A 144,179-nucleotide genomic window follows, 5' to 3' on the forward strand; every position below is an offset into this window, starting at 1 on the left:
ATATCTAAAGTTGATGTTTTCGCCTTTTAGACCTACTAACAACAATTAGATTATTATTGTGGTGCATCGTCCATATACTTTTCACATCTATAAGACATTTCCTTCAGAAAAAAAAATCCACGTGTTCTTTGTCTCTAACCCTTCAGCTATACTTCCTGATTCCTGCTTTGACTTCTTCAAAATAATTTGAGTCTTCATCTCTACTAAAAATCACATTTCCCTCAAAAGTTACAAATTCTCAAAACTTCAAAAACACAACTAAGTAAAGGGTTTGAGTCATGTCATTCAATGACAATGATGAAAACCATAAATCACAAAACTATTGACTAAGAGGATAGAAGAAACTGAAACCTAAAAAACAAAGACTCACCTAATTTAAAGAGTAGAATATTGGGATTTTGCTATATTTTATAGTAAAATGAAAAAGAAGGATTCTAAAGATATCTTTTTCTTGTCACTACGAAAATGTTAAAGATGTTTATAATCTTATTTACAATAAAAAATAAAGTAAGAGAATATAACTCTAATGCATTTTCCAAAGAACACTTGAGAATGGATGAACAATTTTATAATACTATTGATTGTGATAATACACGAGACCTGGTTGAAGAAAAATAAAAATAAATACAAAATGTGGAAATTCTGAATTAAATTTAACATGTAATGTGGTTGACTTTAACATGGCAAAACTGAAGCCAGGTTGTCACACAACCTCAATGTCTTCTTAGTTCTGCACCAAGTAAAGCACCTGCTAGCTAAAGACAACAAGCAACACCACCAAAGGCCATATCAACCAACACGTTGCCACATCAACCTTAAAACCAAGAAAGTGCCAACCACGTTTTCATCATCAACCCCTTCCTTAAATACTTGCACCACTCTCTCACATTAATGCATCCAACATACATAACCAACCCAATCTGGCATTGCAAACTTATGAAACATGAGGCTCCACTACCTCACACTTTTCCTTCTCTTGGTCCCTTTCAAGTTGAGCACCATTTATGGTATCTCTCCTCAAGCAACTGTACCCAATAAATCATCCAAGTCCTTACCCCCAGAGGCCTTTCTCTCCATTGATCACTATCACACAACATGTCCTCATGCTGAAGGCATCATCTCACAGAAGGTTGCTGCTTGGGTTAAGAAGGACCCCACTTTGGCCCCTGCCATCATACGCCTTCACTTCCATGACTGTGCCGTTAGAGTAATTCATCACATAACCCAACATCTCTTTAAATTTGCCCTCTTGTGTTTCCAATGTTAAATTTTTCTTTCTTGAAATAGGGTACACTTCAACTGGCCAAGTGCATCTTTGTTTATGCATCACTTTAACTCTATAGGTGCCATTTGATACATAGTAGAGAGGGTCCATTGAAAAAGAAAAGGTTTCTGTGTTTATTTGGTGGCAAATATTCATATTTAATTTGGATCATATTGACTTTGTAGTCAAACATCTTTAAAATAATGATAAAAAAAGCAGCAAATGATAATCCAACTTCTAAAATAATTGTAACAAGCAATTAGTACATTGCAATTTTCTCTTAAAATTTAGTTTAAAAGAAGATTGCAATACAGGTAACACGTTTAGAGTTTAAGTTTGATTGATGGAAACTTTAGAAAAAATTTATTTTTTTTCACTGCAAACCTGTTAAAAGTCTTTTTAAATGCTTTTTAGTTGGATTTTTAAATACTTTAAAGGAATTAAATATGGGATTCATTCATTAGTATTAAAAACAGTACACCATCTCTGCCATCTAATTAAATTCATTTATAACTCCCAATAAAGAATTAAGGAAGACATTTTTGTAAGATGTTGGTAATAACTGTGATGTGGGTTGGGACTAGAACTTACTTCTGGTTTGAAAACTGGAACACGTGAAGATCTTGGTCCCATCATTGTCTGAATGATGATAATCAAAGCTTACTTGAGACACATACAATAAATAACTGGACCATGATACTATGCTACCACTTGCACTTTTATTTCTCCACAGTCACTTTTTCCCTCCACATTTCTACACATTGCAGTCATTATTTCACTTCAGTAAAATAATTATTTTTATTATGCAGAATCAAATGAATTACATTAAGTGATATTAGTCACACATATAAAACATTATTAGTTATAGACATGTAAATAGGTGATAGCTTAAAAAACATTTAGTTTCAGATTGTAATAAAATCCTACTGTTTTGACTCACAGATTATGGTTTAATATTTTAATACTGTGATTAGAAGTGTTGATTTAAATTGAATGTGACATGATTTTGTTTGTTTGATGATGCGCATCAATTGATGAAATTGAATTAGGGATGTGATGGATCAGTTTTGCTGAACCATCTAGGGAGTGAGAGGAGTGCTTTGGAGAGCAAAACCCTTAGAGGTTTCCAATTGATTGATGATATCAAGGGTGAGTTGGAGAGGAAGTGTCCAAAAACAGTCTCTTGTGCTGATATTCTCACTGCTGCTGCAAGAGATGCCACTCTTTTGGTTGGAGGACCATTCTGGGAAGTCCCATTTGGCCGCAAAGATGGGAAGATTTCCTTAGCCACAGAAGCCAATATGGTTCCCCATGGCCATGAAAACATCACAGCTCTTATTGCATTCTTCAAAGAAAAAGGGTTGGACATTCTTGACTTGGTCACACTCTCAGGTTCACACACAATTGGGAGGAGCACTTGCTCTTCTGTTATGAACAGGATCTATAATTTTAATGGGACTCGAAAGCCTGACCCCTCACTCAATGTGTATTTCTTGAAATTGTTGAGGAAGAGGTGTAAAACGGAGTTAGATTTGGTGCACCTTGATGTTATAACCCCTAGGACTTTTGACACAACCTATTATTCAAACCTTAAGAGGAAGGTGGGGTTGTTGTCAACAGATCAGTCCCTCTTTTCTGATGCAAGGACAGCTCCTTTTGTTGAAGCATTTGCAACACAACCTTTCCTTTTCACCAGCCAGTTTTCAGTGTCAATGGTGAAACTAGGGAATGTTCAAGTTTTGACTAGACCTAATGAAGGTGAAATAAGGGTTAATTGTAATCATGTCAATACTGTATAACTGGTGTCCTACTTAATATGTGGTTTTGTTTCATTGTTCCAATTTTACATTTGGAATGTCAATAAATGACAATATAGCTAGAGGGTTCTACTGCCTTTGCCACAAGTACATGTCTCTGCTGCTATGTTGTATGAGAAATTACGTATTGATAAATTTATAATAAAATACAATTATAATTACTATTTTACAAGCTGTTGGTGAATTACTTAACTAAAAACACACCAATTAGATTATATTTAAATAGTTTAATGAACTTGGAAAACGTTGTCTAATTTCTAAAATGTTCATATGAATTTATCATTGTTATACCTTTTAAGACAAAAAAAAACAGTTTTTATATAAAGGCTTAATAATCTAATTTTTCTCAGTATTTTTAAGTTATATTTAATATTGTTTCATTATTAATTCGTTTCAACTTGTTTTTAAAATGTAACAATTTAGAATGTTTTGTCTAATTTATGTTAACATCATTCACAAAGTGAAGATGCGTGTTGTCGATTTGTCCCCAAAACAATGTCTTTACCTTTCAAATATTCTTTTATTAATTTGATAAAAGAGACTAAATTTATATGTTTTTTTTAAAAGTGGGAGTTAAGTGAAAATTTTAAAATAATAGAATAATATTGGAATCAACTTAAATTTAGAACTTACATTAGGTTATGGAACTTTTAAACATATATAAGAGAGTGTTTTGCCATCAACAACAGAGTCTCACACTAGTACAAAAATAAGAAAAGAGCGCTTCTTATTTAATGCGGTTCAGCGCTTAAACGCATTCGTAAAAAACGCGGTGACATTTTTGAAATTATTTTGATTTACAAATGCGGTTATTTAAATAATCACATTTGTAAATCAAGAGCTTCCATTTACAAATGTGGCTAAAAGTAATAGCCGCATTTGTAAATCGAAGCGCTTGATTTACAAATGCGGTTATTCAAATAGCCGCATTTGTAAATCAAAAAGCTTGATTTACAAATGCGATTTTTACGTTTAGCCGCATTTGTAAATGGTTTTTATCCTAAAAATTTTACGCGCTCAACAGTTTCATTCATTCTCTGTTTGTGCTCATATCTGTTCTTCGTTTTCTCTGGTTGCGAAGTTCTGCATTTTCGAAGGTACGTAAATGCATTGCCCCTAATTCTCTTGTTTCCATTGCCCCTAACAACTGCATTGAACTCCAATGGCTTTTGCTTTCTATATTGCTTTCGTTTTTAATGGGTTTCACTCTGCATTTTGAAGGTGTATTGTTCCATTGCTTCCGCCGCTCCGCCGCCGCTGCCGTGTTTCCTCTTCTCCCCTTCCACTCTTCACCAACAACGTGCCCCTAAAACCCCAACTCATTCAGAAGAATATACAAATGCGGCTATTTCAAATAAGCGCATTCGTAAATCGCATTTACAAATGCGGCTCTATAGCCGCATTTGTATTTATCTGATTTACAACTGCGTGCTGATCAAATGCGGCTCTATAGTCGCATTTATAAATGTAAAATAGCTGCATTTGATTAGCATTTCTGCGCTAGTGTCAATCTTCTTCTTGCGATAACTCTAGTGGTCGATCCTAAACTGAAACCTCTGCCATCAGTATCTTACCTTTGAAATTAGTGTCCATCTTATCAGTAATGTGTAATATTGATCTGTAATATTGATGAGTCAATTTGAGATTGATTAGATGACACTACAATACTTATTCTAAACAAGTTATCTATTTGGTTCCTATACTTTAAAATAATTATGAAAATGGTTCTTGTATATACATAACGTTAACCATTAGTTTATGTGATTTAAGGATCTTCCACTTTGGACCTACATATAAGGCAACTACAAACGAAACATATCTTATGTATATGTTCAAAATGAAAAATTGTTAGTCATGTAATCATTGATGTTCTCAATCAATAAAGAACATAATTGCAATTATCTAAATATACATAACCAAATAAATAAATTATTTAATCTAAAGAATAAAACATATTTTTGAAGAAACTTTAAAAAAAACGGTTAGTATTACAGTAAATGAAGATTAAATGAAGATGAATATTCCTTGCCTGATGTGATGCTTTAATGTAACGAACGTAATCGCACGTAGTCGCAATGGAGAAAAAAGGTTTTGATAAACTCTAATTGTAGAGAAAACTAAATATAAAATAAACTTTTATTCACTTGTATATTATAGAGTAAAATACATGGTGTATATATAAGAGAAAGATTAAGACCTAGCTGAAACAGAAAAGGAAGGTTTGGCCACACAAACAAAGCTCAATAATTTAAAATGGAAAATTAAATATGTTAACACCCCTCAAGCTGGGGAGTAGATATTTGTCAGGCCCAGCTTGGATTTGAGAGTAGAGAACTGTGCGGAAGCAAGGGGCTTGGTGAATATGTCAGCAACTTGCATTGCAGAAGTAATGGGCAGCAATTTGAGGAGACCAGAGTTAAGTTTTTCACGAACTAGGTGACAATCAATTTCGATGTGCTTGGTTCGTTCATGAAAAACTTGATTGGAAGCTATTTGAAGGGCAGATTTGTTGTCACAATATAGGTTTGCAGGCTAGGAGAGAGGAAGATGTAAATCCTGAAGGAGGTAAGACAACCATTGTAGCTCACATGTGGTGGTGGCAAATGCTCTATACTCGGCTTCAGAGGAGCTGCGGGAGATAGTTGGCTGCTTTTTTGATTTCCATGATATTAGGGAGTCGCCTAAGTAGATGGAATATCCAGTGACAGATTTGCGTGTGGTAGGGCATGTTGCCCAGTCAGAGTCACTAAAACCACAAAGGTGAAGTGAACTAGTGTGAGAAAAATATAGTCCTTCACCAGGGGTGCCCTTGAGGTAACGCAAAAGACGGGAGACAGCTTGCTGATGATGAGTTGTGGGTGCAGATATGAATAGGCTTAAATTGTGGACAGTGAAGGCGATGTCTGGTCGCGTGTTGGTTAAGTAAATGAGACGTCCAAGGAGTCTTTTGTATTGGGAAGTGGCATCAGCATCGAGAGGTGAGCCTTGGTCGGGAGAGAGACGGGAGGTGTGAGTCATAGGAGTGGCCACAGGTGCAAAGTCAAGCATGCCAGTTTCTTGAAGGAGATCAAAAGTATACTTGCGTTGACTTAAATGAAGACCAGTACTATTGCGAGCAATTTCCAATCCCAAAAAGTATGTGAGATTACCTAAATTTTTTATCTTGAAGTGATGGTGAAGGGATGCAGTAATTGTATTGATTTCCTCTGTGTCATCACCAGTTAAGACCAAGTCATCAACATAAACAAGAATAACAGTGAGTTTATCATTATTATATTTAAGAAAAAAAGAGTGGTCAGCAACAGAGATAGAGTAATTATTTGATAAAAGAAAAGTAGAAAGTTTTGCGTACCATTGACGACCAGCTTGACGAAGACCATACAAAGACCGTTGAAGCTTGCAGACATGCTGGGGAGAAGGAAGAGAGAGACCAGGTGGGGGGGTCATGTATACCTCTTCATGGAGATCACCGTGAAGAAAGGCATTATTGACATCAAGTTGTTTTAAAACCCAATTTTTGGTAGTGGCAACAACAAGGAGAAGGCGGACGGTAGTGAGTTTAGCAACAGGTGCAAAAGTGTCTAAGAAATCAAGTCCTTCAAGTTGGGTGAACCCTTTGGCAACAACTCTAGCTTTGTGGCGCTCAACAGTGCCATCAGAATGATATTTAATTTTATATACCCATTTACAACCAATAGTTTCTTTCCTGGAGGGAGAGGGGTAAGTTGCCAAGTATTGTTAGCAACAAGAGCTTGAAGCTCAGCTTGCATGGCAGATTGCCAAGAAGCATGTTTGGAGGCTTCGGTATAGGTGCGAGGTTCAGGATGAGAATTGATAGAGGAAATAATATTTCTAAAATTAGAAGATATGGAATTGTAAGACAAGTAATTATGAATAGGATATCTACTACTTACAGTGTTGGTTGCTGTGTGGAAATCGGCAAGATAGGCAGGTTGTCGGTGAGGACGAGTTGATCTTCTTGGAAATTGGGGTGAGGTGCTTCCTGGAGGTGCAGGAGGTGATGATGCTGGTGGAGGTGCAGTGTTGGATGCAGGAGCAGAGACATTATTTGCCGGAAGATCAGAGGATAATAAGGTTGGTGGAGGGGCAGTATTGGGTGCAGGAGTAGAGGCACACGGCTCGGCAGAAGGTGCAGGAGTAGAGGCACACGGCTCGGCAGGAGGTGCAGTATCAGAAAAAAAATCAAGAGCAGAATTATATGCATTAGAAATAGGGAGAGATAAAGTGTTGGGAGTCATTTGTGTCGATCTCACTAAAGTCGATATCAATATACATATCAATATATACAAAAATACGCTTTTTTCATTTACAACAAAATGGTTCAAATCCGAAATAGAAAAAGAAAAGGTTTGACAGAAACGGTCCGTAAAAATATTTATACAGTACACCCCATTCCCTGGGATTGTAGTTCAATTGGTCCTAGGCAAGCCACTATCCAATTTATATGGAAAATGGGTTTCATGAAAGATTACATGTCTTGATATCTCTACGCGATGAAACTTTAAATATAAGACAATATAACCTTTTGTATTTTGCGGGAAACCAAGAAAAATACATTTGATAGATCTATCATCTAATTTCTTCCTATGTGCAGTAATGGTACTAGCATAGCATAGGCAACCAAACACTTTTAAAAAAGAAATGTCATACGGTTTTCCAAACAATTGTTCATGAGGAGTGATGTTATTAAGTAATGGAGTAGGAATAGAATTTATCAAGAAAACAACATGATTTACAGCAAATTCCCAAAAGATAGGAGGAAGATTTGCTTGAAAAAGTAAGGCTCTGGTTACATTTAGTATGTGTTGATGTTTACGTTCCACAATGCCATTTTGTTGTGGTGTTTCAACACAAGATGTTTGATGTATAATTCCCTTTGAAGCATAAAAACTTGACATAGCAAACTCAACACCATTGTCAGTACGAATCGTTTTGATATTAATTTGAAAATGATTTTGAACAAAAAGAGTGAAGTTAATGATGTGCGGACGCACTTCAGATTTATTATGCAACAAAATAACCCAAGTATAGCGCGAGTAATCATCAACAATAGTTAAGAAATAACGAAAACGTTGCATAGAAGTTATGGAACAGGGTCCCCAAATATCAAAGTGTACAAGATCAAAAATAGCAGAGGTAGCAGTAGTACTTAAAGTGAAAGGAAGTTTCTTCTGTTTTGCACGACTACAAGTGTCACATACATGATGAGTATCAATAGTAATAAAAGGGTATTGTTTGCGTAAGACATGTAATCTTTCATGTGAAGGGTGCCCCAGTCTATAGTGCCACAATGTTTTGTCCGTGATATTACAATTAATAAGAGGAGCAAAATTATGTGGTTTAGAGCAATTAGAAGCAGGCAAGGTAGTGACAGGGTACAAGCCACCAGTGGCTTCAACTGTACCAATCCTCTCTTGGGTGAGATTGTCTTGTATAATGCAGTGAGTTAAAGTGAAAGTTAAAGTGCATTTAAGTTGGTGTGTGAGTTTAGAAACAGATATTAAGTTTAATTGAAAATGAGGCACATATAACACATCAGACAAATAAAACTTGGCCGAAAAATGTACTAAACCAGAATATGTGGCATAAACAGTTTGACCATTTGGGAGACTAATTAAGACAGGTTTGATTTTAGTCCAAGTAGTAAAAGCGCTCAGATTGTGGCAAACATGATCAGTGGCACCAGAATCAACAAGCCAAGATTCTTTTATAGCAGATAATGAAGAGAAAAACTTACCCGTTGAAGATTGCTCGGTATTGGTGATTTTATCCGTCGAGAAGGTTCCGACTTGATTAATTTGAGCGTGAGGGGCAGGATCCTCAAGGTTTTGCTGACGCAAAATGTTGGTCAGGAATTGACACTGCTGTGGTGTAAGTTGAATCCCCTTTACATCCTGTTCTTTAGAAAAAGACTCAAAAGAAGGGTTAGTAGTAAACATATTGTTGGCTTGGGATGTCCTATTGATGGATTTGTAGCCAGGAGGAAACCCATGTTTTTTATAACAGGTGTCGACAGTGTGGCCAAGACGGTTACAAAAAGTGCAAATTTTTCTAGTAGAAGAAAACTTTGAGGTTTTAACATCACCAGAAGGAAAACCCACCTTTCGAAAACAAACAGCTTCAGTATGACCGTACTTACCACAAAAATTGCATGTAGTAGTGCGACTACTGTTAAGACTATGAAGATTAGGGGCAGGAACAACAATGGATAATTGTCTCTCTTGTTGAACAACCAAGGAAATTTTTTTGGATATGGCAGGAATGGGATCCATGAGCAAAACATGAGAACAAATATTTTTATACTGATCATTTAATCCTCTTAAAAATTGCATAGCACGATCCTCACACTTTCTTTGATTTATAATAGAAATGACAGAACAAGAACATTTTACTGGGCATGTGCACACAGGATTAGGTCTAAAATTCTCTAATTCGTCCCAAATAATACGCAATTTTGTAAAATACTCTGTGACAGACATATCCCCTGGTTTAAAGAAATAGCCTCAAATTGCAAATCAGAAATGCGAGATAAATCCCCTTGTGAATATCTAACTTTTAAATCATTCCAGATGTCAAAGGCTATGTCCATCCAAACAATGCTTTGCCTAATAGGGATTGAAACAGAGTGTACTAACCTAGAGACAACCATGTTGTTACAGCGTGTCTAAGACGAGAAAGTGGGATCATCCCTTTGTGGGCATGGATGTGAGCCAAGTATGAATTCCACTTTGTTCTTGGCACTAAGAGCAGTGATGAAGGACCGACTCCACGAATGGTAGTTTGTTGAATCAAGAACAGGTGACACCAACGAGGTTGCGGGATTCTCGCTTGGGTGTAAGTATAGAAAATTGTTCATCGGCTGTTCCAAAAGGGTCATCGGTGTAGGGTTTCCATTTGAAGAGGAAGTCGGTGTAGGGTTTCCATTTGAAGAGGAAGCCGGTGTGGGGATTTCATCAGCCATCGCCTACAAGGTTTTAAAGAAAGAAAAAAAACAAAAAAAAACAATAACCAAGAACAGCAAAGAGGGAACTAAAAATCAGAGAGAAGCGCAGCAGAGCTCTTCTGAAGAGCTCTGATACCATATTACAGTAAATGAAGATTAAATGAAGATGAATATTCCTTGCCTGATGTTTTAATGTAATGAACGTAATCGCACGTAGTCGCAATGGAGAAAAAAGGTTTTGATAAACCCCAATTATAGAGAAAACTAAATATAAAATAAACTTTTATTCACTTGTATATTATAGAGTAAAATACATGGTGTATATATAAGAGAAAGATTAAGACCTAGCTGAAACAGAAAAGGAAGGTTGGGCCAAACAAACAAAGCCCAATAATTTAAAATGGAAAATTAAATATGTTAACAGTTAGGAAACAATAAGTTTTGACTTTTCTATAACACTTTTACAAATAACAGGATTAACTTATTTGGTAATATGAAAATATAAAAATTATACTTCTTCTATTTTCCCCCAACACCCCAAAAATTATACAGATAACAATAGAGATTAACTTAATATAGTAATATGAAGATATATAGTATTCATTAAAAACATTAAACAAATACATACGCCATTGAAGGAAAAAATAAAAAATAAAAAAAAACCATTATAACAATCCCTTTTATAGTAAAATATTAAAGAAATAATTAATTGAAGTATTATCCTAAAATAGAAAAACAAAATGAACTTGCAATTGAAAGAATCATTCTCGCAAGACACATAATAATTTATTATTGTTGATCTCACATCGACTAGAAATAAGTCACTTCAGAATATTGGAACAATTCTCACCTTATATGTCAGTTTTATAAAAATGTGTTAAATTGTTCCTAATACGATATCAAAGCATATCTTAACTATGTTTGTTAGATTTATAATATTAGTCACTATCAAACCACTTATAAATATCTAGTTCCACACATGAGATGTTCATATTTCAGTATAAAAGGAGTATATTGAAGATCTCAAATTAATTAAATATAAAGAGAACATTTCTTATAAGTTAGTTTTGTAAGACAAAATAAACTGAACATTCCTTACAAGTTAGTTTTGTAAGATGAGATAAGCTTAAACTTTGTTCTTAATATTTACCATATATAAACTATTCAACTACCAAAACCAAATAAATTAGATTATTTTCTAATTATACGTCCATATAGTTAATGAATTAATTAATTAACTAGTGCAAATCTAATACATTATCTTTGGTTGATGATGTTATAAGAAACATTACAACATGAAACAGAACCACCAGTTCATTTTCCCTCTCCTCCAAAGCAAATAGTTTGAAGTTTGTGATGGGTAAGAAAGCAGTGCTAATAGGATGCAATTACCCAGGAACAAAGGCTGAATTGAGAGGGTGCATCAATGATGTGTGGAGTATGAAGAAGTGCCTCATCAACATATATGGTTTCTCAGAAAAGGACATTGTTGTTCTCATTGACACTCATCATTCCTACACCCAACCCACCGGCAAGAACATCAGATTCGCTCTGTCCAAGCTTGTCCGGTCGGCCAAGTCTGGCGACGTCCTCTTCGTCCACTACAGCGGCCACGGCACCCGTCTTCCGGCGGAGTCCGACGACCAAGACAACACTGGCTACGATGAATGCATTGTTCCCACAGATATGAATCTCATCGCTGGTAGGGTAACTCTTCAACATTTCCTTAGTATATTATATTTCGCATGTGTTTTGATTGACAAATTGTTATATGGTTGAAGATTATTATGTGTTTATGGCTTGATTAATTTTAACAGACAAGTAATTTTTTTTCATGAAAGTTTGGTAGAAAAATTACTATTGTGTAATTTCATAATACTATTACGTGTTTATAATTTTGGTTACTTTTTATATGATATATAGTTGAGTTTTGTTTTATCTAGGAAATGGTTAATAAAATTCAATAATATAGTGTAAAAGTTATCTCAAATTGTAGATATATCATGATCCGAAATAATACATTGATTTTGAATTTATTTAGTATTTTTAATAAATTTATTTTTAAAATAAGGTTTATTTATAGTGAAAATTACTGTATTCATTGATGGAAACCTTAAAATATAAATTTAAATATACTTTTTCTTACATTCTGAATTTAACTATTTTTACAAAAAGTATGTTGTTATTATTATGTTATGTTTCGATATAAATCTTTTGCGTAGAGGTAAGGTCCCAAGTGTGGGAGATGAGGACAAAAACAATTTTAAAATTTTTGTTAAATTTTAATAATATCATTTAATAACGTGTTTTTTTATTATCTACTTATTCCGAAAGTAAGTTATTTAACCTATTTTTAATCTTAAATTTTCATTTTATTATAAATTAATTGTTCGGACTAATCAGATAATAAATATATTAATATTTTTTTAATAGGAAATCATTAATATCTATGGAAGAATATGCCTCAATATAAATATAAATATCCAATTCTCACCTCTGTCATCTCTCTTCTTTATTATATATATATATATATATATATGTATATAATTATTCTAAGATAAATAAAAATGTTATTAATTTTTTTGTTGATGAAAAATCCATATTTTTAGAAAAAAATCTTATGTTATTTTGAAAAATATAGTTACACTACAATCATTTTAAAATTTAATTATAAAATATTATAATTAAACATATTTAGATGTACTTATTTATAATATTAAATTATAATTTATATTATTAATAATAATTAAACTTAAAAATTTAACATAATTTATTAAAATCATTAATGTATATAATATTTATTTATATTTGCATCAAATTTTTAATAACCTAAATTTTAATTGTTTTAATAATCTAAATTTCGATTCTTTAAAATATTATAGTTTCTTGAAATATATAATAAAATATATCATAACACTTAAATGTAACTGTCTTTAAATTTATTTTAGTTTTTGTTTCATATGTTCTAAGTAATATGATTATATTTAAATATTTATTTAAAATGTACTTTTAGTCAAAGTATAGATTTATTTAGCACTTCTCTATAAGATCAAAATTACAATAGAAATATGTATAAAAATTATAATAGAAATACATTTATTTTAGTAAATTATTGGTGGAAAGGTATTATTATTGAATGATTCTTTGGGAAGGCATGTTAACTTGTATTTTGTGTGCAACAGATGATGATTTCAGACTACTAGTAGACAAGGTCCCAAGGGGTTGTAATATCACAATCGTTTCAGATTGCTGCCACAGTGGTGGCCTTATTGAAGCAGCAAAGGAACAAATAGGAGACAGCACCAACCAAGAAGGCTACTTTTCAAATTCTCCATTTCACTTCGGAAACTTCCTTCATCGAAACATGCAAAAGGAAGAAGAAGAAGAAGAAACCACTGTGAAGAACCGATCTTTGCCTCTCTCAACTCTCACAGACATACTCCAGCAGAAGAGTGGTAAAGACATAGAAACTGGGAAACTAAGTTATACCCTCTTCCACATCTTTGGTGAAGATGCAAGCCCCAAACTGAAGAAGTTCTCAGATTTAGTCATGAACAAACTCCAACATGGAAAAAGTGGTGAGAGTGGAGGGCACAGAGTTGGGGGTGTGGGTGATCTTGCTCACAAATTCTTTGAACAGAAGCTACATTATGATGGTGATGAGGTAGAAAAACGTGGGGGAAACAGAAAAGGGGAACATGCTGCATCAATCAAGCGCAATGTTTTGGATTGTGGGATTCTGCTGAGTGGTTGCCAGAGTGACCAAACTTCTGCAGATGCATGTCCTGTTGGAAAGTCTGGGTCAGCTTACGGGGCCTTCAGCAATGTGATTAAGGGTATAATTGAAGAGAGTGAAGGGGCAGTGACAAACCGGGATCTTGTGCTGAAGGCTAGAATGATCCTTAAGAAGCAGGGTTTTTCTCAGAAACCTGGTCTGTATTGCAGTGACAACAATGTTAATGCTCCCTTTGTGTGTTGATGGATGATTAAGAATTTGTGGGGTTTGGTTTGGTAGTGTTAATTGGAGACCAAATATGTACTTTATCTAGTTTAATATTTTCGTTAGGCTTTTTAGGTACAACGTTTAGAGTTTAGTATCTTTGCTCGGGATGAGAGATGCTTTTTGTGGATTTTGACGGTTTTATTCTGTTATTCCTGTCCAAAATAATACACTTTAAAACTTGAATCAATTATTGGTAGTTTTATTGAATTCATGTTTATAATAATTAATAGCTCTTATAACGAATTCGTTAGTTTTCAGGTTGCCAGTACATTGGTCCAAAATTCGTAGTAGTTATGAAACTAAAACTAGAATTCTCACTTTCACTACGATTTCTTTCCTTATAAAAAAAGTAACTATAAAAAGAACTTTCATTGTATTTTTCAATATCACCAAAAATGCAACTATCAATACAGATTTGAGAATGAAAATAACTCTCAATATAAATATTATTGTTCCAACTAAATGGAGTATTATCCATGTAATGAACTGTACCGGGTGGGACTCGAAGCCAAGTCGCTTGAAAGACCAAAGAAACTTTAACCATTACATCTATCAAGTTTTGTTGTCATGTTATAATTATTGTTATACTTATTAGTATGATTATCAATATTAATATATTTAATAATATAAAAATTATTAATAATATTCATATATTTAATATCATTAATTTCATTAAAATTATTATTATTCAGATTAGACATCTCACGAAAATAACTGCTTCAGTTTTAGATATTCACAAACATACAAAAATGAGTTTTAGAGTAATGTTGAGGAGAGAATAATTGCATTTTTTAAGAGAACATTGACAACATTGATAAACCTAATTTCAAAGAGAATAATTGCATTTTTCTCATAATAAGCCTAAATACTAACATCTTATTCGTATCTTAACTCTGAGATATTTGAAGATATATCTTCTTTCAACATATGTGGATAACAATACATGATAACTGATTTAGTTATAACTAACTAAATTATAAGATTCAAACTTATTTTTTAATATTTTTAACCAGTTATAACTAAAAGCCTACAAATAGAGATTGATTCATTATCCTCTATATTTATGCATTTATACATAATAACAAACTTTGTACTTAATCATTTATATTTTATAATTATATTTATTTTTAGAAAGAGATAAAATTTAATAAATAGTACAAGTCTATATCATTTATAAAGTATGAAGAAAAAAGAAGAACACAGTCAAATAAAAATAGTGTTAAATTAAAAAAAAAAGATTAAAAAAATTGTTGACCGGTGAATTATGTACTTTTAATTATTTATTCTATAAGTTCATGAATTCTGATTATATGTTTTCTTTTTCACTTTCACACATTAGTTGTATAATTTCTTAAATTGTTAATGTACCGGCCGGTACTAGACGAGTCAGTCACTCGGTCTCCGTGACCGACCGATCGTGGAAAGATAAATATTGTAATTGTAGAGTGACACAATGAAAGTAAAATTGTTTCTTTAATAAAAGTTATGGATTCAAATTTAAAATAAATAAAAAATTAATATTTTTTTCACAATTACTAGTGATATAATAATAATGAAATTAATATTATATGATATTTTATATTAAGTATTCATTATTAATTTATAAAAATTCAATAAATTTTTTATTAATTATATTTTTATTAAAAGAAAAAAAATTATCGTATGGTATTTTACATTAATAAATAATTATTTATAAGATGTATATTTTTTATTTTTAATAAAAATTTAGTGACAACTTAAAAATAGTCACAAGTAATATACAAATAGTGACAACTTAAAATATAGTCACAAGTAATATGCAAATAGTGACAACTTAAAATATAGTCACAACTAATATACAAATAGTGACAACTTAAAATATAGTCACAACTAATATACAAATAGTAACAAATTTTATATATAACACTATTAATTGCATTATCACAAAATAAAAATAATATTGACTTATGAAAAAGAAGATCATACATTTAGGTATAAAATAAGATAAATTTAATAATTTTTTCGTAAGAATAAATTTATGACATAATATTTTTGATACAAAAATTGTGATAATTCTAGTGGTATAGTGTAAATAATGAATTTTTTTCATTAAAGGGTTTTGAGTTCAAATCTAAAGTAGAACAACTATTTTTTAACTTTTTGTGACAAATTAAAAAATAGTCATAATTTTTATATTTATCACAGTTAATTATATTATCATAAAATGAAAATAATGTTAGACATATTTTAACAGACAAATAATTAATAATTTATCATTGATAAAAATAATTATTAATTTATAAATATTTAATAAATTTATATTAATTATATTCTTATTATAAAAAAAATATTATATATTTTTTAGTAATTATTTATGATATGTTCTTAATAATTATTGTGACATTTTTTAATTTTGTCACTATTATGAATAACATTTGTGACAAATAAAATGAGTAGTCACAAATAATAGATAAATAGTGACAAATTTTATCTTTATCACTAATTTTAATATACTTATTGTGATATTTTTTTAGTTTTGTCACTATTATAAGCAATATTAGTGACAATAAAAAAAATAGTCACAAATAATATATAAATAGTGACAAATCTTATATTTATCACTAACCTTTTATCACTAAAACTAATTTTTCTTGTAGTGACATAGGCATTAGTTTAACCGAAACTCTGTCTATCCTATGGATATTCCTGAAGCTCCTTAACGAAAACTTGAAACCTTTTGTTCTTCTAAATCATTCAAAAATTGAAACATGTGTTCTTTATCATATTTTGCAACAATAAACATCTCCTTGGAAAATGTCTTGGCCCCTCATTCAAGTAATCATCGTTCCTTTTGTTCTTCATTACCACCTTCACTTGAATGATTCTCAACTATTTTAAACATCACTTTTAGTAGTGCGGATCCTTATTATGATGTAATGCTTTAATCTAAATTATTTACAATAAATCATCTCTTAAAAAAGAAAAATTGGAATTACATATAGTCAAAATCCGTATATAAACAGGTTTACATACGGATTTTTATCCGTAGGACTCGAAACCAAGTCCCAAAATGTTACAAGCAAACTGCAGCATCCAGGATTCGAACCCAAGTCTCTTCAGTGACCAGGGGAAGCATTGACCACTAGACCAAACAAGTTCTTTGGTCATATTATCATTTTTATTATACTTATACATATTAATATAATTTATACATATTAATATAATTAATAATAATAATAATAATAAATTATATTATTAATATTTATTAATATTATTCATATTATTAATATTTATTAATGTTATAATTAATATTATTATTAACATTATATTCATATTATTAATATTTATTAATATTATTATTAATTATTATTAATTATTATTAACATTATTATTAATATTATTATTAACATTATTATTAATATTATTATTAACATTATTATTAATATTATTATTAACATTATTATTAATATTATTATTAACATTATTATTAATATTATTATTAACATTATTATTAATATTATTATTAACATTATTATTAATATTATTATTAACATTATTATTAATATTATTAATATTATTATTAATATTATTAGTATTAATATTCAAATTATTATTAATATTTATTAATATTATTAGTATTAATATTCATATTATTAATATTAATATTATATTCATATTATCAATATTATATTCATATTATTAATATTAATTTTGATATAAATATACATTTAGATATTTATTGTGTGTGTATAGTAGTTTTATTTGACTTGAGTAATATTACTTTTATCCGGATATAGATAGATAGAGAGAAAAAGGAAGAAATTATATAATATTAATATAACTTTAATACTATAAATACATATATATTGATTAATATATTTCTTTATTTAATCATTAATTTTTTAAAACTCATGGTTAAATTTAAATTTACTTTCATATTATATATATATATATATATATATATATTAATATAAAATTATTTGATATCTTATTTTCAAATATAGGTTATTATAGGTAGTTGTGAAGTTTTTGTTAGATGGCTATATAGGTGCTTGTATCTTACACTTCTTTTCTGATTGGAGATTCTTGTATAAGGATTGAAATATCCTTAAAATGTTTTGTTTAATTTTTTTATTCTTTGTCGATAAAAAAAATCTTATTTTCAAATATTTACTTACATAGATTAAAATTGATATAATGTATAATTTTTAAAATATTTTAAATTATAAATTATTTAATCACTTTGTCATTATGATTTATATTATATATTAGTAGAAAGGGTTATTTAGTAACAACCTTTTACATAGATTTATGGAATAATTAATATAGTTTAAACTATAATGATATGCTAACTAGTAATCTGTATTAGAGATTTAATTAATAGTTAATGTAAAAGTCATCATTTTATGTTAAAAGATAATATTGTTTGTTGACAATATTCTTTACTATAACACACAAGTAAAACCAACTACCTATAATGAACTTAATTAAGTCAATATGATCGTAAAATAATAATTAATATGATAGTTGATTTTAATGTAATAGGTAATATGATGACTATGAGTATGACATATATTAAATTTGATTCATACTAATAGATAATATAATAAATTATGTTTAGATTCAAGTAGATTATAGATAAATTAAATGTGATTCATATGTTAATATTGTTAGTATCATTAATATTGTTAGTATTATTAATATTATTAATATTGTTAGTATTGTTAGTATTGTTAGTATTATTAGTATTGTTAGTATTGTTAGTATTGTTAGTATTGTTAGTATTATTAATATTATTAATGTTGTTAGTATTATTAATATTATTAATGTTGTTAGTATTATTAATATTATTAATGTTGTTAGTATTATTAATATTATTAATGTTGTTAGTATTATTAATATTATTAATGTTGTTAGTATTATTAATATTATTAATGTTGTTAGTATTATTAATATTATTAATGTTGTTAGTATTATTAATATTATTAATGTTGTTAGTATTATTAATAATAATAAGTAATAAGTATAATAAAAATCATAATAAAACTAAAGAATTTGCTTGGTGTAGTGGTTAAATTTTATTTGGTTGCTGAAGGAACCTGGCTTCGAATCTCATTCACTGTTAATTTTATTTTATGGTGCTAATATTTACATACGGAAAAAATCCGTATGTAATGTTGATTTTACATACGAATTTTGATCCGTATGTAATAATTCGCGTTTTTCTTGTAGTGAGACCTTGGAATTGAAAGAAAGTGGATAGGTTCTTCTCGAAAAAAACTAAGGTTGTAGAATGCAAGGTATAAGGTCTATCAGATTAAAGATGTTTGATGACAAGGAGATGTTGTAGTAAGGTATGAGATATGTTCCTGAGGTGAAGATGAATGTTTTGTCCATTAGCATGTTTAATCAAATTGGTTTCATAACCAAGATCGAACAATGGGTGATAAAGATTATAAGGGGAGATTCTACAATTGTTAGGGGAAGAAAAAGAATGACATGTACATCCTAGATGGTTCAACAATGATCCTGCATGCATCTAAATTTAGTGAGACGATGCAAGATAAAATAAAGTTGTGGTATATGAGGATGAGACACGTAAGTGAGAAAGGGTATGGTTGTAGAAGCATAACCTACTAGGAGGTGATAAGATGGAGGGGCTAGAGTTTTATGATAACCATGTACTAGGAAAGTCTCATAAATTGAAATTTCAAACTAGTAAGCATGTGTACAATATACCTTTTGAGTATGTTCAGGCAAATTTGTAGGATCCAATGAGAGATCGGACTCATGGTGAAGGGTCTTATTTCCTAAATATAATAGATGATTACTTAAGGAAGATGTGGATCTCTAGCATAAAAGGTAAGACTAAAACTTTTCAGATTTTTATGGAGTGAAATACTATGTTGAGTAATCAGTAGGGGACCAACTTGAAGGTGTTGAGGACAAATAATTTGTTGGAGTTTGATGTATGTTGATAGAGGTTTGATTGCCTAAGACCTTCTAAAGAGAAGCTTCAAACACAATCATCTACTTGATAAACATAAGTCCATCATTTGCTATGAATTATAGTTATTTTATCAATAAATATTTAAAAGTGTTTGTATTTTAATATAAAATATAATTGAATTTTGACACTTATGATCTTTACATTTGTTAATGCTACTAGACCGTACATCGGACGATTGTCTACCGACGTTCTAGTTTTTTAATTTGTGTTACAGTTTTTATTAATTCTCATTCCCTCTCCTCTTGCTAACTTGTAACTGAAAGATGGATTTTATTTTTAAGATAGGACGCAACTGAACAATTATATCAATTGTTTAATGCATTGATACTAACACCACAAAAATGATAGTGTAGATGTGATCACTTTCGATTTTATAAGAATCTTACTGTTTTCACTTCAGAAAAGTAAATAAGAATAAATATTAAAGAACAAGAGAGGGTACTTAGGTTAAAAACGAATATTTGCTTCTTTTTACATCTCCTACACCAAGAAAGGAAAATGCAAGTTTTATACTTCATTCAGTGATTTTATACGCACCCTTTAACACACAAGGTCGTTGAAAGGCTACGTGGTTTTGGCACTTTTTCAATTCTTTAATTGAGGCACAAGAGGAGTACAACTTGTGCAAATCTCACAAGCAAAAAATAAAGGGACGAGTATCCTATTCCCTATAGTTTATGATGCCATGGGCTACCTCTTTGGCAAAAATAAAAAGCATAGCACTCAGTTCAAGCCACGATAAAGGAAGAGGTGGAAGATTCTTAAATTAGAAAATTTATATGGTACCCCCTTCAATTTAAGTGTTTCAAGATTCTTGTTGAGAAACACTTTTTGTCCCTCTCTTTATATATCCACACTCATTCAACCAAACATAACTGTAGCTCATATCAATGAGTTTATTAATGAATTATGTTTATAAAAAATTAAAATTTCATTGTATTTAAAAGAAACAACGTATTCACATAAAAGATAATTAAAAAGTTTAGCGATGAATGAAAAGTTTGAAAGTTAAGGAAATTATGTTTTGCATTTTATGTAGAGACTGATTTAATGCTTGGAATATTTTAATGGACAAATCATTATTTAGTTTTCTCTCATGGTCATGTTCGAATGTGAAAATAAAAGAAGTTAAAATTAGTGTATATTTCCTAAGTTTAATTATTTTCGTAGTCAATAAAGTATAAAGTATGTTTACGTTATCACTTAAGTCGTGTGATATTTTAATTTTGATTTAAAATAATTGACAAATTACACTTTTAATTTTTAAAATTTATTATTTTTGAAATTGAAAGAGTACCTACATAATTAATATTCCAAGAGGAAAAAAGTCATTGTTCTGTGTTTTCTTCCAATACATTCCATGGTGTTTGTTACACAATAACGCACCATCTTATAAAATTAATTTTTAGTTTAGAATAAAAGTAATTTACTTGAGAGTAAGTTAGTACCAAAATAAAGACAAATTATATACCTTTTTGTGATTTTTCTCCTGGTTTTGACGCAAGTTACTTAGTTGGTAAGTTGAAATTTGAAGTTAACCTTCATAAGTTAAATATAATTTTTATATTTAATGAAGTTGTTGTTTTATGCATATGAGAGTATTGATAGCGTTGGAATCGAAAAAGAGTTAAAAAAGACGGAATGTCATATCCATAGAGATTGATGGAAAAATTTTAATATTTAATTTAAATATTTCAAAATATTAATTGCTTTTTGTATTTGAGTAACCAATCCCATTTTCTCCCATTAATTAGTTTCCGGATTGAATGCACTCCTTTTTATAACTATGTTGATAAAATCAATGTCTTTCTTTCAAATGAAGACGTTTAGAATGCTCTTATAAGTATATAGCTTATCAAGGTAAGATTTTTAAAGTATATTATTATATATGTGTATGTACTATTTTATTATGTTATTGGCTAAAGTATAAAGTTTCATTATTCAGTGTTACCTTCTTATTCTTATGTTTTTTTTATTTAGATAAAAAAGTATGTTCAAAATTGTATTGATGGTAAATGTACAACTCATTATGTTATTGTATAATATTTTGTCCAATATATTGTTTTCAATTATTATACAAAATTTTGGTACCAATATACAATAAACATAGTTATTATCTTTTTACATTCTGAACATAAAAAAGATCTATTCTTTTGCATTTAAGGTTTATTAAATAAGGCTCTTAAATATTGTTTGAACATCTTCAATTGGCAAAGACAATCATTATCAACTTTACATAGTAATTCTAATATGTAGGTAAATAAATGTGTAACATCACTATGAATTTTATCCATAAACAAAGACAAATAACAATATTTTCTTCTTCACAAGTTAAGTAATGAAATTATAATTTTTGAAATCCAAGATTCAAATATTAAATATGTAATTATGTATTAAGTCTTATGTGGCTACAAGAACAAATATTTTAACAGGAGTTTATTTTTACATTATCCAGGGTTTAAATCCCTATTAAGTCATTTACCTAAAGTTGCAGTTTTTCCCGCTAAACTATTCCTGAGGGAACATGTTCCCTAGAATTTTTTTAAACCTCAAGAATGTTAAGTACCATGTCTTTTTGAACCCTTGTTAAATACCATGTCTTTTAGAACCCCTGTTAAATACCATGGATTTAAGAACCTCCGTAAAATATCATGGGTTTCAAAACCTCCGTAAAATATTATGGGTTTCAAAACCTCCGTTAAATACAATGGGTTTCAAAACCTTCGTAAAATACTATGAGTTTCAAAATTTCTGTAAAATAACTTGTCATTTGAGATAACCTTCAATCTCATTTTCTACCATCTTTAACGATACTCCTAACTTCTCTCTTCCACCGCAGACACACTCTCTCCGGTACAGGCTCAATGACCGTCGACGGTAGTCCTAGTAAGCAATCACAATTCAGCCACACTTATGTTTATTATATCTAAGGAGAAGAAACACTAAATAAGGCACTATCTTCTTCTTACTCCAATAGTTCTTCTTCTATCACCTTACTGTCTCAACTTGGGTCACAAGCCATTGCTACCTAACTCGACAACAACTGGTGTTTATTACTATTTTATATATCCTAAATAATTGCATTATTTGTCAGATGTCGACTTCAAAGTCATGTGTGTTCTTGAAAAAATATTACAAGAACATATTACAAGGAGAAATTAACTTTATTACTTTTCACTTTCACAGTGAATTAATTGTTATATGCATTTTAAAATAAAGGCCTTAATTTAAAATATTTCAAGATTATGATAATTAAATATTAACAATTATAACTAAAACTAAAATTGCACATAAAATATACGCACATCAAAAGGTAAAACAAAAATAGTTAGGTTTTTTTATATATATCCTAAATAATTGCATTATTTGTCAGATGTCGACTTCAAAGTCATGTGTGTTCTTGAAAAAATATTACAAGAACATATTGCAAAGAGAAATTAACTTTATTACTTTTCACTTTCACAGTGAATTAATTGTTATATGCATTTTAAAATAAAGGCCTTAATTTAAAATATTTCAAGATTATGATAATTAAATATTAACAATTATAACTAAAACTAAAATTGCACATAAAATATACGCACATCAAAAGGTAAAACAAAAATAGTTAGGTTTTTTTAAGTATGAGCTCGTAACAAAAAAAATAGTAATTATATAAACCAGCTACCATCAATCATAAGAAATATGCAAATACGGTTGAAATACTTATTATTCAAGATTAGTTGTTCAAATACTTATTATTCAAGGTTATTTTGTTGAGTTTTTAAAATAATTTTTTGAAACATTTGAAAACTTATTTGTAATGTAAAGTTACACTTTCAAAATTTTAGAGAATTTAGTTATAAAATATATTAAAATTATATAATTTTTAATTATTTATTTATAAATAGATTTAATTATATTTATTTATTGAATTTTGAAAATTTTGGAGTGTTTCATTGAGGTTATACAATAAATCTTTAGAATTCAACTAAGGTTAAAATAATCATCGTTATTTTGTCGAGATTTTAGAATAAATCTTTGAAACTTAACAAAGATTAAAAAAACTTCCGTTAATTTGTTGAGGTTGTAGAATAAACCTTTGGGACTTACTGAAAGTTAAAAAAACCTTTGTTATTTTTCTAAGGTTTTAGAATAAATCTTTGGAATTTAACGAAGGTTAAAAAAACTTCCATTATTTTTCCGAGGTTTTAGAATAAACTTTCAGGATTTAATGAAGGTTAAAAAAACTTTCGTTACTTTGCTGAACTATTAAAATGAACCTTTGAAAATTTAAAGAAGGTTAAAAAAACCTTCGTTATTTTGTTGAGATTTTAGAATAAACCTTTGAAATTTAACGAAGGTTAAAAAAACCTCCGTTATTTTGCTGAGATTTTAGAATAATCTTTGAAACTTAACAAAAATTAAAAAACCTCCATTAATTAAATCAATTCCTAAAATTATATTAATCTCAGTTAAATAATCTCCTCTAAAACTCTTTTTTTCTGGTAGGGTGGAAAATATAAATTTTCATTTAAAAAAAATCAAGATTAAATGTGATTTTTCTTATAAAAAAATTGGCTAACTTATGATATAGTAAACTTATATAACTTTCTGTAAGAAGGATTTGAGTCTTTTTTGTGTTGATTATATATATATTATATATATATAAAAGTTTATTATACTAATAAAGATAATTAGTATATACAATTTTATAATATTATTTTATTACTTACTTTATAATATTTTTATTGTTATTTTAATTTGAATATGATATATAATTTTTTTTAATATGATAAAAAATTTATTTTTATTTATAAATATTAAGTTATTTTTCACATGTCACTATTTCAGGCCACCACAAGGGGCTGATTAATCTGATGCACTCCACCCGAATGGGGCTTTGATAACAGTTAGGGTAAGGGGATCTCTTGATTGAATATTTCATATTCGATTTTTGAACTCAAGATTGTAGATTTTGGAACTAGAGAACCAGGATTTCAGAGTTCTAGTCGATTCAATTTCAGAACTATCAAGTTGGATTTTAACATCAGAACTCCTCATGATTTTGATTTCTATTAGGGATTCGATCTGGACAATGACTTTCAATTTCGGAACAAAGTTTAGATTTCGATTTGGGCAATGAATTTGAGAACAAGGTTGGATTTCGATTTCAGGATGAGTTTCGATTTCATAATGGAATTCGATTTTACATACTAGGGTTCATGACTTTGTGTTTTGAAACGTACGAAGCTTTAAACTAAAGATTGGTTGTATGAACCTGGTTAGGGTAGCAAGTGTTGACTGATGGGTAGTTTGCTATTCATTTCTTTTGAGATTTGTATTAAAGGTTGTAGAGTCTATATGGTCAGGTATTGAGTAGATTGACTTTGGCTATTTTGTATATAAGGGTTGAAACATCCTTGAAATATCTGTATAAGGGTTGGGATATCCTAAAGTGTCCTATTTTATTTTATTTATTCTTTGTTGATAAAAAAAAACTTCTTTCACATATATGGAAAACACTTAATTTATTTTAATTCTGTATCTAATACTTTAGATACATATATAATCATATATAATTATTATCGCTTCATGAGACCTTACATACCAAAATAAATATCTATTTACATATTGAAATAAATTTGTATATATATGTAACGATTATTTTACAAACTAATCTGATATGTAAATAAATATTTTTTTAATGATATGAGACTTTTCTTAAAAAAGAAAAATTGGCTAACTTATGATATAGTAAACTTATATAGCTGTGCATTAAAGATTTGAGTAATTTTTGTGTTAATTATGATATATAGAAGTTTATTCTACAAATAAAAATAATTAATATATACAATTTTATAATATTTTTTATTAATTACTACATAATATTTTTATTATTATTTTAATTTGAATATAATATATAAAATTAGTCTTTTTTTAATATGATATAAAATTTATTTTTATTAATAAATATTAAACTCGTTATCAAAAACTAGTTTCTTAAAACACTATCAAAGTATCTTTATCTTTCAGGTGGGTCACCCTAGATGGCATTGAGGAGGACACTTGACTTTAACTGGCAGGTCGGTGACCTAGCTAATTGCGAGACAGCTAATGCTTATTCCTGTTCCATAGATATGCACTTCACTCATGAGGATTCTAGAAAAGCTATTTGTGTATGTTACATTACAGTTACTGCTAAAACCTTTGAGCTTTGAAGAGAGGGAAGGTTCTAGTGTAGTGGAATAAGAAGGTACTTTAGAAGTTGAGAATTTTCTGTCTTGTGCATATTTTGATTTATTTATTTTAATTATTCTTTAAAATGGATACATTGATGTTTGTGTGTAGTTTTGGTATTTTTAGAGACAGAAAAAGAAGTAGGTGGAAGCATGGTGGATTTTCCCGGTGAAGAGGAGATAAGTATGAAGAATGATGACTTGGAGAATAACTACAAGGAAGGAGAACAGGCTTCAAGGAATGTGATTGAAGAAAACAGAATTGAAAGCTCAGAAGAAGACAGTGATGAAGTTAAGGCACATGGTTGGTGTTTGTTGCCAAAGAGAACATACGATGCAATAAAACAAAATAAGGCTGAATCATGGAGAGAAATACATGACCAGAGTTTAAAGCAAGAGAGCCCTAAGGGGAACACGGTGCTGCATATAGCAGCTCTGTATGGAAATGATAGGTGTGTGGAAAGAATACTTGAAATTGGTGGAGCAGAGCTTTTGACAGCAAAAAATAGAAATGGTGACACCCCACTGCATGTTGCTGCAAGAGCTGGCAAGGTCTCTACTCTTCACAACTTGGTGGCTGCACTTGTAGATCAGCAATCCAGATGGGCAATCCTTACAACCAACAACCTAAGAAACACTTTGTTTCACGAGGCCTTGTTGAATGGTCACAAAGATGTAATGAAGATTCTAGATTCTTCACCAGGCTTCAGGGAGTGTTGGATTGAGGAAGATGTGTTTCTTGGGACAAACAAAGAAGGCAAATCAGTTTTGCACTTGGCATTTGAGAAAGGGTACGAGGACATTGTTGATGATGTATTGACAAGAGTAGTTCCAGTTCTAGGTACAAAGTTGCTACATTCCTTTCAACTTCCTCCTACTACTTATTTTCTCTAATTTAAGGAACTTTTTAATAAGCCTTTTCGAAAGAAAATAAAATGATCTTGTTTTTTAATTTTCTTATATTTTTCAAATCTCACTCTCTCCAATTTTTTTTATCCAAATCTAAACTTATATTTATTGTCCTATTTATATATTATTTTTAAAATTATCTTATTGACTTTATGGTTGCATTACAGAGAATTATTTCCGTGTACGCGACGAGAAATATAAAACCGTTGTATACGACAACCCATTTGAAAATTGGAAAGGTAAGAACACTATGGAAACAATAAAAGTGTGGAAACGGTAGTTCAAATTTGCCCACACCTTTTGGAGGTATATGCATTTACAGACAATTTTTTTTATAAGTTCCTTTTAAAAAAAATAGTTTAAAATTAAATTAATTAGGGTAAATATGATTTTTTTAATAAAAGTTTTATAGAATTTTTTATTATGATTTTGATGGTGATATAAACACTCTGCATTTTGCATGTCAGATGAAAAATTGTTATAATAATTTTATTATGACTGTAATATATAAATTGTCAATGTATAAAATATTTGTTATAATATGTTTAGACAGTTTTTTTTATCATAGTTATGAAAGTGTTATCTAATCATAAAATGTTATGTATAGTAAGTTTTTTATTGTTATAATATTTACTTAAGTTATGATAAGAAGGTTTTGAATTGGTGGGTTAGTGTAAAAGCTTTTACACTCTTGACTGAAAAAAACATACAACTTCAGCCTCAGCCGATCTGGATATTAAAATGCGAAAAACTAGAAGCATCAGGACCTTCTTACAAAATGACCGAGCTCAAACACCACTCATTGTGGCAATCTTGAAACAAAACAAAGGTATTTTTTTTTCTATAATTATAAATTTTCTCTTATCATTCACTAATTAATTTATTAACAGAATGGTAACTATTGGAGATCTGAACACTATCTCTCTACTTCCTTTTTTGTAGATGGAGTAATCAAATTTTAATAAAATATTAACAGGGATGATCTTGAATTATTTGATCATTTTCAATTTTAGGTATATATACAGGTTTTTAATTAGATGACTCAACTTTTAGCTGTCTATTAATTGGACATTTTGTTTAACTGTTATTACGATTGTAAACATCTACTTCTGATAGAGAATAACACGTTGAAAACGAGGACCATTTAAAAGTGAGAATCTTCATTACATATATGTAAAACATGTCAATATCATATTTATAGACTATTTAGATATTTGTATTTATAGACTATTTAGATATTTGTAGTTATAGACTATTTAGATATTTGTAGTTACTTTTCTGTAAGAAAATTAGACTGAAATACTTAATTAACAATAAATACAAGTTTAAAGACTCAATTAGATTGCAATTTATTTTAAAAGGAAAAATTAAATTCTTTCATTTTCAAAATTTTGTACTTATCAAGTGAATATATTTATTTATTATAAAGAAAATCTTCATTACAAAAAGTTTCAAAAATATGGTGAAAGAAAAGAGAAAATTTTGTATGCTATGTTACTTTTTATTTCCTTTAGAAAATCATCAAATAGGATGAGCTCATGAGAAGATATAAAATGTAACTGGTTAATTTGTTTTGTTAGCAATATTTATTTATTGGACATGTTTTTATTTTCAATATTTCTTTTTTTCTTTGAATAATTCATGTATTCGATATTGTCAGTGAGATTCTACTTGTGATTGGTTATTCATAAAATATGGCAGGTATTTTAGAGAAAATAGTAAAGAAAAAGAAAGAATGGATTCATAAAAAGGATACGATAGGAAGAAATGCTCTTCACTATGCGGCATCTATAGGTTACCTACATGGTGTTGAGTACTTGCTTCAAAATTGTCATACCTGCAATATGGAAAGAGACAAGGATGGCATTTTTCCTCTTCATCTGGCTTCTGCATTTGGACATATAAAAGTGCTAAAGAAATTGCTTGAAAACTGTCCAGATCCCAGAGAAATAGTTGATAACAAAGGTCGAAATATTGTACACATTGCAGCTATAATGGGAGAGTTTAATGTGGTAAGGTACTTCTTGCAAGATGCAAATAATGAAGTTAAAGATATGATAAATGGTAAGGATTGTGATGGAAACACTCCGTTGCATTTGGCTGCCTCACACTATCGTCCAAAAATTGTGCAAGCCTTGACATGGGACACAAGAGTGGATCTCCATTGCCTTAACAACAACAACCAAACAGCTCTCGATGCTTTTGAGCAATTTAAACAAGAAAATAATCCACCGTTCCCACAGGTAAGTATATATAAAATATTGTGCTTACTCAAAATTCCAATATTTAAATATGCTTTTTTAGTTTATAGTGATTACTACGAGAATATATGTTCAATTGAGTTCTTAATTGATCAAAGTTCATCACAGATGATTATGTTCAAGGAAGGACTTTTGTGTTATTTCTCATTTTCCCTCACTTTTTCTTTCTTTCTTAATTTGTGGTAAACTCCATGCACAAAAAATAGCAGCATTATCAATGCTCTCCTTACACACTTAGACTACTTATGTCTTGTTGAATTTGTAACACAAACTTGTATATGCAGCGGCTAACATGGTGTCAACTAAAATCTGCTGGTATACAAAATGCTAAAAGAGGGTCATACTCTATCAAGATCCCTCGTCCTCGCAAACCAGAAGCCAAAAAGATGGATTTTTATAAAGACAGAATCGACACTCTTATGGTGGTTTCAACCCTTATAACTACAGTAGCATTTGCCGCAGGTTTTACTTTGCCTGGTGGAAATAATAGTTCTAATCCAGGACAACAAGGCATGTCTGTTATGCTGAATCACATGTTGTTTAAACCATTTATTTTTTGCATCACAACATCCATGTATGGTGGCATTAGTGTTACTATCATACTCATTTGGGCTCAATTGGGAGATATAACTTTGGCTCTTTTGGCCCTTAAGGTGGCAATACCCCTTTTAGGAATAACTCTTGCAACGCTATCAATGGCATTCTTGGCTGGTGTCCACCTGGTTATAAGCGATCTTAGTTGGCTGGCTACTACTATTTTGATTTTGTGTGTGATCTTCATTCTCATGCTTTTGTTACTGTACACTCTTCTCTGGTTCCCCATGGATTCAAGCAACATAATAATGCGAAACATTTATTTCTATCCTTTTCAGTTTCTCACATGGTTATATGAAAAAGATTCAACTCAAGGTAAGTAATTTCAGATACACTATACTAAAGTCTTTACATCTTTGTGGATTTATTTCCTTTTTTATACTTTTTGAGATCGAGATTGAATTTCGTTTTCATGTGCATCTTAGAGTTGTGTATCTTTTATAATTACATGTTACTATTCATCATTTTCATGTGCAACATTTGGCTTTATGAGTTGTAAAATCCATTATCAATGTTTTATAATCAAGTATGTCATAAAATTACTCTCTGAAAGGATTTTGTACGCATTTATATCTTTAGAATAGAAATAAACAATAAATGTAACTAAATATTAATAAATATTAAGTCTTGTGTGGTGACAATGTAAATTTTTTACCAATTAAAAGGATTTTTCTTCTTTGTTAGTCCCTATATTCCTATATTTTTTATCCTGTAGCAAAAATGTTGATTCTTCTTGTTTTATAAAAAGTATACTAGTAGCATGTTTTTTTTTTTCATATAATGAGTTTAATGATTTATTGAGTTTCACAATGAATATGAGATTCCTTAATTCATGTTCAAAATGAATGAAGTTTTTTATGTGCCATATTATCGATTTAATAAGTTTACAACAAATTGTTATAAGAAGGTGCCATAAAATTATGTTGGTGTGATGAAGCTTACTCCTATGATTCATTTTTCTTTGAATGATTTTCTTTATGTTTTCAAAAGGAAGGACATGAATGATTACATTATAGTTATTATTAGTTGGATAACTCTGTTCTTGGAATTTATACTTCACTATTAGTTTTTATTGATTATATGTGCTAACTTTTTTCAGATGAGATGAAAGGGCCCTCTATTGACTAGATCAATATCTCAAGCTATGAGCTATAAGTTTGGTGCATGTTAACTTGTTATCCAATAGTATGATATTACCAAATGTTAAAGGACCTAATAAGACATTCAAGTTAGTTGATATCATTTAGCTATGTCTATATGTGTTTGTAAGGCCAACATATTTTGATGAAAACATGTAATTTTACATAAACTATTGGCCACCTGTCTACTTGAGATTCTATATTAGTTTGGTTGTGTATGTATTATTTGGGTAACATGATAATATATATACCTTTCTAAAGTGATTTGCTTTTCTTATGTTCATTAAGTCTGATTTTTCTTTTATCAGCAAACAAGTTATATAAAACAAAATGAGCTAAAAGGTGTACTCCAAATCTTATACACAAAATTTCAATGCTGAATATAGTATATTATAGCCAGATTTTCCTACAAAGACCCTTCCAACCCCATTTTGGTGATAATTAACATTCATTTCACCAAGCCTAATTATAAAATTAGACATCATAAAATCGTTATCCACAAAAAGAAAACAAAACAAAAGTGTTTTGTATTGCATTTTGAAGCATGCACATCCCCTTGTTGCACCATGTCCCTCATTCAACAAGTGTTTGAAAAGCTTGTTTATGAAGTGTTTGAACGAAGAAGTATGAATTGTGAAAAGTGAACTGTGTTGAACACAATTCAAAAAGATACCCAACCAACTTTGGAGTCATGTTTTAACTGATAAATATACATAACTAATTTATGGTCAACATGATTTAGAGATAGTGAAGTATTTAACAAGCCTTTAATTAGTTACTAGGATGGAGTTGACTAAGACTCATATTCATTGTAGTAAGCATCATACGTTTAAAAGGAGAAAAGTGGAAAAGTACATTGAGCTCCTTAAAGAAAAGCGTGTACATAAAGAAAAAAAATCCTTACCATTATAGTATATGCTTTCATGTAAACTTTATCCTCAACATTACAAGCCTTGGTCTAATAAATTTAGTGACACTACACAAAATTGTGTAAACAATGACGATTTTAATATGACGGTTATTAAAAACTGCCATAATTAGTTATATAATTCGACACTTTAATAATTGTCACATTTTGTATTAAAAATATGACATTTATAATTGTCATTCTATAAAATAGATCATTATTCCCTTTTGCATTTTCATTTCCTTCTTCCTCCACTCTACCTAAAGATTTTCGAAAGGATAATTTTGAGCCTCCTCGATTTCATCCCAAAGACAAAGATCTTTTTTCCAATAAGTCTAAAGAGAAACCTCTTCCTACTTCTTATTCCAAGGAAAATAAGCCCAAAACGGTTCAATGCTTTAAATGTCTAGAAAAAGGATATTACTCATATGAATGTCCACAAAATAAAGTTTTGGTGATGAAGAATCTTGAACATCCTACAAATACTCAATCTCCTTCTACTTTCGACCCCGATGATGTACCCACTTCTGATGAGGAATGTGATCCTTATACAGAGGAACTTTTCATTTTCCAACATCTACTCCATACTCAACCTTTAGAACTCACCAGCTCGCAACGCGAGAACCTCTTAAATACTCGCTGTCAAATTCTTGGCCATAGCTGTTCTTTGATAGTTGATAGTGGTTCTTGTTGTAACTGTTGTAGTACTCAGTTGGTTAATAAACTTTCTTTACCCACTCAACCCCATCCTTCTCCCTACTTCTTGGATTGGTAAATATATTGATAAGATTTTGTGCGATGTTATTCTTATGGACATCGGTTACATTATCCTTGGTTGTCTTTGGCAGTTTGACAACAATACTATCCATGAAGGGTATACTAATAAACTTATTATTCACCAAAATAACCATAAATATACTTTGTATCTCCTTACTCCTGAGGAATTCGAGTGGACACTATCAAATTCAAAAAGAAAATAGAAAAGGAGAAAATCTTAGACATTCAGGTACCCACTGCTCCTCTTTCTTTTGCTATGCCTTTAAAACCTTTGTGTCTTATTACTTCATCGATAGTTCCAGGTACTTTTCCTTTACATCCTTTTTCTATTTCTTCCACAAATATTTTGTACGCCACACGATATATGTTATGGCGCCACTTCTTTTTTGTTGTCTGCTTATTTTTCTTTTTGTTCTTTTCAAGTGGATTCATGAGCCCGGAGGAACATAACTAGTGTCTTTTCTGCACAAAAGTTGGGACCATCAATCGCATCTGAAGAAAGATCCTTTTGAAGGGGGGACATTATGGCAAACCATCAAATCCACCATACACAAGAATAAAGACAAAAGAACTATCTATATAAATAGTAGAATAGACATATACATGACTTGTAATTTTAATACTTTCAAGAGTATTTTGTAGATGAATTAAAGGCATTCTAGAATACCCTCACTTGTCACACAAGCAAGGATCTCTAGAGCATCTTAAGAGGACATATACGCCTCTCCTTAAGCCATCAAACCTCGGCATAGTTAAACTTGCTTAACTAGGGTTATGGTAGCTTAAGAAGCAAACTACTCTCATCCTTTTCATCTATAAGTACCCCTCATAACTTTTTATATTCAAATTTGACATATATTGAATGAAGTGTTATGAATTAAGAATCCATTCTCTCCCAAATATCTCTTTGCTACTTAGCCTAGAAGGCCTAATGAACTTTGGAAGGTTGGCAACACCTTCTTCCCCTTCATAACATTCATCATTACCAAAACCCTAGCCTCATCATTACTTCACAGTTCTCCTCCATTTCCAAAGCCTTATGTTGCCTCTTTCCACTCCAATCAACAATCAAGAACTTGGATTGCATCAACCTTATTCATCTTCTTAGGGTAATGAATGTTTATCAACCTATAGTTATTTGCCTCACTACAAAAAAATGTGTAAAAAGTGGCGGTTTTAATATGGTGGTTATTAATAACTGCCACAAATTTCAGTATAATACGTCATTTCATTAACCGCCATAATTATCTTTCAAATTATGTCATTTTTAACTGTCATAATTTTCTTTCTGAAAACTTGTTTTATTCCTTTATTCCTATATTCACATTTTTAATTTGATTTAAAATAATTTTTCTTTTAAAAGTTAAGAAAATAATTTTTTTTTTAATTTCATTTTGAAAATCAGAGTGAACCCTAACTCTAATGCTTTCACTCTCATCCTTCTCTCTGCCTCACACTCACATGAACCCTAGCGCTCGCTGCCTCACACGAACCCTAACGCTCGCTGCCTCACACAAACCCTAGCGATGTCTGCGTCACATGAACCCTAGTGCTCGCTGCTTCCACACGAACCTAGCGCTCTCTGCCTCACACGAACCTTAGCGTTCGCTGCTTCCACACGAACCTAGTGCTCTCTGCCTCACACGAACCCTTGCGATGTCTGCCTCACATGAACCCTAACGCTCTCTGCCTCCATACGAACCCTAGCGCTCTCTACCTCACAAAACCCTACTCTCTCTGCCTCTACACGGAACCAATTTGAAGGTAATTAAATGCTCGCGCGTTCTCTTATCAATGCCGACCATCGGCTTTGTTTGATGTTTAGGATTTGTCATGTGATTCTATTTGTGTATTTCATTATGTGTTTCATCTTTTTACTAGGTAGCTAAAAAGTTATCACAGAGGCGGTAGGGGAGAAAGAGTTTCCTGACTCGAGTTCTGATTTTCGAGCAATTAAAGCAAGTTATCACAGAGGCAGGTGAGAGAATTCTAAAACTCATTTTGAGTTCTAAGAAAATGCAATATCTCTTTCAAATGCAAAATTAGAGCAGCCTAAAATTCCAAGGTATAATTCTCTGCTGGTAATTTGAGTGAATGAACAGAAAAGATAGTTGAAAGCTGAATTGAAAAACATATTGAATAGACAAAGTTTCTGTTAAAACCCCATTAAGTCGATTGCTAAAAGAATAAGTAACGCGAAACATTTGGCTTCCCCAAGTGGCTATCATCATCAAATCATATTTTTTTCCGTAGTTCTTGAATGAATAATTAATATAGAGATAAGATGATGTAATATCTTGTAGATTTTTATTTTCAAAAAATAAAATGCAGTTTGATAGTATTAACAAACCTGGAATTCTGCTGGATGGAAGTGGTGCAAATCCTGACCAAAGCTTACATATCTTTTGATGGTGGATGGTATGTTCGTGATTGAAAACTTGAATAGGTAATGCATTGACTACACAAATTTTTCCTGTCCTTAATTGTTGTTAGCCTGATTAAGAGCTGGTTACTATTGAGAATACTGGTTGATATCAAGATGCTCTTCATTAATTTCCCTTTTCTCTTGACCATGTATGTCCATGATGTATTTGTTTATCTATGTATATTTTAGCCGAAAAGAGGGATAATCCATTGTCTGTACAACAAACAACACATTTTAGTTCTTATGGACATAATTGGGTAAAGTTGTCTTGTTGAATAATGCATATATACCGATGCTTGGTTTATTCCAATCCTTGAGCTATTTTAGATCGAGTTGCGATAGTTATGTGTATTGATAGTTGCATATTGTATAGGAACTACCAAGTGTGATGAATGAGTGAGAAAGAGAGAAAGCCTATTGACAGAACAATACTGTAGGACAATATTTACATCAATTCAAGCCATTTTGTCTTGTAAGTTATCGATCAAGATTCAGGGAGATAACTGTTTCAATAGCTAAGGCGTACGTTGTCACAGTTTCAATTGTTAAGCCAGTTGGGTTGTTATTGTGTGAATAGGCAGTGACTACCAAAGCCTACTTTAATACTAACTTGAGATTATTGACTTTTAGAAATAAGGCTTGAGTGTATATTTTGACTCAACAATTTGTATATGCAGAAAAAAGGTCTGAATAGATGTGCACAGGACGGGAGAAAATTCCACTACCTATGTCACCCTATGGTGGATCCAAAATCCTGGACCAGCAGGATCGAACAAAAAAATTAATCACTCTTATATAGGTTGCAACTGCCCACCGTAAAATGTATCAAAACCCGCTTTTTATGACACTTATTAGTTAGATTCAACAAAAGTGAACTTTATGAAAACATACTGATAATACTTTCATATACCTACCTACTAGTATGTTTCCTGAATGTTGTTATTCAGCATGAAGTTTATTATCAAACAAGAGAGTGTATGTGCTCTGCATAGTTTTTAAATAAAATTAGAAGAAGAGCTGGGAGAAAAAAGTTAGCTCCAATGTACTGTCCAACCAATAGATGGTGTCGGGTGGACAATTTTTATATTACAATAGATAGCACAATACAAAGAAAGTATTTGTTATAATAGTATAATAAAAAAATAGGATAGTAAAATGAAATTTATAAATGCCTTTGGTAAAAGAAGATAATACCTTCGAAAATATAGGAGTGTATTCAGTTTTCCCATACCGACAGAAAGTTAAGTATACTGAATATGAAAATTAGGATGGGGCATGGGAATTTAACGCAGTGACTACACTAGGTTTGTGGTGGTGAATAAAGCTTAATTGACTCTCGGGATTTGGCTTGTGTTTGTTGTTAAAGCATGAATTGTGTCTTGTACGAATATAGATATATCTAATGCCATTCACATACTAAAAAATGAGTAAGTAACTAGTACTAGCACAATCTAATAACATTACTAAAAGACTCATAAAATTGTAAGAATAATAATTATATTTTAAAATGAAGTTATTTTTTAATTTTGTTGGGGTTTCTTTTTTCATTACTTTCTGTCTTCACTTGGGAATAAAGTGAATGGGGGTGCTTATTGCACCTAGATAGGGCACTTGACCATTTGATTAAGAAGGCAGTTTCAATTAGGAAGCATCTGGAGAGGAATAGAAAGGACAAGGACTCCAAGTTTAGGTTGATTCTCGTGGAGCGCAGAATCCACCGTCTTGCTCGTTATTACAAGAAGACTAGCTCCTACCTATTTGGAAGTAGTAAGTGTCTTCAAACCCCTCACCTATTTGTTGCACTGATCACCATTTTGATTAATGATTGCTTTGATTTGAATTGATCTGCTAGTATATGTTTGCAGCAATTAATTATTAAAACACTGTCTGAAGATTATTAAAAATGCGTTCTCTTATGTTTTTCTAGTTCATTCACACTCTCTGTTCTCTTTCCTTTCTCTCTCTTTCTGGCACACACATTCTCTCTTAATACATTCGCATAACAACCTTAGATAGAATCAAGAAGGTTCTCCATGGCAACAAGCTTACCGACGAAGAAGTCCAAACACTAGCCAAAAAAGATACAACATGACAACAATTTCTTACTCTTTGTCAGATTTATAACTTAGATCAAATCTGCTAGTGTTTTTTCCCTTTTCTCTATTTCTTTGATCTGCTTTAAAACTTTATAACCTTAGGAATTTTTGTGAATTGAAGTAAACTAATTGAGGAAAGTGTTAGAATTTGTGTAGGGCTACAATGTAGTTGGTAATAGAGATGGTAACATTTGGTAGGAAAATAGGTAGTGGTAATTGATTAGATTCTCGTGGGCATGTGTGATTGTGACACCTTCCCATATCATGATGATGCAGAGTAACCGTATGAGTGGGAAAAAGAAGCAGAGTAACAGTACTTATGGTAGTTTGTCATTTCTTCCAGATTCTATGGATTATAATGTACATTTGAATATTCTTACCCTACTCTTTTAATACAAGCTATCAATATAGTGTGTAAGGTGATTATTGTATTTTATGCACTAATCTGAATCATTTTGTGAATCAGGACTTCTTTGGATTAATTAGGAGTCATAACAAGGACAAGAATTGCTCTTGTGGCAGCATCCATAAGAAGTACATTAAATTAATTAGAATGGAAGAATGATTTTGGTGTTTATAGGGAGAGACCATGCAAGCTGCCAATGCCAAGAAGCCATGCACAACTACAAGTAAAGCAACAAAACCAAAGTCAAGCCCACTCAAGGATCCTCAAAATGTTGCTGCCAAGGTTTGCTTAATTACTTCAAACCTAAGTTAAATTATGTATGTCGCATATATGTTCCATGTTTTGATTGCAAATTAAGAAAACTTAAATATAAGCTCAATGTTGATAGAATGTTTGTACGAGTGTATCACAGAACAGAAGAGAGAGAATAAGTGAGCGGCTTAAGACACTCCAAGAACTGGTCCCTAACGACTCCAAGGTAGATTTTTCAAACTAGTTTGAAATGCTGCATTCTTTTGCATTTCCTTTGCAACAATATCTAGGATTATGATTTAATTCCATTGATGGATTATTATTGTTATGATGAATGACAGTTAATGAACATAAAATTTCTCTATTACTATTATAATACTAACAATAATTAATATTTAATTTTAATTTTAATTCCAATTCTTTGCTATATTTTAAAGTATTTTTGAAAGATTATTTTTTAAAGTGACTAATTTATCCTTTAAATTTTTTTTTATTTGTTTCAATTTATTCCTTATAACAAATTAGTTTGCAGGTCCACTGGCCTTTGAAAACGAGGAATACAATGGGAGCTTACCTAATTTGAAATTGAAACGACAAAGGTTGAGTATGCATACATGTCTAGACCCTTACCTGTTACCTGAATTAGATATATTAATATATAACACTGATTTCATTTGCTATGTAGTTATTCCATCTACAACTTTCTTTGTTGCAAGCTTCACTTTCCTCCTATTTTAAATAATTAATTTGTCACATGTTATTTTTTCTTTCTCTCTTTTCTAAAATAATTCATTTATTTTTTAAAATTTGAAAATTAAATCTAAACATATTTTAATTAATTTCAGGCACCGGATGATGGAAGTCGTACTTCATCACTGAACCAGAATATTATTGGATCAAGTGGAGGCAACAAGACAAATTAGAATTAGGACTATGACATTAGTTGTAATATATTCAAATAAAATTTACATTTTGACAATTTAATTTAATTGTTTTTTGGATTAGTTTGACATTATAAACTTTGTTATCTTAATGAATGAATAAAATCATTTCTTATTATTATATTTATCAATTTTAATTATATTATGAGGTATAATTTTATTATAAAATTAATTTATCTTATAATTTAATTATATTATGAAATTTAATTGCGTACTGAAATTTAATTATAATATAAAATTAAATAATATTATGAAATCAAATTATAAAACGAAATTAAATTAATTATTATAAATATTAAAATTTAAATTAAATTCATATTATATCGTATTAAGTGGCGATTAAAACTGCCACTATTTACGTTAGAATTGGTGTACCCAGTTTTAAAATTACGACATTTATAACTGACGTCAATTACACGCTTAAAACCGCCACTTTATACAATGCATAATATGGCGTCTGCTACAACGGTTCTTAATTGACCGCCACATTAAACTTTGTGGCGGCAAGAATTCTGGCGGTATGCGGTACCACCACAGACGTATAATGCGGCGGTTAAAAACGTCAGTTTTTACGAAAATAACCGCCGCATTATACATGTTTTTTTGTAGTGCCTCTTTATTTGAGATTTCATACAAGAGAAACAAATTAGTTACGTATTTGAGGTACAATGTTAGAAAACGAAGGAGAATTTTGAGCTTGCTTTGGAAGCTATAACACGAATACTGATGTGAGCTCATTTTAGGATTGCACATTTTATAGGTTGCACTTTGTTTAGGATTTTTTTCAATTAGAAATTATGGTGAGAAACCCAAAGAAGATTCCCACCGGACACGAACTTAACCATGTGGTTAAGTAAGTGTGAAGGTTCAATTCCAGAGGGCAAAGAGAAAAAATACAATATAGGCTGATAATGATGATAAGGTGCAAGAATTAAAGAGCATAAATGGAAAGGAAAACAATATAGAAACCGAAAAGGGAAAAAGAAGAACATAGATTCATAAGAGGGAATGGAAATGGTTCATGTGAAGAAAAGAAAAGATGAAGAGATAAGAGAAAGCTTATGGATGGTGAGAAGTTGTCACGCCACTTGGAGGAGGGGATACTCCATGATGAGTAGTGAAGAGCCACCACTTTGAGGTGTTCTGCACTCAAGATAAGACCCAAAGATAATATGAGACTCAGCTCACTAAACACTCTAACAAATTTTCTTTACTTTCAAAATTCAATGTATAAAAATATATGAGGCAAGGCACCCTTTATATAGGAGAGAGTGACTTGGGGAGTAAGAGTGAGAGGGGTAGGGATGCCATTTGTGAGAAACCTTCTAGAAGGTAGGTCAAATAAACCCTAAACCTAGGTGCACATGTCATGAAAGGTGGGTTTGGCACAAACCCAATTTACTAAGTACACCCTACGCTAGTTTATTATTCTATTTAGAACCCCCAAAGTGAGCCAAAATTATTTACATAAACTTGTCTTGTAAAAAGACCAAAAGAAAAACCATCTCATGCTCTTGCCTATGTGCAATTCTTCTTCTGCTGAGGTCCTTCTGATGTCAGTTCTTTCTTGGGCGTTATTGGACTCATCCGAGCGAGTTACACGAAAAAAGGTCCACCATCACTAGAGTAATCTCGCCTGGGACATCTAGCTTAGGCGAGTTTGGGCGAGCTTTGGTGAGTGTTGGTACATTCCAACTTTTAATAACTTAAATTTTATTTTTTTAATAATTTTAATTTTAATTCTTTAAAATATTACAGTTTCATAAAATAAATAATAAAATATATCATAATACTTATAACTATAATATTTTCGTTAGGCGTTTTTGGTACAACGTTTAGAGTTTAGTATCTTTGCTCGGTATAAGTTTAGTATCCTTCTCGTCCCTTTTGTATTCGTAACTGTGATGTAATGCTTGAATCTAAATTATGTACAACAAATCATCTGCTAAAAAGTTTAATCAGATGGTTAAACCTTCTGATGTGAAGGAGAAGAAGATCAACTATTATAAATCTTACGTGTTTGTTATAATTGTTTTTACAATTTTGTTTTAAACGATTTTCTATTATTCCTTAGTATGAGGTCTATATATATTCGTTTAGGATGACCAAATCAAGAATGTGGTGGAATAGCTAGCAAATGTCAACAAGATCTTGGACAACCTGAATTATATTGATGTGAAGATGGATGATGAGGATAAGGTTTTACTTTTCATTAATGTCTTACCTAAGACGTATGAATACTTTAAATATGTACTCTTTTCAGGAAGGAGCAGACCATTACTCTAGAGGAGGTTCAAACCTCTATAAGGAAGAATAAGCTTCTGAAGTTTTAGGAGTCTAAGGGGGGAATGGGCTAGTTTGAACGTGTCCAAGTTGAAGGGGAAGAAAGAGAAGAAGTTTGAGGGGAAGAAAATGAGACAATTCTCTTCAAACAATAAGACATAAGTTGATTTTTACAATTGTCACAAGAAGAGTCAGTTCAAAGCAAGTTGTTCAAACAATAAGAGAAATGGGAAAGAAAAGAAACCCCATTTCGAGAAGTAGTTTATTGATGTTGTTGTAGTGTCTGATAGCTATGATTATGTTTGAGTGTTGATGGTGCATGCCTCTGATACATAAAGGAGTTGGGTCATGGACTCAGGCTGCACATTTCACACATGTCTAGTAATGAAATTCTTTAAGACATTGGAATTAAAAGATAGTAGTGGTTCTTCTTGAGAACAATAAAGGTTGTAGAATGCAAGGTATGAGGTCTATCATATTAAAGATGTTTAAGGACTAGGAGATTTTGCTGTAAGAGATTAGGTATGTTCCTAAGTTGAAGAAGAATGTTTTGTCCATCAACATGTTTGATCAAATTGGTTTCACAACCAAGATTGAAAAATGGATGGTAAAGATTATAAGGGGAGCGTCTACAATTGCTAGGGAGAAGAAGAATGGCATGTACATCCTAGACGATTCAATAGTGATCGTGCATGCGTCTATTTTAAGTGAGGCGATGATAAAACAAAGTTGTGACATATGAGGATGGGACACGTAAGTGAGAAGGCTATGGTTGTAGAAGCAGAACCTACTAGGAGGTGATAAGATGGAGGGGCTGGAGTTTTATGATCTCCATGTACTAGGAAAGTCTCATAAATTGAAATTTGAGACTAGTAAGCATGTGTCCAGTACACTTTTCGAGTATGCTCATGCAAGTTTGTGGTTCCCAATTAATGAAAAAACTCATTGTGGAGGGTCTTATTTCCTCACCATCATAGACAATTAGTTAAGGAAGATGTGGATCTATATCTTAAAAAGTAAGACTAAAACTTTTCAATTCTTTAAGGAGTGGCACACCATGGTGAGTAATTAGTAGGGGACCAACACTACACCATTTGTCACTTTAAGCCACACTGTCATGTCAACAGTAAAAAAAGTGTTTCCTAGAATAGGTATAAGCAACGATTTTTTTAATGTTGCCTATATAGTCAGATTTATTTGCCTTTGACTAAAAATATATGAAACAAATGTTCCCTATTTATTTTAAGAAACATTTTATAAAACACAAACAGAGTTATTAAAATGTGAGTACTTTAGACAACGTTTGTAAAACTGTGGGTGCTTTAAATAACATTTTAGGAAATGTTTTTCAAAACACGAGTGCTTTAACTAACATTTTAGATAACATTTTTTTATCGTGTGGGTGTGTTAAATAACATTTTATTTAACTACGTTGAACACCTTGTCACTAAATTTACTAATTTGAACACCTCAAACACTCCATGAACTTATTCTCTAATTCTGAAACCTAAAAAATTGATTCCAAAACCTAATACCAAAATTGCCCCCTAATTTCGAAATAGAAAATCCTAAGCATCTTCCTCGAAGTTAGATTGCTTACGAACCAAGAATGTTAATGCGTGTGTGTGTGAATAAGGCAAACAGTTAGTAAGCAACTTGAAGGTGTTGAGGACAAATAATTGGAGGGAGTTTGCTTAAGAGGAATTCAATGAGTTTTGAAAAAAAGAAGGTATAAAGAGACATAAGATGGTTGCATATACACCACAACAAAATGGGTTGATTGAGAGGATGAACAAAAGCATTTTGGAAAGGGTTAGATGTATGCTGCTAAGGGTTGGATTACCTACGACCTTCTAAGGGGAAGTTGCAAACACAATCGTCTACTTGATAAACATGAGTCCACCATTTGCTCTAAATTGTAAGACTCCTATGAAAGTATGGAGTGTGAGACATGCAGATTATGAGAATCTGAGGTTGTTTGGTTCTTTCACACGTCAAGAAAGGAAAACTACCGACACTGGCTGAGAGATGTATCTTTATAGGCTATGTAGAAGGTGTGAAAGGGTACTAGTTTTAGGGGTAGGAACCATGTACAAACTATGAAAGGGTAAAATTTGTGAAGGTGTGAATGGGTATTGATAATTGTCGTTTTGGTAATCAAATTAAAATTATATTCAGCAGAGACCGTCTAGCATAGTGCTAAATTGTTTCATACCAAAGAGATGATAGTATGGATGTGGTCAACATAACCCTAAGTAATTTCCTAATGAATCCAATAATAAATCCATTTAAGAGAGTATTCAAAACTTTTCCGCAATCAAAATGATTAGAAATAACAATAAAGTAAAGGGGGATTGAGTTTGTTTTGCAAAAAACAAAGTAGATGATAAAAAATAGTGAAAGAAAGCATGTTGACTCTCAAGCTTTTTTAGCAATAAATGTTTCATCAGTTGATAAATATATCATTCATCCAGTTATCTAAACAGAATTGAATTGACCAAAGATGCATCACCCTAATAAAATTGAATCTAATTAAGGAAACATATGTTCACTAATTTATTCAATACCATAGACGTTTTCATGCGTATACTCATAAGGTTTTTAATATTCTACATCTTGAATCATGCACCTAAGAGATTGTTCAAATAAATAAGCAAGATTTTAATTAAAGGCAAAATTTAATTATCAATATGTGTCAAAAATAATTTCCCAAACAACAATTAAAATCAGGTTTTAGCACAGTCAAATATTGAAGAATAAAATTTTAATTTCACAGAAGCTCGTAATTCATTGTGAAATTATAAGATAATCAATTCAAATGAGTTTAGTCTTCCATGTGGTGGCAAAATGAAGGAATTACAAAGAAGAAAATAAAGAAAACTCTTTTTCTCAAACACGTTGTAAAGATTTATCCTTTCTCCCTGAAGCTTGCATATTTTTATAGGTTTCTTTGCTCCAAGGATCTCCAAATTGTATTTTGGTTCAAATATTGTTCATAGTTTCTCAATTTTCATCTTTCAAAAAATTTTGGATTTTGTTTCCTATTTAATCGTGGAATCTAATTCTTCATATATTCATGAATGATTTTCTTTCAATTCTGTTTCTGAGATATTGTAGATTTTATTATCTTATTTTTTTTTTACTTATATTTTGTTTCTTGTTTTGATTGAGAGAAACAACTTAGACTTTTCGTGATTTGACCCACTTATAATCGTAGACACTTCTTTCATACTGCCTATCCATCTAAACCACTAGACTGTCTAGTCTGACCGTCTACTTTGAGAAATATTAGACCATCTACTATCTCTAAAACACAAGATTAATAGAAATAATAGTTAAGGTAAAATTAAATCCAATTAGATGAATTTCAACCAAAACAATGAATTTATTCATGATTACATCCAAGAATCTATGATTAAAGCTTTAAAGTGTGAGTAAAATTATGCTCATCAAATACCCCCATACTTATCATTTTACTCTTTTGAGCCAAACATTATATGGATTCACAATAAACCAAAGGAATACAATGCACTTAAATGACAAAAAAATCACATTAAATTCTAAGAACGCATAATAGCTAGCATGATATAATTTCAAGAAATCAAAGAAGCAAGACAAATGTGAATGGATATTCATATATTTTAATACACAAGCAAGAAAGTGAAATCAAAGGATGAATCAACAATGACAGAACTTTCACTAAACGCTCTCCAACTCTCAAGTGTTTAGGTTTATATTTACACCCAACACTCATGCAGACAAATAATATCATATGCTTAGCAAAACTCTACTATTCACAACAAGTGAAAAAAGTGCAATCAGAAATCAAGCGGACTTCATAAGGAATGTAATAAGAACAAGGTAAAGGTAAGTAAAATGGACAAAAGATGCCTAAAAACCATAGAAAAACAAAGGATCAATGAAGGATAGGTATGAAAACAAGTGTAAGTATCATGACAATTCCACTTCATTCTTTATTTCAAGATATAATTTTTTTATTAGTTTTCTCATGCAGTAACTAATGTATAAGATAACCACTCTTATGATTTTTATTTTATTTTATTTTTATTGTTTTATTCCTTTTTTTTTAATGCTGAGGAGGTAAACTTATGACAATTAGGTACACCCCCACACTTATTTAAGAATCTATTCCCAAACTAATTTTAAAGTTCCTTTATTTTTTTTTGGTAGGGACAAACATGGTTTCTTTGTTTCAAGGCTTATAATGAGGGTTAAAAACAAGAAAAAATATATAGGCTTAAAAGGTCTAAAAAGTGGATTATAATGAAGGGTGAACTAATTTGGATAGTGGCTTAAATTAAACAAAGAATACCTTAATGATATCAATTCATGTAAGTTCTAGAGTATAAACAAACATATGTGAAAACACAATAAAAAGAAGCATTAGACGGTCTATCAGATGTATCATCAACAAGAATAAAAAACTCACTAAGGATAGTCTATCACAAAAGATTCAACCAAGAATTTCTCATAACCAACTTATTTATCAGTTTTTAACTAAACTCACACAACAAAGATCAAGAAACCAAAAATTTACAAGAATTTTGAACAATGCAAGCCATTACAGATGATCCCAAAAAACTTATTTATTTTTACTTTTGTTTTAAAGTAAGAAAATACAAATTCAAACAAATCAAACAAAAAACAAATCATCCCCCCCCCCAAGAAACACACACTTAAATGACACATTGTCCTCAATGTAAGATAAAAGTGGAAAAAGAAGAACTCCCTTGTCAAGCTTGATAAAAAGGAAGAACTGTAGAAATATCTTCTAGTCACATCATTTACTCCGAGAAATATTAGATTTTCTATTGGGTCTTAAACATAAGATTAACAAAAATAATAGTTAAGGTAAAAAATAAGTGCAATTAGATGAATCTCAATTAAAGTAATGGATTTATTCACAATTACAGTCCAAAATCTATGATTAAAGCTTTAAAGTGTGTGTAAAATTATGTTCATCAGGTATCAACATTACCAATCACGACTTCTTTCTAGTAGTGGGTGATCGTCATGTGCCTCACTAGCATTATTTCACAAAAGTCAAAATACCTAGTTGGTCCCACCACATTTAAAAGCTCAGAATCATAAGATCCTACCCCTGAATTTGACTTGGTTGGTTTTCATGTTGATATTCATATAGAGTTGGAGTTTGGAGTAGTCGTAGAGACATGATAAACTCGGGTTAGAGGCCTTCCTTACTCCTTATACCAAATCAAAGTTGTCAGAACTTGATGGGAGCTTTAAAGAGGAGGAGGTAGCCAAGGAATGTTATATGATAGTGTTGCTTGGCGAGAGTTTTGGGGTATTATTTGAACAAGTTGATTTGCGACTGTTGTGACTTAGGAGCAGCTACTAAGGCTGAAGACCCATAATCCCTTTTCTTAGCATTGTCCTTCTATTTGTAAAGGTCTTTTGAAATCGACAAGCAAGTATTTATAAGTTGACAAAAGCAAGATGCAAAGGAATAAAAGAGATTAGGGAAGTCTTACCCAAAAAAGAGGAATATAGGATCCTCAACAAAGGGCATGCTAAGGAGACCTTTGTTTTTGTAATCTCATATTTACCATATCCTCTACATTAAGTAGGTACTTGACCTTTTACTTAAATTTTTTGAGTCTATGCCTATGATCAAGATAAAAAGGTATCTTTTTTGCATAATCTTGAGGGGAGCATTTTAGTTTTTTAAAAACTTGTTTATGAAGTTTTTTAACAAAGAAATATAAATCATGAAAATAGAACCATGTAGATCACAATTCAAAGATACGTAATCGACTTCAGAGTCGTGTTTCAACTGATAAAAATAGATAAATTTATTTATGGTTAGCATAATTTAGAGATAGTGACAAAGTATTTAAAAATCCTTTAAAAAATCTTAGTTATTAGGATGAAGTTGACTATGAGCCACATTCATGGTAGTAAGCATCCTACATTCAAAGGGAGAAAGGTGGATAAGCATGTTGAGCTCCTTAAAGAAGAACTGGTACATAAAGATAAAATCATTACCATTAGTATTTGGTTTCACATAAATCCTATCCTCGACATCACAGGCCTCGACCTAATAAACTAAGCCATGTTATTAGAACATAAATTAAAAAATGAAAGAAACTCTTCTATAGATTCACTACAGCTAAAATTGGAATAATAGTCGTAACTTCCCTAAGTACATTTTTTTTTTATCAGCAATAAATTAATAGAATAAAAAGAGACACTTAAGGGGTGTCTCAACCCTTATACACAAGACCTTCATAGTTTAAACAAACAGCAATACAAAACAGAGCCCTAAGTACATAGAACTACATAGAAGGAAATTTGTCTTTCCTTTTTTTGTTTTGACCATACCTGGCTCATTTGTTTCTAACATCTCAAGAGAATGAGTCTTTGATTTGGTCATTCTAGAAGAACCATACATAACCATTCTAGTTGGTGGTGTGGTGGGAATGACCATGTCCACGACAAAGGTAGCAAGAGAAGAAAGTTCCTCTATATTGTCATTCTCTAAAGAGAAAGCGTTAGAGCGACTTAAAGACATTTCTTCTTCAATCGTGATAACATCTCTAATTACCAAAGGATTATTCCTGTTAGAAGAACCAAAAATGGAGGGAAAAAAACCATAATGAATATACCTAAAAAAGGAAATGGGAATGAATGGTTGTGGAAAAACCTACATGCTCTCACACTCTTAAAAAGAAGAAAATGGTTTGAGTAAAAGAATTAGGAGTAACGTTTGAATATAAGCCAAGGAAGAGTTTAAAGCATTTCACATTTTATTCAAAATGATGAGACTCTTTAATGTCACATCCTACGACAACATGTATTGCGAAGCATCAACCTTCAAAAGGATGATTGTGAAAATCCAACCTCATAATTAACTATTCAATATTAATCTCTACTTATCCACCTACACTTTATTTACGGATTCCAAATTTGCAGGACTTATGTACCCTCCCACCTCCAAAATACTAGAAGATATAATCATAATTAAATATATTTAATAATATATTTACCTCATATCCTAAAAAATCGAATATATCGGATAACAACATTTACTTTTATATATATATATATATATATATATATATATAATGACTACCAAATTGCAAGTTCTAAATAATAAATTATATCTTTTTGTTATTTAAGCCTTTATTCAAGGTTCCAAAACCTATAAATACATAGGAGTAGTCACTTAGTTCTCTCACTCAATACTCACATACTTTATATTTTCAATAGTTTTTATTTACTTAAACGTAAAACAAATCAACGTCTCAAAGGAAATTCGATTTTATAAGAATTTTACTCCTTTCAAAGTAAATGAGAATAAGTAAGAATAAGAAAGGATACATAGGTGAAAAACGAATATTTCCTTCTTTTTACATCTCCTACCAAAAAAGAAAAATGCAAGTTTTGTACTTCATTCAGTGATTTTATACGCACCCTTTAACACACAAGGTGATTGAAAGCCCACCTGATTTTGGCACTTTTTCAATTCTTTAATTGAGGCACAAGAGGAGTACAACTTGTGCAAATCTCACAAGCAAAAAATAAAGGGACAAGAATCCTATTCCCTATTCATTTTTTCTTTATTCCCCTTCAATTCCATAACCTTTATTTTTAGTATGTAATTTTTTTGAAAGAACCACACTCTTGAACCTTCTTACTTGTTTCCTTTTACATTAAATACAATATTTTCCTCTTATCTTATTACTAAGATATATTTTTGTTACATATATAGAGCTCTAATTCAGTTTTGGAGAAACCTAGTTTAAGATGCCATGGGCAACCTCTTTGGAAAAAATAAAAAGGATGGCACTCATAGTTCAAGCCACGATAAAGGAAGAGGTGGAAGATTCTTCACTAACGTCACCACAAGAGCTTTACCCTCTCTTAATATATCCAAACTCATTCAACTAAAATATAACTGTAGCTCATATCAATGAGTTAATGAATTATGTTTATAAAAATTTAAAATTTCATTGTATTTAAAAGAAATAACGTATTCACATAAAAGATAATTAAAAGGTTTAGTGATGAATGAAAATTTGAAAGTTAAGCAAATTATGTTTTGCATTTTTTCCAGCGACTGATTTAATGCTTGGAATATTTTAGAGGACAAATCATTATTTAGTTTCTCTCATGGTCATGTTCGAATCTGAAAATAACACAAGTTAAAATTAGTGTTTATTTCCTAAATTTAATTATTTTTTTAGTCTCTAAACTATGTTTACGTTATCACTTAAGTCGCGTGATATTTTAATTTTTTTATTTAAAATAATTGACAAATTACACTTTCAAGTTAAAAGTTATGATTTTTCAAACATGAAAGTAATTACAACATAAATATTCCAGGAGGAAAAAAGTTACCATAAATATTCATTGCTATGGCATTGACGCTATATAAACATTTAATGACGCAAGGCATCTAGTTCTTTTTCTTTGAGACTTTTTTACGTTTTACAATATATATAATGTCAGATTTTTTTTTACAATATTCATATTAATGGATTTTACATTTTATTTGAAGATAGACGTTTCCATTCATTTTTAAAAGGTGGCCGATAATATACTATTTTTTGAAAGTTTGTTTATATTATTGTTAATAGACATATTCATGGTTGATTTTGAAGCCAAAGTAACGAGGAGACTTGGAAATACAAGTGCAAGGTTAATTTCTTAAGTACAACTCATGTGATGTGGTTCAGTAATTGTTATTACACTGTGTTAAAAAGTATCTATGCAAAAGTAGAGCTTGTACATTTTTATATTTATAATAGTATTAATATTAATATTTATTATAAATATTAATAATATAATAATAATATTATTATTATTAAATAATAATGTAAATATTAATAATAATATTAGTAATTACAACAGTAATAGTAATATTAATAGTAATATTCTTATTAATAATAATAAGAAGAAGAAGAAAAAAAAAATAATAATAAAAATATTAAATTGTCTTGATCTGGTGTTACATGTCCTCCTATGTATTTAGGGACTTTGGACTCGATTTTCTCCTAAAGAAAAGATTTATTATTGATAAATTTGATAGATTTGTGTTTGTCACCAAGGTATCTAATTTCTTCAGTAAATTTATCGAAGGATTTTGACCGTTTGTAAAAGCAATCAATTTTAGTCCACAAGTGATACTAATTAAAAGAAATCAAACAAAATTACAAAGTTTAATAGAGAAAAACTATAAGAAAAATGTAGTTTTTTCTTTAGAAAATCAAAACAAAAGAGGGTTATAGTCAACTATGATCTTTCCATCATGTCTAGCTTCTAAACGAACTTTGGTACATTTTTTTAAAAAATTTTGGTGTAGTGTTTCAGCGTATATCTTCTTGTGTAATCAAGAGTTGATTAGGCTGATATCCTTCCGAGTGTTCAAGAGTTGATATAGTTTTTCTTTGTTGTCTTGAGATTTTAAGTTGTTTGTGTATAAGTGTTTGTACAAACCTTTGAAGACAGTAAAAGTCAATTATTTTAAGGTTGAATAACAAAGATTGGATGTAAGATTATTTGTGATCTAAACTAGTGTAAATTTCTTGTGCAATCTTTCTTTTTATTTATCTTTCTTAAATTATTGTTAACCAATCTTTTACCAATCATGGTTCCAAAATTAATTGAATTTTGATTTTCAAATTGAAAGTGTTTTAAAAGAACTTGAAGAAAAGAAAAAATATTTGAAAAAGTTTGAAAACTACTCATCCATTCTTGGTTTAACCAAACCACACTTTCTTTTCTAACAAAATGATCACAAGTGTGCTAATAAACACAAAGGATTAACATCTTTCAATGTATACAAAGGATTAACACTCTTCTGGGTTGCTAATAAACACAACAATATTTTTACAAACCTTTTATACCACAAAAAGGTTTGAGCTTAGATTTGAGTAGCCTTTTAACACTTCAAGTTTGTTCACTTCTCTTGTCTTCTTCTTCAAAGGTATCTTAATATAGATCATTAAAGAAAGAGTCATTTCAAATCCTTTTTTTAACTATCACTGTAAGAAATTTGAATGTTTCTTATTGATAATTACATACAAATTTGAATCCGTAGATAAATTAGGACTTATAGATTTTACATACATATTATTATAAGTACGTAAAATCGAGTTACATACAGAATTTATCCATGTCTAATTACCTACAAATTTTAACCGAGTGTAATTACCTAAAGATGTTATTCATGTATATTCACCTACAGATTTTAACCGTGTGAAATTACTTATGGATTTTATTTGTGTGTAAATGAATTTTATCTGTGTGTAATTTACCTACGAATTTTATCCATATATAATTACATATGAATTTTACCTACGGATATTGGTGTATGAATTTACAAACAGATTTTTACAATCCTTTGGTAACAATTACCTATGCCCGATTTACCTACGAATTTATTTTTGTACCTAATCCGTAGGTAACTTTGTTTTACCTACAAATTTCTTCTATTAGCTACGAATTTTTGAACTAGATAATAGTAAATTTTCTAGCAGTGTATTGAGAGCTTCAAACTTAGATAACCATCTTCATGCGTCCGAAAAGCGAGAGCATAAAGATACATTAAATGCTAATCTCCTATTCAAGAAACATCTTAATAGCTAGCAATACTTATCAACCCTAGGTTAGATAGTTTTTACTCAAATCCGACTAAAAGTCAAGACCATATACGATAGATAGGTGGACCAAAGTTGACATATGTTTGTCTCAAGATAGTTATTCATGCAAAGAAATTTTAGCTAGTATCCCAAGAGATCATAAAGTTGACATATGCTTTAGCTGATCATATTGGTAGGTTGAAGGCAAAAATATTCCCAACAACATAGAATAAGCTTAAGGAATTTTTGTTGTTGAGTACAATGTAATATTAAAACTCTTATTGTTTAATCGAGACTCCACTAATCTGATGAAGCAAAGACTATGAGATGTTATATAATTTGTGTTGACTATTTTACCACAAATGTACCGAGTCAAAAGTAATAATTTGTCCCTAAGAATGGATACCGAACTCACAAGGCACAGTTATTTAGAATCCTAATTGTGGCATTCACTGAGCATAAGAATATTTACAATAATTTGATTTGAAAGATATTGACAAAATTTTGCGTGAAAATTAAATGAAAACAAAATAAATGAGTAAAAGATTTCAATTGAGAAAATTGGGATTGAGGTTAATCCTTCTCACTCCTATGTAGTATCAATGCATAAAAACATATAACATTCTATCTTGATTGACACTTATGCACATAAAAATCATTCATATTAATTCCTTGCATACAAAATTATTAAGATTGTCTTCTAAATATCGATTCCTCGCATATTTATAAAGACTTCTTATCATTACAAATAGATGTTATAAAGAAATTAACATTCAAATCTATTCCTAGCATTCAAATATGTTAAACATTATCATTTAGGTCAGATACTCAAAAGTACTTTCCAGTCAAGTCTACGGATCAAAATCATGAATAAAGTTTCAAGCTTTAAGAATAAAATGATAATACCAATCATCAATTAAGAACTAAATATTATAAATAAATATCACCTCAATACATGAAAGTTTGAACAGATTACTCCCAATTCCAAAGGAAAGAATTAGCCACTCATGGTGCCCATTACAAGCATGAAAAGCAATCCAGAATGTTTCTTCTTGACGGTTATCTCCTTTAGGGTTTCCTTCCTTTGGTTCCCCCTCTGGGTCACACTTTTCTCTGCCTTACGCCTTCTACTCAACTTAATTGGGTTTGGGCTAAGTGACATATTGCTTAAGCGGGTTTAATGAGAAAAGGCCTTAACTTCACTAGAATGAACTCACTTAAGCGAGACCGTGAGTGAGTTTTCAATGCTACAATTTGTCTTTTCTTTTTCTCTTCAATTTGTCCTTTCTCCTTTAGCCCTTTCTCTGCATCTTTCCTTAAATTCCTGAAATCAACAAAAAATTGGGAATAAATCGTTTTTATTCATCTCATAATCTAAAAATATGTAAAATGGTCCAAATTCCTAATTTAAAGGTTGAATTATAACTTTATTAACAAATAAAGTCCATAAGTGTCTATCTTTTTGCATGAAATATTACTTAAATATACTATTATCAATTTGTCAGATGAAACTTGCTTCTTACATAATTTTTTGTTTGTATAAAACTCATCATCTTACAAACGAAGTATGCTCATTATTACACTTTGTTTTGAAAATAGCTAAATTAAAAACTAAGGCTATTGGAATTTACTCTATCATAAAGGTTTATAAGATTTGAAGTATCTTAAAAGTTTCACACTCTCTAGATTCTTATTATGGAGAGCTCTTTCAAGTGGAAAATTAATGTTGCACATATCCTTGAACAATTTAAGGTGGCATACTCTTCCTTCATTACCTTGTCCATTTTTATTTCATATTATTGCCTTTGATTTATTGTTAGTGTGTTATATGGATAAGACATATTTGAAGACCTTGATTGAGTTATTGGTCAAAATCCATCGTATTTCCACTCATATGCATGTCATCTAAAGAATTTAGTATCACTTGAATTTACAAACAAACATTTAACACCCAAAGTCATTTGAAGATACTCAACACAAGGAAACCATCCTTTATCATATCCTCATTATTTTCTTGGTTATTCTCATTTACCTTGCAACATAGCAATTCAAACTTGAAACATATTTTTAACCCTTTTAAGTTTTTTTTTTTTTTTTGCATAAAATGTTGTCATTATAGAACATTAGGAATCAAAGAAAATCAATATAACAAAGTTAGTTAATGAACTTTACCAAACTTTATAATTCACTTTTGAAATTAATTGATGGTGAAATTATGTGACTTGTTTGATGATGAATATTACACAATATAACTATGAATTAAAAGAATATAAGGGAGCAAAATAATTTAAAAAATTGTTCCAAAAGTGAAATTTTTTATGGTTGTTAAGGATAATTAATATAGAAACAATTTTTATATCATTTATGATTTTTAGAACATGTACCCCTTAAGTATTTTGTACCGATCGGCACTGGAAGAGCCAGTCTCGGCCATGGTGACCGACCGTCCGAGTCAAAGAACATCTCAAGTCACGCAATGGATGACAGTAACGACAGTTACAATAGGACTTAATGAGTCACATTCATATCCCGAAATATACGGAAAATATCTCTGACAAATCAGCCAAATATTGATTAATTGAAATATGGTATAAATATATTCTAGATATCCCAACACATTTATATACCAACATACCTCCCTACAAATCAAGGATCACGATGCATATCAGTGAATAATCGATGATTAGCCCATCACAATAAGGGTCCATAATAAACACTACAAATAAACCCTATGCAGAAGGGTAAGGTACACTTTTATCAATTACCAATATACACACTTAACACATAGTACTTACTGTTAGAAAAGATGGCTTTAAACGAGAGGGGGGTGGGGGGTGAATTGTTTAAAAGAGTTTTCGCAAACTTTTCAAAACTAGAATGAATTTATCTTAGGAACCAATTGATTCAGCATTTCAGTTAGCCAAAACAGCAAGCAAAAGTTGTAGTACCAGAAAAACAATCGGTTGTTTCGTAGAAACAATCGGTTGTTTATACCAGCAAACAACAAATAAAGTGAATTTAAAGAGTTAGAGATAGAGAGATTGTACACAGTTGTTTATACTGGCTCACTCCAAAACAAAGCTACATCCAGTCTTCTCAGAAACCCTGAGGAAATCCACTTAGCAATCACCACTTGATCACTTACACCACAACCAAGAGAATGACCTTGAACACCTCAAGAAACACACTCTCCTTGGCCAACACAAAGATTGCTGATCTTGAACACCTCAAGAACACACAACCAATCTCAGCAAACACAGAAAACGAATTGTTCAACAGAGTACAAAGATTACACTTGTTACAGATGATAATCTGAAATCAATACAAGTAGAATCCTATTCCAACACTTTGATCAACCACAAACTCTTAGCAATCTCAGCACTTTTAAAAACTCTTTTAGAAAAACTTTGTCAAAGATTCTTAATTCACAAATCTGTTTTTCTGAACTTATTCAAAGGTGTAGTTTGTTATCAAATCTTAACAAACTGTTAAATTGCATTAAAAGATTGGTCAAAGCATTTAATGACTGGAGCGTAATCAGTTAAAACAATTAAAGCTCAGTCAAATAGAAAACAGTTTTTCTGTTATGGTTTCAAAACAAACGATCGGTTGTTTCCTCGAATCAATCGGTTGTTTTGGTACTTAACAGTTCAACCATTCAAAAACAGTTTTCAATCTTTTTCTCAAAACCTCTAAGTATAAACAATCGGTTGTTTCGACAAAACAATCGGTTGTTTTAACTTAGTTTGAAAAACATTTTACTTTCATAAAGATTGAGAATGCTAATTGCTTGAGATTTAATCAAAGGGTGGATTACAACATATAAACTACCCCAGAACAAAGCTAAAACCAGCACAGCAACACCAAGCAAAGCAGAGGCTTCAACATCCTTCAAAGGATTTGGATTCTTCAAAACTTGAACATCACAAGGTTCAACACTTACTTGATCGTCGAAGTACCTTTTTTCAGGTCAACCCCGATCAAGTACCAATATTTGTGGAAGGAGACTCGAAGGTAGGAATCAGAGGATCACCAACACGTCAGCAATTGTACAACCAGTCACAAGTACTATCTAGGCTCTCTTTGCCAATACAGGTACATATTTTGTTTTAAATAGGGAGGATATCTGATCATTACATGCTTTTAAGTTTAATATATATCTCTACTGTTGTTATTTAATCTATAAGTACTTTGGAGTTAATTCAACATCGTCATCTAGAAGAACATAGTTCCCATTTTCGATGGTATCCATCATATTTATATGACAGAATTCAAAGAAAGTTATCATTTTCGCCTCCATTGGTTGTAGTCTTCTCCTTTGAGCAAATACAGTTTGTTCATAGCTAGTTCTTTATTTTTCATATTGCTTAATAATCTACTCCTCTGGTCCTTAAAAAAACTTACCTTAAAGTCGTAAGATCTTATACCAACTGAAAATTGGTTGTTATCTATAAAAATGGGAGTTTGAATAGTCTTCTTGTGTTTCTTGCACATAAAGCATGATTGCTCATGCTTCTTTGGTTAAGATCAATCAACATCTTTTGTTTCATTCAATACCTGTTTTTCACCAAGTATCATATTAAAAAAAACTAAAACCATTTTATTTGTTACGATCAAATCAAGATTCCAAAAAGCACGACTTAAGTGATCTAGATACTTTTATCTTATAAGAACTTAACTTTTCTTTGTGTTAACATAGATAACATTAACTTTTGGTGAACTAATGTTTGGATTTAAGTGTGATAAATAAATCATTTGATCATCATATAATAATTATACTAACAAACTTCAAAATGTTTATAATTTAAGTAATCTTATGACAACACTACATAAGAAAATTCATTTTTAATTTTTAGTCACAACCCTCTTTACAAGAAGTAAATTTATTTTTATTTTTTAGACCATTTAGTAAGCACAAAAGTCAATATAATGAATCTTTATGAAGATTTTAACACAACAAACAAAACATTGTTTGAAAATTTATGCTAAAATTGGTGTTCAATACAAGAAAGTCATGTTGGTCATAAAAAGTACTTATACATAGCAAGTTGGATGCAACATAGTATGATGGTAGCTAAAAGACTATCAATCCTTGCCCAGGTTTTGACATAATAGCAAAAGATGTGAACACAACTTTAAACAAATTTATTCAAGATGTCAATAAATATAACTCTTAACATGAACAAACAACTAATTCTTACTTAAGCTCATCATATGTTTTCTTTGTACTATTGCTTCTTAAATTTATAATTGTTTTAAAGAGTAATTGTGTTATACTTATTTATCTTTTAAATCTTAATTACCTTTTTATTTTATTATTTATTTAATTTGGTTCAATTTAATTTATTTATTAATAAAAAATTTAATCAAAACTCTTAATTTAAAAATTGTAACAAAATATCTTTTGGTTAAAATTTTCAATTTTAAAGATGTAAAAATGTAATCTATGTATATAACCATTGAGAGAGTACAAAAAAGAAACTTTTGTCATGTGGTATTCAAAGAAAATTTGAAAACAATATCAAAATAAAACTTTGCCAAAATCTACAAACAAAAATGTGAAACCTTTTATGCATCAAATGTGACTTTCTCGGTGATCTATTTGTGACACATCCACTGTTAGTAGGTCCAATAACATATACGCCCAACATCTATGTTAACCTAAATCTTACCTATATAAGGAGATATTTTGAAAATAGAAGAAGGGAAGAAAAGTTGTTAGTAAACCCTAGTTTTAGTAGTAGCACTCTTTAGGACTTAGAATTAGTTAATCATGGTAAAAAACACCATTGTTCTATCAATGGTGCTTTCATTCACGTTCTCCATGCCTCCCACACCAGCCTCTAAAAACCTAGAAGAGGTCATCATCAACATTCAAACACAACTCGCGAGGATCCAAAGCCAGCTAAAGGACCACTCAAGAAGACAATCCATCCTAGAAGCAAAGCATGATCACCTTCATTCTACCTTCACGTCTCTCCTGGATCAGTTAATTACCCGTTTTCATTTTGAGAATAAACTCCCACCCCTGAACCACCAAAACAGTCCCCACTCCACTCAATCCTACGTCCACGATGAACAGCGCACACTAGGTCGCTCGCCTCAACAGCGTCTACGCTCCAACCACTATGCCGCCCACCACCGCCAGCCTCTGCGCACGCCGCAACAGCGCCCGCGCCCAAACCGCCGCGCCACCCACCACCGCCAGCCTCCGCGCCCATCGCACCGCCCAGTGCCACCAGCATCCGCGCGCACGAAGACACATGCAGCAACAACGTCCGCGCCCCAAATGTCTCTCACCGAGCTCCACTCCGTTCAACGACAAGCACCCTAGCCGTGTCGCCCACCTGAAACTACATTGTCCAAATCGCCGCCGCCGCGCCGCTCCTTGCCACCTCCAACACCTTCCTCCATCATATCCATTAAAGCACCAAAGATTGTTTGTTTTTCAAAAAAAAAAAAGAAAAAAAAAGAAGCAAAGCAGAACAGCACAACACCAAATTCTAGCGATGCAGCAAACCCTAATGCATAAGAGGAAACCAAAAACGCCTCTGACCCAATTTCCTGATGCACCCCGTGGCCCAGTTTCCTGTTGCGCACCACCCAGTTTCCTGCTGCACCCCACGGTCCAGTTCGTGCTGCACCCCCACGACCCAGTTTCGGCTCAATTGCATTTAAGACTACACTTTGAGGACAAAGTGTTTTCTGGAGCAGATAGTAATTTTAGTAGGCCCAATAACATATAGGATCAACAACTATGTTAACCTAAATCTTACCTATATAAGGAGATATTTTGAAAATAGAAGAAGGGAAGAAAAGTTGTTAGTAAACCCTAGTTTTAGTAGTAGCACTCTTTAGGACTTAGAATTAGTTAATCACGGTAAAACACACCACTGTTCTATCATCCACCATCTGTTGTGTGTCCCTACTTTCAAAACGAAAAATATCATTTTTATCTCTCATCTCTAACATTCATGTTCCTATTCCTCTCTCTCACTCATACTTTCCTCTTTGGCTCTTCTCACTCTTAATTATCTTCGTCTTCCTATCTTTCAGTCATATCGTACACCACATGCATCTCTTTCAGAATTACCTTCGTCCTCCTCTTCCTTTGTTCATTCACCAAGCTTTCGACACGCACAAAGCTTTTCAATGTTTTACAAAATTGTGTTATCATACCTAAACATATTACCTCTATATTGTATGCTAATGTGTTTAAAGGTTTTCCATTTCGTGTTAAATTGCGGTTTAAATTTTTCTTCCATCTCTTCAAACATTGTGATATGTACACAACATTTTCCTTTGTGTGAAACGTTGCTTTGCATACTACTTGTTCTAGCCATTGTGATATGTTGCCAAAGGCATGCATTGTATTTGGTATTTTGACTGTTATTTGACTTCAATAGTCACCATAAGAGGTAAGATCCGGACATTGAGGAAGAGAATCGGTAAGATTTGTACCTCATGTTCAATTTGATTTCAAAATTTGAAATTTCAGTTTTGAAAACAGATTTCAGCTTTCAAGATCCAAGGTTTATAAGTTAAAGTTTATATATATTTTAGGCACACACTCATTCTGATTCCAAAATTTAAAATTTCAACTTTGAAAACAAATTTCAGGTTTCAAATACATGGTTTATGGGTTAAAAATAGTCTATTTTGGGTAAAGTGTTGAACTTTAAACATATGAACACAATTTTTTCCTTTTAATGTGTTCAGGTTTCATGTTCAAGATTAGGTTTACAAATATTTATTTCATTATGAAATGGACGACTTAAACTGTGATTACATTGGGGAAAAGCAAATATTTGGGTTAAAGTTAATCTATTTTTGGTTTAACAAAAAATATTATCCTTTCAATGTGTTGAAGTTTGCTTTTTCTAGGAATTGATTTTCAAAATTGCAATATTTATAAGTGTTCACTAATGTCTTCTCTCATTATGTTATTTTCATGATTATTTACTACTTGAGTACTATGACTACAATATGTCTAGACTGCAAATACAAATGCAAAAGAAAATCCCCTCCATAAATGAAGTTATTATGGAAAAGGAAAATTGGAATGCCATCCTGAGGGTTATATGACTTTGGTTCATTGCAGATTTCACTAAACAAAAGTTCTTATTTTCATTGGAGTTGGTTCTACAAGAAAAAGAGATAATATAGTATTTTATTAAAATACGTATCTTGAGGTTCATTGTAATTTTTGTACTAAACAATGGTGTTTTGTGTTTGCTTCCAGGGATTTACAATTCATGCTTCAATTAGAAGATAACCTTAATCTACAAATTCCAAATTGAAATTGTTGATAGTAAGATTTATTCTATCAAATTTTCTAGTGTTGTCTCAACACACCACCCTTATTAAATTAATTTTGAAACAAATGTAGTTTTACTTGATAGTAAGCTTGTAAAAAAATAAAGACACACTATATACCTCTTTCTATGATTTTTTTTCTCATGATGCAAACTACTTAGTTGGTAACTTGAAATTTGAAGTTAACTTTGCAATGAAGTTAAATATAATTTTTATATTTAAGGAAGTTGTTGTTTTATGCAGATATTATGCGAGTATTGATAGACGTTGGAACTCAAAGAGAGTTAAAAAAAAAAAAGACAAAGTTGAATGTTACATAGAAACTAATGAGTAATTTTTAAAGTTTGACTTAAACTTTTCAAAATATTAATTGCTTTTTGAATTTGAATAACCAATGTTATTTTCCCACTAATTTCCGTATGGAATGGCACTTTTTTTTTTAACTATGTTGATAAACTCAATTCCTTTCTTTCATTTGGAAAAATTCATAATGTTGTTATTAAGTATACAATTTGTTAAGATCAAAGTTTTTCAAGATATATTAATTATATATATGTACTATTTTATTCTGTTATTCTTATGTTTTTTTTTATTTAGATAAGAAGATACTTTTAAAATTGTATTGATTGTATAAAGGTCAAACCCATTTTGTTATTGTACAGTATTTTGTACAATATATTGTTTTCATTATTATACAAAATTTTGTTACGAATATACAATACACATAGTTATTATCTATTTACATTCTGAACATAAAAGAGTTCTATTCTTTGGCATTTAAGGTTTATTAAGTAAGGCTATTAAATATTGTCTGAACATCTTCAATTCAATTGGCAAGACATTACATTATCAACTTTACTTGTAATTCCAATATGTAGGTAAATAAATGTGTAAGAAATATCACACACTACTTTATAATATTTTTATTATTATTTTAATTTGAATTTGATATATAAAATTAGTTTTTCTTTAATATGATATAAAATTTATTTTTATTAATAAATATTAAACTCGTTCTCAGAAACTAGTTTCTTAAAACATTATCAAAGTATATCTTTATCTGACAGGTGGGTCACCCTAGATGGCATTGAGGACACTTGACTTTAACCGACAGGTCGGTGACCTAGCTAATTGCGAGACAGCTAATGGTTATTCCTGTTTCATAAATATGCACTTCTCTCATGAGGATTCTAGAAAAGCTATTTGTGTATGTTACATTACAGTTACTGCTAAAACCTTAGAGCTCTGAAGAGAGGGAAGTATCTAGTGTAGTGGAATAAGAAGGTACTTTAGAAGTTGAGAATTTTGTGTCTTGTGTATATTTTGATTTATTTATTTTAGTTATTCTTTAAAATGGATAGATTGATATGTGTGTTGTTTTGGTATTTTTGAACACAGAAAAAGAAGTAGGTGGAAGCATGAAGGATTTTCGTGGTGGAGAGGAGACAAGTATGAAGAATGATGACTTGGAGAATAACTACAAGGAAGGAGAACAGGCTTCAAGGAATGCGATTGAAGAAAAAAGAATTGAAAGGTCAGAAGACAGTGATGAAGTTGAGGCACATGGTTGGTGTTTGTTGCCAAAGAGAACATACGATGCAATAAAACAAAATAAGGGTGAGTCATGGAGAGAAATAGATTATCAGAGTTTACAGCAAGAGAGCCCTAAGGAAAACACGGTGCTGCATGTAGCAGCTCTGTATGGAAATGATAGGTGTGTGGAAAGAATACTTGAAATTTGTCCAGCAGCAGAGCTTTTGAGAGTAAGAAATGGAAATGGTGACACCCCACTGCATGTTGCTGCAAGAGCTGGCAAGATCTCTACTCTTCACAAGTTGGTGGCTCCACTTCTTCGTAATCCAAAACAAGCCGAGTTGGCAATCCTTACAACCAACAACCTAAGAAACACTTTGTTTCATGAGGCCTTGTTGAATGGTCACAAAGATGTAATGGAGATTCTAGATTCTTCACCAGACTTCAGGAACTGGGTTGAGGAAAATGTGTTTATTATGAAAAACGGACAAGGCAAATCAGTTTTACACTTAGCATTTGAGAAAGGGTACGAGGACATTGTTGATGATGTATTGACAAGAGTAGTTCCAGTTCTAGGTACAAAGTTGCTACATTCCTTTCAACTTCCTCCTACAACTTATTTTCTCTAATTTAAGGAGCTTTTTAATAAGCCTTTTCGAAAAATAAAATTATTTTAATTTATAAATAACTTTTTTTTAGAAAGATGTTGTAAAAATCTCACTTTCCATTTTTTTTATCCAAACCTAAACTTATATTTATTGTCCTATTTATATATTATTTTCTACAATTAATATCTTATTGGCTTGATCGTTGCATTACAGAGTTTGTAACGGACGACCCATTTGGAGGACCTATGATAGGTAAGAACACAACGGAAATAATAACAGTTTGGAAACGGTAGTTCAAATTTGGCCACACCTTTTGGATGGTGTATATGCATTTTTACAGACAAATAAAATTATTGTGGAATATTTTTGGAATTGTGTCATGAGAATTATACAAAGATAATTTTGTTTTCTCTTTGAATCTTAGACTAAATAATATATAGTCACTAAATAATCTTAGACCCCTTATTTTTTTGTTAATTACAACTTCAGCTAGCGTGGTTCTGAACCGTCGAAAGCCAAAAAAACCTAACAGCTTCTGGACCACTTTACAAAAGGACGGAGCTCGATCACCACTCATTTCGACAATCTTAAAACAAAATAAAGGTAATTTTTGTTCTATAATTATAAAGTTTGTCTTATCATTCACTAATCTGTTTATTAACAGATACTAACTATTGGAGATCTGAACACTTTCTTTCTCTGTAGATGGAGTAATCAAAATTTAATATAGCTTAATTATTTAATAATTTAAAAAAATGTCATTAACATATTTATAGACTATTTAGATGTTTATAGATAGTTTTCTATAGCGAATATTAGACAGAAATTATTAAATGAAAAATAAATACAAGTTTTGAAAAATATTTTACATAACTGATTAAAAATTCTGAAGCCTAATTGAAATTTATTTTAATTTTAATTCTGAATAATATGGATTTGATATTTGTCGGTGAGATTCTACTTGTAATTGGTTATGCATAAAATGTGACAGGTATTCTAGAGAAAATAGTAAAGGAAAAGAAAGAATGGATTCATTTTAAGGATAACATAGGAAGAAATGCTCTTCACTATGCAGCATCTATAGGTTACCTACATGGTGTGGAGTATTTGCTTCAAAATTGTCATACCTGCAGTATGGAAAGAGACAATGATGGCTTTTTTCCTCTTCATCTCGCTTCTGCATTTGGACATATAGAAGTGCTAAAGAAATTGCTTGAAAACTGTCCAGATCCCAGAGAAATAGTTGATAACAAAGGTCGAAATATTGTACACATTGCAGCTATAATGGGAGAGTTTAATGTGATAAGGTACATCTTGCAAGATGCAAATGATGAAGTTAAAGATATGATAAATGGTAAGGATTACGATGGAAATACTCCGTTGCATTTGGCTGCTTCACACTCTCGTCCAAAAATTGTGCAAGCCTTGACATGGGACACAAGAGTGGATCTTCATTGCCTTAACAACAACAACCAAACAGCTCTCGATGCTTTTGAGCAATTTAAACAAGAAAATAATCCGCCCTTCCTACAGGCAAGTGTATATAAAATATTGTTCTTTACTTATTTTTGTATTTTCGTGATGTTGAATTTGTATAAAAAACATGTATATGCAGCGGCTAACATGGTGTCAACTAAAATCTGCTGGCGTACAAAATGCTAGAAGAGGGTCACACTCCATCGAGATCCCTTGTCCTCACAAACCAGAAGCCAAAAGCACAGACTTTTATAAAGACAGAATCGACACCCTTATGGTGGTTTCAACCCTTATAACTACAATAGCATTTGCTGCAGGTTTTACTTTGCCTGGTGGAAATAATAGTTCTAATCCAAAACAACAAGGCATGGCTGTTATGCTGAATCACATGTTGTTTAAACCATATATTTTCTGCATCACAACATCCATGTATGGTGGCATTAGTGTTACTATTATACTCATTTGGGCTCAATTGGGAGATATAACTTTGGCTCTTTTGGCCCTTAAGGTGGCAATACCCCTTTTAGGAGTCACTCTTGCAACCTTATCAGTGGCATTCTTGGCTGGTGTCCACCTTGTTATAAGCGATCTCAGTTGGTTGGCAACTACTATTCTGATTTTGTGTGTGATCTTCATTCTCCTGCTTTTGTTACTGTACACTCTTCTCTGGTTTCCTATAGAATCAAGCAACATAATAATGCGGAACATTTCTTTCTATCCTTTTCAGTTTCTCACATGGTTATTTGAAAAAGATTCAACTGAAGGTAGGTAATTTCGGATACACTATACTAAAGTTTCTGCATCTTTGCGGATTTATTTCCTTCTTTATCCTTTTTGAGATGGAGATTGAACTTTGTTTTCATGTGCATCTTAATTAGAGTGTTGCATCATATATAATTACATGCTACTACTCATCATTTTCATGTGCAAAACCATTTGACTTTATGAGTTGTAAAATCCTTTATCAATGTTTTATATGTGATAAAAGTACTCTATGAAAAGAATTTTGTATGTATATTGATCTTTAGAATAGAAAAAAAAATAATAAATGTGACTAAATATTAATAAATTTTATGTCTTTGTATGGTGACGATGTAATCTTTTTACCAATTAAAAATATTTTTTTGTTTTGTTAGTCCCTATATTTCTATACTTTTATCCTTGTAGCAAGAATGTTGATTTTTGTTGTTCTATAAAATGTATACTAGTATCATGTTTATTTTATTTTTTTTCATATAATGAGTTTAATGATTTATTGAGCTTCACAAATGAATATGAGATTCCTTAATTCAAATTCAAATGGAAGAATTTAATAATTTTACAATGAATTGTTATAACAAGGTGCCATGAAATTATGTTCGTGCGATGAAGGTTACTCCTATGATTGATTTTTCTGTGAATGATTTGGTTTATGTTTTCAAAAGGAAATACATGAATGATTACATTATAGTTACTTTGTTGTTGAGAATTTATTCTTCACTATTTGTTTTTATTGATTATATGTTCTAACTTTTTTCAGATGAGATGGAAGGTTCCTCTATCGATTAAAAAGTATCCATAGATCAATATCTCAAGCTATTGGCTATAAGTTTTGTGCATGTTAACTTGTTATCCGATAGTATGATATTACCAAATGTTAAAGGACCTAATTGACACTCATGTTAGTTGATGTCATCTAACTATGGCTATATGTGTTTGTAAGGCCAACATATTTTCATGGAAACGTGTACTTTTATATAAACTATTGGTCACTTGTCTTTGGTTTGTATGTATTTAACATGAGAAAATATATACCTCTCTAAAGGGATGTACATTTCTTATGTTCATTTAGTTTGATTTGTTTTATCAACAAAAAAGTTATATAAAACAAAATAAGTTAAAAAGGTGTTCCAATCCTAATACACAAATATACAATAATAATTATAGTATATTATGGTCATATTTTCCTATAAAAACCCTTGTAGCTCCATTTTGGTGACAATTAACATTCATTTCACCAAGTCTAATTATAAAATTGGACATCAAAAAATTGTTATCCACAAAAACAACATTAAAAGTATTTTGCATTGTATTTTAAAGTATGCATAGGGTTTGCATCCCAGTTGTACCATGTCCGTCAATCAACAAGTGTTCAAAAATTTGTTTATAATTTTTTTGAATAAAGAAGTATGAATTGTGAAAAGCGAACCATATTGAGCACAATTCAAAGATAGCCAACCGACTTTAGAATTATATTTTAATTGCTAAAAATACATAAACTGATTTAGAGATAGTGACAAAGTATTTAAAAAGCCTTCAATTAGTTTTTTAGGATGGAGTTGGCTACGAGTCATATTCATGGTAGTAAGTGTTGACATAATTCAGCAAGTGTACCGAGTCAAAAGTAATAATGTGTCTTCAAAAGACAGATATTGAACCCATTGGGAACAATATTTATTAAAATCTTAATGTGTAGCATTCACTATATATTAAAATGTGTGCAGTAAATTGATTCAAGGTATATAAGTATTGTTTAAATAAAATTTGCTTGTAATTTAAATAAAAATAAGAGCAAATGATTATGAAAATTTGATTGATAGAATTGGGACTGAAGTTAATCTTTCTTACTCATTTGTATTTTGGTAAATAAAAACATACAACATTCTTACTTAATTGATATTGATGCAACACAAAGAACCATTCATATTGATTCCTCACATATGAGATTATTAAGATCATCTCCTAAACTTTGATTCCTCAACTAATTAGCAAAAGTTCTTATAATTAATAAAAGATGTTATAAAGAATTTGATATATAATAATATATTCCTAGGATTAAAACACAAAGTATTTTCATTTAAGTCAGATCATCATAAGTACTTCTCAGTCAATTCCAAAAATCTAAATCAAGAATAAGAATTCAAGCTTTAAGCATAAAATGAAAATAACAATATCAAATAAGAGCATAAGGTTGTAGATAAATATCACCCCCAACAAATAGGAGTTCGAAACGATTACATTCAATTCCAAAGGAAAGGAATTAACTACTCATAATAGTCATTACACGCGCCAACAGATGATTGAAAGCAAAGGAAGAAAATCTAAGGTGTTTCACCTTGACGGTTGCCTCTTAGGGTTTCATTTCTCTTTTCTATGCTTTACACCCTTATTTAACCTAATTGGGATTAAGTTAAATGACATCTCTATTCATAATATATCCATTTGTTTTATCTCTTTTTAAATTCCTGAAAATAACACAAAATTGGGAATAAAAATCTTTATTAATCTCATAACTTCTAAATATATTATTATTTTTTAAGTTTTCAAATTAGGGTTGAGTTATAGTTTAATAAACAATTAAATCAATAAATGTATGCCTTTTTGCATGGAATTTCACTAAATAATGACACTTATCAACTTCCCCAAACCTATAATCTTGCTTATCCTCAAATAAAATAAATAAATCTAGATAAACCAAACCATGATTCAGTTATCAAAACAACTCCATTCACTTGAAAATAGATTAAATTAGAAACCTATAATGCTTCCAAATCCAAATATAACAAGATATAAATGCAATCAATTTTCAGGATAAACAACTGTAACAATGAAATGACAATTTTATTAAGGAATTTCTTCTCATATTCTCACAAGTGTGTTTATTATCAATTTCCACTAAGTTTTAACAAATCAAAGTTTCCTTTCATATCATAAACATGAATCTTAAGGTCTTTCTACAGGGCTGTAATGAGGTTGGGTTCCAAAAAAGAATAGATTTTTTTTTTTTCAGATAACAAAATGCACACTTCAATAGAATGAAAACATATCTAAAATTTAAGTACAATTTTATTGTTCTATTCAATCACCAATTCTTTGAATTTAATAATTCACCCAGTTTCTTTTCTTTCTTGTGATTCACTTCTTTCTTATTTTCCATATTCTTCATAAAGATGAATCACTTAACAAATTTTTATTTCATTTTTCAATTATAATAATCAATTCCAATCATTTCCATTTTATTTTTTTTGCCTTTGTCTTTGTTCTCTAGGTCATTATATAAGACTTAGAATATGTACATTTGAATTTTTTTCTACATTGTACAATATAGTCGTTAGACGTTTCATTTGGAAACTTTTGTACTAAACCATTTCTTGTGCATCTTAAACACATGAAACAATTTGAAAAGTTTCTTTCTTTGTTTAAATGTGAATGTTGATGCTTTAAATCCATTTAACTTTAATATTTGCTCAAATTTGCATTGTTGTTCTTCTATTGTGCGTTCAATGCTTTATAAGGAAACTTCAACTTTGATGCAATTTGTGCATCTTAATCACACATTTTAACTTTTGCAATGTTTCTTTAATTGTAGAAATTTGAACGTTGAAGCTTTAACACATATATATTTTACCTTTCTATAATTTTGAATTGTTCTTCATCTTTCTCAGATTAAATGCTTCAAAAAGGAATCTTTCGATTTGAAAGTTTCAATGCATCTTGATCGCTCGTTAATCTTTGACATACTTTTATGTTTGTAAATCTTCAATCATTAAGGCTTAATATCGCTCTTCTCACTAACCACACAAATCACATGTTGTGACACCTTCGTTTTCAAAGGAAACTTTGACTTTGAAGTCTTTGCGCATCCCAATTGTTGTAAGCAATTTCTAAAAACAATTTTGAATATCATAAACTACAAGAAATTTTTTTTTAATAGAAGTTATTTAGCGGAGGTTAATATAACCCTAGGAATTTATTTAATTAATGGAGGTTTTTTCTAAAATCTCAACAAAATAACGGAGGTTTTTTTAACCTTAGTTAAATTTCAAAGGTTTATTCTAAAATCTCAGCAAACTAACGGAGGTTTTTTTAACCTTCGTTAATTTTCAAAGGTTTATTTTAAAACCTCCGCAAAATAACGCAAATCTTTTAACCTTCGTTAATTTCTAAAGGTTTATTTTAAAACCTCTGCAAAATAATGAATTTTTTTAACCTTAGTTAATTTCCAAAGGTTTATCCTAAAACCTTAAAAAAAATTGAGCTTTTTAACCTTAGTTAAATTTTCAAAAATTTATTATAAAACTTTAACAAAATATTTTGGATTTTTTTAAAATTTCAATAAATAAATATAATTACATTTTTTTATAAATAAATAATTAAAAATATAGTTTTAATATATTTGATAACTAAATTATTTAAAAAATTTAAAAGTGTAATTTTAAAAAAATAACAAATTTAACAAAGATTTGATTCTTTTAACAAAATTTAATATAACCTCAATAATAAACTTAATTAAAAAAATTAACTCTTTTGTTTAATCTCCGATAAGTTACTAAAGTTGATTTCAAAACCTCACAAAAATTTGCTCAAAATTTATTTTATTTTAAATTTTTTTCTCATCTTTTCTAGGTTCTCATTTTCCTATTTCCATGTCATCCCTTTATGTGTTTTGATATATTCATCTTATGATTCATTGGCGGGTTCATGAAACTGGAACAACTCCGGTGACAAGTGAAATTGGTGCACGAGTTTGATCAAAGAACGGTCATGGTGCAAATCGAAGAAATGTGTCGTCATCGTTTCTCTCGCACTACTTTCCACTGTTCCCTCACTCCCCCCTTTCCCCACCAAGAAATCACGATTACTCTTGACTCCGATCTGAATCTCCTCAATTTACTTTCTACCACCGCGATGGATATCGCGAACGGCGTCATGTCGAAGATGGAGGTGTTGGAGCGCGATAATGCCTCGAAGAAGGACGATATCTAGGAGCCGAGGATGGAGATTGAGTCGTTGTGGCAAGAGGCGGAGGAGATGGAGTCAGAGGTGAATGCCACCGAGGAGGCCGGATCAAAGGCTACAGCGCTTTGTAGCGTGTTCGAGGATCAAGAGAGAACACTGATGTTTCTGGAGAGGGAGAAGAAGACTTTGAAGCAGCTAAACGCAGAATGCGAAATGAAGATGCACGATCTGGAGCGGAGGATCGGTATTCTGGAAGTGCGGAAGAACGAGGAGCAGAGCAAGAGAGTTCGCGAGGAAGAGGAGATGAGAGAAAAGTTTGGCGAGAAAAAGAAACAGATTGAAACGCTAAAGCAGAGAAAAGGTTCGCATACTAGCCGTTTTCTGGGCTTGAGTATTCCTTGCACAAACACTACAACTACCAGATTTCGAAAACAAATGAGTTGCACGGGGTGCAGTTCTTCATGAAATCACAGGCGTTTGATGCAAAATATCTGATGGGGAATGATTTCGTGTGGTGGTTGAGGAAAATGTGATAAAAGATCGAGTAGTAATAATTTGACACCCAATGCTCCAAATTACATCTCCTTTATGTCTATTATTTTACCAAAATACCCCTATCACATAAGTAATCCAAAGGTGTAATTTGGAGCAAAAGAAAAATGGGGTGTCAAAAAATCATTTTTCTAAAAGATTAGTGGAGTATGCTTCAAAGATACTGTCAGGTGGAGATGCAAAGCCAGAGTTGTAATAGGAATATGCCTACTCCTCAATATGATAAGCTGCAGAACTTTGCAATCATGGTATGAAGGTATCTTCTTGTCTATTCACTTTGTTTTGGCTGAGCAATTGATGGAATTAGGTTAGTTTTTTAATGGATTGAAACGTATTTATTGTTGTAATTGTAGGCCTTAAACAAGAGGGTGAGTGAATTATTTATAAACATTTTTCGCAAATATTGAAAGTAGAGTGAAGTTCAATGAATAATCAAAGAATAAGACCAGATCAGCCAACAAATAAAACTGTTTTAAGTTGATTCTAGAAAATCAACCGATTGTTGATGCGAATCAATCGATTGTTTTTACCAGCAGTGACTAAAAAAAAGCTAAAACAAATTTAAAGGAGATAAGGGATAGAAATATCACACAACAAATTTATATTGGTTCACTCTTAACCAAGAGCTACATCCAGTTCCCAAAAACCTCTAAACAATCCATTAAGCAATCAAAAACCTTGATTACAAACCACACACCAAAGAGGTGATCTTGAATCCTTCAAGAACACACACCTCCTAGATCTGCACACACCAGTCTTTACAGAATTACAGAGATCAAGAGAGAAATTGAATGATCACACCTGATACAATCAAAAGATTGAATTGAAAAAAATTACAAAGAAATAATATTTCACTCTTTAAAAGAATCCAAAGCTTGAAGCAATCTTGGAGAAAACTGATTTGAAAGGTATAATTTGATTTCATAACAACTAGGAGCGTATAACAAATTTATTTATACTCTAAAAAGTTGTTAAAAACATTTAATGCAAGAGTCAAATCAGTTTTGAATCATTTAAGAAAAATTTAACAAACTTAACAGATTCTATTAAGGATTTTCAAAAATCAATCGGTTGATTTCTCGAAACAACCGGTTGAATTGGTTTGACAGCAAAGTCAAACAAAGTCAAGCCTTTTCAAATCCTTTCAAAAACCACTAAGTGTAAAACAAATGGTTGTTTTTCCATTTCTTTAGAAAACACTTTTTTTTTTAAAAAAAAATATCTTGATTAAACCAAGTTTGGATTATAACAAATAGTGGATTTACAAATTCAAACTACCCAGAACACACACACAAGCAATCATATTCCACTCTTTAAAAGAATCCAAAAGCTTGAAGCAATCTTGGAGAAAACTGATTTGAAAGGTATAATCTGATTTCATAACAACTAGGAGCGTATAACAAATTTATTTATACTCTAAAAAGTTGTTAAAAACATTTAATGCAAGAGTCAAATCAGTTTTGAATCATTTAAGAAAAATTTAACAGATTCTATTAAGGATTTTCAAAAATTAATCGGTTGATTTCTCAAAACAACCAGTTGTATTGGTTTGACAACAAAGTCAAACAAAGTCAAGCCTTTTCAAATCCTTTCAAAAACCACTAAGTGTAAAACAACTGATTGAAACGATAAAACAACTGGTTGTTTTTCCATTTGTTTAGAAAACACTTTTTTTTAAAAAAAAAAATATCTTGATTAAAACAAGTTTGGATTATAACAAAGAGTGGATTTACAAATTCAAACTACCCAGAACACACACAAGCAATCATATTCCACTCTTTAAAAGAATCCAAAGCTTGAAGCAATCTTGGAGAAAACTGATTTGAAAGGTATAATCTGATTTCATAACTGATGTGAATGCAATAACAAGAATACATGATTCTTTGACATTCTTAGGAGCAACTTGAGTTGGTCATGAAATGACACTTTACTTAGAATTGGATCAATGTCCTAATTCAAGAACTCACCAAGACTTTGCACCAAACCAAAGCTCATATGGAAGTCCATATATTGTCAAATGGAATCAAACAACAAGGAATGAAGAACAACAATTGAGAACCGAACAGAATTGAAAGATAAAGCTACTGTACCGAACAGAAATTGAAAACAAAGCTAGGAAACACAAACTTAAACGGTGCAAAAGGATGAAGAACACTAAACAATGGAAACTACCGAATGAATTTGAAAGAAATGAAAGAAAGAACACTTATGGAGTGAAGCTTGCTGGATTTGAGACTTGGAAAATGCAGTCACGCCACTTGGAGCCTTGTTCCAAGATAAGTGAAAGGTTGCCGCCACTTGAAGCTCATCATTGGCACACAAGATAAGGCAAAGGAAGAAGAAGACAACAAGACTCACAATTTCTCTCTAAATTTTAGTATAGTCTCTCTACTTCTAATTTCCAAATCTGAATTTTACAAAGGCAAGCACCTTATTTATAGCCTAAGAGGTGCTGAAAAATAGGTGGGAAAATTTAAATGAAACTCATTTGAAATTCCCACCAAAAACAAGTCACATGGGAGGTGTGACCTTTTTTCTACTATGACACCTCCTAAAAACTACACCTACACCCCCCTACTAAGTCACATGGACAATGTGACTCTCTCTAATACATGCACACCTATTTATTTAATATCCACACCTCCTACAACTATACAAGAGTCATTCAAATGATGCCCTTTTATTTAATGCTTGGCCTTGCCCCTCATGGTTTGGACTTGGGCTTCTTGGGCTTGGGCCTTCTTGGGCTTGGGCCTCATCTTTTGCAAAGACTACTAAGAAGAACTTTAAATGCTTTGGCCCTTGTCCATTTTGGTTCTCATCAATAACAACTAGGAGCGTATAATACCTTTTCAACCGGTTGAATTGATTTGACAGCAAAGTCAAACAAAGTCAAGCCTTTTCAAATCCTTTCAAAAATCACTAAGTGTAAAACAACCGATTGAAACGATAAAACAAATGGTTGTTTTTCCATTTCTTTAGAAAACACTTTTTTTTAAAAAAAAAATTATCTTGATTAAAACAAGTTTGGATTATAATAAAGAGTGGATTTATAAATTCAAACTACCTAGAACACACACAAGCATCACCTAGGCCTTCAAGAAATCCTCATAGATTTGGAGACATCAAAGCCTATCTTCAACAATCTTCCCCTATTTGATGAAGACAAATCTCTGGTTTCCTTGTGTTGATCTGTTTGAATTTGAAAGTACCTGCAAAACAGACAAAATGCATGTACCAAAGAGAAATCATATCCAGGTTGCTCTTGCACCACTAAACCAGTTTTCACCATATGATTTTCATAAAGAAAACCAGCAAAATCAGTGTGAAAAACCAAGGTGAATGAGGTGCACAATCAGAGTTTTTTGTAGCAGCATACTAAACAGATTTAAACCATATGTATCAGCATACAAACCACATTCAAACCAAATAATTTTCCCCCTATTTGTCTTCACAAATAGAGTAGAATAACAAATTATAAGCAGAATTAAGAAATATTTTTAGAATCAAGAATACCCAATTCATTTCTTATAAAGAAAAAATTGTTCTTAGGCAGTGGCTTGGTGAATATACTGCAAGTTGTCTTCCAGTTTCAATAAACTGAACGTTACAATCCCCATTGCTCACATGATCTCTTATAAAGTGGTGACGAATCCCAATGTGCTTTGTCCTTGAATGATGAATCTGATTTTTGGTAAGATCAAACAAAAAAAGTTTTTCAAAACTCTTCTCTCAACTACCTTAAGTTTTTCAGGTTACTGCATAAAAATAAATCTTTTGATTTGTGAAACAATAGATTTATTTTTGAACTGGTTAAAGTTTTTCAAAATTCTGTTAGGGCACCAACAGTTTGTTGCAGCCCTTTATTACTGTTAGGATAAGTTGGAAATGGTTTGAAAATCATCTTTTGTTTTTCAAAAAAACAATTTGTTTATTTTAACTTCAACCTGTTCTTTTTATAACAGCTTTTAAAAATATGTTATAAACTGTTTTCTATATGAAGAGAGACACATCTCACATGAAAGATGACTGAGTGATCACGTTTTTTAACATAGAAAAAATAGTTTTCATTGAGAGATAAAAGCTTTGAATGTTTTCTAGAAAGGTTCTCTTAAAGAAATTCAAGTGTGCTTGTTCATTGTGTGCCTTGGTCAAGGTTGAAGGTTTTGTCATTGTTGTGCTACAGAAAAGTGTTGTTGCTTTAGGTTTATTGCATCTTCTTTTCTGGTGCTTTCTTTCCTTATTTTTTCTTGTATAAAAGTGATTGTATAGACAATTCTTGATAGGGTTTCTTGAAGTGCCAGTGTTGCTGAAATAGGGTTTTTCAACACTGTATGTCTTGTTCTTGAAGGGTTCAAGAACCACAAAGTTTTTGTAAGTGTTTTGGGTTTGATTTAGTGAATTCCACTTTAGTGTGAGGTGAGACTGGATGTAGCTTTGAATGATTAAACCAGTATAAGTTGTGTGTGCCTTATTCTTCTCAATCCTTGCACTCATTTTTGCAAATTTTATAATCTGGAACAAAATAAATTTGTTGATTAAAAAATGAATATGTTATTTCTAGGTTGTCACATATTGTTCTTGAATATTTTGAAAAAGTTCTTGGTTACTTGTGGACATCTGAATATTTGTGTGTTGTCTGATTAAAGAAAGTAATAAATTATCTAAAATAACTTTGTTCAAGATTCATATTCTTTCCGAGATTGATTGTTAAAGATTCAAAGTTGGATTTTTTGTTGAAATATCTTTCTTAGTCTTGTTGTTTTTAAGGTGCCTGCACTATTTTGGAAAACCAGTCACTGGATTTAAAACTAATTCGGTTAAGGTTTTGGTTTTGATAAAGTAATCATTAAATGAATTTGTTCTTTTTAAAATCAATCTCTTCTTTTTCTCAAGATTACTGGAAAACAAAAAACGTTTGCAAAAAAATTTATAAGCTCAATTCACCCCCCCCCCCCCCCTTCTTGAACTTAGACACTAATAGACTCAATAGAAAGAGTCACACAAGCTTGCTTCTTGTTATGCCAAGATATGAGACTTGAACCAAAAATATGACAAGTCTCACTTGTGCTTTTTCTATCTAGCTTACACTCTGCAAAATCAGAATCAAAATAGTCAACCAAATGAATAGGAGAGTGAGAGGGATACCATAAACCAACAATGGTTGTGCCCTTGAGGTATAAATCGTTTTGCAGATTTGAAGTGAGATTCTTTTGGATTGGATTGAAATCTAGCCCAAAGACAAACTGCAAACATGATGTCTGGACATCAAGAGGAGCATATGTGATTGTTGAAGAATATAGTATAATGTAGATATGATTTTTGTCTTATTTTGTGCTTTGTAAACAATGTGCTATGTTTTCATTTGTAGTACTTCTTAGCACTATTCATCTTATACTACTTCCTGATAGTTTTTTTAAATCATAAGTGTTTGAGTTTGAATTTCAATGTGTTTACTTGATATATTTTGGTATATTTTAATCAATATCTTGATATATTTCGTCAATTGATGAATGTAATATTTATTTATTTGTTTTATTTATTAAAAAAATACTTTAAAAAACATAGATAAATAAATACAATAGATGTAAATAATTGTGGTTGAAAACACACATGAATGCTTAAATGATAAATGAATAACAAAACAAATGTTCATAGTTCTTAAACCTATGGTATTTTACGGAGGTTCTGAAACTTATGGTATTTTACGGAGGTTCTGAAACCTATGGTTAAAACTTATGGTATTTTATGGAGGATCTGAAACCTATGGTTGAAACCTATGGTATTTTACGGAGATTTTGAAACCTATGATATTTTACGAGGTTTTGAAATCCATTGTATTTTACGGAGGTTTTAAGACCTATGACATTTTACAGGAGTTCTGAAACCTATGGTATTTTATAGAGGTTTTGAGACCTATGGTATTTTATGGAGGTTTTGAGACCTACGGTATTTTATGGAGGTTTTGAGACCTATGGTATTTTACGGAGGTCCTAACAACTATCGTATTTTACGGAGGTTTTGAAACATGAAATTTTACAGAGGTTCTTAAACTCATGATATTTAACAGGGGTTTTGAAAAAAATTTCCTAGGGTTTAAAAAACTCTAGGTAACACGTTCCCCATGAATGGTTTAGCAGGGAAAACTGCAACCCTGGGTAAATGGCTTAATGGAGGTTTTAATCCTTGGTAATATAAAAATAAACCCCCGTTAAAACCATTTTTTCTTGTAGTGATAATCAATAATAATCACCATTTAAATGAATGGGTCATTGAAACATAATACTTTAAATTTCATAATTATAAAAACCTTATATTCCAGAAATTGCACTATAAATATATATTTCAAAATCTTTCTATGTATGTACAAGTTTTAAACGATGAAAGCAATCCAACTTTAATCATGGTTTATTTCATCAAAATATATTTTTGGAAAACATTTTAATAATAATTTGAATGTATCTTGTTTGTTTGAAAACTTTTCAATTTAACATTATAGATTTGAAAGCATTCTATCATTGTCTTAATCTTAATCGTTAAGGCATATCAATAAACAAAACAACTTGTAATCATCATAAAAAATATATTTCAATCAAGAAATATCAAAACAAACAAGATATAGAGTTTTCGTCTTGCTCTGTTTTACATTTCAAAACGCGGAAATTGTCTATAAATAATCAATTAGTTATTTTAAATGAAAATGTTGATTTGTATGATAAGATGTTATCAAATGATGTTTGAAAATAATGAAGTAATGTCATAAAGCATTCTAAGAACACATAAATCAAACTTAGACACTTTTTAATACGTTAGGCCTCTAACATGTAGAAGACAAAGTGACTGTTTAGTATGTGGAAGATGCAGTGACCGTGTAACAAGTTCATTAATATTTTTTTGTCTAATTAGTCTTGAGCTTTGGAGACATCTAGCACATTGAGACCTTAGAGGTTGTTTAACGAGACTGTCTAGCACTTCCTTGTACTATGAGACTATCCAGTGAGTCTATGCACAATTGGAATATCTAATAGGTCAATGTTGTATAGTTTCACTTTACCTTTCTTAACACAGAGAATGTCTAATGAGCTTTACTCTAACAGACTGTCTAACAGTTTTAATACTACAAAATCATCTAACAGGTTTAATCTTAATAGATTGTCTAATGTATTTTTTTATCTCATTTTGCACATACAGTAGCTTTATTAGAAATCTAATCAGATCTTATAATGTTTGTTATGATCTAAACTCATAGACTCTCTTATTAATAGATCATATAATCAGTGTTAGACCATCTAAAAGGTATCTTCTTACCAAAGGGTTATTCCTGTTGGAAGAATCGAAAAAGGAAGAAGAAAAAGCCATAATATGTACCTAGAAAAGGAAATGGAAAAGAATGATCGTGAAAAAAGCTAAACACTCTCACACTCTTAAAAGACATAAGAAGGTCTTAATAAAACAAATAAGAACGACACTTAAATATAAGACAAGCAAGTTTAAAACATTTCACACTTCACATGAAACGACGAGGATCTTCAAAAGCCACATTCTAGGACAATGTGTCACAAAAAGTGAAACTTCAGACGCCTGAACAATGTAACCTCTAGAAAAAGGAATAACTTATCACTAAGACCCCTCCTCATTAATGCACATTAGAAATCACCCATATGTGACATCTATCATAAAGTCTAATTGAAAAGCCGAATTAACTCAACCCCATAAAAGTGTGAAGCCTCAACTGTTAGAATGTATGCCTTTAAACAAAAGGGGGGTGAATGGTTTAAAGGGGGTTTTCGCAAACTTTTTAAGATAGAATGAAATTCTTTGCAAGAAACCAGATTTAGAAATTCAGTTTGCCAAGAACAAAGCTCAAAACAGAAAAGCAATAGAAAAACAATCGGTTGTTTTGCAGAAACAATCGGTTGTTTATACCAGTAATATAACAGCAACTGAAATTAAAGAGTTTAAGGAAGAGAGAAATGCATAAACAGTTTATGCTGGTTCACTCTTAACCCAAGAGTTACATCCAGTTTCCCAGAAACCACTAGGGAATCCACTAGGTAATCAAATCTATATTACATACACACACCACCAAAGAAGTGACCTTGATCCCCTCAAGACACACACTTCCTTTGGCTTAGCACATACACCACCAAGAATGTTGATCTTGACAACCTCAAGAGCACACAACCCTTCTTGGCTTTACAACACCAGAATGTACACAAATCACATAACGAATTACATTGTTACAGAATCAACTGAAATCAATACAGAGTAATCCTATTCCATTTCTCTCTTGAATAACCAAAGCTCAAGTTCAAACTCAAAATGATTCAAAAACTCTTTGAAAAACTCAAATCAGTTTTTCTTTTCTTGTTCTTGTTGTTTGTTATAAAACATTAACAAACTATTTATTGTATTCAAATCTTGGTCAAAGCATTTACAACAGGAGTGTATTCAGTTATGAAATCAATTAAAGCTCTTTTAACAAACAAAATTGTTTTTGTTAGGATTCCAAACAAACAATCAGTTGAAATAGCAAATCAATCGATTGTTTGGGTTTGACAGCAAGTCAACCATCCAAAATAGTTTTCAAACATTTTCAAAAACACCTACGTATAAAACAATCGGTTGTTTCGACAAAACAACAGGTTGTTTTTCACTTAGTTTGAAAAAACACTTTAAACTTAAAAGATTTGAAAACACTTAATGATGGCATTTTCATGAAGGTCTTCTTGAATCATGTAAGAAAATGGTGCGGAAGCTATGGAGGTGTGTGTGCAAGATCCTCCTAAGAGTGATGTTGATCTTGAAGGTGCATGATAGGTATGAACATAGGGAGGTTCGGCCAGCCCAAGGAAAGGTGAAGGATGTGAAGTTTAGAGCCTAGAGTTCTAGGGAAAATCAGAGCTTGGCACAAAATGGCAGCATAACTTTACTCACAATAAACTTGAAAATACAAGGTGTAGGCTCCTCCTTTTATAGGCTAAGGAGGACCATAATGCAACCCTAATGCTAGCCAAATGAAATGTAAATGTGAAGCACACGGGTGCACATGGCACATGGGTGCACAAATGAGCACATGGGGAGGGGTGTGTCTAGTTTTTATGCTCACCCCCTCCATGGGCTTTCTAGACCGACCTTGGTAAATTTAGAGGTTTTTTTTAGAAACTCTAAGTATACCTAGGTTGGTGTTTTAGGTGCCAAAATTAATTCTAAGAAAATTTACAAATAAAGTTCCTATGCTAATTTTGACAAGAAATTAAAGTCTACTCTACACTAGAGTTTATGGCATTTGAACATGTAAAAGAACGTCTTCTTGGATCCTCTTGGCCATAACTCTATGGTTGGCCCAAATCTACCCTTTGGTGGGCTTGCATGTGGGCTTGTGCTTGGGCCTCTTCCATCATCCCCTCCCTCTTGAAAAGGATTTGTCCTCAAATTCATTGCTTCTTCTTCTTCATGGCTAGGGGATGGTTGCGGTTGGATGGTGTCCATCATCTCCTCCTTCTTTGAGAAGATCTATCCTCAGATCTTCAGACTTGATCTCGGATAGCAGCCTCTTGCTTCGTCAACTATGCTTGCCCTCCCGGATCAAACGTCCACCTAGGGGAATTATCAAATAAAGCAAATGAGTTAGTTGAAGCAGTTATATACAAATCAATTTTATGAAGTTGCCATTTTTGTTTTTCTTTTGTTTTTGGCAACTTTTTACAATATTTCTCTTTTGATGGTTGCATGTGTTCTCTAATCCTCTCATGCTTTGTAAAATTTTCAATAGTGGTTACTTGTTCCTTAGGCATAATTCCTTTAGGAAGTGGTAACAACGCAAAAAGAGAAAGAGGACTATGTTCACATACAACTTCAAATGTAGAAATATTAGTAGTCTTGTGGACTACTCTATTGTATGCATGCTCAATAGAAAAAGGATACTCATCCCAAGAATTGTGGTTGGCTTTCATGATTTCTCTAGGCATAGTAACAAGAGCTATGTTTTCAATTTTATTTTGACCATTCTTTTGAGGATGATAAGAATTTGAAAAGGACAACTTAGTTGCAAGTTTTTCCAAGAGAATCCTCAAATGATGGTTTTCAAATTTTGGAGCTCTATCCAACACTAAGTTTGAAGAGAAATCATGAAGACTTGTCACTTCTTTAAGGAAGAGTTTATCCATGTCCATGAAAATGGAATCAAAACCTTTTGTTGTCCTAGGAAGATCTAATATGAAATTTAGGCTTATGTCTTCCCAAGGATCATTTGCAAAAGGTGAAGGAGTATAGAGTTCATGAGACATTGCCTTGGGTGTAGTTTGAAAACAAGAATTGTACCTAAGGTAATGTCTTTGAACTTCTTTTCTCATGGGGGACAAAAGTTTTCCTTTTAAAAGCTCTAGAGTTTTATCAAATCTAATTTGTCCCATGAGTTCTCCTTCATGAAGACTTTTTCTCTTATGTGTAAGGATAGTCTCGTTGTGACAACCATTGTTTATAAGGATTTGTACACTTTGCAATGGTTGTCTCAATAAGACATGACAAGTTTCTTTAGGCCCTACTTCACATAAAAATTTGTTTTTGTAGATGCTTATAAAAAACTTGACATTCACTTGGTGATATCCTAGCACATATGAGAAATAATCTATTTCATTTTTATCTATGCAAGCTTCTTTTAAAGACTCTTCTTTTTCACTTAGGCTTGCAAGTGTTCCTTTAAAAAAGGTAAGGCTTTGAGGTTGTTCAGCAAGACACATATTTTCAAAGGTATTTTTAAATCTTTGGTCTTGTTGAATGACCTTGTGGGAAGGAACACTCTTCTCCCACGCCTTTTGTTCTTCAAGGGTCTTCTCATGCTTTTCTTTTTCTTCTTTTTCTTTAGCTTCCCTTTCGACTTCCCCTCTCTTCTTTTGTATTTTTCTTTCCTTTCTTTCTTTATGGGAAGCAAACAATTTTTCTACCCTCATTTCCCAATCTAGGCAAGCTTCTATATTTTCTTTTCCATGGAAATGGGGTTGTTCTACCCTAACCTCTCTTGGGTTTTCTTGTTCTTTTCTATCTCCTCTATGTCTTCTAGGGGGTGCTTGATAATAATCATTTACTCTAATGCTTCCCTCCCCAAAAGAATCATGATCTTTAGAGATATATGCATGAGAAGGTAATTTTTTTAGAATGTGAGACTTCTCATCCTTTGCTTTAGTCAAAACATTAAGTTTAGTCTCACTCTCCAATTGTCTATATGCAATTGATTGCACAGTTTGTGAAACTTCTTTCAAAAGAGTTTTTAAAGATTTTAATTCACTTCCAATAGACTTTGTAGAATGAGAAGAAGAAGACATGGTTAAAGCTTTGTGTATACAAGTATTTTACCTTGAGAAAACTTAGGAAAGTCAAAGAAGGTAGTTTTCCAGGTAAGGGAGGTGAGTCACAAAGGACTACTTAAATACCAAGCCTTTGCCTTAGCCAAAAACTATCCCCCAATGTCTTCACACAAAGCTTTCTCTTAGTAAACTACTTATAACACAATTAAGTTGAGAAAACAAAACTTGTTTTTCAATGCAAGAAACAATGTATGCTAACTAATTTAACAAAGCTAGTCGGTTTAACACAAGATAAGCATGCAAAGCGTTACTACTAAAGCAATAGAAAAGCAAATACAAACAAGTAACAATTACTAAACAAGAATGCTATACTATTCGACCCTAGGTGAGGCTTCTTGGACACTTTGAGCCCTTGAAGACACACTCACCGTCTAAAGCGTAATTAAAAGGTAATTAGCACAAATTAAGTTGTAAGGAATTTAAGAAAAACCCCCTTTGTTGATCCTCTTTTTGCTAGTGACACTCCCTCTTGTTGTCTTTGCTTGTTAGCCCTCCAAATGTGTATAGTGTTTTGAGAAAGTGTGCTTCGGCTTTGTCTTTGTCTTCTCCTTAGAATGAAGGTCTTGATTCTCCAATTTCCAGCACCTATCAAAGGGCTAAACCTTAACCAAGTCAAGTTTCCATTCACACAAGCACCAAAGGAGAATAAATTCCAGCACCCAAATTAGAGGTCAAAGAACAAAAACAAGAAACAATTAAATTGAATAAAACAGTACCACCAAAAGGAATTAGATTATGACAACTAGAAAGAGGTTCAAGAAATATTAAGCAAGCAAATAAAAGGTACCAAAATAAAGGTAGGCACACAAAAGAATCCTAAGAATGGCACTAGATTTAGATGACCAAATAAAAAAAAAAAGCACCACTGGAAAATGTTGTGGGCCAGAAACGTGTTTTTCCCCAATTTATGCTGAGCTGTGTTTTTAAGATATGATTCTGAAATTTGATATGCAAGATATTCAAGATCTTAGCTAAATCCTGGCTTTGGAATCACTCAAAACGCATGCACCAATTTGTTTTAATAAATTTTGCAATTTTGGTGTTCAGTTACGCCAGCTGTAGCGCCTCAGGTTTGCACACTGATTTTAAAAGATTTATCATTTTTTTTCTGTTGCTTCTTTTGGACTAATTCTTTTTTTGTCCTTTCTATAATACTTCAAACTTGCAAATTCCAGAGAATCAAAATTTTCCTATGAGTGGAAATATTTTTCTGGATCAAAACAGTCAGCACAGAAAATCTGAAACAAGGGATTCTGAAAACTGGAAACAAAAACAGCAAGATACCAAAGTTTAGACACAATGGAAATTTGTGAAATAGAATTGTGTAGGATCTAAACACAATATGAACTCAAACTAAAATTAAAAAGGCACCAAAAGAGCAAAGAACAACAGATTCAAGCAATTAAAGAGACCCAAAATCAAGAAACAATCAAGCCAAATAAAAGGACTACTAAGAATTGTTGACAATATGGATGAACATGACTTGACAAAACATGTATAGATTCAGAAAATTAAAGACTCAAAGCATAATATGAACCAAATAATGAAAGCAATAAAGACTCAAAAGCCTAAAAGAAAATAGCAACTCAAAGGTGTATGGAATCCTATCACAAATTGCACAAGAACTTTGTTCAAGATCAATTGAACAAGAGTGCTTCGGTTGGATCTTCCACAAAGCACACCAAACAAATTAAAATGTAAAAAACAGCAAGACAATTATGGAAAATAAGATGAACAACATGAAAGTAAAGAAGAACTAAAAATGAAAGACCAAAAGCACTCATCTTGAAGAACCATAGCTCATGATACCAAATTATTGCATTTTCATGAAGGTCTTCTTGAATCATGTAAGAAAATGGTGCGGAAGCGATGGAGGTGTGTGTGCAAGATCCTCCTAAGAGTGATTTTGATCTTGAAGGTGCATGATAGATATGAACATAGGGAGGTTCGGCCAGCCCAAGGAAAGGAGAAGGATGTGAAGTTTAGAGCCTAGAGTTCTAGGGAGAAGCAAAGCTTGGCACAAAATGGCAGCATAACTTTACTCACAATAAACTTGAAAATACAAGGTGTAGGCTCCTCCTTTTATAGGCTAAGGAGGACCATAATGCAACCCTAATGCTAGCCAAATGAAATGTAAATGTGAAGCACATGGGTGCACATGGCACATGGGTGCACAAATGAGCACATGGGGAGGGGTGTGTCTAGTTTTTATGCTCACCCCCTCCATGGGCTTTCTAGACCGACCTTGGTAAATTTAGAGGTTTTTTTTAGAAACTCTAAGTTTACCTAGGTTGGTGTTTTAGGTGCCAAAATTAATTCTAAGAAAATTTACAAATAAAGTTCCTATGCTAATTTTGGCAAGAAATTAAAGTCTACTCTACACTAGAGTTTATGGCATTTGAACATGTAAAAGAACGTCTTCTTGGATCCTCTTGGCCATAACTCTATGGTTGGCCCAAATCTACCCTTTGGTGGGCTTGCATGTGGGCTTGTGCTTGGGCCTCTTCCATCACTTAAGCTTTAGATTCAACAAAGAGTGGATTACAAATATAATCTATCCCAAATCCTATTCTAAAGCACACCAGCAACAACAAGCACCTCCAGCCTTCCATCAAACACAAATGATTTGGATTCTTCAAAGCTTGAACACACTTGATTCAACATCAACCTCCAAAATGATTGTTGTAAAAACCTCATAATTAACTACTCAAGATCGATCTATGCTTGACAAACACTATAAAACTTACTCATTCAACAAATTGGTCCACATACACCTAATTTATTGATTTCGATAGCTTACTTATGTACCATCCCACCTTCAAGATACTTTGAAATATAATCATAATTAAATATATATCTGAAATTCAAACAACTGAAATATATCTATAATAACAACATTCAAATATATCTAAATGAGTAAAATTGCAAATACTAAATAATAAATTATATATATTTCGGTTATCTAAGTCTTTATAAAACGACCCCAAAACCCTTAATACATATTAATTCTACTCGAAGTATTCAAATAATTCGTTCATTCAATTAATACTCATATATCTGACATTTTCAATAGATTTTAAATTTTCAAAAAAATCTTCTTCAAATATTCTCTTCTCTCGATTCTCATTAATAGCTTATGTTTGAATATCAAATTCAACTTTCCCAAAATCGTACCATTTTTGGAAGAGTAAATAAGAATAAGGATTAAAGATGTACTTTATATTTGCGAGCCATGGATGTTATTTAGTATCGTGTACTATTACACCCAAGCCCAACATTGGCACAAGACCCAAAATACAACCTAAATGGATGAAGGACTTTGTAGTGGGATAGGCCCAAAGACATTTTAATGTTCTGTCATGTTTTGTTTTCCTTTTATTAATGTTTATTGTTATGTGATGCTTTATCTTTTAATTTTGTAAGGCTCAGAGCCCACTTATACCCTTTCAAAGGGTATTATCATATATGAGAAAGGCAGAGAAGAATTTGGGTAAAGCCTAGTCTTAATATTAGTTGTAGCAAAAGTCTAACAGATTTGGTGCTTTCATTGTTTTCCCATGCCTCCCAAACCACCATCCAAAGATCTGGAAGAGGTCTTACACAACATCCAAGAACGCCTCGCAGTGATTCAAATCCAACTAGACGAAAACAACAATCAGCAATCTACACTAGAGGCAAGGAATGATCATCTTCATTCTAATTTCCCATCCCTCCTTTACCAGGTAGCGTCCCTTTCTCATTCCAAGAATAAGCTATCACCCGTCAACCACCAAACCAACCCTCATTCAAATCAATCCCACTTCCAACATCAACACCCTCCACCCCCTACACTCAAACCACCGACAGTCAACCTACCCTTCTTTGATGGCAATAACCCATTGGATTGGCTTTTTCAAGCAGACCAATATTTCTCCTTCTATCAGATATTGCGACACCAGCGTGTACCCATGGTTGCGTTTCACATGCAGGAAGAAGCTCTTTCCTGGTTCAAATGGTTGCACAATAACAACTTGTTAACAGATTGGCAATCATTCACACGGTTCTTGGAGCTTCATTTTACCCCATCAGCATACACAAACCACCAAAATAAAGTTGTCTAAACTCCAACAAACAACTTCAGTTACTGAATATCAATGTCGTTTTGAACGACTAGCAATTGTATTGTGGGTCTCACTCCAGAACTATACTTAACTGCTTCATTTTCGGTTTGCATATTGAGATACGCAGAGAGCTAGCCTTTTTTAACCCATATTCTATATCGCAAGTCATTGGGCTAGCAAAGCTAATTGAAGACAAAATTAGGGATTCAAAACCTAAACATAATTGTTTTCCCTTACCTTACCACACACATCCTTCCAATAGCCCTTTCACAACAAACACATCTAAACCCCATCCCGTTCCCCCACCAACAGTTACTATACCCATCAAACGTTCATCCACATCTCAAATGAAAGAAAGAAGGGCCCCGGGATTATACTTATTTATTCTGGCACCGAAATGCACTACATCTAATTTTTTATTGCTATTGGATGACCCCAAAACCACAACTAAACCCACGGATGGTATTCCCTCCTATGTTGATTACACTAACACTATCCACTTTCATCTTTCTTCTCAAGCCCTCACAAGAACCATTTCACCAAAAACTCTCAAATTCACAGGCTTAATTAAAAAATAAAAGAAGTATTAAAAAAGAACAAAATGATGATATGGATTACGAATTTCACAATCATTTATTCAAGAGGTTTTGTGTGCATTCATTTGTATTTGACAACCCTTTTGCAGAGTTTACATTCTTTGTCAGCACCACCACAAACCCCTATTGACTAAATATAAGTTATATATAGTCAATTCTACTCCAAGAAAATTTAACCAGCCATATTTTATGGTGTTCCTTGATCTCATCAACAAGGTAAAACTCTATAGAAGGGTACCACTTATGTAAATGTCTGAGCTTTGTGTTGTTCTATTGCGAGGTGGTGCATGAGGTGTGTGTAAAGTGACCTCAATGGAGGAAATCAAGGTACAATTATATAATCTCAATGTTAATGTAGTTAGTCAAAATAAATGGTGACTTGTTAGGGATAAGTGGTGACCCCTCCTACCAACTTTCTACATAGTTAATTAATTTTATAAATTTTGAGGTTTGTGTTTTTCTAGTGTAGGGTGGTGCAGTGCAAGAGGTATGTGTAAAGTAACCTTAATGGAGAACACGAAGGTCAAGTTCTCTAATCTGACTATTAATGTAGTTAGATATAGTCATATTAATTGGTGACCTGTGTAGGAATAAGTGGTGGCCTACTACCAAATTTCTGCATAGTTAGGTAACTTTATAAATTTTAAGCTTTGTGTTTGATGCAATCCTAGCTTGCATTGTTATGATTCTTTTGTTTTGTATTTTGGGGTGTGGAATTTGGTGGGATTGGGTGGCTAAAATGAGTGAAAGAAAATGTGAAGTATTGGTGTATGGAGAATGATAGTGAAGCTTAAGAGAAGTTAGGCCAACTCCTAAAAGTTCCTTGCTAAAACACTTAGAAATAAGGCTAGCAAAGAGTGAGCTAAGAGACTAGTTTAGGCTGAAATTTTGGCAGCAATTCAATAATCTATTCAAAGCTAATTTACAAGGGGGCTAGCACTTATATTTATAGTGTTATGGGCAGCCAAGGTGCAAGCTTTAACCCTAAAAACTCTCGACTCATAGAAGGACAAGTGACTCTCTCTAATTGGAGCAAATCCTCTCAAATTAGAGGTTGTCAAGTGTCCTCCTCTAATTGGAGAGAATTCTCTCCATTCCCATGAAGACAAATTTTCTTTTGGCATTGGTGGGAATCCTCTCCATTAAGGAGATGACATGTGAACCTTCATGCCTTCCTTGCCACTCCATGCTTTCTATTTGCTCTCTAGTAAATTATTTGTGCATCCTAGATGGTCTAGAGTTTCATTGGGTCCAAGGAGGCCTAATTGTAACTCTAGCTAGACTCTTTGTTTTTCTGTTTACACCCTACTCTAATTGGTCCAATACATGGCCCATGAAAATTGGCCCAAGAAAATGGCCCAAATACAAGCCCAAAATAAAGTCTACACTACTCTGTACAATGTTTATAAAACTATATAAAAATGGAAGGGCAGACAACAATTAATTCTCCCTGAGATTAAAGTCTTCTGAGATCCTTTTCCTGCTTCCAATCATCTTAACTGAATGTTTCGAGGCTGAATGGGTTTTCATCAGTGTTGTTCTTGTATAGGGTGGTACAGTGCCTAGGGTATGTTTAAAGTAACCCTAGTGGAGGACACAAAGGTCAAATTCTCTAATCTAAGTGGTGACCTCTGTATGAATAAGTGGTGACCTACTACCAAGTTTCTGCACAGTTAAGTAACTTTATAAATTTTAAGCTTTGTGTTGTTTTTGTGTGAGGTGGTGCATGAGGTGTGTGTAAAATGACCTCAATGAAAGACACCCAGGTATAATGATCTAATCCAGTATCAGAGTGAGTGGTGACCTTTGTACAAATAAGTGGTGATTAGCTACCAACTTTCTGCACAACGAAGTAATTTTAGAAATTTTGAGCTTTGTATTGTTCTTGGGTGGGGCAATGCAGTGCATGAGATGTGTGTAAAGTCACCATAGTGGAGAACATGATGGTAAAGTTCTCTAATGTCACTATTAATGTCGTTAGTCATAATCACATTAAATGGTGACCTGTGTAGGTATAAGTTGTGACCTAGTACCAAGTGCTTGAAATTTTAAATTTTGTTTTATTCTTGGGTAGTGCTTGAAATGTGTGTAAAGTGACCTTGGTGGAGGACACCAAGGTCAAGTTCATTAATCTCAATGTCAATGTAGGTAGTCATAATAAGTGGTGACATGTATAGGATTAAATGATGACCTATTACCATTTTTTGTGCACATTGATGTAATTTTGAGCTTTGTTTTGTTCTTGGGTGGGGTGGTGCATGGGATATGAGTAAAGTGACTTCAGTGGAGGACACCAAGCTCAAGTTCTCTAATCTCGATGTGAATGTAGTTAGTCATAGTATGTAGTAACCTGCTATCATGTTTCTGCACACTAATTAATTTTTTTAAAATCTGAGCTTACTGTTGTTCTTGGGTGGGGTGATGCATGAAGTGTGTGTAAAGTGACCTCAATAAAGTACATCAAGGTCAAGTTCTATAATCTGAGTGATAATGTATTTAATGATAGACACACTAAGTGGTGACTTAGGTAGGAATAAATGGTGACCTACTACCAAGTTTATGCATAATAAAGTAATTTTAAAAATTTTGAGTTTTGTGTTGTTCTTGGGTGAGATGGTGCATGAGGTGTTTGTAAAGTGACCTCAGTGGATAACACATAGGAAAGGTTTTGTAATCTCAATATCAATGTAGTTAGTTACTGTAAGTGGTGACTTATGTAGAAATAAATGGTGAACTGCTATCAACTTTCTGCACACTGAACAAATTTTAACATTTTAAGCTTATTGGTAGGGTGGTGCATAAGGTATGTGTGCAATCACCACTTTCTAAAACATTTTTATTTTTATTATTAATTTTGATAATAATATCAATAAGAATAACATTATTATTATTATTAAAAAACTTTTTTTATCGACAATGAATAAATTAAATAAAAAATAATTTCAAAGATGTTCCAACCCTTATATATATATGACTCAATTCCACGTATACAACCACCTAGACATAAAAATAAACACAACTCTTAACTTTTAAGCAAGAGGAGGATGGTTCCAAGAAGAAATAAGGTGGGAACTAGAAGGTGGAGATAAAGCAAAATTTTGGGAAGATGTTTGGGTAGGAAACTCAGATCTCAAAACTCTATTCCCAAGATTGTTCTCTCTGTCTTTAAACCAAGGGCATACTGTGGGAGAGGTTGGTGATTGGGTGGAATCAGAGTGGAGATGGTGTCTTAGGTGGAGGAGAACCAGGTTTGAATGGGAATCTCTGATGGAGGCAGGGCTCACCTTGGTGTTATCCAGGGCTGTTTTGAAGAAGAACAGCATGGATGTTCAGGTATGGGGGAAGGAGGAGTCCGGGACGTACACTGTGAAATCTGCTTATGAATGTCTGGTAAAGCCAGACATAGACTCTCAACAGGAGGTGTTTAAACATCTTTGGAAGGCAAAGGCATTCCCGAATGCAACGACAACTGCCTGAAGAGTATTGTTGGGCAGAATCCCAACAAGGCAAAGTTTGAATAGAAGAGGGGTTTTGATAAGTACAATGCTATGCCCCCTTTGTCAGGTAGATGATGAGACATGCCAACACCTGTTCCTGGAGTGTAAACATGCACAACGCATTTGGACCTTGTGCTTCAGATGGATAGGAATATCTTCTGTCCAACACAATGATATAAAGGTGCACTTCGAAAGTTTTGTTTTGAACCAAGCTAGTTCTAAGCAAAACCTGGTTTGGAAAGGAGTCTGGGTTAATATTATAAGAGGCATCTGGGATCAAAGAAATTTAATTGTCTTCAAGCAAGGTGTAGTTGACGCATAAGAGATTCTACAAAGGGCTCAACTCAAATCTTGGCTTTGGATGAAGCATAAGGTGCATTCTTTCAATTACTCCTTTGTAGACTGGATTCTAAACCCTTTGATATGCATTAATAGTTATAAGTAAGGTCTGCAGACGGAAGAGATAACTTTTGTTGGGATGGAAGGTGACATTACAGTGGTAAAGTCATATCAGCAGGTATGCAAAGGCCAACATGATCGTCGGTCGATGAAGCGGCGCTCTTCATGCGTGCGTAGTCGGTGCTCGCCGAAGTTATGCAAAGGCCAACATGATCTTCGGTCGATGAAGCGGCGTTCTCCATGCGTGAAGTTGCAAAAGCCAACATGATCGCCGGTCGATTGAAGCGGTGTTCTCCATGCGTGCCTAGTCGATGGTTGCCGAAGTTATGCAAATGCCAACATGATCGCCGGTCGAAGAAGTGGCGTTCTCCATGCGTGTGTAGTCGGTGGTCGTCGAAGTTATGCAAAGGTCAACATGATCGCCGGTCGATGAAGCGGCGTTCTCCATATGTGTGTAGCCGGTGGTCGCCGAAGTTATGCAAAGGTCAACATGATCGTCGGTCGATGAAGCGGCGATCTCCATGCGTGCGTAGTCGGTGGTCGCTGAAGTTGTGCATCACTGCCGTATCCGAAGAACAGAAGATCAGATAACTGGAAATCGCCGAGGTAGACACATCGCCGGGTTCTCCAGAAAGCTTATTTGAAGCTGTTGGAGATTTAGGTGAGTAAGTCCAGATGTGTTGGTTCGATAAAGATGTTTGTTAAACCTCAACAGGAGCAATGAGATGAAGGGAACAACTCGCTCGTCGACGAGGGGATTTCCCGAGTGGATCCTCGTCGAGAGCGGGGTTTCCTTAGGTCAGAGCATACATGGCGAGTAGCATTGGCGGCAGGAGATTGTGCTCCTCGTGGCACTTAGTGCTCACCAGAGTAAGCTACATGGCGAGTTATTCCCTGCATGGGTAACTTGTCGCATGGCGAGGTGAATGTAGGTGGCCTCGGTTCTGGGCGTTTCGGTAAAGTTAAATGTTGCTTTGAGGTAACTTGTTGGTTATATTTTTGGGTATGTTTTTTCTCACTTTATGGTTGTTCTGCTCCAACCATAAAGGAGAGTTTCTTTTGTGGATGATATAGGAAGTCCACTTGTGGTTACTGTATATGGGTTGGGATACCCCTGAAGTATCCCCTTTAATTTTATTTATTTATTGCTGATAAAAAAAAAAACAAGAGAAAGGAAAGGAAGCAAAATCCAAATGATATAAACTTAAATCATCATGATTCCCCTTTATTAGCTTCCACCCATTCAAAAGGACAAAACCTACCTAGCAAGAGCTCCTAGGCACCACACAACACCATCTTTAGAGAATCATTTAAACAACTTGAGTGCATTAGATGCTTCATTCCAATTGGCACACACCAGAAAAATTAATAAAAAAAACTAAAACCGGAATCAAATACAAAACAACATAGTAGAAAAAATAAACTTTACACTGCAGGAAGAAAAATTTACAAATACAGAAAAAAGCTAAAAAAAATGAAAACTACTAAAAAAGTTAGAAAAAAAATCAACATATTACCGTAAGTCCACAAATTATTAACATATTAATACTTTTAGAGAATTGTATAATGGCACACGTTGTCAAAACACTATCAAAGTATCTTTGTTTGACCGGTGGGTCACCCTAGATGCCATTGAAGAACATTTAACTGACAGGTCAGTGATCTAGCTAATTGCGAGACAGCTAATGATTATTCCTGTTTCATAAATTTGCACTTCTCTCATAGGATTCTATAAAAGCTCTGTGTGTATGCTACATTACAGTTACTGCTAAAAACCTTTGAGCTTTGAAGAGAGGGAAGGTTCTAGTGTAGTGGAATAAGAAGGTAATTTAGAAGTTGAGAATTTTATGTCTTGTGCATATTTTGATTTATTTGTTTTAATTATTCTTTAAAATGGATAGATTGATATGTGTGTAGTTTTGGTATTTTTAGAGACAGAAAAAGAGGTAGGTGGAAGCATGATGGATTTTCATGGTGGAGAGGAGATAAGTATGAAGAATTATGATTTGGAAAATAACTACAAGGAAGGAGAAAACAGAAAAGAAAGCTCAGAAGACAGTGATGAAGTTCTGGCTCATGGTTGGCGTTTGTTGCCAAAGAGAACATACGATGCAATAAAACAAAATAAGGCTGAATCATGGAGAGAAATAGATGATCAGAGTTTAAAGCAAGAGAGCCCTAAGGGAAACACGGTGCTGCATGTAGCAGCTCTCTATGGAAATGATAGCTGTGTGGAAAGAATACTTGAAATTTGTCCAGCAGAGCTTTTGAGAGCAAAAAATAGAAATGGTGACACCCCACTGCATGTTGCTGCAAGAGCTGGCAAGATCCCTTCTCTTCACCAGTTGGTGGCTACACTTCTTCGTTATCCAATTACTAAAAAAGCCACATGGGCAATCCCTGAAACCAACAACCTAGGAAACACTTTGTTTCATGAGGCCTTGTTGAATGGTCACAAAGATGTAATGGTGATTCTAGATTCTACACCAACCTTCAGGAACTGGGCTGTGAAAAATGTATTTATTATAAGAAACAGACAAGGCAAATCAGTTTTGCACTTAGCATTTGAGAAAGGCTACGAGGACATTGTTGATGATTTATTGACCAGAGTAGTTCCAACTCTAGGTACAAAGTTACTACATTCCTTTAAACTTCCTCCTAGTACTTATTTTCTTATTTTCTCTAATTTAAGGAACTTTTTAATATGCCTTTTGGAAAAAATAAAATTATTTTAATTTTAACTAAGTTAATTTATTAGTTTGTAGAAAAGTTAATTTAGTTTCTTTTAGAAAGATGTTGGAAAAATCTCACTCTCCAGTTTTTTATCCAAATCTAAACTTATATTTATTGTCTTATTTATATATTATTTTCTAAAATATCTTATTGACTTGATCGTTGTATTACAGAGTCTCTGTAACCGAGGACATCGGAGGAGGAAGACCTTCTTATTCACACATTTTGGAGGGTATATGCATTTAGAGACAAAAAATATTTATTGTGGAATATTTTTGGACTTGTGTCATGAGAATTGTACAAAGATAATTTTGTTTGGTCTTTGAATCTTAGACTAAATAATATATAGTCATTACCCCTTATCTTTTGTTAATTACAGCTTCAGCTACAGTTAACCATCGAATAGCAAAAAAACCTTCAAGCTTCTGGACTTTCTTACAAAAGGACGGAGCTCGATCACCACTAATTTCGACAATTTTAAAACAGAATAAAGGTAATTTTTGTTCTGTAATAGTAAATTTTCTCTTATCATGCAGTAATCAGTTTATTAACAAATACTAACTATTGGAGAACTGAACACTATCTCTCCACTTTCTTTCTGTGTAGATCGAGTAATCAAAATTTAATAAAGCTTAATTATTTAATAATTTTTAATTAGATGACTCAACTTATATTTGTCTATTAATTGGACATTTTGTTTAAACGTTGTTATGGTTGTAATCATCTACTTTAGATTGAGAATTATTAACAAGTTCAAAACGATGACCCTAAATAGTGAGAATCCTTATTACATATATATATGCATTAACAAATGTCAATAACATATTTATAGAACTTAATTAAAAATATTTAGATATTTGTAGTTAGTTTTCTGAAGCGAAAATTAGACAGAAATACTTAATTAAAAAAACAAGTTTAAAGATTCAATTAGAAAAATATTATACAGAACTGATTAAAAAATTCCGTAGCTTAATTGAAATTTGTTTTAATTTTAAAATGAAAAAAAAAAATCTTTCATTTTCAAAATTTTGTACTTACATCAAGTGATAGATTTATTTATCATAAAGACAATCTTAATTATAGAAGTTTCAAAAATACGATGAAAGAAAAGAGAGAAGATTTTGTATGCTATATGCTACTTTTTTTTCCCTTTTAAATATTTAATTTTTTCAAAATTTCCTTTCTCAATTAAGAGATATCAAATGCGATGAGCTCAGGATAAGATATAACGTAATTGGTTAATTTGTTTTATTAGAAATATTTATTTATTGGACATGTTTTTATTTTCAATATTCCTTCCTTTCTCTGAATAATATGGATTTGATATTTGCATGTAATATTCTACTGGTAATTGATTATTCATAAAATGTGACAGGTATTCTAGAGAAAATAGTACAGAAAAAGAAAGAATGGATTCATTTTAAGGATAACATAGGAAGAAATGCTCTTCACTATGCAGCATCTATAGGTTACCTACATGGTGTTGAGTGCTTACTTCAAAATTGTCATACCTGTAGTATGGAAAGAGACGAAGATGGATTTTTTCCTCTTCATCTAGCTTCTGCATTTGGACATATAGAAGTGTTAAAAATATTGCTTGAAAATTATCCAAATCCCAGAGAAATAGTTGATAACAAAGGTCGAAATATTGTACACATTGCAGCTATAATGGGAGAGTTTAATGTGGTAAGGTACGTCTTGCAAGATGCAAATGATGAAGTTAAAGATATGATAAATGATAAGGATTACGATGGAAATACTCCATTGCATTTGGCTGCCTCACACTCTCGTCCAAAAATTGTGCAAGCTTTGACATGGGACACAAGAGTGGATCTCCATTGCCTTAACAACAACAACCAAACAGCTCTCGATGCTTTTGAGCAATTTAAACAAGAAAATAATCCGCCCTTTCCACAGGCAAGTATACATAAAATATTATGCTTTACTTATTTTTGTATTATCGTGTTATTAAATTTGTAACAAAAACTTGTATCTACAGCGACTAACATGGTGTCAACTAAAATCTGTTGGTGTACAAAATGCTAAAAGAGGGTCACACTCTATCGAGATCCCCTGTCCTCGCAAACCAGAAGCCAAAAAGACGGATTTTTATAAAAATAGAATTGACACCCTTATGGTGGTTTCAGCCCTTATAACTACGCTAGCATTTGCTGCAAGTTTTACTTTGCCTGCTGGAAATAATAGTTCTAATCCAAGACAACAAGGCATGGCTGTTATGCTGAATCACATGTTGTTTAAACCATTTATTTTCTGCATCACAACATCCATGTATGGTGGCATTAGTGTTACTATTATACTCATTTGGGCTCAATTGGGAGATACAACTTTGGCTCTTTTGGCCCTTAAGGTGGCAGTACCCCTTTTAGGAGTCACTCTTACAACCTTATCAGTGGCATTCTTGGCTGGTGTCCACCTTGTTATAAGCGACCTCAGTTGGTTGGCCACTACTATTATGATTTTGTGTGTGATCTTCGTTCTCCTGCCTTTGTTACTGTACACTTTTCACTGGTTCCCCTTAGAATCAAGCAACATAATAATGCGGAACATTTCTTTCTATCCTTTCCAGTTTATCACATGGTTATTGGAAAAAGATTCAACTGAAGGTAGGTAATTTTGGATACACTATACTAAAGTCCCTGCATCTTTGTGGATTTATTTCCTTCCTTATCCTTTTTTATATGGAGATTGAACTTTGTTTTCATGTGCATCTTAATGGGAGTGTTGCATCTTAGATAACTACATGCTACTACTCATCATTTTCATGTTCAAAACCATTTGGCTTTATGAGTTGTACAGTCTTTTATCAATGTTTTATAATCAAGTATGTCATACAACTACTCTCTAAAAAGGAATTTTGTATGTATATACATCTTTAGAATAGAAATAAACAATAATGTGACTAAATATTAATAAATATTAAATCTTGTATGGTGACGATGTAAATTTTTTACCAAGTAAAAGGATTTTTCTGCTTTGTTAGTCCCTATATTCTTATACTTTTATCTTTGTTGCAAGAATATTGATTCTTCTTGTTCTATAAAAAGGATACTAGTAGCATGCTTATTTTTTTTTTTTCATATAATGAGTTTAATGATTTAATGAGTTTCACAAATGAATATGAGATTCCTTCATTCAAATTCAAATAGAAGAATTTAATAAGTTAACAACAAGTTGTTATAACAAAGTGCCATGAAATTATGTTGGTGTGATGAAGGTTCCTATGATTAGTTTTTCTGTGAATGAATTGCTTTATGTTTTCAAAAGGATATGAATGATTACATTATAGTTATTATAGTTGGATAACTCTGTTCTTGAGAATTTATTTCTCACTATTTGTTTTTATTGATTATATGTGCTAACCTTTTTCAGATGAGATGAAAGGCCACTCTATCAATTAGAGAGTATCCATAAATCAATATCTCAAGTTATAGGCTATAAGTTTGGTTCATGTTAACTTGTTATCTGATAGTATGATATTACCAAATGTTAAAGGCCCTAAGACACTCAAGTTAGTTGATATATGTGTTTGTAAGACCAACATATTTTCATGGAAGCGTGTACTTTTAAATAAACTATTGGTCACCTGTCTACATGATATTCTATATTAGTTTGGTTGTGTATGTACTTATTTGGGTAACATGAAAAGATATATACCTCTCTAAAGGGAAGTACCTTTCTTATGTTCATTCAGTTCAATTTGTTTTATTAGCAAAAAAGTTATATAAAACAAAATGAGCTAAAAGGGGTGTTCCAACCCTAATACACAGGTATACAATACTAATTAATCTTTCTCACTTATTTGTATTTTGGTAAATAAAAACATACAATATTCTTACTTAATTGATATTGATGCAACAAAATGATTCATTCATATTGATTCCTCACATATGAAATTATAAAGATTGTCTCCTAAACATTGATTCCCCAACTATTTACCAAAAGTTCTTATAATTAAGAAAAGATGTTATAAAGCATTTGATATATAATAATATATTCTTAGGATTAAAACACATCAAGTATTTTCATTTAAATCAGATCATCAGAAGTACTTCCCAATAAATTTCAAAAATTTAAATCAAGAATAAGAATTGAAGCTTTAAGCATAATATCAAAATAACAATGCATAATGTTATAGATAAATATCATCTCAATATATAGGAGTTTAAAACGATAACATTCAATTCCAAAGTAAAGGAAATAACCACTCATAGTAGCCACTACATGCACCAAAAGATGATTGAAAGCAATGGAAGAAGATCCAGGGCGTTTCTCCTTGATGGTTGCCTCCTAGGGTTTCATTTTTGTTCTCTCTTCTTTACGCCCTTATTTAACCTAATTGGGTTTGGGGTAAATTACATCTTTATTCATAATATATTCCTTTCTTTTATCTCTTCTTAAATTACTGAAAATAACACAAAGTTGGAAATAAATAATTCTATTAATCTCATAACTCCTAAAGTAAATAATCACTAATACAAAAAGGTACATTAACGATGGTTAAAAAGGACATATAAAGACAATTCTTGAACCATCGTTATTCTGGTATCGTTATAAATAAGTCATTTATAACGATGGTTCTGCAACCTTTGTTATAAATGAATTATAATGACAAGTGTAACCAACTGTCGTTACTTTGACTAGTAAATAACGAAATTTAAAAAAAAAAATTTAAAGACAGTTCCTCTTGGAACCGTCGTTATAAATGTGTGTTGGTGTTTCAATTTAAAAAAAAACAAGATTTGTAAAGACAATTCCATGGAACCGTCGTTATATTTTTCTTTTTTAAAAATAAATGTTTTATTTTATATATATATATATATATATATATATATATATATATATATATATATATATATATATACCATACCTCAAACTTGCATAAAATATCCAATTTCCAGAAAATAAAAGCATTTAATATCATAATTTAAATATGAAAAGTACATACAACAAATTAAGTATATATAACATTCTACAAAAAGTTTTGCTAATATATGAAAAAGTTCTTTGTCATTCTAATAACTTATATATCCTAAGGTGTTATACATTGTTACAAAATATTTTGACCATGTTGTCATCACTTACTCCAATACTTTCGAATGTAGCGGTTATGGGTCATTGAAAAACTGTGACATTTGAATTTTTTTTTTAATTAGTGCATTAATAATAAACTCTGAATTTTAAAGTGTTTTTTGTATTGAGGTATTACCTGGTCCCAACCTCTATCAATTCCAGCACGCACAATAGTTGACATCCACTACATAACATAATAATCACACTCATAACTTCCACATTGTCTGTTGCATTGCATGTGAAAATAAATTTTATTAAATGAACAAATGAGACACATTAAAGTAAGTGAATAAATATATTTTAAATACCTTAAGGTGCATCCAAGTGAGTCTTTTTGTGTTTGTAGTTTCCCTCCCACTCAACATGTTATATCCAGAGTAAGCACTGAAATAATAAGATTTCATGTTAGAATACATAACATTATATAATGTATAAGTAATAATAATTAAATGAAATTGTTATACCTATCTATCATGTGTTTAAAATAGTTAGGGGGTTTCTTATGCAAGGAGGAAAACCATGCAGCGGTATGATCAATAGTTGTTAATGACGTCTATATAACAAACCAGTTAGTTTATCTTATTTCAATAATTTAGTATAACTTATTAAATTAATATGGACTTATCATGGATATACGGAGAAAAATAAATTTGTTTTCCTCCATTCTTTAAGGCAGCGATGATGTATGTTTGTGTTTCTAACTTCTTGTTTTCAAGTGATTGAATGAACTGAGGGTCTAAAAACTCATATATATCTTGTTTCCCGTCATTGAAGCATAATCCTCAAATATACTTAAATTTCAATAAGTTAGTACTAATATATAAAATCAAAAGTATAAAGATTTTAATAATTGAACTTACATCATCCATAATTGCAAAAATGTTATGTTAATCTCTTGATTTTCGAATGCAAGGTCCAACAAATCAGACATGTGAAAGTACAACGGTACATCACTATGCCTTCCAAAAACATTGGCATCCCATGGAACTGCTACGATAGTTGTATCTAAAGTTGTAGCAACTTCCACTAATGCTGCCACAGGATCATTAATGGAGAATTTTTTTCTTCTTTTGTTGATGTAGTTTTGTCTTTGGTTCCTACTACTCACTCATCAACAAACAAACAAATAATTAAATTAGTTAGAATGCAATATATTTAATATATAATCATATTAGTGCAAAGATATACGTAGAGTCTGATATAGGTCTAACGAAATGTCTAGGCCAGGCAATGAAAGTATGTAATGTCTCTGCTACAATTGTCATCTCTAATGTCAGCACAGGAACTGCAACATCATCACAAAGGACCTTCTCCACCGTGACCTTTATTAAATTAGAAGGAAGAGACACATTGTGTAACATTGTGACCCCTTCATAACACTTACCTAGGGAAACGAATTGGGTAAAATAACTATACTCAACATATACACCCTCCCAATGCTTTTCAAACTCCCTATCCATCTGCTTATTAAACTCCTCCATTAAGCTTTCTCTAATCTCTTGAGTTACCTCAGCCTTTATCTGTTGTCGTAACTGTAGCAAATACTCGTGGCTAGGTTGACTAGACGATTGTTCCTTACTATGTGATGAGGGTCCAAAGTATGTGAATCCCAACCCCATATCCAGCTATGCTCAGGTCGTCTGATAGCAACATTAAGAAGATTTTCGCGATCATATGGATTAAAAGTCCCCTGTGTTGATTTCTCAACAAGAGAATCCTACAACAAATGAAAATAAATTGTCAAACTTCAACACATTGAATTTAAAATAACACAGAGAACATATTTCTTACAATTTTTTCAGCTGTTCATTGTGATTCCTCAAAAGTCCATGTCCCTGATGGCTTTAAACAGGCACCCTTCAATTTCTTATGTCGGGTTGGTGGGGATGGAGGCCTCAAAGAATCTAAATTATTCCCTTCCTCAATAGAAGTAGAACGTGCTTTAATCTTTTCTTCAAGCATCTTCTGCTCTAATGTCTTATAATCACCACGGGACAATAAATGTGGGGTCTCATTATGTGTCTGATTGGCTTTTTCTTTCTTCCGAACATCCTATCATCAATAGTCAAAAATTAATAAAACGTTAATATGGACTACATCAAAATAAAACAAGTGATATTAACCTTCCATTTCTCAGTTTTTCGAATCTTCACAAACTGCTGCCAAGTTTCTTCATCAAGAGATGCATATTTTGTACAAGGATTTTCTCCTTTCCTTTCACCAAATATATAATTTGTTGTCAATTTTGATTTAAACTGACAAAACTTGACACTCACATTAGAAAGAACCTTCGCTCTCAAAGTTTCCACACTCGGGATCTAGTAATGCATCTACATTATTTGGGATAATTAGTTCATAAACAAAGTTCAGATTGAACAAAGTATAAAAGAACTTCAGATCAAACAAAGTAAAAACAATTACATACCAAAATATCTTGCCAAATCATGTTTCTCTCGTGCTCGGTCATGTGATCCCAGGAATTAGTTAAGATAGAGATCCTTTCACGAGCAAGTACTCCGAGATAACTGTTAAAATTCTTTGCATATGGCCCAGTGGCCACACCAATGTTGACATCAATAGACAATGATATTTCTTCACCTTTATTTATCTTCTTACACATACTCTTTAATCTTATAGGTCCTCTACCAGTTCTTAAACGAGGAACTTTATCATCTGCCATGTTCCTGTTATCAAAAAATATTATAAGCATCAAGAATATGAAACATAATAAAAATTCCATAATGTAAATATATATAATGTAACACATGCACATACAAATATGTATTCCTTCTTCGTGATCATATCAAGTTGCATGTACAATATCAGCAACCTCCTCGCACTCTTTATTGATCATCGTTTTCGTAAGTGATTCAGTCTCAAAAATATCATTGTTTGTATCTTTTAGGTCATTATGTTGCTTTTTTTTTCTTGTAACACAACAAATCAGTGTTCAAGTGTAGCATATTTGATATAGAAAACTTGGGAAGCTTGATATTCCATTAAGAATGGTTCGTCATGATAACCTATCTTTCAAAAGTCAATCAAAGTCATTCTTGTGCATCAACTTTGACACCAGTCTTATTTTCAACCCACTTGCATTTGAAAACAGGTACAATAAACTTGGTATAACTAACTTCCCAAATCTCTACTACAACACCATAATAAGGCATTGATCCCATAACAGGATTTTGATCCTTTGAAGTTGAAAATTGCATAAAATCTACCTTTGAAGTGACTCCACTGTTTTGCAATGTACTCCTATCATCTTGAGACTTTGTGTAAAACAAACAACTTACTTCATAGCCATAACAACATAAAACATTAAACTTGAGACAGTTTTCAAGCCATGTTAATGTTTCAGATGTTGATGGATCATTCATGATTTGTTGCTTAAACCATGACATGGAAGTTTTGTTATGCTCAATTAACACTCATTTTTCTTATTGTCTTGGATTCTTATATTTCACAATGTCTTTGTGTGTATCTAAGTATGATAACACCTCATCAGTGTTATTCATGATATACAAATGTGTTTGCAGAACCTCTTCTCTAGATTTGCTTATGACTTGATAAGTGTAACAATTGACCATGTCACGTTCATGTTGAATAATTTTTTAAAATTCCATCACACAAAAGATGTTCTCTAATTTCATAAACATTCAATATTCTTTCATTCAAACAATTCACACAAGGACACCTTATTCTTACTCCGTTATGATTACTAACGGCATTACGTTGTGCAAACTGTATGAATTTTTCCACTCCTCTTTTGTATGTATCAGTTATACTAAATCAAAATTGTCGAAGGTTAGACACCTCAGACTAAGTGTCAACACAAATATGATCTAATTCATTATGAAACTAAATCAAAATTGCCAAAGGTCAGACACCTCTGGACTCAGCATCAACACGTTCAATACAAACCAGTATTATATAATTCATTATAAAAACTAAATAAAAATTGTCGAAGGTTGGACACCCTCGGACTCAAGATCAAAGCCTTCAATGTATACAAATATTATCTAATTCATTATAAAACAAAATCCAAATTTCCTAGGGTCAGACACCCTCAGACTCAGAATTAGCATGTTGCATTCACAAATTAATTAAAAATATAAAGAGTATTAAAACACTAATAAAAAAGTATAGAATATTAAAATACTAATAAAAAAACCTAAAAATATTAAAACACTAATAAAAAAATTAAAAATTATTAAAATCAAAAGAAAAAATTAAAACACTAACCTGGCGGGAAAAAATGGTGTGGGTGCGAAGCACGAGGGCGGCCCGGTGCGAAGGCGGTGAGGAGCGACGACACAGACGTCCACCAGCGCAGAGGAGAAGTGGCACGACCAAGAGCGTGCGGCGGCACGGTTTGTTGTTGATGCGTGGTTGCTTTGAAGGTGTGGAGTGAGTGAGGAAGTGAGGGAGGAAGGAGAGCGGGCGGTGCAGTAAGAGTGGGAGAGCAGCGGCGCACTGCACAGGCGCGACTCAAGGGGGAGGGTTTGAGGCAGAGGCGCGACGACTTGTGCGAGGAAGAAGATAAAGTGAGGAAGGTGCAATGAGGAAGAAAGGGGAGATGAGAGGAAGAGATTAATAGAGTAGAGTGTTGGCTCTGCGAAGAGTAAGGAAGGGAGTGATGAGAGGAAGAGATGAAACGAGGAGAGTGAGAGAGTAGTCCGCGCATTGTAGCTGATAAGTGCTAGACCCAATATATAACAACAGTTCACTAAGAACCGTCGTTGAAGCTCTATCAAGGACTCATATAATGACGATTCAGACAAGAACCATTGTTAAAAATAGGAAAAAATTAAAAAAAATTACAACAATATCACCGTCTCTCTTATTACAACTGTTCTTTCATAACCGTCTTTATAGGGAGTCGTGTTTTATGTATTTTGTACTAGTGAAGAATAAGGATTAAAGATTTATTTTATATCTCCAAGCCATGGATGCTATTTAGTATTGTGTACTTTGTGATCACACCCCTTTGATTACCGAAATGCAAGTTCTATACTTCATTTACTGATTTTATACGCACCCTTTAACACGCAAGGTCGTTGAAAGGCCACATGGTTTTGGCACTTGTTCAATTCTTCAGCTCTTGATTGAGCCACAAGGAATACAACTTGTGCAAATCTCACAAGCAAAAATAAAGGGACAAGAATCATATTCCACATTCATTTTTTTTCTTTATTCCCCTTCAATTCCATCACCTTTATTTTTAGTATATAATTTTTTTGAAAGAACCACACTCCTGAACCTTCTTACTCGTTTCCTTTTACATTAAATACAATATTTTCCTCTTATCTTATCACTAAGATATATTTTTGTTACATATATATATATATAACTCTAATTCAGTTTTGGAGAAACCTAGTTTAAGATGCCATGGGCAACCTCTTTGGCAAAAATAAAAAGCATGGCACTCATAGTTCAACCCATGATAAAGGAAGAGGTGGAAGAATCTTCACTAACGTCACCACAAGAGCTTTACCATCCAATATTCCATCGCAAATATCTTCGTCGTTGCCACCACCAATCTTATATCCATCTCTCCAACCACCTTCGCCGCCACCGCCACCGCAGCGATCGCAATCCATTTCCAAGAAACCAAGTTTTGTGAGAGTTGACTCCAAACAAAGCTCTTCAGTCATGGACAAGAAGCAATCTGCAGCGAAGAAGTATGCTCTTATCCGTGACAACTTCTCTACCCTTGAACAGGTATATGAATTAATTTCATCTTTCTTATACTTTTATTTACCAGATTAATCTCTCAAAAAAATATCAGTATTAATTAGAAAAATTATGTGGTACCCTTTTCAATTTAAGTGTTTCTATTCTTAGTGAGAAACACTTTCATTCAACCAAAACATAACTGTACCTTGCCATAGCAATGAGTTTATTAAAGAATTTATATGTTTATAAAAATTTAAAATTTCATCGTATTTAAAAGAAATAACGTAATCACATAAAAAAATGATTAAAAGGTTTAGTGATGAATGGAAATTTTGAAAGATGTTTTGCATTTCTTCCAGAGACTGGTTTAATGCTTGGAATATTTTAAAGGACGAAACACTATTTAGTTTCTCTCATGGTCATGTTGGAATGTGAAAATAAGACAAGTTAAAATTAGTGTTTATTTCCTAAATTCAAATATTTTCGTAGTCTTTAAAGTATGTCTACGTTATCACTTAAGTCACGAGATATTTTAATTTTTTATTTAAACTAATTGACAAATTACTCTTTCAATTTTTAAAATTTTTTGTTTTCAAATATGAAAGTAATGACACCATAAACATTCTAGGAGGAAAAAAGTTACCATAAATATTCGAGAATACAAAAGGTGTATAAAGTGAAAAAAACATATTTAATTTCAATTTTAATTTGGAGTGAGTAACTATGAACAAGTACTTTAGAATTTTACTTTACTTCATGCATAGACTTTTAATGTCTTCCACAGTTCATTTTAATATTTAGAGTAGTTCAGTTAAGGTCTCTGTAGAAGGTAAAATAATGTTTAATCAAATACAAAGAATCTTCATGAAACGGGTAGAGATAAGTGTATTTTCTTTCCTTCTCAATATGAAATTGTATGGAATTTGTTCATTTGAATACGAACTCAATCTAATAAATATTCAATAAATTATGGAAAGTTAAGTCTTGGAATTAATGAATACACAATAAAAAAAGTAAGTATATTAAAACAAATATATTTTAAAAATAATATTACATGTTATAAACAAATTATTCATCAATTTAATAAGTCTTACTAATAATATAAAAAAAATATATAAGTTTTTAAAAGAATGCATGAAACCCATACCTTTTGTTTACAGTAACCCATACTTATTCTTAAAAGCACACTATCTCGTGAACTTATATAAAAAGCTACATCATAAATATCTATTGATTTATTAGCTTTGAGTCTTTGACACTTTATTTAAAGGAATAAAAGAGAATGGGCGTAGAACAATGTGGCAGGAACAATAAGTAGTATTTTTTTTCGTAATAATATTGGTTGGTAAACATTGGAAATAAAGAGTAATATGATTGAAGTCACACACAAAATAAATATTTTTTCCTTTTAACATAATTTAAAGTATTCGAGCACAATACTATAAAAATATACCATAATTAGGCACTTTAAAAAATATTTTCTACTCATAAATAAGTTTAGGTAAGAGTATAACATATTATAAAATAAATAATCATGAATGAGTCTTAAGATTTTATATTTCTTCATTGAAGCTTGTTCATCGTGTGAATAACGGCAATAGTGGACCTCACTGTAATGCATGGTACACACATCTTGTTCAGGTCAAGCGTCAACCTATGTGTGGAATATATAATTAAAAATTTAAGTGGGAGTTGAAATATTAAGTAAAAATAAATAAAAGAAGAAATATGTAAATAAAAAAATTTATAAACTCATTTTTTAAAGATTTTGCATTGAAAATTATTCACATATTTTACATGAATTTATTCTTAATTTATTAGTATTAAATTATATAAATTTACTTTTAATTTATTGGCATTTTTTTTTCAAATGTGTGTTTTTATGGGACTTGATTTGTCAAGAAAGAAGAAAAAAAAAAGTGTAACGTGCTTTCTTATTATTAATGATGCCAAATTACTTTTTCAATAGCATGTTTCATGCTTGGTTATTACTACGAGCTACCAGTCATAACATGCAACAAAATCTTCAAAGAAATGATGCAAAACAAAACCCTTTAATCTGCACTAACCTATCGCACTCTTCCACCTTAATTAATGGCTTGTGTTGTCACCAAATCACTTGAGCTGGGCAGGGACAGAAACAGAGGACTCTAAAAAATAGATAAACTAGGTGGTGTTCTATGACTTCTGAAAATGGTATTTGGCAATCAATTATGTTGAAGGAGGAATTTGGATATATATATTTTTTTTATCAACAAATAATGAATTAAATTAATGGGATACTTTAGGGGTATGTATCCCAACCCTTATACAAAAAAATCTTGCTTTTCTTCTTACTCCCTAGATACACATATTATGTTGAAGGAGGAATTTGGATATATATTTTTTTTTTTATCAACAAATAATGAATTGAATTAATGGGATACTTCAGGGGTATGTATCCCAATCCTTATACAAAAAAACCTTGCTTTTCTTCTTACTCCCTAGATACACATATATGTAGAGAAACTTAAACATGTTTCCCTATTACTAGATATAAGCAAATGTAAGCTGGGAAGATTTTCTCAGAAGAACAGAAAACCAGCATCCCTATGTTGCAGCAGACCAGGAACCACCCTACTGATCCTAAAGGCTTACACGCCTTTTATCAGCCCTTTTGGGATATGATCCAGGCCTTAAAGCAGATTACAACAGACCAGATTACAGTTCCTTCTGTACGCTCTAGGCTCCTCTCACAAATCCACCCTGCACCTTCTTAGACACTGCTCCTCTATTACGGTTAGACCGTGCCTTCCTGCTTCCCTCCTATGCAATGCACCCCTGTGCATATACACTAAAAACAAATCTGCCTAGACCTGCAGCAGCCAAAAAAAAACAACAGCCACCACCCAGATTCCACTTGGAACCTCTTTAATCCTATTTTTCTCCTCCTCTTTGCTTTGGACCGTAGCCATGGATCTGTATTATAACTCCTAGTTTGCTCTTTCCGGACACACCTTACCTCAAAACAGAGGTGATCCAAATCCCTCCCTACTACAAGTGTGGGCTCCCAGCTTTGCACGAGTGACAACCACGCAAATATGCTCATTCCCAATGTATTACAGCTACATACTTCTTGCGTTTTGGTTGACTATGTATCACCTCCTGTACCAATACAAAACAGTACATCCCCACCATGCTACAACACAAAACTGCCAATAGGCCAGCCTTTTCAGCTAACTCTATTGATCCGCACCAGTTCCAGGGTGTGAAAGTTACCCTTTCCAGCACTGGCTTGTGAAACTGTCCTCTGCCCCAAGCTGGAAACAACAACCTACCTGCCTTACATCTGTTTTCCTTCACCCTCAGAACTGCAATTCCTTGCCTCTCCAGCGCTGGTCCAAGGTACCTTTCCACTCCATAATTCATCCTGCACTCATCATATATCAGTACTAGGGGATCTACATCAGGAAACACCCCTAGCTACTGCCCTAGTCAATGTGGGTCGTTACCTAACCCCTTGACCCCTCTGCTATACAGGTCACACTATTTAACACTCTTTATACAGATAACCGGGTTAATGGTCCAATCTGCAAAGGAGTAATTAAAAGACTTGGTCCTATATTTTAGCCAGAACCAGGATTTTAGCTGTGCCATCTGGATCATCTACTCTACCTCCACAACTCCTTGATTGAACAGAATGGAATTTCTCTGGTCCCAAATACCTCTTATAACAGCTGCCCAAATACCTTTCCAAACCAAGTTTTGTTTTCCACTGGCCTGAGAACAAATAAAACTCTCAAAATGAGATTTAATCTCGTTATTTTGCATTAACACGATTTCCAGCCACTTTTGGCAAAGGGACCAGACACGCTGTGCAAACACACACTCAATGAATAAATGCTGTGATGACTCCTCCTTAATCCGGCACAGAACACAAACGGTAGATTCCATCTGCACACCTTTTCTCACAAGGGCCTCCCGTGTTGGAATTCTGTCTATAAGCACTCTCCACGTTGTTGTTAGCACATTAGGAAATGCTGCGGTTTTCCAAAGGAAATCAAAAATAACTTCTTGAGTCCCTCTTAAATGCTTGACTAAGCAGTTGTACGCTGAACTCACCGTGTACCTCTCTAGTCCTCCTCTCCCCACACTTGGTTGTCATTTATGTATCTCGTCACAACAAACCCTGAAACTCTTTCAAGAAGACTTCTTTCCATCTCAGATTCCCACTCAAATCTCTCCCTCCTCCATTGTAACCTCCATTGCCATTCAGAACCCTCCCACCCTCCAGCTTCTTTGACTTTTTGCTCCTGATTTGTTGTTAAGGTATATAGCCTTTGGAAGCATGTTTTTAGACTTGTATTACCAACCCACACATCCTCCCAGAAATTGATTTTGTCTCCCCTTCCTAGTTTCCATCGTAACTCTTCTTTGAACCAACATTCTCCTTCTCCCTCCCTACAGATTTTTCTATATCTCTCCACCACCATGATTGGTATTTCACTGGAATCTGTGTGTCATCTAGCTGCAACCCATATTTTGAGAGTAATACCTCCTTCCACTTCCCTTTCTCTTGTGAGATAAGCCGCCATCTCCATTTTGCTACGAGGGCAAAGTTCAACTTTCTTATGTCCTTGATAACCAAACCTCCCTCTTCTTTCTGTTTGCACACGTCTCCCCAACTTACCCATGAAATCGGCCTTTTTTCCTTTCCCCATCCCCAGAGAAATCTTCTCTGAATGCTAATTATGCTTTTGTAAACCGATTCTGGTGCTTTATATACAGACAGATAAAAGAGAGGTATTGCGGTGAGCACGGACTTAATTACACAAGTCCTTCCTGCCAAGGACAAAAACCTCCCCTTCCACACACTTAGTTTGGCCTTCAATTTTTCCAAAACAGGTTTCCAGAACGTTTTTTTCCTTGGATTTCCTCCTACTTCTAGTCCCAGGTACTTAAACGGATAACCCATCTGGCCACAATTTAAAAGTTTTGAGTAGCATCTAAGATTAGTATTCTCAACATTTATACATACTAGACTTGATTTGTGGAAGTTGATTTTCAGCCCAGATGTTATCTCAAAACCCCTTAGAATTGCCTTCATACTCACCACATTGCTCCAGGAATCTTCACAGAAGAAAAGGGTGTCATCCGCATACTGCAAGAAGCTCACATCTACCTCCTTACTTCCAATCTTAATTCCTACAAAAAGGTTGATTTTTATCACCTGCCTAACTAGTCCAACAAGGCCTTCAGCCACTATTGTAAAAAAAAACGGTGCTAAGGGATCTCCCTGTCTCAATCCTCTTGTCGGTCTGAATTCTTCAGTTGGACTCCCATTGACTAGAACAGACACTGTGGCTGACTCCATACATCCTCTGATCCACTTAATCCAGGTATTATGGAAACCCATCCTATCAAGCATATCGTACATGTACTCCCATCTTACCGAATCGTAAGCTTTTTCAAAGTCTACCTTCAAGCACAACCCTCTTCTCCCCTTCCTTCTAAGGTCCTCAATTACCTCGTTTGCTAGTAGCACACTATCCGTGAGACCCCTATCCTTTATAAATGCAGACTGACTCTCATCTATTATTGTCAGTAAAACTTTCTTTAACCTTCCTGCTAATACTTTAGTAATGACTTTATATATGGCTCCCACTAGAGATATAGGTCTAAACTGATCAAGCTTGCAGGGATCCTTAACCTTTGGAACAAGTGCTATGAATGAGGCATTGCACCCCCTGGGAATACAACCTGTTTTATAGAATTCCTCTATTGCTGCTACAAAATCTGCCTTTAAGTACTTCCAGCTCTTCTTAATGAAATTAAAATTAAATCCATCCGGGCCTGGACTCTTTGAGCCTTCGCATTGCCACACCGCCTCCTTAACTTCTTCCTCAGAGAACACCTCTATCATTCTCAAGCTATCTTCTTTAGCAAGGGTTTTAAACTCGACCGCATCAAGTCTCACCTCGAAATCCTTTGTTGATTTAAACCTGTTTTCGAAAAGCTTTTTAGCTTCACTTCGTACAGTACTAGGCTTCTCACACCAGAAGCCCCCAATCTCTACCCCTTTCACTTCATTCCTTAGTCTCCTCCACCTAAGAGTTGAGTGGAAAAAACTAGAGCAGGAATCACCATATCTGAACCAATTTGTCCTAGCCTTTTGCCGGATAAGTGACTCAAGCTTATTATCAGTCTCCCAAAGCCTTCTAATCAGAACTGTTCTAGCATGCCTCTAACTTTCCCCCACTTGACCGTTACAATCTTGACGATCAAAGTTCTTAATTTCCTGCACTATAGAACTCTTAGTCAAATTCAGATTCCCAAAGACGTCCCTATTCCATACTTTTAAATCCACCTTCAGAAGTTTGAGCTTTTCCTTAAGCCCTTTTATTGCACTTCCTTCGGATTTATATGACTTCCACCTTTCCTCCACCATTCCAGCAAAGCCTTTTTCCGAAAGCCATGCATCAATCGACCTAAAGGGTTTGGGACCCCAATCCTTGTCCAGACATTTAATCATCAAAGCACAGTGGTCCGAGACCTCCCTCCGTTGGACATATTGCTTACAAGTGGGCCAACACTGTAACCGTTCCTCTGTTACAAGAGCTCTATCAATCCTACTCTTTACCGTTCCATTTGATTTGAACAAAGTAAATTTTTTCCCAACAATGGGAAAATCCATAAGCAAGTTTGTCTCTATAAACCCATTGAACTCCTTCATCTCTCTAATAAAGTCTCCCCTATTTGCCCCTTGTCTTTCAACTCGTCTTCTTATAGCATTAAAATCCCCACAAAAACACCACATCCCAATCTGTGAATTTTCTTTACACTTGGATATTTCCTCCCAGAGAATTTTCTTCTCTTTTAGAGTGCATGCTGCATACACATTAACCACACAACACCTTTGGGATGATTTCCCGTGTAGACCCACAATAGCTATGTATCCTTTCCCCATTGAGTGGCTCTCATACTTAAACGCATCTTTGTGCCACAGAGAGAGTAAACTTCCACTGTCGTTCTCCCCTCCATTATGGATCCAACCAATGTTGTTATCCCCCAAATAGAGAAACACCTAGCATCCGTTACTTCTGTAGTCTTTGTTTCCTATAAGCACATGAATTCCACTCCCTCTCTCGATATACACCTCCTCTAGTAACGTACTTTTGTTCCTCCCCCCAAACCTCTAATATTCAAATTAAAAATCAGCATCTAAACCTCTCTATCTACCCAACTCTGTATTATTCACCACTTCTTGATCTCTGTCTTCCATAGAGATGAATTCTTGAACCACCTCATCTTCCTCCCCTCGACAAGCTAACCCAAACCGTTTTCCAACAACCCAAAGGTTATCTGACTACTCCCTACTTTCTGGACTGTGCACTCGGGCATTACATAAAAATATATCCCCATCAGAAATGGATGCTGAGAACATACCTTCTCTATTCAACATGTCACTCTTCTTCTGTGATGTTTTCTCGCTCAACCGGACAGACTGCCTAGGATAGGTATTTGCGTCTCCCAACTCTCGGAGCGCTTTCAGCTTGCATTTCCGTGATTGGGTTTTACTTGCAGTACCCGCTTCTGCTGCTTCTTCTTCTGACAAGCCATGCAAATTCACCCCTATTTGGTTTTCTTTCTCCACGGCAATTCGTCCCTCTTGACTGGAATTGGGTTCATTCTGTCGGTTATCAGTTCTACTTCCCGTTTCCACAAGATATGTTGATTGAGAGTTTCCCACATAACGTCGTTCATCGTCTTCCTTTGGCTCATACGCACTTCCAAGAATGCGTTCGATTTCCTTCTGTGATAGGTTCTGTCCAGCCTCACCCTCTTTTCCCGAGTGGGCCTTCCCCGCACACTTCTGGCCCGGATGCATTTTGGGCTTAAGAGGCGTGTCCCTGCATTCTAAATCCACCACTAACCTAGCCAGCTCAGCATGCCCAAAAAGGTGATTTTGCACATATGTGAGATCTTGTTCAGATTGAGATACTAAAGCTGCCTCCTCGTTGCCCTTGGTTTCCTCTTTAGTGTATAACCGAGTTGCTTTATTCTGCCCCTTATCCCCTTTCGTAGCAGTTGCCCAAGATAGGGGGGCCTTTGTCGTATTCGCACTCATGTCCGCTCCCTCCTCCTCTTTCTCCTCCGGTCGCCGGACCTTCCCTTCACTCAAATCCTCCTCCTCACCGTTGAACACCGAACTATCAGACTCCTCCACATAGGTCTCTGAAGATGAAATGCTATCAGAGGTATCTAGGTAATTCCGATGACACATACACTGCCCTTCAAGTCTTATGAGTTTTTCTTCTTCAACGTATATGGTCACCTCTTGTTCATTAATCATCATACTCTTAACCATTCTGGCGTTACGGTTTTTGAGTAGACGGACTTGAAGTCTTGCATACTCCAAGTTTTCCCACATGACCGTTGTTTCATCTATAGACACCAATGACACTTCCTCTCCTACTAACTTTGAGAAACAATCTTTGGTCCACAGCGGTAATGGCAACCCATAACATCGCACCCAGACTACTCTATGTTCTGCAACAGACTCCTCGGTCCATGGCTCGATTTTTTGGAGTACACTTTCGAACCACTCCTTATTGAGGTCTATTAACTCCTTCATGTTCACCTCTTCTCGTGGAGTAAGGAGAGCAAGATTATCTCCCAGGGATCTGACTCGGACCATGCTCATACCCCCTTTAAGAAATTCATCCTCAAGTTCTTCAAAGCTCAACTCTTCCTTAAACTGTCCTACCATACTGTACTTCATCCACGACAATACCTTCTTTTCAGTGGTAATGGTCGGCCCCTCCCACCTTCTTTGAGCATCACCTTTGATAACATCTGCATATGACTTGCTCCCTGCCTTCACTCTCCATACCTTTGTTCTTCTCTTCTGACCATGAACAACTGGTGACTCCTCCTGCGGTTTCCTGTATATCCTTCCCTGCTCCTTACGATACGCTCTGTTTTCACTCCCCTGCCCTTTAGCTTCCATCTCACTCCTCCTGTATTTCGGAACATTTACATGCAGCTTCTTGTTGCCTATGTAAATCTGATCAAGATCCTTCTCCAGCCTCCCCACATTCCTTACTTCAAAAAATCTAACGAACCCAAACCTTCTCCCCCATTTGTTAAGCCTTCTTGAGATAAACACTTCTTTAACCCTAGCCCATCTTCTAAAAATCTTGATCATATCCAGCTCCCCATAACCGTTTGGAAAATTCGCGAAGAAGAATGTCGTGAAATCATTTGAGTTTTTGTAGGCATGACAATTAGTACCAAATCCTCCATGTTCTCCTTGCCTGGAATGACGATCCATTTTGTTAATGGATCCCCCTGAACAACTTTAAACAATATTATTCGTTGCTGCTATGCCTTCACGAATTATCCATTGAACAAACTTACACATATTATCATCTATCTAACCATTCCCAATCGCAACCCCTTTGAGGTTAAGAAGTGTGTGATTTGTGAGGTTATTATGAGTGAGAATAGTGTGAGCTAGCTGAGGGACATAATGTCCAGCATAGCTTTCTCCAGTGATGAACAAGTCTCAAGGAACATCGACTAGAGATAAGGACATTTCATTGTATATAAGTGGGTGCAAACCTCACTCCATGAGCCGGTTTTATGGGGATTGAGTTAGGCTTAAAGTCCACTTCGTAACACAGAGAAGTGTTTGTAGTGTTGAATCTTCATAACCTTCGTATATTGGCTAGTAATAATCAATAATCAATGAATAATTTATAAAAAAAAATAATATGTTCTTAAACACAATTTTTGAAAGGTCAAAATAAAGGTTTGTTCACCCTATGTTTAAAAATTCTCACGAAGAAACTTCAAATCACGGATCCATATGAACATTTTTTATCCCACTAACCAAATACAAGTTATAAAAATAACAATTACCAGTGAATATGAATTGTATGTAAAAATTCTGATAAACAAGTTTAACATCAAGATTATTTTTCAAATTATTTTACAATTAAGTCAGAGTTTCAAGATTGTAAGCTACCATCTTAATTAATTACAATGTTCATTATGTAGCGAATTTCATGAAAATTTTAACTTGTGCAGGTGACAACAGCCTTGAGGAAAGAAGGATTAGAATCATCAAATCTCATCCTTGGAATTGATTTTACAAAGAGTAATGAATGGACTGGTATGTGGTAGTACATGAACAAGTGTGTAGCCAAGTGATTTCAGGGTCCATTGTAACCTGAATAAGATGTGGTATATGGAGCATGATCTGATGAGAACTAAAATTGGCCAAAGATAGTGTTGTTTGATAATTAATTGTGGGATTTGGGTTGCTTATAATTTCTTTAATGTTTATGAAATGATTTGTTTCTGACTGAAGGCAGAATCTCATTCAATAAAAGAAGCCTGCATGCTATTGGAACTACACCTAATCCTTATGAGAAGGCTATCTCTATAATTGGCAAGACTTTGGCTCCCTTTGATGATGACAACTTGATTCCATGCTTTGGCTTTGGTGATGGTAAGGCCTAATCCTTAAACCAGACCAAGTATTAACCAAGAAAAGTTTTTCAAGCTTGACACATGTAGCTGAACTTTCTATGATGATGCAGCTACTACCCATGATGAAGAAGTGTTTAGCTTTCACAGTGATCATTCACCTTGCCATGGCTTTGAGGAAGTCTTGGCTTGCTACCAGAAAATAGTTCCAAACTTGAAACTTTCAGGTCATTATTACTTTTTGTAGTGTTGTTCTTGAAGATGTAATGTAACTGCTTTTGTGCTGGAAAACTTCTGTGGCTGAAAAAATGATTGTGTTTTGTCTGAAGGACCAACTTCTTATGCTCCGGTGATTGAAGCTGCCATAGACATAGTTGAGAAAAGCCGTGGCCAATTCCATGTGTTGGTTATAGTTGCTGATGGCCAGGTATTATACTATAATGTTACATTCACGTGTGTGTTTGTGTCTCTTAAATCTTACTTGCATAAATGTGTGTGATTTTAAGGTTACAAGAAGTGTCAACACTGGAGATGGAGAGCTAAGTCCTCAGGAAGAAAAGACAATTAAAGCAATCGTTGATGCAAGGTAGATATATATAGTTTAATCAATCTTTATCAAGAATAATATTTCTTTTATAATTGAAAAAATGCCCCATGCCAAAACTTGAGCAACATAAATTTTCATCTAAGAAGAACTATAAAATTAGTAAATTTTCGTCCAAATGCATCAATACAAATTAGAGCTTCAATAATCACTGATAAAAAAAATATATGCAACTACTAAAGTTGTCTTTGATCTAATTCTAAGCTCAACATTTTATAGAATCTATCACACACGGTTGTCTTTATCTCGAGGTTACTTCATTTCTATAATGTCAAACTACCATTCATGATTTTCTCTTCTTGTCATCCTTTATTATATGATAATGTTTCCAAAAGTGTTCTTGCAAATTTCGTTGCATCATTTGTTGCAGCCCAACACATATCCACAACCTTCTTGCAACTTTTTATTTATATATAAGGTTGTCAAATTCAATAGATCACTTAAACTGGTGAAATTATCATAAATTCTTCTAAAAACTCTCAAAGAATTTATCTAACATTAAAAATATTAAAAAATTTAAATATTTGTGTAGTGAACTCTTTATAGCGTGTCATATGATAGTTATGTAGTTGCAACCTATAGCTATATAGACTTGACTTGTCTTTTAGTAGGCTGGATATGATGATCAAGTACATCTTTTTGTGAATTAACAATTTTTTTATATATTTTGTTGTGTTAGTTAGAAATTGTTGTGTGCTTCTAACCAATGTACAATTATTTTGTAACCCATTAAATATGACTCACTTTACTTGGTTGATGTGTATGAGTTATTTAAACTAAGTTACAATTAAGATTATGAATCACTTTACTTGGTTGATATGCATGAGTTGTTTAACCTAAGTTACAACTAAGTAACTTGCATCAAAGCTAATAGACAAAATAATTCGATTTATTTTTATCATACTTTGTTATTTATGTGTTTCTCATCTTTTGTGAGTGTAGTTTATAATTGGTAATATTGTACTGTTTTTTTTTCATTGTTTTTTGGGCTCTTTGGGCTAACAGAGGCAATGCAAACCGACCCGTTCAATTTTATAAAGGTAGAAAAAAGCCAAAAAAAATATTTTTTAATTCAATTTTAAATATCTCATAAAAATAAAGATATATTAAAGTAAAGTATAAAATAAAATCTAAATTTATACTTAAAAATATATATTATTGATTAAATAATGAATGAAATATTTGATTATATTGACAATCAACAAATTTTACATAACAATAAAAATTTAAAAAAATGTATGCGAATCATGAGATGGGACAGGGTGACCCATGTAGACTTAGGTTGTTGGAGACGATGTTATACAATTTGAGAGACTCATACGAATCATGATCTCTAATACTGAGATTATGCATGCGCACAAGTATTAATTTGTTAATAACATAAATGCATAATATAATACTTTTAATACAAATTTAATATTTCCACTTCATAAAAAAAATAGTAAATCACATTGATAAAATGTTATATTTAAATAAATTTAAACTAAATAGATGACTAAATCATTTATATAAATTCATAAAAAAAATAGGTTATTAATGTGAAAACCAATTAAAAATGAGTTATAACTTCTTCAAAAAAGTTTGAGTCAAATAAAATATTGTCAATTTGGAAAAAAAAAAACAGTTACATCTGATTTTAAACTTGCTAATTCGCTTTTAACTTGGAGTTTATCATGAGTTTAAATAATTTACCAACACAAGAGTTTAAGAGTTAACTTGAGAGTTTCATCACCTTATTTATATGATATAAATTCTTTATTTATTTATTTATTTGAATTTGTGATCTCAGTGCATATCCTCTTGCAATAATTCTAGTAGGAGTTGGTGACGGGCCTTGGGAAGATATGAGAAAGTTTGATGACAGGTTACCTGCACGCGATTATGACAATTTTCAGGTATAACAATACCTATTACTACCAAAAACTATTTAACGCATAATTAGGTTGTTAATTTTCTAAATAGTTTTTAATTCAACCTAACTATAATTCCTTAAGTTTAATTCTGGATTTTGGTCCACACGTTTTGTGCATAGTTCATGCATGCATGTATTTGAGGAAATCTTTACCAGATTCCCTAATCAAGGATTTAAAAGTAATTTAGAAATATAATTATAAAGTTTTAAAGTGAAAGAGCGATTTAATTATTTTCAAATAATCCATGGATTTTGATTTTAATTAATTTAACAAATTTTTAATGATTTAATTATTAAAGCTAATTTTGGCTTTGTTGTGTGCAGTTTGTTAATTTCACTGAAATAATGTCGAAAAACATAAGCCCCTCTGAGAAAGAAGCAGCTTTTGCTCTGGCTGCTCTCATGGAGATCCCCTTCCAGTATAAAGCCACCATGGAATTTGGAATACTCGGGTATGATCCTAAAATTAGGGGTTCACAAATTAAACTACCTAAACTATATCACTTAAATCAATTTTAAAATTAGTTCAATAAAATTAAATTGAAAACGGAAATTCTACTAAATTATTTGAACTCTCTCACTTGTTTCAACTATTATTTATAAAAAAATTATTTTAAGAATATATACTTTAATACGATAAATTATAATTAAATAGTTAAAACTTTTATTTAAAAGCAATTGAATTGTGATGTTTTGTAGTAGTGTTTTGTTTCTATTTAACTTGATTGTATATATTTGTGGTTTGGAAAATAGACGTGTGAGAGGAAGAGCAAAGAGAATAGTTCCAAAAGCTCCTCCTATACCCTATTCTAGGCCTGCACCCTCACCAGCTCGTCTTCCCAGCACTGCACCAGCATCCTCCATTGATGACCAAAACCAATCGGTATGTTTTACTCACCTTTAATGTTCATATACAAAACAAAATACCCATTTTCTGTGAACTTTAATTATTCATGGTATGAATCATTTCTCTGACAATGAATAATCTCAACCCAGACATACATTTTTTATATCTTGAAATTGATTATATCATAGTATAGCTTTGAAAATAAATTATTGGAATTGTTGAAGATCCCACGTCGACTAGAGATTAGGACATTTTAGAGTCGGTTTTATGGGGTTGCTTAAAGTCTATTTTGTAATATGTGTTTGTTGGGTTTATCAGACCACCTACTATCGGACCGTTATCGGACCATCCATAACATATATCTCCATGCACGAGTTGGTAGTCTCGGCGTGAGGGGTGTGTTGAAGATCTCACATCAATTAGAGATTAAGACATTTCAGAACCGGTTTTATGGAGTTGAGTTAGATTTAAAGAGATTAAGACATTTCAGAACCGGTTTTATGGAGTTGAGTTAGGTTTAAAGTTATTTTGTAATAGGAATAAATGTGAAATATCTTATTAGATAAAAAATAAATAAATTGAACATCAAGTAAGTATAAATAAACAAAGTTTTTTTTGTCTTTTTTTCTTGACATATTTTAAAAGAGAAAGTGGATAATTTAGGTGAAGACTTTCACTTTGTTGAACAGAATAAACGCATGTTAAGAATCTTAAAAATAAATATATTTTAAAAAATCGAGTTATATTTCTAACAACGGCTCATAGGGTTGAGGTTTGCACCCACTTATATACAATGAAAGGTTCTAATATCTAGTCGATGTGGGATCTCCAACACATAGAATTTTCTCATCTAAGTTGGAGAAGAAGTAATACGATGAGAATCCACATATTTAAATATTATTATTATTATTATTATTATTATTATTATTATTATTATTATTATTATTATTATTATTATTATTATATTGGATTGATTTTTTTTAGGGTGTATAAGTAGAAAATAAGGAGTGGTATAGTTTTCAGAAATATTTTTACACGAAATGTAGCAAGCCTATTGAGGCATAGAAGGTTGGGAAGGAAAAAAGGCAAAGCAAAGAAGAAGGAGACTCTAATAATGAAAATATCAATATATTATTGTTTTTTTTTATACAAATTTATGAATAAAGAAAGAATAAATGGATCAAAGAAATATCGGACAAAGGTTCTCAAGTCCAACAAAACAGTCGACTTATCCTACTAGATTGTCTATTATAATCAAAAACACAATAAAGGATAAACAAGCTAAAATAATAATTCTTACAAATATGTTCAAGAACCTTATTTGAAGGATGACCCAATCTATAGTGTCATATATCCAAGCTTTCAGAATTGCAACTAATCTTGTTATTTACTTAAATGCATTTGTACATATTAGGCATTCCAGTAATCTGATATAAATCGTTTTAAAGTTTAACTTGTCCAATTGTCTTTAATGTAGTCCTATCTAATATCTAGCAAGCATTATGTGAGAATAGAAATTGGTAATTCAAAGCATTTTGAACAAAGATAATATTCAAGGTAAGTACTAGTATGGAGAATACATCATAAATAACAAAATCTTTTTAAAATTGCAAAGTCATGCATAATTTGCAACAACATGGGTACTGTTAAGAAGTTTCACAAAAAAACGAGTTTCATTCTCTGAAAACTAATAAAAAAATATTTTTCATATGCATAACATGATTTGTAGCACTTGTGTTAAAAATTCAAAAATTTAAATTTTTACCTTTCTCATTTTGAGCAACAGAAGAATCACTAGCAATACTAATTTGATTTTTTTCGGTGTTTTTGAGGACTTTTAGGAGTTGTTGGATTTGCTCATTATTAAAAGGAGTTTGAGCTTTATTTTGGTTGTTCTTATCTTGGAGTTTGATCCATCTTGTGACAATATGTGCATTGCTTCTCGTAGCTTCTTCCTTTACCTCTACCTGGGATTTCCACCCATAACTAAAATTGTTGTTATCACAATTAAATTGTCTATTAGACATTTTATTAGAAGACTGATAGTTGTCGTTTAGCAGTCAAATTAAAATGATTTCAGTGAATATCGTCTAACACAGTGTTAGACCATCTGACACTAAAGAAATTATAGTATAGATAAGGTCAGATGACCCCAAGTTGTCTCCTCATGAATCCAATAGTGAAATCAGCAAATCAATATTCAAAATTTATTTGCAAGCACTAAAAATTAGCAATAAGAATAAAGTAAAAGTGGGTTGAGTCTGTTTAGCAGAAAATAAAGTAAACGATAAAAAAAAAAGAGTAAAGAAAGCAGGTGGACTCTCAAGCTTTTCCAACAATAATTTCTTCATTAGTTGATATATATATATATATATATATATATATATATATATATATCTTTCATTTAATCATCTAAACATAATTGTATTGACCAAAGATGTGTCAGTCAAAGACAATCGAATCCCACTAATAAAACATGTGTTCACTAATTTATGCAGTACCTTACTCGTCTTCATGCATTTATTGATAAGATTTTTAATCTTTTACCTCTTGAATCATGCGCCCAAGAGATTGTTCAGAAAAATAAACAAGAGTTTAATTATAGACATAATTGAATTATCAACATGCATCCAAAACAATTCTCAAAACATCAATTAAACTATGAAAAAACGTAGATATTTAGCATAGTAAGATATTGAAGAGCAAAACTTTAATTGCACAGAACCTCAAAATTCATTGTGAAATTACTAGAGAATCAATCCAAAGGAGCTTAGTTTTCCATGTGGAGGAAAAACGAAAAGATTACAAAGAAGAAAACTAAGAAAAACTTAATGCTCTATTTTTCGATTTTTTTAATAGTTTCTCAGTTTCCAACTTTCCAGAATTCTCGAATTTTGTTTCAAGTTTTATCACGATTCTGTTTCTTTGTATTTTGTAGAATATTTTCTTCCAATTTTGTTTAAGAGATATTACAAATTTTATTCTCTTATTCTTCTCCTCAAATTTTGTTTTCTATTTTGATTCAAAAGAAACAACTTGGACTTTCATATATTTGGCTCACTCATAGAGCTATAAACTTCCTTCAGATTGTCTAGCACACCATTTACTCTAAAAACACAAAATTAGCATAAATAATAGTTAAAGACCAAATAAATCCAATTAGATGAATCTCAATTTAAATAAAGATTTATTAATGATTACACTCCAAGGATTTATGATTAAAGCTTTAAAGTGTGAATAAAATTATACTCATTAACGACCTACGTTGATTCTAACATGTGTTGTTAACTTTAATATCAAAATAAATATTTCCACTTAACTATCTTTCTTGTTGAAGAATAAGAGAAAACACGTAGTTTAGGTAGAGAGGTTCCATAAGAAGAATATGATTTTTTATATTTCCAAATAATTCTCCAAGACCCTTCGAGAAACACATCACATGTTCAAACACTTTATAATCTATTATAATCTTAAAGAGATTACAGTTGCATTTTATGTCACATGTACAAACGATAATGGATATGAAGAACTCAAGTTCTTCCTAAAAAATATTCAAATTAGGATAGTACTTTGTAATGCTTATTTAAATTTTTTTTTATTACCAATGAATTAATGAATAAAATGAGACACTTTAAGAGTGTCCCAACCCTTATACAAATATCAGTTACACAGATACAAACCAGAGGAATAAAAGTACAGGGAAGATTTCATTTGCTCAAACGTAAACATAAGATTTGTTCCTAAAACAAAAACCAAAAAGCTTCAAGATAAATTCTCCCTCCCGGAAATCATTCCTTTGCTTCAACTTAAAGGAGAATTTCCTACTCTTGAATAGCAGCTGCAGAATTTTCCAGTGGTACTCTTCTCCAAGTCCAATTCATCATAGGTGATGCACCTCCCTATGACAGCAAAGTAGCCTAGATCCACCCTTAACTAGTAGATCCTATCTGTTATAGAAACCTGCATCACGATTCTCCTAAGCATCGTCAACCAGCACCCAACCATTAATCACTTCCTAGGAACCACTCCACAACATCTTCGGATCCCTTAAAGAGACCCCAGCAAACCAAAAAAACGCAGATCCAAAATACAGATTCTCCTCTTTCAAATCTTACACCACTGGCCATTTGCCCCCTGTAGGCAGTAACCATCTTCTACATGCTGCCCAAAACTAACCTCTAGGGTAGTCCCAACCATTTCATGCCACAATCTGCTTTTGTTTCTCTGTTGAGTAAGAGGTGCCATAGACTTAAAACCGTCTAGCTTAGAACAGATCACGCAGTAACCGTCTACATGCTTATTTAAACTTGCTTGATAGAATTTATCTCTTGTAGAAGGCCTGATATGCAAAATTGGTCATCTTTTGAGAATCTTCTTCAATTCTTCCCAGAGTTCTTAAGCATTATCAATGTAAATTGTACTCTGACCAATATGGGGATAAAGTGTGTTATCTAATATATAACCATTATATAACAACGTTCCCAAACATCAAAAAGCGGATCTTCATGAATAGGTTGTGTGATATCTCCATTCTAGCTTTAGCTTACTCTTGGATGAAAGAGCATGTTTCATACCTCTAATAGTTAGCCATACTCAACTATGGAGTGACAAGAACCATTCCAAGGTTCTCTCCAGAGTATAGGAAGAAAGAACATGAGGGATTTTATGACACATCCATGTTAATAATGTTCATGGAAAAATAGAGTTACAAATAAAAAAACAAGATTATAAGAAAAGATGGAAGAAAGTTATCACAAGCATAACAGTTGAGATTAACCCGCTTTGATACCATAGGGTCCGAAAGGATAAAGGCGAAGGTAAAAAGAAGAAGACTGTAAGTAGTGAAAATAACAATAATTTACAATGGAAGAATAAATAGACCAAAGAATGAATGAATGAACTATACAACCTACCATCTTACTAGATCGTCTATTATAACAAAAAAACACAATAAACTAAAACAACAAACTAGACTGATTATAAAATAGTCTAAATAGACTCTCTGACAAAACCATATAAAGAGACCGTCTAACAAAATCTTTAACAAACACTTTCTAATTTTTTTCTCTACAAACACATTTGAAAATAAGATATATAATGTGAAAACGATTTGAAAATTTTATAAATTAAAAAAGGAAACTGGATAGCTGTTAATATTTGATTATTGTATTGATTTGTTGTTCTATCAAATTATTCAATTATACAGGTTTGCCCTGTGTGTTTGACCAATCCAAGAGACTTGGCCTTTGGGTGTGGACACATGGTGAGTTACTAAATTATTAGTCTCGTTTCTCTTATTGTTATTATTTTATTATTATTGTTATCATTATTATAATATTTTGGAAAAATAGACATGCAGGGAGTGTGGATACAAGTTAACTAATTGTCCGATGTGCCGAGAGAGGATCAATACTCGTCTTAGGGTGTACAGTGGGTGATTGTAATTAATAAAAATCAAGCACATTAATTACATACTTTGCATAACATACCTTTCAAATTAGGGTTCAACATGCTTTCTGGTTGTATGAAGACTACTGAAAATGTGGAGATGGATTGCCCACTTTCTCTGTATATGTCTTATTTTAATTGTATTTTCTCTCGGAATAATTTTTTATTTTATAGTTTTTAATGATTTTATTTTGGTTAAAAAATTTACAAATTAAGTAACTTTCATATTTATAGTTTTATCGATTATGTGATTTTGATTAACACATAAAAGTAATTTTAGTTTACCGCTAATTTATCGTCCCTTTTTTAATATACATGCTACTATGATAACTTTATATGTAAAATTAATTATTAATTTTATAAATTTTTTTATTTAATGTTACATAAATGATGCAATAATATGTTAATATTTGAAAACTATTTAAAATAAAACACTTAATCCAAACACATTTGAACTAATTTAATTTTCTATTAGAAGACCTCCATCACTAATTTAATTAAAACATCTAATATAACATAATTTTTTTCTTGCACTTGTTCATTCATTTATACCCTTTTCACCTACCACAACATTTGCTCAAGTATAAAAATATGATTATTACAATGAAATCATAACACAATATTTATATTAAAAAAAGGCAGTGTTTAAAAAGATCACATGCATTTATAATATATATATATATATATATTATAATTTATAAAATTTATCTACAATTCATTTATACACTTGTATAGATACATATTCAATTCATTTAGATATATTCTTTTTTATAAAAACTTTCGATGAAACTTGACATCTGAGTTATGTTGTCACCTTAAGTAACAACAATCATTTGTTACCACATGAAAAAAAAAATATTACTAAAATAAAAAAGAAAGAAAATACAAAAAAAATATGGGGGAGTATACCAAAATCCATACATTAACAAAAATGGTACATAGGTAACCTATACTTATTAATAAAGAATTCTAAGAAAAGACTAGATTGAAGTCTATTATATCCATAACAAGAAAAACAATTAATAGAAACTCATTTTAGAGACAAAAAATAATTAGTTATTATATTGACTAAATTAGATACTATTTCAGATACTAAAAAAATTATTGGTTTCTAAATTAATTTTTATTATTGATAAATAGTTTATAAATTGATATATAATTAGCTACCAAAGCTTTTGCTACCAAATCTAGAATCTAAGTAATTGGTTGTTAAAATCTTAGTAGCTAAATAGATACCAATTTAGAAACTATTTATCAATAATAGAAATTAATTTAGAAACCAATAATATTTTTAGTTTCTAAAATAGTATCTAATTTAGTCAATATAATAATTAATTATTTTTAGTCTCTAAAATTAGTTTCTAATTAGTAATTTTCTAGTAGTGATCAATGAAAATACTCTTTATATATAAAACCTAAGTTAACAAATTTATCAACATACTCTTATATTATCAACTACTAATATCAACTACTAATATCAACATTAGAGAAGCTTCAATACTATACACAAACCTTTTGACAATTGTTAAAAAATCATTCGAAAAAAAATATTAAACCGTTGCTAATCAAGACGTCATTGTAAGTGGATTAATATACCAACAATTATAATAGTCGTTAAAAATTAGCATTTTAATGTCCACTCAAGTTGAAAAATGTAATCATAATTGAAGTTAACAATGATAGGTTGGTATAAGTTATAGTTGATATGAAAAAATAAGAAATAAAAAATATCAAGTTTTAAAATTGACGACAATTTATGTGGAAACGGTAGTTTAGTCAAATATGACGGACGATTTAGGTGGAATTTGTCTTCGTTTGTTCGGATTTTTTACATGATTATTTTTGTTTTTGACATCATCAGCAAACCATCAAAATATAGTTAAGCACAAACACTTACTATTGTTTCACATTGTAAACAAATTAATGAATGCAAATATATAAATATTCATAAAATATACTTAAATGCTTAATAAACTTACAAACAATTGTCAATTAAAATTTGTAAATAACAGAAAATCGAATCAATGTTAATAAGAAGTAAAAGTTCTTTCCAGATCTAACACTAAAAGTTTTTCCATGTTGTTCTAAGATAATGAAATGCTTTTAAGCCTAGCAACTATGTGTTCTTGAAAACTGCAAAAGTTAGCATAAGTCGTTAAGTAATAACTTAATTTACCAATATATTTGTGGGTTATAGCATATTATTTATCACAATCTCTATCAATATTAATTTGGACAATGATCATTATTCACTAAATTACATAATAGTCGCATTTATATTCTTCGATTTGTTTATTTCTGCATTGAAAATTATTTATTATTAAGGGTGGCAAAGCTAGCTGACCCGCCCCGCATATGTCTGCAAAATGCGAATCGGGATGGACCGTCCTGCATACAAAATGCGGGATGATTTTCATGGCCTGCCTCGCATGTGGGTTGGCATGTGGGTTTGTAGGCCGGCCCACTTTCTTTTATTTATTTAATGTGGAGGATGAGTGGAGGCAGCAACGGTGTGTAGTAGCGGAGCAGCGCGAGTGGCAGCAGCGTGCAACATTTGCAGGCGAAGCCGCATGGAGTCGCAGCCAAAGCGAGCGGTAGTGTTGCAAAGGAGAGTGCATCGTGTGTTGTGTGCGTTTTTGGAAACATCGTAGTTGCGTTGTGTTTTGAGTGAAAACCTAATTTTCTTTCACTCAAAGTTGTCATTCCTCCACTGGACCATTGCAGTCAAGTTAATTATTTTTTTTTTGCGAGCTAGCAGGCCAGCCCGCCCTGCCCCACTGCTGGCTCGCACAGACCGCAGGTTATGCGGGGCGAGCTAATGCAGGTTGAAAATGTCAGCCCATCTCGCTTTGTCACCCTTCCCGCTTTGTCACCCTTATTTATTATAACATATTTAAATAACTTACTGTATCTTTATTCAATAAATATGAACACATGCACACGCATACAGACTCACATGCACATGCACACACACAATTACAATGCATCAAGAAATTGTTCTCATCCACTTCCCTTGCAAGCAACAACAAATTCATAAGATCTATCTTCACCCTTCATTAGACTTGATCCCATCATGAACCAGATAAAATGAACGCTAGTGCAAAATGTAAAAATAACGACTATTTATTTAATGCGTTTTTACGGTTAGACACTATCATTCAAAACGCGATGGTATTTTTAAAATTAACTTCATTTAAGAATGCGACTACACGCACACACATACAAACACACACGAAGGCTAGGGCACATGTTCGAAGTGATTCGACTTGGAATCAATTGGTCAAAAATGCTTCTTGGCCTTTATGTGGAATTTCCTTTCATGCTTTTGAAGATCTCCACTTTTTTTTGTGTTCTTCTTGTATTGTAGTTGCCTCATGTAAGACTCAATTGGAGGTTTAATTAAGATTAAAAACTACTCCACTTATAACTCTATAAAAGTCTTAAAAATTATAAAGAAAATATAACATATAAAATTTGTATAAAAATAAGAAACTTTATCTTGAAGAATTTCATTCAACGAAAATTTGTATTCTTAGAAAAACATGAATAGATGTGAAATTTCGTTTGTAAGCTCAATGCCCCCCTAGACGTAATTATTAATTTCCATATTTTATTTCTCATTTTAAAAATCAATCTTACAAATTTTTTATACTCAATTATTGCTAAAAACTTGAAGCTTATTAACTAAACCACATTCATATAATTAAATGTTTTTTTTCAATGAAGTTCCTGATTTTCTACTCGAAAAAATTAATAAATTGATTTTACGTAATAATAGAAACCAATGTTTTAATTAACTTTAAAAAATAAAAATCATTTGTAAACTTATTTCAAGAATAAAAGCAAATTTTCTTAAGTAAGCTACATAATTTAAAAGAAAAAATAAATTGTTTTCAGTATAAGTGATAAACAATAAATATGCTTACTGTGACAAAGCTGGAATAGCTCAGTTGGTTAGAGCGTGTGGCTGTTAACCACAAGGTCGGAGGTTCAAGCCCTCCTTCTAGCGATTTTGTTTAAATTTTTAAATTTTTAAATTATTTTATTATTCTATATCTCAACTATATTTTTATTTTATATAAATATGTTTACTGTATTGCACAGGTTTTAAAAAATGTTATATTTATGAATATATTAACAAAAAAATATTTTAAATTATATTTTAGTCATTTTTTTTTCTTTAAAAAAGTTTTCACATATGAAAGAAATGAAAATCGACTAACATTGTTTAATACAAAAATAATTTCGATCTTCTTTTGATTTATCTAACAACAATTGAGAGGCTCTAAATTATTTTTTCTCTAGGATTTTAAGTTGGCTAAATTAATTTTCAATTGTGCTTGATGTAACATTTTCATATTTAATATTGTATTATTTAAGCAAGTAGTTTATAATTATTTTATTTATGTACATTTCAACAAATGTACAAGGTCTGGTCTTAGTTCCAAATTTTAAAAATTTAAAATTATATTTCATAAAATACTAAAAATTGATTTACAAACAAACTTTATATAAAAAATATTAATATTAACCTATGGTTATTAGGAGTCCGTAGTTAATCAAATAATAAATTTAAAAGGCACAAAGTCAAAGCCATTCGTCAAATAATTCAACAAATTCAGAATCTCAAGAATAATAAGAAGGATAGGTTTCGAAATTCAAAACTTTTATCATCAAAAACAAAAAATTCAAAATTAAGAAAAATCAACAAAACATATTAATCAATAACTCATTCACAATTAATTCAATCATCACGTCCCAAAACAAAAACAAAAAATCCCAGATCCTTTTTCGCAGGTTTGAATTAACAAATTAAACACCAATTAATTATTGAAAATCATATATAAGGATTAAATTATTGAAAATCATATATAAGGATTAAATAATTTGTATTTAGTATCTTATTGTTGAAATTTAAGCAAACATTGAATGTAATTTTGAATTTTGGACAAATTTAAAGAATAATAAGAAATCGTAATGAAAGAACCCGAAAAAGTATTCATTCTTTCGAGATAAATTTTTTTTTACAGTAAAAAACATACTTTTAACAACTGATTATAATAATTTCATTGTGTTAATATATTGAAGTTCAAACACACCTCTCTTAACACACGAATCTGACATCCACATTCGTACGATATTTATAGAATATGTATCGATAAAGGGGTCTAACTTAAAAAATATTTGTTGAATTTCAATTAACTTTAACATAATTTAAAAAATATATATATATTAATTTTCTAAAATTTAAAATTTATTATATAAATTTTTATTATGACTATAAAAATAAAGAACATATCTTTTAGAATATTTTTACTAAAAAAAATATATTTATAAATATAAATCTTTATTATCAATTTATATAATTTATAATTATATGATATATAGATTTGTATCCACGTGTCCTACTTTTTAAAAATTAAATATATCTTCATATTTTCTCTGTGTCATATTAATGTCTGGTAAGTATTATTTTACATCTTCTTATAAATAAAAAAAATGAATCGGGTTGTGTTGACGGAGAAAGAGAAATGGACAAAACGTGGTGGTCGTGTCATTAAAAATAATAGTAACGATTTCATTAAAATAGTGTCATTATTTTTATAAATAAATAATTTTGAATGAAAAACCAAAATAATTGATTTGATGATAGGAAATAAAGTAATAATTTATTAAAATGGAAGTCAACTATATATCACTAAAATTATGTATAACATTCTGAAAAGATAGATTATAGAAATGAATAAATCAGAAGTAGTGTGAACACAAACTCTAGAAAATGACAGCGGATGACAGCGCATTAAAGAAGGGTAAAAGCGTAAAAAGATTAAGGGACAAAATTGTAAAAGTGTAACAATTCTGAAAATTAAGATAAAGAGGTGAGAGAAGGAACGCTGAATCCTCCAGAAACACACGAAGAGAAAAGCTTGATTGGCGTTGATGGAGATTGAAAAGCTGTAATCGGAGAAGAAGAGTGAAAGAGCCATTTACCAGGTACCAACAACTGAACTCAACATTCTTATTATTATGAAAAAATAACAACAATTTACAACTCAAAACCTATTTATAGAGGTTTTGGAAAAATCCAAAACAAAGAGATACCGGTGATAACCGGTATGTCAAAATCTTGATAAATATGCAGTCATTGATGTTAGGACAAGAATCCAAGGCTTTTTTTGCTCTCTGTATCTTTGATTTTTTTTTCCTTTATTATTTCTTGCATTGTAAAATTTTAAAATCTTTTAAATTCAACCATTCAAAACAGTAGTTCAAATTTAAGTATTATTATAAGTTATATTCTTTTGAAATATTACACAATCCATTTTCAGGAGGAAATATATCCTAAATTGTACAACAATCCATTTCTTATCTTCTCTCTGGTTTTTTGGATAAACCACTAATCTCTAATTATAAAATGAGTTTGTAAGATCACATCTGTTGATATATGTATTATAGTGTTTATGCAGTATAAGTTTTCGGTATGTTGATATATCAAAAATTATACTTTGACAATTAAGATAGTTGTAAAGTGATAATTTAAAAAAATAAAAAACATAATAAAGGATAAATGTATAATTAAATAATGTGAAAATTTATTAAAATAATAGTATTGAAAGTTGTATGGTAGATATAGAAAAAAAATAAGTTGTCAATGTATCATGATCTTTGATATATAGAAAATGATAGTTTGACAATTGTTGGAGTTGTATGTGATGAGTTTAAAAATAAATATATATAATAAAGAGTAAATTTATAATTAAATTATATGAAAAAATATTAAAATAATAGTAATAGAAGTTGTAACGTGGTTGTATAAAAAATTGAGATTGTCAATGTACCATTATCCTTAATATGACGATATAGGGGAATTGAACATGATATCCATAGACCGACCCACCGTCTCCACCTCTAGGAACTACGAGATCATCCAAAGGACACCTTTGGCATCCCAGAATCGCGAACCAACCATAGAACCATGTTCAAAGAGTGGAACACATTAGCTATCCACTCTTAGCTTGAATAGTAAGGGTGGGAGAAGGGCAATCACTGATTGGTAGAAGTTATCATCTATCGTTGGTCTCTATGGTAGAATTGGTTTAATAGGAGGATGAAAGTAATGATGTTCATTTAACTAATTTTTTTATAAAGAGTTATAATATTTCTTTATTCTTCTTTAATTTAATTAAATTTTTACTATAAAAAGAATTGTGCACTTTGAATAAATAATTTATATAATTTAAAACATTATTTTTAAATCATTGATGAGAAAATTTATAAACTCTTTTTAAAACATTTAATCTGAAAAATGTAATTATCAATTTCAGATGGAAGAATGCATAATAGTTTTTTTCTTGGAATATGAAAGTTTGTGTTTTAATTTTTGAAGAATAAATTGAATGCGTTTTAATTTGTGAAGAATAAATTGAATGTGTCTGATGGAACCTTTGGTTTGCTGGGATGATTTCATGATATACTTTTTAGTTGTATGAGTGTTAGTCTTAGATGATTCTTTTCGGATTCAGTCTAGTGGGGTGGTTAAAGGTTGTGTTTCATGTATCAGGGTTGGACCACCCATAAAGTAATCCACATTTATTTATTTTTTATTGTCAATAAAAAAATAAAAGACCTATTATTCTTGCATACCATACATTAAATTATAATAGAGATAGACACTTATCTTGATTCATAAGAGTTCCTGTATGAGGAGTTTCTTCCTCTCACTTTCCTTCTCTCAATCTATCTCTTTGTAATTTTTTAGTAATTACAAATCTACCATTCAATTAATTTCGAAACTAATAGTATTCATGAAAAATATACAAAATATACAAATATATATGTATTTAATGTCATTTTTTTTTCCAATGTAACCTCTCCCTCTTTTATTCAAATAAAAAAAATTGCACGTGTTACGGAACGGACCTATGAATGCAAAAATTACATGAATGCATAGTAAAAATCAGCATTTAAATAATTAAAATAATGTAACGGGTCTCTGGTGGATAAATTCCCTATTTAGTACCATTTACACTTTTACTTCACAATTTAGCACTCTTTTGTTTTTATTTCCCTATCTAACACCCTTTTGTTTTTATTTCCCTATCTAACACCCTTTTATTTTTTATTTCCCTATCTAACACCATTTTAAAAATAAATTAAAAAAAATTGATAATTTTAATTTTGAGTGCATTAAAAAATAAATATTTTTAATGTTTAAAATAGTTAGAAATATAATTAATGAATAAAGAAATGAGTTTTTACAAAAAAATAAAATAATAAATTTAAAATGTTTAGTTTAAAAATTATTTTTTTAAGAATGAAAAAAATAAAAAATTAAACTCTACAACAACATAAAAGTTGAATCTATAAACATAAATTAGTATTTATTTTTATTATTATTGATGATGTAATCATGTTAATTTCAAGTAAAAAATACATGATATAATTATAAAAAAAAAACAAGTTGAATAAGAACTGATATGGACATAAGAGAACAACATGATCGAAAAAAAAATGTTCATATTGTCAAACATTAGGACACACATAAAAAATTTGTTCCAACATTACTGGATTGTGCACTTCTCGTCATTAATTATGTTTCATTTCGCACAAATTATTTAATGTACCATTGAAGAAAATATTAAATGAAGGACCATCTTTCATTTATTTTTCTTTTATATCTTTTATGTTTTTAGTTATTATTTTTTTTCTGTCATTCTTTATTTATTTCTGTTTTTTGTTTTTATTTTATTGTTGTTGTTTTTATTTTCTAGACTTATTTATTTTTGCATTTTTTATTCTCATTTTTAAACATTAAGGATAACATTTGCATTAGTTTTTTTTTAGGATTTTACATTTAAGGTAAACACTTCAATATTATTTGTGTGTCCACTATTAATTAATACTAATTAATTTTGTTTTTTTTATAATTATATCCTGTATCTTTACTTGAAATTAACATGATTACATCATCAATAATAATAAAAATAAATACTAATTTATGTTTATAGATTCAACTTTTATGTTGTTGTAGGGTTTAATTTTTTATTTTCTTCATTCTTAAAAAATAATTTTAAACTAAACATTTTAAATTTATTATTTTTTTATTTTTATTTTGTAAATACTCATTTCTTTATTCATTAATTATATTTCTAACTATTTTAAATATTAAAAATATTTATTTTTTAATACATTCAAAATTAAAATTATAAAAAAATTATTATTTTTTATTATTTTTAAATGATGCTAGATAGGGAAATAAAAAATAAAAGGGTGCTAGATAGAAAAATAAAAACAAAAAGATGCTAGATAGGGAATTAAAAACAAAAAAGTGCTAGATAGAAAAATAAAAGTATAAATGGTGCTAGATAGAAAATTCAAGAAAAAAAAGTCATGACTTTTCATTCAATTATTTTCTTTGAATTGGAGTATGTGAAGGTTCTCTCACTGCCATAAAATTTATTTTACCTTAATTTAGTTATCGAAAATTTCTTCCATTTATAAATTAAAATTAGGATTCGTAAAATTAAAAAAATAAAGCATCATTCATAAAGAATTATAGATTTGAGCACCACATTATCTAAATTCAAATGCATATTTATAAGAATCTTACGTCATATATTATACATTAAATTCTTATATATTATACATTAAATTATAACTTGATGCAATTGATCCATGAATAATTTTTTTAATCCCCTTTTCTTGTCATACTTTTTCTTTATGATTAACAGTGAGCAATTTTTCTGCAGAAACAAAACCTATCTTTTGAATGTTTTCTAATCTTTATCAAACTAGATTTCAATTAATTTTAAAAAAATAGATATAACCTCACATATTAATTAATATACTTTTTTATATTATTAAATTATATCCAAAATCCAAAAACTAAAACTATTTTTCTAACAGTGAAAAGGCAGAGTAGAAAGGCTAGCAACATATCTTAATATTATTACAGAAAAAGAGCACGATGGATTTTCCTAGTGGAGGGGAGATAATGGAGGACGTGGAGAATAACTACATCGGAGGAGAAAACAATGATGAAGAAAACAGAATTGAAATCTCAGAAGAACGCAGTGAAGAAGTTCAGGCACATGGTTGGTGTTTGTTGCCAAAGAGAACATACGATTCAATAAAAGAAAAAGAGGATGAATCTTGGAGAGAAATAATAGATGATCAGACTCTAAAGCAAAAGAGCCCTGGGGGAAACACGGTGCTGCATGTAGCAGCTCTCTATGGAAATGATAGGTGTGTGGAAAGAATACTTGAAATTGGTCCAGCAGAGCTTTTGATAGCATTAAATAATAATGGTGACACCCCACTGCATGTTGCTGCAAGAGCTGGCAAGATCTCTACTCTTCACAAGTTGGTGGCTCCACTTCTTCGTAATCTAAATTCTCAACAAGCCAAAATGGTAATCCTAGTAATCAACAAACAAAGAAATACTTTGTTTCATGAAGCCTTGTTGAATGGTCACAAAAATGTAATGGAGATTCTAGATTCTTCACCACCAGGTTTCAGGAAATTGGTTGAGCTAGAAGTGTTTGCTTGTACAAACTATCAAGACAAATCAGTTTTGCAGTTAGCATTTGAGAGAGGGTACGAGGACATTGTTGATGATGGGTTGACCAGAATAATTCCTGGTATGGAAGGTACATAGTTGCCACAACCTTTTAAACTTCCTCCTATTATTTTTGCTAATGCTCTATTTTTCCTAATTTCAAAATATTTTTACTCAACTCCATAAAACCACTCATCAGAAAGGTTTACACTTACACCCACTCTTATATTATCAACTTATATAATATAAAAGATTCTAAACTTATATAATATAAAAGGTTTTAATATTTAATTGATATGGATCTCCAACAAGTTTGGGATGAGGCATATATATTAATCATAAGTCAAGATAACAACATCTAATCTACCACTACTTTGGAATTCCATTTCTGCTAGCTTTTATCTTGTTTTTATTAAGGGAAATTTATCCTTCCTAAATTAAGAAATTATGTCAATTTATTAATAAATAAAACATATCTTAGTAAAGTTTTAAAAAATAATTATTTATGAAACTTAACTGAATAGTTAATTACAAAGTACTAATAAGTTAGGCCTTTTCAATTTTCAAATTAATATTTTATTTCGAAATTGTATTTTAAATTAAAACTTCTCAAATGTCCAACCTTTTTATTCTTCTCTCTCCATCCAATTAGTACACAAATGTCTTTAAAGCATCTCCAAAAATTGTTCAGGGGAGTTTTCCTAAGATGTAAAAAATTGAAATGCAAATTATTTTTTTAATAACTTTAACTGATACGGCATTTTAACAGATGACATACATTTCAATGGAATTTTACAGATTTAATTTTTAAATTTTTTTTATAAATTGAAAAAATTGCTTAGTAAATAATTCCAATTCTCTATATTTTATAAGTATTTTTTTAGTTTTAAACAACTATATATTAGTAATCTACATTAAAATAATATTTTTATTCACATATATCTCATACTAAAAATCATAATTGCTACTTCATAATTCTGCAGTAGTTCTCATATCAAGTTTGTCTGCATCTTACAACTTTATATGATAATAATCATAATATGGTCCTCTAGTTCATCACCCAGCAACCTGACCGACCGAAGGAAGGAGAAGAAGACTTCAATAGTTCTCTAGGTCCCATCTCCCTAGTAGGAACACAATTAAATTCTTCCAAATTAATATGTTCATTATTATGGTGCAAGTAATTGACTTAATTCAATTTGTTTATTTAAGACAATACTTGATTATGATGCTTTTATAATATACGTACAAACATGAAGAACCAAACATAAGAAACATATTTTAAACGAGCAACAACCACATAATACACAAAATAAATATTATACTGAATTAACAATAGTTTCCACATTTTCAACACATTTATTAAACATTTTGTGTCTCTTATCAAAAGATTCATTGTCATGAGATTAATGTAGTCTTTAGACATTGTCTTAAAAATTTTCATTCCCAATAACTTACTCTTTCAAATATTTACAATGTGCTACTAGTTTGGTTATAATTATTAAAACTGAAAAAACTACTAATCATTTATGTAGGGTGAAAAAACTTGCCTCGTGTTCCTCATTTCGCTTGAGAGCTCTATCACAACCGTGGGTGGGGGTTGGTTTTATCGGGCCCCACGGTGGGTGCCAAATGTTCTTGTCGGTTGATCTGGTCACCGGTTCACTTCGAAGACAAGTTGTGGCTCTGTCTATCTATGGTAGATTTTGTGCTTCCTTCTGAAACGCGCTCCATTGAGACAAAAGGGGCCCTACCTGTTGATTGCACTCCAACGATCAAGTCAGTACAAGGCTTATAGAAACAAGAAGTAAGTGAGTAGTTTCAGTCTTAGAAACCGTGTACCTTTACCTAGGATCTCAAGTTCCTTTTATAGCCTACCTCTTGTAGCAGCTTTCCATCACAGGAGTCTCTTCCAATGAAAGCCTGCGTAATTAAAGATATTATGTTTTAGAGAACATTCTCTTAGCGCCGCAACTGAACATAATCTCTCCCTTTTGGAGTGCATCAAATCTTAACAGTATAACCACCAGAGTACTAACTCATGTACCAACATCAAGGGTTTAATCTATTTCATGTAGGCACCTTCGGCGAGGCGCTACGTACCACACATGCAACCTACTCACTGCGTCCTAGCGCACATGAGCTTAGGTTTAGAGAAAATATTTGCTTGTGCAAGACCCATACGCACTAAGCGCACCCCTAGGTCCTTTACTATCCCTACTGGCCGTCTAAGCCTCGCACGAGGGGGTTACGTTAAGTATATATAAAAAAGAGTTAACACACATCTTGAGCCCAACCATATGGCCTATCAACTTGGTTTAGAAGCTGACCTGACCTAACTAAGACTGAGCTTCGACTAGCGCGTACTGAACTCTGAGTGCTCTAGCCAGTATAATATTATAAATATTATAAATATTATAAATATTATAAATATTATAAATATTATAAATATTATAAATATTATAAATATTATAAATATTATAAATATTATAAATATTATAAATATTATAAATATTATAAATATTATAAATATTATAAATATTATAAAAATTATAAAAATTATAAAAATTATAAATATTATAAATATTACAAATCCATAAATATTACAAATCCATAAATATTACAAATGTAATACTTTATAAACGGATACAATCCGTATATAATTATTACTGCTTCATACGCTCCATACAACACCTAATTTTAGTTTTAGTTTTTTAATGGGCTGCAACACATATGGCCCAATTAGAAAAAAGGTGTTATAATTTTAATTGGATTTAGATGGAGGCCATCAATATGAAATATTATTATTGATACTAATATTTATGTTTTTTTTTTAATTTTAATATTATAATTTTTTTAATTAAATTTAAAAAATAATTAAACTCAAATTAATTTTCTAATTAAAATATGGCCCAATTAATTTGAGTTTAATTATTTTTTAAATTTAATTCTAACAACGTAATAAATCTTAAAATTATTTAATTCTTTATAACCTTCTTTTATATTTTCATTTTCATTTTTATTTATTTTAGTTTGTTCATTACTTTTAATTCCCATCAAGAACTATACAAATCCAAATCCGTATGTATATTTTTTTATGTAATGCTCACTTTATATATGAATCTGGATTTGTATGTAAAAATCAGTTTGTAACACTTACTTTATATACGGATTTGGATTCGTATGTAAAAATCCGTATGTAATGCTCACTTTACATACGGATCTGGATCTGTATGTAAAAATTGGTATGTAACACTTAATTTGCATATAGATCTGGATCCGTTTTTAAAAATCCGTATGTATTGCTCACTTTACATACGGATATGGGTTTGTATGTAAAAATACGTATGTAACACTCACTTTACATACAAATCCAAATCCGTAAATCCGTATAATAATTAGTATGTAAATAATAAATTTTTTGTATTAAAACCGTCACTTCATACACAATTTTTTTTTTTAATAAATAGAATAATATTTGTAATTATAATTTGTAATCAGAAAATAAATCTGAAATTTAAACACGTCTAAACATCAATAAATATAAATAATTTAAAAAAAAACTTATAAATTAAAGGTTTAACTACGAATACAAAGTATATAAAATACCACTCCTTAACTAATTATGCATAAAACATTACCTCAATTACAAAACTATATCTAATTATTAAAAAAAATCCTAATTAATTATAAGAAATTAACTATAATCAATTACGTTCAAAAATCTAATAATTATAATGTATAACATAATAGATTATTTGGACTGTGCGATTAAATGACAAGATAAATATAATAACATGTATCATATTTATAATGGTCTACTTTTTTTAAAAATAATAAATTATGTACATAATATCTTCAACTTGATGAAAAACAAAATATTAAACATCATTTAATCCATAATTTTCTAGTCAACCTGATGAAAAACAAAATGATAAAACATCATTTAATCCACAATTTTCTAGTGAAATTCTCTTATATTACGGGGTATGTTTCTCCCCTTTCCTCTTGACTTTCTTTTTCATCAAAATTACCCTCAACCAACTAGCTACAATCAACATACTATACATGATATCATGGTAGTTGTGCATTTATTGTTTTCCCAAACTTGTTCTTGGTGAATCTTTATAGAGAAAAGAGAAATGGAAAAAATATGGTTGTGCATTTATTGTTTATCAAGAATGTGTCATAAAAAATAATAGTAAATATATGATTTTTAAATAATTTGATTACAATAGTTTCATTGTGTTTATAAATAAATTATTTTTGAATAAAAAACCAAAATAATTGATTTGATGATAGGGAAAAAAGTAATCATTTATTAAAATATGAAAATATTAGTTATTTTTAAATTTTATATATAACTAAAATAAAGTATTATTTTAAAATGAAAATAGTAACACGCAATTTCTCAGTATTTTGTGAGAGAAGTTCACATGGAGGTATTTTTCCCCTGGTACAATTTAAAGTCGAATTTCACTATTGAGAAATCCATAAACTATTTTTAAAACATTTAATCTGGAAAATGTAATTATGAATAATTTCAGATGTAAGAATCTGTAGTTTTTTTTCTTCGAATATGAAAGTTTGTGTTTTAACTTTTGAAGAATAAGTTGGTTCATCTGGTGTTGTGAGGTCAACTTGTACAGTTGGTTCATCATTTATTTCTTGTCCGTTTTCTTTTACTTAAACATTAAAAAATCTTACGTGGCCTATGTTGATGGTTAATATCACTAGAAGTAGTCATGACTTTAAACTCATAAATTCTTGGCATGTTACATCTGATTTTTCTAAGGAAATTTTGGAGCAAGAGCTAGAGGAATTTGAAGAAGTGGTCAAGGAGATATTTTCAAAAGGAGGTGAATCAAGGATGGGGGAAGTGAAGGATGAGATGGTGTCACTCGAAGAAATTTGTGGAAATTATTTAAGATTATTGTATTTTATTTAAATATCTTATTACAATATACAAAATTAAATATTATATAAATTTATTTATTATTTATAATTTTAAAAATATTTATACTATTAATAACAACATATAATTATAAATAATGAAAATAAAAAAGTAAAAAAAATAAAAAAAAATAAAAAAATTATAATATTAATAATATATATAGTTATATAAAGTAACAAATGAATATAATAATAAATATTATTTTCATAAATTTTAATATATTTAATAAATTTATTTTAATTTAATATCAAAATATTTTCTATTATATTTTTTAATTTTTTATTAAAAAATATAAATAATTATGAATATTATATATTAAAAACATTTAATTAATTTTAAACTACACAAAAAAATCATAATTTATTATTCAAATATTTTTTAATAATAAAAATAAATTTGTAAACTTACAGTAAACATGTTCATAAATTCATTCTATCATTCCTCAATCTAAACAATCTCTTATATCCTCACACATCTTCTCTAATCCTCACAAATTCACTCTCTCCGAAGAATCTAAATCATAAAAAAAAAAAAAAAAATATTTCGTAGGAAAGTGACTGTTGTGTTTCATTGTTTGACATATAACTTTTAAGTTGCAGAAGAATAAAATGTTGAAAAGTCATCAACAAAATAATGACTTAAAAGTTAAATAAACAGTGAATATGTTGATTAAGAATAATAAAAAGTTTCCAAAAACATTTGTGCCCTATGCAAAGGCACCAATTAGCCAATAGGTGAGGAATGATGACTATCCTCTTCCATAAAACAAAATCAGAAATCAAGATGTATTTGATATGTATATTTATCCTGTTTTTCTCTTAAGTTGGTTTCTCAATCGCGCCTTTCTATAACTTCCTCATGTAATATTTATATCTTATATTGATTTTGCAAATCATATAAAATGTGTTTATTTTTTATATCGTTAGAATATACATAGATTATGGAATTAATTAAAAATTCATCTATAATAAATGTGAAATGTATTATTTATACTAGTGAATATATGAAGTTTGGACACGTGTTTTAAATTGTGTGTTTTTGTATCCGACTCGTATTAAACACTGATATGTGTGTGACAGTCATAAGATACGTATCGATGAAATGTCCAAATCAAAACACATGTTAACTCTTTAAAAATTATAACATGGTGACAACACAATTTAAAAGAGACAAATACAATGATTTTCTATAAATGTATAAACTTCATTGTATAAATATCTATTATAATTATATAAATAAAAAATAAATCCTATATATAATCAGAAATATTTAGATTTTATATGTATTATTCAAAATATTTTTTTATTTAATCTTCTATTATATCTTTATATGATATGAAATGGTTTAAAGTTGTTAATTTATCTTTAAAAATTAAAAAAAAAGTGTTTTTTTTAGTTATGATGATTTCCTATCGTATAATTTATAATGATGTAATATATAAACTCATGACCTATATTTTAGAAGTTATATATATCGAAATATATATGTTCATGTCATATATGTTGGGAAAAACGGGTAATTTTCCCACTAAAACAGAACTCTAACAGAGCTATCCGACAAATAATATTGAATAAACATAGCGGAATAATAAAAGAGATAAAGAGAAAAAAAACATACCAGAAAATTGTTAACAGAGTTCGGCCAATTTAGCCTATTCTCCGAGCACAACTGAAACAACCCACTTTTATTATTATGGGAGAAGATATTACAAATTGAGATATTTAACAGTGAAGGAGGAGATGTTAATTTATAACCCTGAAACCTCCTTCACAAACAATGAACCCACCGATGTGGGACTTGGGATTAAGCCAAAATCAACAAATCTCCACCTTGGCTTAATTTCAAGTCCCACCTAATACAAATATTCTCAAAACATAACAAAAACAAACTTTGCAGTTCTTCAAATTTGCGCCTCCGGGCGCCAACTTCAAATGTGCAAGATATTAACCAAGTCTAAACAATGTTCAAACTTGGCCCTTGTAACCACCTTGGTGAGCATATCTGCAGGATTCTCCGTAGTGTGAATCTTCTGGAGAACAATCTCCTCTTCTTCGAGAATCTCACACACAAAGTGATAGCGAACATCAATGTGCTTCGTCCGTGCATGAAAGACTTGATTCTTTGCTAAATGAATAGCACTCTGACTGTCAGAATATAACTCAAGTTGTTTCTAACCAACTCCCAAGTCTTTAAGCAACCCATGAAGCCAAATTGCTTCCTTCACAACCTCTGTAATCGCTATATACAAGGTCTCTGTCGTAGACAAAGCCACCGTAGACTGCAAGGTAGACTTCCAACTAACTGACGCTTTTGCTAAAGTGAACAAATAGCCAGTTGTAGACCGTCGCTTATCCAAATCACCTGCATAATCAGAATCACAATATCCAACTATGCATTGACCAAGTGATTCATCTTGCTCAAATGTCAATCCAACATCTAAGGTATTTTGGAGGTACTGTAAAATTCATCTCACAGCTTGCCAATGACCCTTGCCCGGATCATGCATGTACCTGCTAACAACACTCACAACCTATGAAATATCTGGTCTCGTACACACCATTGCATACATCAAGCTTCCAACTGCATTTGCATATGGAACTTTCGCCATGTATTCTCGTTCTTCATCAGCCGTTGGAGATAAACGACTACTCAATTTCAAATGAGGAGCAAGTGGGGTACTTACAAGTTTTGTATCTTCGTGTATACCAAAACGTTGTGGTACCTTCTGCAAATACTGCTTTTGTGACAGCCAAAGTTTTTCCCTCTCTTTGTCCCTGTTTATCTCCATGCCAAGAATCTTCTTGGCTTCCCCCAAATCCTTCATCTCGAACTCTTTACTCAATTGAGCCTTTAACCTGTAAATCTCAACTTGGCTCTTTGCTGCAATCAGCATATCATCAACCTATAAGAGTAAGTAAATGTAGGAACCATCTTCAAGTCTGCGCAAATACACACAATGATCATATTTGCTTCTCTTGTACTTCTGATCCATCATGAACTTATCAAATCGTTTGTACCACTGTCTCAGAGATTGTTTCAGTCCGTACAACGATTTGCTAAGTTTACAAACCCAATCTTCTTGACCAGCAACCTTGTATCCTTCTGGTTGAGACATACAGATTTCCTCCTTCAAATCACCGTGTAAGAACGCGGTCTTTACATCAAGTTGAGCTAGCTCCAAATTCAACTGTGCTACCAAGGCCAACAAAATTCGAATGGAGGAATGTTTAACAACTGGAGAAAATACCTCATTATAATCAATTCCCTCCCTCTGAGCAAAGCCTTTAACAACCAACCTTTCCTTGTAGCGAACATATTCTTTATTAGGAAATCCTTATTTCTTTGCAAATACCCATTTGCACCCAATTGCCTTCTTACCTTTTGGTAATTGTGCCAGCTTCCACGTCTTGTTCTTCTTTAAAGACTGCATCTCCTATTTCATCGCACCTGCCCAATTACCACTCTCTGAACTCAGAATGGCTTCTGGGTAAGTGGATGGAATGTCATCAACAACTGGAAGTGCATAGGCAACCATATCCATGAAACGAGCAGGCTTCTGAATATCTCGTCTCTGTCTTCTAACTGCAATTGGCGCTAATTGTTGTTGAGATTCTTGGGTAGGAACTTCTTCCTCATTTGACTCTTCTTCTGCCATAGGAGAGTCACTTGTGGTATTTCGTGTTGGGATCACCACTGTCTGCTAAAACTCTACATGCTTTCGGGCACACTCCACCTGTTGCGGAGTACTGTCAGCTCCTTCTGGATTTACCTTCTTTAACATGGCAGATTCATCAAAGGTAACATCCCTGTTGATAATCGTCTTCTTTGCCTCTAGACACCACAAACGGTATCCCTTCACTTCAGGACTAAAGCCCATGAAAAAAGCCTTCTTTGCCCGTGGATCCAACTTTGATTCAATCACATGATAATATGCAATAGAACCAAAAACATGCAAAGAATCATAATCAGTTACAGGTTTTCCAGACCATACCTCTAACGGGGTTTTGCCATCTATAGCAGATGATGGCAAACGATTGACGAGATGTTGAGCGTATGTCACAGCCTCAGTCCAAAACTCTCTGCCTAACTCAAAATTAGAAAACATACAACGAACTTTCTCCACAAGTGTCTTGTTCATACGCTCCGACACCCCATTCTGCTGTGGTGTTTTTTTAACAGTGAAGTGTCGAACTATGCCACAATCTTGGCATACCTCCAGGAACGGATCACTCTTGTATTCTCCTCCATTGTCTGTTCGGAGAACCTTAATCTTCCTTCCTATCTGGTTTTCAACTTGAGCTTTCCACTTAAGGAAAATTTCAAGCACATCATTTTTGTTCTTCATAGTAAACACCCAAACTCTCCCCTGGAAAAATCATCCACAAAAGTGACAAAATAATGTCTACCTGACGGAGTCTTGATAGGTCCCCACACATCTGGATGCACATAATCCAGAATACCCTTGGTATTGTGAATTGCAGTGCCAAACTTCACTCTTCGTTGTTTTCCCAAAACACAATGCTCACAAAATTCAAGTTTGCAAGCCTTCGTACCTTTCAACAATCCCTGCTTGGTAAGAATTTGCAAGGATTTCTCTCCAGTATGTCCCAACCTCATATGCCACAACTTCATTGCCTCATCATCCTTCTTAGTGCTGGAAGTTGATGCCGCTACTGTCCCCACCACTGTACTACCTTGATAGTAATACAGATTGTTCTTCCTCACGCCTTTCAACATCACCAGTGCTCCTGAAGTTGCTTTAAGAATTCCATCTCGCATTGTCACAACTAGGCCTTTAGATTCTAAAGCCCCCAATGAGATGAGATTCTTCTTCAACTTTGGCACGTACCGTACATCCCAAAATTCTGCTGGATCCATCATGATTCCACAACTTGATTGAACCTATCCCAGCTGTCTTACATGGATTATCATTACCCATGTAAACAACCCTGCCATCAAGTTCTTGAAATTCAAAGAACCATTGCCAAATGGGACACATATGATAGGTACAACCTGAATCCAATATCCACTCATCTGGATACGATGATGCTGAAAGCAAGACAATTAAAGAGATATCTGATTCCACATCACTTTTGCATTCTGCAACATTTGCATCTTGCAGAACCTTCCCTTTCTTCTGCAGTTTTGGACATTCTTTCTTCCAATGTCCTTTCTCATGACAGAAAGCACACTCATCTTTGGCAACAGCTCGACCTTTAGACTTAGACCTCCCTCTTCTCCCCTTTGTATGGCTTTGTTGACGACCTCTTGCCACCAATGCTTCTTCTGATGTCGTTGATTTGATTTTCATCTTATCATGCTTTCTCAATTCATGACTATATAAAGCAGAACAAACAGCATCTAACAACACATTCTCCTTCCCATGAAGGAGCGTAGTCTCGAAATGTTCAAATTCACCAGGAAAAGATGATAACAACATCAAAGCCAAATCCTCATCCTCAAACTTCACATCTAAATTCAACAGGTCTGCTACTAATTGATTAAACATAGTGATGAGTGCATTCATAGTAGTACCTTGTTGGTAGTCAAATCGAAACAACCTTTTCTTCGTCAGGAGCTTGTTCTGACCACTCTTCTTCAAAAACTTGTCCTCCAATGCCTTCCACAGTTTGTGTGCAGAAGTCTCATTTTTTACAGCATACTTCTGCTTTCTAGACAGGCAGGATCGAATAGTTCCGCATGCTAACCGGTTGATGATGCTCCAGTCTTTCTCCTCTACCTCTTCTGGTTTCTCTTCTTCAATAGCAATATCAAGACCCTGCTGAAAAAGAGAGTCCAAGACCTCTCCTTGCCACATGCCAAAATGTCCAGTGCCATCAAATATTTCC

At 31.7% G+C, this 144,179-nt stretch overlaps 8 protein-coding genes, 2 long non-coding RNA genes and 1 other non-coding gene across 23 annotated transcripts in view; 10 read left to right on the plus strand and 1 right to left on the minus strand.

Annotated features, from left to right (window-relative positions):
* The first annotated feature begins 891 nt into the window (after positions 1 to 891).
* Positions 892 to 3,168, plus strand: LOC137834959 (peroxidase 7-like). The gene is made up of 2 exons (XM_068643229.1): positions 892 to 1,207; positions 2,314 to 3,168. The coding sequence occupies exons 1-2, from the start codon at positions 944 to 946 to the stop codon at positions 3,061 to 3,063; spliced, it is 1,014 nt and encodes a 337-aa protein (XP_068499330.1). The 5' UTR covers positions 892 to 943; the 3' UTR covers positions 3,064 to 3,168.
* Positions 3,169 to 11,380: 8,212 nt separating this feature from the next.
* LOC137836225 (metacaspase-6-like) lies at positions 11,381 to 14,197 on the plus strand. The gene is made up of 2 exons (XM_068645067.1): positions 11,381 to 11,747; positions 13,228 to 14,197. Exons 1-2 carry the CDS (start codon positions 11,402 to 11,404, stop codon positions 14,022 to 14,024), a joined length of 1,143 nt encoding a protein of 380 aa, XP_068501168.1. The 5' UTR covers positions 11,381 to 11,401; the 3' UTR covers positions 14,025 to 14,197.
* An 11,913-nt stretch (positions 14,198 to 26,110) lies between these two features.
* LOC137834960 (protein ACCELERATED CELL DEATH 6-like) lies at positions 26,111 to 31,418 on the plus strand. Of its 3 annotated transcripts, XM_068643232.1 has the most exons (8): positions 26,111 to 26,272; positions 26,368 to 27,096; positions 27,332 to 27,403; positions 27,883 to 27,993; positions 28,866 to 29,407; positions 29,710 to 30,191; positions 30,298 to 30,334; positions 31,119 to 31,418. In XM_068643232.1, the coding sequence occupies exons 2-8, from the start codon at positions 26,409 to 26,411 to the stop codon at positions 31,125 to 31,127; spliced, it is 1,941 nt and encodes a 646-aa protein (XP_068499333.1). In that variant the 5' UTR covers positions 26,111 to 26,272; positions 26,368 to 26,408; the 3' UTR covers positions 31,128 to 31,418. The 3 variants fall into 3 exon arrangements, with proteins under 3 accessions (XP_068499333.1, XP_068499331.1, XP_068499332.1); XM_068643230.1 differs by having other exon boundaries at positions 26,113 to 26,272; positions 29,710 to 30,334; XM_068643231.1 differs by having other exon boundaries at positions 26,113 to 26,272; positions 26,383 to 27,096; positions 29,710 to 30,334.
* A 2,914-nt stretch (positions 31,419 to 34,332) lies between these two features.
* LOC137834962 (uncharacterized) lies at positions 34,333 to 39,083 on the plus strand. Of its 5 annotated transcripts, none has more exons than XR_011084990.1 (8): positions 34,333 to 34,606; positions 34,724 to 34,820; positions 35,174 to 35,288; positions 35,945 to 37,034; positions 37,830 to 38,051; positions 38,182 to 38,247; positions 38,554 to 38,625; positions 38,867 to 39,083. It is a non-coding gene; the product is annotated as an uncharacterized lncRNA (long non-coding RNA). The 5 variants fall into 5 exon arrangements; XR_011084986.1 differs by having other exon boundaries at positions 34,338 to 34,606; positions 38,554 to 38,620; XR_011084988.1 differs by having other exon boundaries at positions 34,383 to 34,606; positions 36,917 to 37,034; positions 38,554 to 38,620.
* A 22,258-nt stretch (positions 39,084 to 61,341) lies between these two features.
* On the plus strand, positions 61,342 to 65,596 carry LOC137834963 (protein ACCELERATED CELL DEATH 6-like). 2 transcript variants are annotated; one of them, XM_068643235.1, is made up of 8 exons: positions 61,342 to 61,470; positions 61,585 to 62,295; positions 62,541 to 62,579; positions 62,817 to 62,930; positions 63,319 to 63,860; positions 63,943 to 64,424; positions 64,531 to 64,567; positions 65,323 to 65,596. In XM_068643235.1, exons 2-8 carry the CDS (start codon positions 61,605 to 61,607, stop codon positions 65,362 to 65,364), a joined length of 1,947 nt encoding a protein of 648 aa, XP_068499336.1. In that variant the 5' UTR covers positions 61,342 to 61,470; positions 61,585 to 61,604; the 3' UTR covers positions 65,365 to 65,596. The 2 variants fall into 2 exon arrangements, with proteins under 2 accessions (XP_068499336.1, XP_068499334.1); XM_068643233.1 differs by having other exon boundaries at positions 63,943 to 64,567.
* Positions 65,597 to 69,557: 3,961 nt separating this feature from the next.
* LOC137836163 (peroxisomal and mitochondrial division factor 1-like) lies at positions 69,558 to 70,449 on the plus strand. Its single transcript, XM_068645020.1, has 2 exons — positions 69,558 to 69,882; positions 70,427 to 70,449. The coding sequence occupies exons 1-2, from the start codon at positions 69,558 to 69,560 to the stop codon at positions 70,447 to 70,449; spliced, it is 348 nt and encodes a 115-aa protein (XP_068501121.1).
* An 8,529-nt stretch (positions 70,450 to 78,978) lies between these two features.
* LOC137834964 (uncharacterized) lies at positions 78,979 to 82,815 on the minus strand. Its single transcript, XR_011084991.1, has 2 exons — positions 81,870 to 82,815; positions 78,979 to 79,673 (listed from the first exon to the last, which is right to left on the minus strand). It is a non-coding gene; the product is annotated as an uncharacterized lncRNA (long non-coding RNA).
* Positions 82,816 to 91,718: 8,903 nt separating this feature from the next.
* Positions 91,719 to 96,375, plus strand: LOC137834965 (protein ACCELERATED CELL DEATH 6-like). Of its 3 annotated transcripts, none has more exons than XM_068643236.1 (7): positions 91,719 to 91,855; positions 91,964 to 92,656; positions 92,940 to 92,996; positions 93,144 to 93,257; positions 94,140 to 94,681; positions 94,764 to 95,388; positions 96,155 to 96,375. In XM_068643236.1, the coding sequence occupies exons 2-7, from the start codon at positions 91,990 to 91,992 to the stop codon at positions 96,181 to 96,183; spliced, it is 2,034 nt and encodes a 677-aa protein (XP_068499337.1). In that variant the 5' UTR covers positions 91,719 to 91,855; positions 91,964 to 91,989; the 3' UTR covers positions 96,184 to 96,375. The 3 variants fall into 3 exon arrangements, with proteins under 3 accessions (XP_068499337.1, XP_068499339.1, XP_068499338.1); XM_068643238.1 differs by having other exon boundaries at positions 94,428 to 94,681; XM_068643237.1 differs by lacking the exon at positions 91,719 to 91,855 and having other exon boundaries at positions 91,949 to 92,656.
* A 6,744-nt stretch (positions 96,376 to 103,119) lies between these two features.
* LOC137834966 (E3 ubiquitin-protein ligase RGLG4-like) overlaps positions 103,120 to 144,179 on the plus strand; it is a 57,081-nt gene continuing 16,021 nt past the window's right edge. The window contains exons 1-11 of one of the 2 annotated variants that reach the window (XM_068643240.1): positions 103,120 to 103,579; positions 113,606 to 113,690; positions 113,889 to 114,029; positions 114,121 to 114,234; positions 114,337 to 114,434; positions 114,514 to 114,593; positions 116,401 to 116,506; positions 116,848 to 116,975; positions 117,277 to 117,406; positions 122,577 to 122,633; positions 122,722 to 122,804. In XM_068643240.1, the coding sequence (XP_068499341.1) occupies positions 103,247 to 103,579; positions 113,606 to 113,690; positions 113,889 to 114,029; positions 114,121 to 114,234; positions 114,337 to 114,434; positions 114,514 to 114,593; positions 116,401 to 116,506; positions 116,848 to 116,975; positions 117,277 to 117,406; positions 122,577 to 122,633; positions 122,722 to 122,804 (1,355 nt within the window). In that variant the 5' untranslated portion in view covers positions 103,120 to 103,246. Of the gene's footprint in view, positions 103,580 to 113,605; positions 113,691 to 113,888; positions 114,030 to 114,120; positions 114,235 to 114,336; positions 114,435 to 114,513; positions 114,594 to 116,400; positions 116,507 to 116,847; positions 116,976 to 117,276; positions 117,407 to 122,576; positions 122,634 to 122,721; positions 122,978 to 144,179 lie in introns of those variants that run through there. The other variant, XM_068643239.1, reaches the window with a different exon arrangement.
* TRNAN-GUU (transfer RNA asparagine (anticodon GUU)) lies at positions 126,754 to 126,827 on the plus strand. The gene has a single exon. It is a non-coding gene; the product is annotated as a tRNA-Asn (tRNA).
* On the plus strand, positions 128,684 to 135,758 carry LOC137834968 (uncharacterized). Of its 3 annotated transcripts, XM_068643245.1 has the most exons (3): positions 128,684 to 128,812; positions 132,725 to 133,467; positions 134,912 to 135,758. In XM_068643245.1, the coding sequence occupies exons 2-3, from the start codon at positions 132,786 to 132,788 to the stop codon at positions 134,914 to 134,916; spliced, it is 687 nt and encodes a 228-aa protein (XP_068499346.1). In that variant the 5' UTR covers positions 128,684 to 128,812; positions 132,725 to 132,785; the 3' UTR covers positions 134,917 to 135,758. The 3 variants fall into 3 exon arrangements, with proteins under 3 accessions (XP_068499346.1, XP_068499344.1, XP_068499345.1); XM_068643243.1 differs by lacking the exon at positions 134,912 to 135,758 and having other exon boundaries at positions 132,725 to 134,845; XM_068643244.1 differs by lacking the exon at positions 134,912 to 135,758 and having other exon boundaries at positions 128,735 to 128,812; positions 132,774 to 134,845.

Source organism: Phaseolus vulgaris, chromosome 5 (genome assembly GCF_000499845.2).
Source record: "Phaseolus vulgaris cultivar G19833 chromosome 5, P. vulgaris v2.0, whole genome shotgun sequence".
NCBI classification, from domain to species: Eukaryota; Viridiplantae; Streptophyta; class Magnoliopsida; order Fabales; family Fabaceae; genus Phaseolus; species Phaseolus vulgaris.

What these genes read in the sequence shown, in the direction of transcription:
- LOC137836163 (XM_068645020.1), top strand. Translation starts at nt 69,558, where the DNA reads ATGGAGATTGAGTCGTTGTGGCAAGAGGCGGAGGAGATGGAGTCAGAG. An exon ending in AACGCTAAAGCAGAGAAAAG is followed by an intron (nt 69,883 to 70,426) that starts GTTCGCATACTA and finishes TTGTAATTGTAG; the next exon opens with GCCTTAAACAAGAGGGTGAG.
- LOC137834963 (XM_068643233.1), top strand. Translation starts at nt 61,605, where the DNA reads ATGAAGGATTTTCGTGGTGGAGAGGAGACAAGTATGAAGAATGATGAC. An exon ending in AAGAGTAGTTCCAGTTCTAG is followed by an intron (nt 62,296 to 62,540) that starts GTACAAAGTTGC and finishes GTTGCATTACAG; the next exon opens with AGTTTGTAACGGACGACCCA. An exon ending in TGAAAAAGATTCAACTGAAG is followed by an intron (nt 64,568 to 65,322) that starts GTAGGTAATTTC and finishes AACTTTTTTCAG; the next exon opens with ATGAGATGGAAGGTTCCTCT.
- LOC137834960 (XM_068643230.1), top strand. Translation starts at nt 26,409, where the DNA reads ATGGTGGATTTTCCCGGTGAAGAGGAGATAAGTATGAAGAATGATGAC. An exon ending in CCCATTTGAAAATTGGAAAG is followed by an intron (nt 27,404 to 27,882) that starts GTAAGAACACTA and finishes ATACAACTTCAG; the next exon opens with CCTCAGCCGATCTGGATATT. An exon ending in ATAATCCACCGTTCCCACAG is followed by an intron (nt 29,408 to 29,709) that starts GTAAGTATATAT and finishes TTGTATATGCAG; the next exon opens with CGGCTAACATGGTGTCAACT.
- LOC137834965 (XM_068643236.1), top strand. Translation starts at nt 91,990, where the DNA reads ATGATGGATTTTCATGGTGGAGAGGAGATAAGTATGAAGAATTATGAT. An exon ending in CAGAGTAGTTCCAACTCTAG is followed by an intron (nt 92,657 to 92,939) that starts GTACAAAGTTAC and finishes TGTATTACAGAG; the next exon opens with TCTCTGTAACCGAGGACATC. An exon ending in GGAAAAAGATTCAACTGAAG is followed by an intron (nt 95,389 to 96,154) that starts GTAGGTAATTTT and finishes AACCTTTTTCAG; the next exon opens with ATGAGATGAAAGGCCACTCT.
- LOC137836225 (XM_068645067.1), top strand. Translation starts at nt 11,402, where the DNA reads ATGGGTAAGAAAGCAGTGCTAATAGGATGCAATTACCCAGGAACAAAG. An exon ending in AGATATGAATCTCATCGCTG is followed by an intron (nt 11,748 to 13,227) that starts GTAGGGTAACTC and finishes TGTGTGCAACAG; the next exon opens with ATGATGATTTCAGACTACTA.
- LOC137834959 (XM_068643229.1), top strand. Translation starts at nt 944, where the DNA reads ATGAGGCTCCACTACCTCACACTTTTCCTTCTCTTGGTCCCTTTCAAG. An exon ending in TCCATGACTGTGCCGTTAGA is followed by an intron (nt 1,208 to 2,313) that starts GTAATTCATCAC and finishes AAATTGAATTAG; the next exon opens with GGATGTGATGGATCAGTTTT.
- LOC137834968 (XM_068643243.1), top strand. Translation starts at nt 132,786, where the DNA reads ATGGATTTTCCTAGTGGAGGGGAGATAATGGAGGACGTGGAGAATAAC.